The sequence below is a fragment of the Lolium perenne genome, chromosome 4 (assembly GCF_019359855.2).
Source record: "Lolium perenne isolate Kyuss_39 chromosome 4, Kyuss_2.0, whole genome shotgun sequence".
In the NCBI taxonomy this organism is placed as follows: Eukaryota; Viridiplantae; Streptophyta; class Magnoliopsida; order Poales; family Poaceae; genus Lolium; species Lolium perenne.
Genome location: NC_067247.2, coordinates 110,765,323 through 110,909,501, shown reverse-complemented (window position 1 = coordinate 110,909,501; position 144,179 = coordinate 110,765,323). Strand labels below are relative to the sequence as shown.

At 45.3% G+C, this 144,179-nt stretch overlaps 1 pseudogene; it reads left to right on the top strand.

Moving 5' to 3' along the window:
* Window positions 1–28,207: 28,207 nt before the first annotated feature.
* LOC139839075 (uncharacterized) lies at window positions 28,208–134,146 on the top strand (annotated as a pseudogene).
* The last annotated feature ends 10,033 nt before the right edge of the window (window positions 134,147–144,179 follow it).

The window sequence follows — 144,179 nt, the reverse complement described above, 5'->3', positions numbered from 1 at the left end:
CGCCAGTCTTTTCTTTTACTGAGACTTCGATATCTCCATCTTCAGGCTGGGGGCAGTCGGTTCTTGCCGGCTGCCGCCAGTCTTTTCTTTTACTGAGACTTCGATATCTCCATCTTCAGGCTGGGGGCAGTCGGTTCTTGCCAGCTGCCGCCAGTCTTTTCTTTTACTGAGACTTCGATATCTCCATCTTCAGGCTGGGGGTAGTTGGTTCTTGCCGGCTGCCGCCTGTCTTTTCTTTTACTGAGACTTCGATATCTCCATCTTCAGGCTGGTGGCAGGCGGCTTTCTCTTAGCCGGCTGCCGCCAGTCTTTTGCTTTACTTTGAAATTTTGCATTTTTCTGTCCTTTCCCCGGCTTGCGGCTGACTCGGTTGGCAGGCGTCTGCCGGCTGCTGTCAGCCGGACTTTCGGATTTTTAACATGCTTTTTAATTTCTTGCAGCCGCTTTCCCGGAGGCGCAGGCGGCGGCACTAGCGGCGGCCGGCAGGGCGCGGGATGAGCGCCGACAGGCTACTGGGGAGCAGAGCTCAGACTGCTTCTCCATGGACGACTACCTGGCGTCCATAGCCGCCCGCGTGGAGCCAATCACCATGTTGGGCTGGGAGCTGCGGAAGGCGGCCGAGGAGCTGTACCGGCTCGATCCCAAGTGGTTGGAGACGGCGCCTGACCGCTTCCTCGACTGGAAGGAATCGGCCGCGCGCGCTGGAGCCGACATGGCGCTATCGTTTGTGCTCTCCTGGTACAACGAGGTCAGCCTCGACCAGCTGGAATACCGGCGAGCCGACGTGGAGGGCAAGCTTCCTGCTGAGAACAAAACTGCCCGGCTTGCTCGCGCCTGCGCCATCGCTAACTTCGTCGATAAGGGCATCTTCATCTGTGACCCTCGTCCGCCTCCGGAGGACTCGGATGAGGAAACCGAAGAAGAGGAGATAGAGATGGAAGCCGCGCCTGATGCTCCTCCGGCTGGTCCTCCTCCAGCCGGCGCTTAGCTTTATCTGTTCATGCATTTTACTTTTGCAAGACAATTTGTTAAATCCCCGGGATGTCGAGTGTACGTGTAAGACAATATTATCGTCCTTTTATTAGGTCGCACTTTAATGTGGTTGTTAATCATTTGTGTGCCGACTTGCTTTCTTCCGGCTTGCTCGCTTTTTCCCATCCGCCCCACTCTTTGGCTTTGCCCTTGCCGATCGTACGTCCGACTTGCGGTCCGTCGCCGGATCAAGAGCATGCCGCTGGGTGGGGCCGATAGTATTTCAGTCGAATGAGCCGAGTTCGGCAATCCGACACTTTTATGAAGAGTTTAAACAAGAGTCAATTCGCCTTCACTCTTTCCCTTAGTCGTTTTTCGCGTGCCGGCTCCTTAAGCATCTACCCCCGCCAGCCGGACAGCCGGGTTGCGGTCTGTAGCTGGATCGGGAGTCGGCTGTCGGGAATCCGGTTCACGGTACTAAGCCGGCCGCGTGAGAGGGTGCAAGCAAATCGGCGAAAGCAGTAGAGCATGCGAAAAAACTTGTTGAAGCCGGCGCTCTTGGCGCACATTTTTCATTGGCACGGGTTACAAAAGGAGTACAAGGGATACATACATTCCTTCTCTCAAGTGTAAAATGGTCGAAGCAACCTGACATTCCAGGGACGTTTTGTCTCCTCGTCTGTTTTGTTCGCCTTGTTCTTCTTAGCCTCTTGGGCATCTATGAGATAGTAGGAATCATTGCCTACCGCCTTGCTCACGATGAAGGGACCCTCCCATGGGGAGGCTAGTTTATGCTGTCCGGCTGTCCGTTGGATCAGCCGGAGCACTAGGTCTCCTCCGGCTGTGATAGCGTCGAAGGCTTTGCTGGTATATGGCTGATCAGGACAGAGCCAGTAGCCGGGCTTCTTCGACCAAGTCGACTCCATCTTCGCGAGCCTCTTTAGCTTCAGCTTCTGTGTATAGCATGATCCTTGGCGCGTCGTGCTCGATGTCAGTCGGCAGGACGGCTTCGGCCCCATATACGAGAAAAAATGGTGTGAAGCCGATAGAGCGGTTTGGCGTGGTGCACAGGCTCCAGAGTACGGAGGGCAGTTCTTCTATCCAGCAGCCGGCTGCTCGCTCGAGCGGCTCCACCAACCGGGGCCGGATGCCGGCTAGGATTAAGCCGTTTGCCTTCTCCACTTGGCCGTTGGTCTCCGGATGCGCCACGGATGATAGGTCCATTCGGATCCCCATCTCCCCGCAGTAGCGTTTGAAGATGCCTTCGGCGAAGTTGCTGCCGTTGTCGGTGATGATGCTATGGGGTTAGCTGTATCTCACAATGATCTCCTTGAGGAATGTGACGGCTGTGGAGCCGTCCAGCTTCTTGATTGGCTTGGCTTCAATCCACTTAGTGAATTTGTCAATCATCACCAAGAGGTGAGTCATGCCGCCTCAGGCTGTTTTGAATGGGCCCATGATGCGTGCAATTAACACACGTCCGTTGGGAACCCCAAGAGGAAGGTGTGATGCAGACAGTAGCAAGTTTTCCCTCAGAAAGAAACCAAGGTTTATCGAACCAGGAGGAGCCAAGAAGCACGTTGAAGGTTGATGGCGGCGGGATGTAGTGCGGCGCAACACCAGGGATTCCGGCGCCAACGTGGAACCTGCACAACACAACCAAAGTACTTTGCCCCAACGAAACAGTGAGGTTGTCAATCTCACCGGCTTGCTGTAACAAAGGATTAACCGTATTGTGTGGAAGATGATTGTTTGCAGAAAACAGTAAAGAACAAGTATTGCAGTAGATTGTATGCGATGTAAAGAATAGGACCGGGGTCCACAGTTCACTAGAGGTGTCTCTCCCATAAGATAAATAGCATGTTGGGTGAACAAATTACAGTCGGGCAATTGACAAATAGAGAGGGCATGACAATGCACATACATGATATGATAAGTATTGTGAGATTTAATTGGGCATTACGACAAAGTACATAGACCGCTATCCAGCATGCATCTATGCCTAAAAAGTCCACCTTCAGGTTATCATCCGAACCCCTTCCAGTATTAAGTTGCAAAACAACAGACAATTGCATTACGTATGGTGCGTAATGTAATCAACAACTACATCCTCGGACATAGCATCAATGTTTTATCCCTAGTGGCAACAGCACATCCACAACCTTAGAACTTTCTGTCACTGTCCCAGATTTAATGGAGGCATGAACCCACTATCGAGCATAAATACTCCCTCTTGGAGTTAAGAGCAAAAACTTGGCCAGAGCCTCTACTAATAACGGAGAGCATGCAAGATCATAAACAACACATAGGTAATAGATTGATAATTAACATAACATAGTATTCTCTATCCATCAGATCCCGACAAACACAACATATAGCATTACAGATAGATGATCTTGATCATGTTAGGCAGCTCACAAGATCCAACAATGAAGCACATAAGGAGAAGACAACCATCTAGCTACTGCTATGGACCCATAGTCCAGGGGTGAACTACTCACTCATCACTCCGGAGGCGACCATGGCGGTGAAGAGTCCTCCGGGAGATGATTCCCCTCTCCGGCAGGGTGCCGGAGGTGATCTCCAGAATCCCCCGAGATGGGATTGGCGGCGGCGGCGTCTCAGTAAGGTTTTCCGTATCGTGGCTCTCGGTACTGGGGGTTTCGCGACGGAGGCCTTAAGTAGGCGGAAGGGCAACGCGGGAGGCCACACGAGGGCCCCACACACCAGGGCCGCGCGGCCTAGGGCTGGGCCGCGCCGCCCTGTTGTGGCGGCGCCTCGTGGCCCCACTTCCTTTCCCCCTCGGTCTTCTGGAAGCTTCGTGGCAAAATAGGACCCTGGGCGTTGATTTCATCCAATTCCGAGAATATTTCCTTTGTAGGATTTCTAAAACCAAAAACAGCAGAAAACAGCAACTGGCTCTTCGGCATCTTGTTAATAGGTTAGTGCCGGAAAATGCATAAATACGACATATAATGTGTATAAAACATGTAGATATCATCAATAATGTGGCATGGAACATAAGAAATTATCGATACATCGGAGACGTATCAGCATCCCCAAGCTTAGTTCCTGCTCGTCCCGAGCAGGTAAACGATAACAAAGATAATTTCTGGAGTGACATGCCATCATAACCTTGATCATACTATTGTAAGCATATGTAATGAATGCAGCGACAAAACAATGGTAATGACATGAGTAAACAAATGAATCATAAAGCAAAGACTTTTCATGAATAGTACTTCAAGACAAGCATCAATAAGTCTTGCATAAGAGTTAACTCATAAAGCAATAAATCAAAGTAAAGGTATTGAAGCAACACAAAGGAAGATTAAGTTTCAGCGGTTGCTTTCAACTTATAACATGTATATCTCATGGATAGTGTCAATGTAAAGTAATATAACAAGTGCAATATGCAAGTATGTAGGAATCAATGCACAGTTCACACAAGTGTTTGCTTCTTGAAGTGGAGAGAAATAGGTGAACTGACTCAACATAAAAGTAAAAGAAATGTCCCTCAAAGAGAAAAGTATCGATTGCTATATTTGTGCTAGAGCTTTTATTTTGAAAACATGAAACAATTTTGTCAACGGTAGTAATAAAGCATATGTATCATGTAAATTATATCTTACAAGTTGCAAGCCTCATGCATAGTGTACTAATAGTGCCCGCACCTTCTCCTAATTAGCTTGGGTTAACACTGATCATCATTGCATAACATATGTTTCAACCAAGTGTCACAAAGGGGTACCTCTATGCCGCCTGTACAAGGGTCTAAGGAGAAAGTTCGCATTGGATTTCTCGCTTTTGATCATTCTTCAACTTAGACACCCATACCGGGACAACATAGACAACAGATAATGGACTCCTCTTTTAATGCTTAAGCATTCAACAACAGTTAATATTCTCATAAGAGATTGAGGTTTTATGTCCAAACTGAAACTTCCACCATGATTCATGGCTTTAGTTAGCGGCCCAATGTTCTTCTCTAACAGTATGCATACTCAAACCATTTGATTGTGAAAACCGCCCTTACTTCAGACAAGACGAACATGCATAGCAACTCACATGATATTCAACAAAGAGTAGTTGATGGCGTCCCCAGGAACATGGTTATCGCACAACAAGCAACTTAATAAGAGATAAAGTGCATAAGTACATATTCAATACCACAATAGTTTTTAAGGCTATTTTGTCCCATGAGCTATATATTGCAAAGGCGAATGATGGAATTTTAAAGGTAGCACTCAAGCAATTTACTTTGGAATGGCGGAGAAATACCATGTAGTAGGTAGGTATGGTGGACACAAATGGCATAGTGGTTGGCTCAAGGATTTGGATGCATGAGAAGTATTCCCTCTCGATACAAGGTTTAGGCTAGCAAGGTTATTTGAAACAAACACAAGGATGAACCGGTGCAGCAAAACTTACATAAAAGACATATTGTAAACATTATAAGACTCTACACCGTCTTCCTTGTTGTTCAAAACTCAATACTAGAAATTATCTAGACTTTAGAGAGACCAAATATGCAAACCAAATTTAGCAAGCTCTAGGTGTTTCTTCATTAATGGGTGCAAAGTATATGATGCAAGAGCTTAAACATGAGCACAACAATTGCCAAGTATCAAATTATTCAAGACATTTTAGAATTACTACATGTAGCATTTCCCGATTCCAACCATATAACAATTTAACGAAGAAGATTCAACCTTCGCCATGAATACTATGAGTAAAGCCTAAGAACATATTTGTCCATATGCAACAGCGGAGCGTGTCTCTCTCCCACACAATGAATATTAGGATCCATTTTATTCAAACAAAACAAAAAAAACAAACCGACGCTCCAAGCAAAGTACATAAGATGTGACTGAATAAAAATATAGTTTCAGGGGAGGAATCTGATGATGTTGTCGATGAAGAAGGGGATGCCTTGGGCATCCCCAAGCTTAGACGCTTGAGTATTCTTAAAATATGCAGGGTTGAACCACCGGGGCATCCCCAAGCTTAGAGCTTTCACTCCTCTTGATCTTATTGCATCATTTCCCTCTCTTGATCCTTGAAAACTTCCTCCACACCAAACTCGAAACAACTCATTAGAGGGTTAGTGCACAATAAAAATTAACATGTTCAGAGGTGACATAATCATTCTTAACACTTCTGGACATGTCATAAAGCTACTGGACATTAATGGATCAAAGAAATTCATCCAACATAGCAAAAGAGGCAATGCGAAATAAAAGGCAGAATCTGTCAAAACAGAACAGTTCGTATTGACGAATTTTATCGAGGCACCAGACTTGCTCAAATGAAAATGCCCAAATTTAATGAAAGTTGCGCACATATCGGAGGATCACGCACGTAAATTGGCATATTTTTCTGAGCTACCTACAGAGAGGCAGGTCGGAATTCGTGACAGCAAAGAAATCTGAAACTGCGCAGTAATCCAAATCTAGTATGAACTTTTCTATCAACGACTTTACTTGGCACAACAAAACACAAAACTAAGATAAGGAGAGGTTGCTACAGTAGTAAACAACTTCCAAGACACAAATATAAAACAAAAATACTGTAGTAAAAACATGGGTTGTCTCCCATAAGCGCTTTTCTTTAACGCCTTTCAGCTAGGCGCAGAAAGTGTATATCAAGTATTATCGAAAGATGATGCATCTTCAGTGGGGTTTGGAGTTTTCTCAACCATGCATAATATATTGGATACATAAGTTTCAGCGGCTCCCTTTTCATTAGTCTTGGGCTTGCTACTCTCATCAAACAAATTCTCAGGAACAAGCCAAGCATAGTTATTTTCTAGCGCTTCATTCATCGCTAGGAGCTTACATGGTATTGGTGCTTTGATCTCCCCACCATCATTAATATTATTAGTGTACCTTACTCTCTCGATGTCCATCTTTTCAAGGATACTAACAAAATTGGTGCAAGAACCAAGCATCTTATATTTAATAAAGACCTTTCTAGCCTCTCTTGCTATACTACCAAATTCTCTAAGAAGGGTTTCTAAAACAAAATCTTTCTTTTCCCCTTCTTCCATATCACCGAGCGTAAGAAACATGTGTTGGATTATAGGATTGAGATTAACAAATTTAGTTTCCAACATGCGAACTAAAGCAGCAGCAGCAATTTCATAAGTAGGAGCAAGTTCTACCAAGTGTCTATCTTCAAAATTTTCAACGGTACTAACATGATTGAAAAATTCTTCTATATTATTTCTCCCAACTATAGACCCACATCCTACCAGTATGTCTTTTACGGTAAAATTAAAAGGAAACATGTTGAAATAAGTAAGCAAATATAAGTAACTAATTTTTTTGTGTTTTTGATATAGAGAACAAGGCAGTAAATAAAGTAAAGCTAGCAACTAATTTTTTTGTGTTTTGATATAATGCAGCAAACAAAGTAGTAAATAAAATAAAGCAAGACAAAAACAAAGTAAAGAGATTGGATTGTGGAGACTCCCCTTGCAGCGTGTCTTGATCTCCCCGGCAACGGCGCCAGAAAAAGAGCTTGATGCGTGCAATTAACACACGTCCGTTGGGAACCCCAAGAGGAAGGTGTGATGCAGACAGTAGCAAGTTTTCCCTCAGAAAGAAACCAAGGTTTATCGAACCAGGAGGAGCCAAGAAGCACGTTGAAGGTTGATGGCGGCGGGATGTAGTGCGGCGCAACACCAGGGATTCCGGCGCCAACGTGGAACCTGCACAACACAACCAAAGTACTTTGCCCCAACGAAACAGTGAGGTTGTCAATCTCACCGGCTTGCTGTAACAAAGGATTAACCGTATTGTGTGGAAGATGATTGTTTGTAGAAAACAGTAAAGAACAAGTATTGCAGTAGATTGTATGCGATGTAAAGAATAGGACCGGGGTCCACAGTTCACTAGAGGTGTCTCTCCCATAAGATAAATAGCATGTTGGGTGAACAAATTACAGTCGGGCAATTGACAAATAGAGAGGGCATGACAATGCACATACATGATATGATAAGTATTGTGAGATTTAATTGGGCATTACGACAAAGTACATAGACCGCTATCCAGCATGCATCTATGCCTAAAAAGTCCACCTTCAGGTTATCATCCGAACCCCTTCCAGTATTAAGTTGCAAAACAACAAACAATTGCATTAAGTATGGTGCGTAATGTAATCAACAACTACATCCTCGGACATAGCATCAATGTTTTATCCCTAGTGGCAACAGCACATCCACAACCTTAGAACTTTCTGTCACTGTCCCAGATTTAATGGAGGCATGAACCCACTATCGAGCATAAATACTCCCTCTTGGAGTTAAGAGCAAAAACTTGGCCAGAGCCTCTACTAATAACGGAGAGCATGCAAGATCATAAACAACACATAGGTAATAGATTGATAATTAACATAACATAGTATTCTCTATCCATCGGATCCCGACAAACACAACATATAGCATTACAGATAGATGATCTTGATCATGTTAGGCAGCTCACAAGATCCAACAATGAAGCACATAAGGAGAAGACGACCATCTAGCTACTGCTATGGACCCATAGTCCAGGGGTGAACTACTCACTCATCACTCCGGAGGCGACCATGGCGGTGAAGAGTCCTCCGGGAGATGATTCCCCTCTCCGGCAGGGTGCCGGAGGTGATCTCCAGAATCCCCCGAGATGGGATTGGCGGCGGCGGCGTCTCAGTAAGGTTTTCCGTATCGTGGCTCTCGGTACTGGGGGTTTCGCGACGGAGGCTTTAAGTAGGCGGAAGGGCAACGCGGGGGGCCACACGAGGGCCCCACACACCAGGGCTGCGCGGCCTAGGGCTGGGCCGCGCCGCCCTGTTGTGGCGGCGCCTCGTGGCCCCACTTCCTTTCCCCCTCGGTCTTCTGGAAGCTTCGTGGCAAAATAGGACCCTGGGTGTTGATTTCGTACAATTCCGAGAATATTTCCTTTGTAGGATTTCTGAAACGAAAAACAGCAGAAAACAGCAACTGGCTCTTCGGCATCTTGTTAATAGGTTAGAGCCAGAAAATGCATAAATACGACATATAATGTGTATAAAACATGTAGATATCATCAATAATGTGGCATGGAACATAAGAAATTATCGATACGTCGGAGACGTATCAGCCCACCATATCCAAGCCCCAGACGGCAAAAGGCCAAGTGATGGGGATGGTCTTCAAGGCGGAAGCCGGCGTATGCCTTTGCTTGGTGAAGCGTTGGCAGCCATTGCACTTTTTCACCAGTTCTTCTGCGTCCCTTAGCGCAGTCGGCCAATAGAAGCCATGCCGGAAGGCTTTGCCTACTATGGCTCTAGAGGAGGCGTGGTGGCCGCACTCTCCCTGATGGATTTCCCGTAGGAGTTCAATCCCTTCAGTCGGCTCGACGCACCGCTGGAACACCCCACTTACGCTGCGTTTGTACAGCTGGTGGTTGATGATAGTGTAGGCCTTGGCCCTTCTCTCAATCTGCCTGGCTTGAACCCTATCATTGGGCAGCACACCATCGGTGAGGTAGGAGAGGAATTCTTATGCCCATGATGGCACGCATTTTATTTCAAACACGCTAACCATCAGGGCCTCCATCGTAGGAGCTTCCGGGATCGACTGCATGGTCGCCGGGTTCGGCTGTGGAGCCGGTGGGTTTAGCTGAGAAGCCCCCGACTTGGGTTGAGAAGCCCCCGGGTTCGGCTGAGAAGCCCCCCGGGTTCGGCTGTGGAGCCAGCGGGTTCGGCTGAGAAGCCCCCGACTTTGATTGCGAAGCCCCTGGGTTTGACTGAGAAGCCCCTGGGTCAGCCGACACGAATATTGAATCCAAGTTGGGTGACGGCGTGATGGACGGCTTGCGCAGGTGTTGTAAAGCCACACCCGGCGGAATTGCCTGCCGGGTTGAGCCTATCTTGGACAAGGCGTCAGCCGCCTCGTTGTTGGCTCTTGGCACGTGGTGGAACTCGCACCCTTCGAAGAAGCCGGCTAGCTGCTGGACATGGAAGCGGTACGATGCCATGTTGGCATCCTTCGCATCCCAGTCGCCAGACGCCTGTTGCACGACCAAGTCGGAATCGCCGAAGCAGAGGATGCAACGGACGCCAATCTCTTTGGCCAGCTTGAGCCCGTGGATGAGCGCTTCATACTCCGCCACATTGTTGGATGCGGCGAAGTGAATCTGTAGGACATAGTCCAGCCTATCCCCCTTAGGAGAGGTGATGACGACTCCGGCTCCCAAGCCGGTGCGCATCTTCGAGCCGTCGAAGTGCAGCTTCCAATGTGTGGAGTCCGTCACAGGCGGCAGGTACTGCATTTCTGCCCAGTCGACGAAGAAGTCAGCTAGGATCTGTGATTTGATGGCTGTTCTTGGCTCGTAGCGGATGGAGTGGGCCGCCAGCTCCAGGGCCCACTTAGCAACCCGACCATTGGCGTCCTTGCTGCCAATGATTTCTGCCAAGGGCGCTGTGGCCACCACCTTGATGGGGTGCTCCTGGAAGTAGTGCTTGAGCTTCTTGGCCGCCATGTACACGCCATAGGTGACCTTCTGATAGTGGGGGTAGTTTTGCTTCGACTAGGAAAGCACCTCACTGAGGTAGTAGACTGGGCGCTGAACCGGCTGCTCCTTGTCGGCTTCCTTGCGCTCCACCACTAGGACAACGCTAACCACTCGGTTGGTGGCTGCGATGTACAAGAGCATCGGTTCTACCGAAGCCGGCGATGCTAGGACGGGCGCAGTCGACAGCATGCGCTTTAAGTCGCGGAAGGCTTCATCCGCCTGCGGCCTCCAGCTGAAGGAGTTTGTCTTCTTGAGCAACTGGTACAGGGGTAGTGCCTTCTCTCCCAGCCGGCTGACGAAGCGGCTCAAGGAGGCCAGGCATCCGGTGAACTTCTGGACGTCCTTGAGGCACTGCGGCAGTTCCATCTTTTCTATGGCACTGATGTTCTCCGGGTTGGCTTCGATTCCTCGCTGAGAGACGAGGTAGCCCAGGAGTTGGCCGGCTGGCACGTCGAACGTGCACTTGGCCGAGTTGAGCTTCATCCGGAATCTTCGCAGATTGGTGAAGGTTTCTCTCAGGTCATCAAGGAGGGTAGGCATCTCCTTGGTTTTTACAACGACATCATCCACATATGCGTGAACATTTCTGCCGATTTGATCCTGCAAACACTTTTGCATGCACCTTTGGTAGGTGGCGCCTGCGTTTTTCAAGCCGAATGGCATAGTCGTGTAGAAGTAAGCCCCATACGGGGTAATAAATGAAGTCTTTATTTGATCATCCGGATTCAAAGGAATCTAGTGGTAGCCTGAGTAGGCGTCTAAAAAAGACAACAGTTCACAGCCGCCAGTCGAATCTATGACTTGATCTATGCGCGGCAGGGGGAAGGGGTCCTTCGGGCACGCCTTGTTGAGGCTGGTGTAGTCGATACACATGCGCCAGGAGCCGTTCTTCTTCAAAACCAGGACCGGGTTTGCCAACCAGTCCGGGTGCAACACTTCCCTGATGAAGCCGGCTGCTAGGAGCCGGGCGATTTCTTCACCGATGGCCTTCCTTCTTTCTTCGGCGAAGCGGCGAAGGGGTTGCTTCACCGGCTTGGCCTCTGGCCTGACGTGGAGGTGGTGCTCAGCCAACTCCCTCGGCACACCCGGCATGTCCCTTGGAGACCATGCAAAGATGTCCCGATTCTCACGGAGGAAGCTGGTGAGCTCGCCTTCCTATTTACTGCTCAAGCCGGCACCGATGGTGACGAACTTGTCCGGCTGCCGGGTCGAGCTGGATCTTCTTGGTGTCGTTGGCCGGCTGGAAGTGAGTCGTTCCAGCCGGGTTGCCCACAGCCGGCATGTCCGACTGCGCGGCCTTGGCCATGGCGACGGTGTCGTGGATGAGCTGCTTCTCGGCAGCTATGACCAGCGTCTGGGCCATCTTGGAGCTCTGGGTGGCGCACTCCATGGAGCGGCGATAGTCGCCGGCTATGGTGATGACCCCTGTTGGGCCCGGCAGCTTCATCTTCAGGTACCCATAATGAGGCACCGCCATGAACTTGGTCAGGGCTGGCCGGCCCAGGAGCGCGTGGTAGGGACTGACCAAGTCCACCACCTCGAACTCGATGTTCTCCGTGCGGAAGTGGTCCGGCTTGCCGAACATGACCTCCAGGGTGATCCGGCCGATCGGCTGGCACGAGTGGCCTGGCACGATGCCGTGGAAGACAGTGGGGGTGGGGCGCAACTCGGCCTCCTGGATGCCCAGCTTGCGGGCTGTGTCGCGGTAGAGGATGTTGATGCTCCTACCGCCATCGATGAGGACGCACGAGAAACGCATGCTACACCGGCTTGTGCCGATGGTGGGGTCGAGGACCATGGCGTAGCTGCCCGGCTTCGGCAGGACAACCGGTGTGTCGCGGCGATCAAAGGTGATGGCCTGCTCTGACCAGTTTAGGTACTGGGGGACCGGTGGCATGACCGCGTTGACTTCGAGGGAACGGCGCTGCTGGCTCGTTTTGTCCTCAGGCTCGGTGGTGAAGATGATGTAGGTGGCATCCTCAGGCAGATACCTGCCATGGTGCACTTGGATAGCCTCGTGGTGCTCGAGGTTGGCGTTTTCTGCGCCGGCTTGGCCACCCGGCCCGCCGGCTGGTGGAGGCGGAAGCGGTTCGCCGCTTGTCAGCCGCTTCATGAAGTGGCAGTCGCGGGTGGTGTGGTTGGAGGGGTTCTTACCGCTGTGGTACTTGCATGGCGAATCGAGCATTTGCTCAAAGGTGTACTTCGGCTTCCAGGGCCGGTCCTGTTTCTGGCGCCGGCTGCCGCCAGCCGCCGCATGATCCGACACGGCTACCACATGGGCGGAACCGTACCGGCGGTCCGGCTGGTCGCTGTGCCGCTTGCCGCGGTAGTTGTCCCGCCGGCTGCCGTGCGAGCCGCCCTCGGCCGGCTTGTGCTCGGCCGGCTTGTTGTTGTCCCTTCTGGACGGAGCCGGCGATGCCTCAGCTGGAGCTTTGCCGGCTTCCTCAGCCAGCGCGTACTTGTCGGCGATAGCCATCAATGCGGCCATCGTCTTGGGCTCGCTGCGGCGCAGCTTGTGCCACAGCATGGTGTTCGGCCGGCAGCCGCCCATGAAGAAGCTGATGGCCTGGATCTCGTGCACGCCCTCGCAGGAGTTGCGCATCTCGCACCAGCGCGTCAGGTACGCGCGATCCGTCTCGTCCGAGCCCTGCTTGCACATCTCAAGCTGTTGAGGGCGACCCGGCCGGCGATAGGTGCCGGTGAAGTTGCTGATGAAGGCCTCTTCGAAGTCGAGCCAACCTTTGATGCTGCCGGCTGGCAGGTTGTTGAGCCATGTGCGGGCGGAGCCGAGCAGCATGAGGGGGAGTAACGCACAGCCCAGCGCTTGTTGCCTTTGGCGATGCCGACTGCGGTGGAGTAGTCCAGCAGCCAGTCCTCCGGCTTAGCAGTGCCGTCGTACTTGGGGGTGTCGCGCGGGAGCTGGTAGCCGTCCACCATGGGCTCATTCAGGATCCACGGCCCGAAGCACTTTGGGCCGGCTGGCCCTTCTTCTTCCGCAATGCGGGATTCAACCAGCCGGTCCAGGCGGTCCCTGGCGTCTGCCGGCTCGATGCGCGGGCCCAGCCGGGACTGGGCCGGCTGGCGAGGGCCACTGGCCTCTGGGGCAGGCCGGTGCTGGCGTCTGTGCGCCGGCTGCTCGGAATCTTGCTCCTGGTTCCGGCTTGGTGGAGGCCGGCTACGGCCGCCGTTGCCGCTCGGCTGGCGGCTTGTCCGGCTCGAGCTTGCATGTGTAGCCCGGGAGTCATGGTGCCGGCTTGGTGCTGGGGAGGCGGACTCGGCCGTGTCCCTGGCGCCGTCTCTGGCGTTGCCTGCGGCACCACGAGCGTGAGAAGCTCTAGGATCATGGGCGTACCTGGGGTCTTTTGACTGCCGATTGGCAGCTTTCAGCAGCTCAGTCACCCGCTCAATCTGGCGGCGTAACTCTTCGCCTTCAAGGCGGTGCAGTTCTTCTGCGGCGGCTTCGGCCGCGAGCATGTTCTTGTCGGGGGTGTTATAGAGGGGCAGCTCCGCTGACGGAGTCGGCGCGTCCGCGCCGTCGCGCTCGATCTCGGCGCCTAGGTCGCGCCCCCTGCGGCGGATCAGGCCGGCTCGACTGGGGTTGTCACCGCCTGGAGTGAGGCCATGGGCGCGGTTGTACTCGCGCTGGGTGATTTCCCACTGGCGCTTGGCAGCGGCCAGTTCTTCAGTTTGCTTGAGGAGGAGCTGGCGGTGTGCCTCCAAGTCTGCCTCGACGGTGGAGGGGTCACCGCCAGTCGTGAGCGGGGTGCTCAGCTTCACCCGGACTTCTACCAGCCGGGATGGTGGTGGTGGCACTTTTGCGCCCGAGGCGGACGCGCCGGCCGCGGCGGGACGCTCCAGGTCCGGGCCACGGACGCGTGTGGACTTGGCCCCGGTGTCATCGCCTGCTGCCATGACCTCATGCATGACGCAGGAGCTGGCGGTGGTGAGGCTGGCACCGGCTCCAGGAGGAGGGCTTGCGCGGCGCAGGATCTGGCGCGGGTAGCGCGGTGGTGCGACGGTGGCGACGTAGACGTCGAAGCCGCCAAAGCTGATGACGTTGCCGCCGGCAGGGAACGGCCGGTCGGTGAAGCAGCCAGCGTTGTCGCTAACGCAGTTGAGGGAGCCGAATCTCCAGACCAAGCCTGAAGCGACTCACTCGCCGGTGGTGATGGTGAGGCCCGTCCGGATGAAGACACCGGCCGCAGACGCTGAAGGCCCCACGGTGGGCGCCAAATGTCGTGGTATCGTCACGGCATATGCCATAGGATGGCTAAAGAGAGTGGTTCCTGCCGGGTCTACGGTGGTATCCGGATGCGGGTATGGGCACGAGCGACACGGCGACGTACCCAGGTTCGAGGCCCTCCGGTGGAGGTAACACCTCTACTCCTGTTGTGAGTGTATATGATGATATCACAATACAATGGTGCTCCTAGAGCTGTATCCGGCTGCTCCCTGGGAGGCTAAGGAAGACGATGGTCTCTCTCACAGGGCAGCGCTAAGACTAGAATGAGTGTGGAATGATCGATCGTCCCCCGCACGAGGGGGGTAGTGCAGCTTATATAGGCGCTGATACTTTACATAGAAGTCCCTATAGTCTAGTGGCCGGCTTGGCCGGCTCCGGCTTCCGCTCCTTCCCGAGGCGTTGACGTCATGGAGCCGTTGAGGCATAGTGGCCTGTCCCATCCGCCTGCTAGAGTCAGCGGTATGGAGAGGTCGTGTCCCTGTCGCCATCCTCCCCTGTAGCCGTACGGAGCGGCGTCAGCCATGATGGCCTGTCGAGCGGGGGGCACTGTTGCTCCACAGTGCCCCTTACTTTACGGAAGATGAGGTCAGCATGGACCTTTGAACCCGGATCACCTACCCAGCTCCATCTCCTGCAAGGCTCGCCAGCCTCGAGTCGGCCAGGGTGTAAGATCCCAGTCGGATATGGCTTGTAGAAGCCGACCCAGCCTCAGCGTAGATGGCCGTAGCCAGGCCGACTAAGACTTAGAGCCAGCCGGCTCCCAAGGCAGCCGGCCACGGCTCCAGCCGGCTGCTCCTCAGCCGGCTTTGCCACGGGCTAGCCGGCCTTGAGCCAGCTGCTCCTCGTCTATTGCCCTACCCGGGGTCTTCCCCCGACATCCGGGAGGGTTTCTAACCTGTCCCGTAAATTTACAAGTCTCTGTCTTTCCTAATATAATTCTAACTTTCCTTAATACTAACTGGGCTTCCGAACTTCATATTCTTCGACTTGTGGGCCTTCATTAAACCCCGAGTACCATCTTCGGCAGGCCCATTGGGGATGCCTATGTCATCGAGGGCCCCGAACCTGGGTAAATCGCTCTCCCCGCTTGTCTATTAACCGGTGTCTCGTGTCAGCCTACAGGATTCCATCAACCCTAAGCCCCAATCGGAGGGCATTGCCGAGGAGTACCCTCGACAATTGGCGCCGTCTGTGGGAACCCTGTCGGCACAAGATCCGTCATCGGCAGATCCAGTCATGTCGTCGACAGCTTCATCGACGCCATCATCATCATCATCGCCAATCTTAGGAAGTCCGATTCAGTTCGGCTCCTATGAATTCACCCCGCACAGCGACTCTTCTCGCTCGACTTTCTCAGATCTACAAGGGAACATGGAGATGACGTTCGGCAGCGTCCACTACAACGTCAACGCAGAAGGAGTCCTCCGACTGCTAGAATCATGCACCCCCAGATCAGCAAGGAAATCACCACCGTTTGCCGCGGAGCCAAGCATGTCGTCATCTGTCAATCTTTCGGCTGGCCTGACGGACTCGACAAACTCATCCCCGCCATCGACCCCTCGGTCGACGTCTTCAATGTCAGTTGGATCTGATAATCCCACACCCTTAGAGATGACCTCGTACTACTGCTTGAACTGCGACACCAGGCATGGGCTGGGATCGAGTGACACGCCGTTCATCTGCAGCGCCCAGTATTCATCGGGAGAGGACAGTGTCGACAGCGTTGCCAAGGAAGTCACCTAGAGAGCAGCGCGTCACCAAGTTTATGTTGCCAACAATACAGGGAACGCAAGGAACAGGGGAAGCGGAGATCACACCCCTAGCTCTAGCAGGCGACGTAACTTTGAAAACAGTGCCAGCAACGCCAGTAGCGATTACACCATCGCGCAGGAAGAATGGGCATCCGCCTGGGCAGCCGTACTTAACAACACACCGCTCCCCGCCGGGACCTCGGTTGGAACCCTCAATGCCTACCGCTCAATATTGGAGAAGAATCGGGAGCGCCTATCGAATGAGCAAGCCACCCTCGAGAGACGTCTACTCGCGGCAGAACAATCTAGCGAGCGTCAAAGGGGCTCGCGCGGGAGCACTTCCTGAAGTAGCCAAGGCGCGGGAAAGCACCGATCGAGGCTATCAAGACTTTAGGAAGATGACGCCAGGGAAATAACGTCAAACCTATCCAAGTCCTTCATGACCATGGACACTGCAGGGATGCTAAGGCCGAAAACCGTCAAGGAAGCAACCGCCAACCTCGTGGCGTACCTCATCAATCAGAGACCCGAAGGTTCTATGGCTCAAGCTCATCGGGGCGCCCTGGAAAGCCACGCAATCCTGGGAGACAACCTGGTTCCACGAAAAGAGAAGACCACGCTCCAAGCTAGCGGCTCAAAACATCGCTCAAGGGACGCCCGCGACGAGATTACCCAGAGCAGGATCGACAAAGCCAGGCGACGGCGAGCCGCGAGGGGAGAAGACGATAGCGACGCCTCGGAAGAAAGCGAGGAGTACGACGGTGAATTGAGGGGGGCTGATTGCTTGAGCTACAAGATCCGCGAAACAATGCCACCCAAGAAGTTCAAACCTACCCCTACTGACGCCGCGAAGTATGACGGGCAGCAGGAGCCAAGGTCATGGATAGACGATTACCTGCAGACTGTGATCCTACACAAAGGAAACCAGATAGCAGCAATGCAATGCTTGCAGCTTTACCTGAAAGATTCGGCACGGGCCTCGCTGAGAGGCCTGCCGAAGGGATCCATCAAATCATGGGACGACCTGGTGGACGCTTTCGTCGCTAACTTCCAAGCGACGTACAAAAGGCCTGCAGGGATCGAGGAGCTACGGCATTGCCAGCAGAAGCAGAAGGAGCCGATGCGCGCATACATCGGCAGGTTCACCAAACTCCTGAATGCTACCAAAGACGTTTCTGTTGACAGAGCAATTTATGCTTTCAGCGACGGCATCCGACGTGAAACGTACATAGAGGAACTTGGGCGCAAGAAGCCGAAAACCATAACCAAGTTAATGGAAATCGCCAACAGCTGGGCTGATGGCGAAGATAACGTACGGAAACCTCGACAACGTAGCGACGACGGCCAAAGAACGATTCGGGTGGACGCAGGGATCATCGCAAGAAAAGGAAAGACCGCAGTTACGATGACAGCAACCTGGTAGCCCCTGGATATTCCGATCGACAAGATGATCGGTATGATGACAGGAGAGATGATCGGCAGGATGGCAATCAGAGCAACTCTGGGAACCGTGGCAACTACAAACCGCGACCTCAGAGGACCCCCGAGTTACCCTTCGCTGAGTAGATAAATGCTCCTTGCTACTTGCATGCGTACATCGACTCTAAAGACAATAAGAAGAAGTGAAGTCACCTGCTCAGAGACTGTCGACAGTTCATCGAGATGCAAAAGCTCATTCAGCAGCAGCAGCTACCGCCACCACCACCGCCTCCACCTCAGCACCAGGTTCAGCAAGTTCAGCCTCACAACAACAACGAGTCCTTTCTGCCACCGCGAGGGCAGATGAGCATGATCTACAGAACTGGTGTTTCAAGAAGGGAGATGAAGAAGCTCACCCAAGAAATCAACCTGGCGGAAAGCATCATGGCCAATATCCCTGAGTACATCGACTGGTCATCTTAGAGCATTACGTTCAGCAGAGCCAGGACATGTTGCGTTAGTGGTTGAGGCGCAAATTGGAGGATTCAAGATGAGCAAAGTTTTCATGGATGGTGGAAGTGGACTAAACCTAATATTCCTCGACATGATCAAAAGTATGGGAATCACGATGAGGATGCTAGAAGAGACAGATACCTGTTTCCACGGGATCCTTCCCACCTCGCCGGCGTACTCTATTGGCAAAGTGTACCTGAACGTCGTCTTTGGTAAACCCGACAATTTTAGAAAAGAAAAGATCGAGTTCGAGGTGGTTAATTGGGAATCACAGTACCATGCTATACTTGGAAGATCAGCTTATGCCAAGTTCATGGTTGTGCCGCACTATGCATACCTCAAGCTGAAAATGCCTGGGAACAACAGGACAAACATCACAGTCTATGAAAGTTTTTCGCGCTTGGATAATTGTGATCGCGATTTCCAGAGGATCGCTGCAAAGTTTGGGCTCATGCAGGATGTTGTCGACCTCCCTTCAAAATCGTCGGCACACGATAGCAAGGAGGATGAACGCGTAAAGAAGACGAACAAGATGCCAGCCGATCTTACTTTAGAAGCTTTGGCAGTAAAAACTTCGGCAGCCGATGGTACAACGGCCTTAGGAGAAAGCAAAATGCTGGCAATCACTGCCGGGACCCTTGGTGAAACCACTGACGCTTCCAAAACCGCTGACGCGGTGGTCAATCCAGAAGATAAGAAGAACCCTCCTCTTGCTTAAGCGGATGGATAGCATTTAGTTTTTCCTTTCTTTTCAGCGGGGCCCTTTTTCGCCCCTTATCCCCTTGCTTATTTTATTAATGAGAACTTAAGTTTTGTTTCCCTGAAAATCATTGCAGTAGTTCGGAACACCCGAACCACATCATCATGAGCCTTGTTTGCATATTTCGGCGAACGCTGGGGCAATGAAGAACACGTCCAAAGATTTCACTCCAAAAAAGCCTCTGAAATTACGAGTGCTAAAGGATGCGAAAGCAGCGAGGACCCTGCTCTTTTCCTCTCGCTATAAGATGCCTCAATGAGTGCCGTAAATAGCAGGGGACATAAAACACATATACTAACGACCCACGTTCGGCACTTTACTTATGGAAGTACCAAAGAGCGACGGAGTCATCGGCAGAGCTAGTGTTTCCGATATATTCGGGAGCTGCTGTCAAGACATGCATCGGTTGAAAGCAAAGTTGCACATACAACGGGTTTAGCAAGACCCGCAACACGAGCTGATCACTCAAACAATTTGCTGACCAACGAATACACATACGCTTAAACGAGTAATTAAGATTTGCTCCTTCAAAATTTGCCAACGGCATTAACATGGTAACAATGCATGTACATGCACGTACCGATAAAAGTAGTTTAAACTTAACAACCCACATACTTGGATGTAGTAAGTAACCAAAGTCTTCTATTTACAGTAGGAGCATGACCCTGAATTACTCTTGCGGAGTTTCTTTTTCTTCAGGTGTCTTCGAGTCCTTTTCAAGCTTGTCGACAATTATATTGGCAGGCAGTATCACCTTCGGGTACAGTGGCTCCAAATCACCCACCGCATTGGCGATTGCCAGCAGGTTTGCCGAAGGATAACGCGCAAGGACGAGGGCAAGCGTAAATCTAGCTTCCGCAAAAACTTGAGCTCGAACCAAGTTTCGGATCTTCTTGGCGTTGCTAAATTCTGACATTAAAGTCAACAGCGTGGGAGGGACCGCGTTCAAAGGAAACATCGTCTTCCATATTACTCTCAGCCCCTTGTAGCACTTGTCGAAGAAGCGATGGACCTGCTGGACCCGATCTTGGAACTTTGCGACAGCCGAAGCTTTCGAGTGCTCCTTCCAGAAAACCTCACCCGGTGATGATAGCTGAGTCAACGCGTTCACACGCTCATGAATGCGCTTGTTCTCCTCGGCAGGGTTTAGAGCTATGACTAGCAAAGGAAACAAGGGAAGTTCAGACGATGTATTTCTTAGAAAAACAAGGAGCAAGAGGACAAGAAGGCTTACAGTTCAAGCTTTCTGTGGCCCTATGCAATTCAGTAAGTGCATAACGCTCTACGTCAGCCGCAAGCTCGCTCTTCTTTCTGATAATAGCAGCCAAAGCATATGTACTGCGCAAATCCTTTTCCATCTGCGCAATCCGATCCTTCATACGCTGGAGTCGATCACTTTCAGAGACAGCGCCTGAAGAATCATCGACAAATATAGGCACGGGGAAAACCTGCAGAACACCGTTAAAGAGTATGATGGATCGTATCGCTTCAGCATTGGAAGTTACTCCCATCGGGAGAACACAAGTAAAAATGTCACGATAAGAGTATACTGGCAACATTGCCAGCATGGAATTTATTACAACCACAAGTTTTACGGCAGGACAGTGTTTTAAATCAAGCTAAAAAGAAGTCTGTTACAAGAATCAAGGGGCTTGGGTCTGGTTTGATAAACTTGGACCAACTGATGATTTCTTTGCTTCGACCAGTTCAAGGAGCTGGCGAGCACATGTAAGAGCCGAGGCTTTAAAGGCACCCAGATCGACAAATTTTCCATCATGCCCCTTCGGCAGCTCTTTGGACATCTCCTCAATGTCAGCTTTGAAGCCGTGACCCATCATAAGTTGGAAGGCTAGGACGGGGCGCCATAGGTACGCGAAGTACGTTTGAACACCTCGATAACCTCCCTTGTGTTGACGGCAAAAGCATCGATCAGCTGTCCCAAAGTCTTATCTTGACTGATCTTGGGGAAAATCATCGAGTGGATCTGCGCCATGGCTCCCTTGCCCTTTTGAAGAAGATCCTAAGCAAGTTGGTGAGATGCAAGCGTCATCGACAGAGCATTTGATGGAGAATTGCTCGGGACCTTGTCCAGAGCCTCAACAGGGATATCAGCAGCCTCTGAGAAGAATGAAAGGAAGACATTAACAAAAGAATCGATGTTTGCAAAAGCAATAATCAACGAGGAAACAAAAAGAGGATTACTGAGCAAAGCCAAGGAGGACTAGCAGAGAAGATCATCCTTCTCCATCGATCGGGCTTCAGCAGTAAGCCTGGCTGCCTCCTCGTCCCTCAGCCTCCTCTTCAGCCCCTCGAGTTCCTCCTTTAAAGAGTCAATTTCTTGACGAGCTTCGGCGGCAATCTTTATTGCACCATCCAATTTTGAGGAGGAGGACACGACCTCCTTTTGTAGTTGGGCCTTGTCAACCTCCAAAGAAGTGTATTGGGAGGCGAAAGATTCTAGAGAAGATATAACAGCTCGCAAGTCCTTAAAAACAAGAAAAAAAAGTTATCGGATAGAGCCTACTCAAGATCCATTCAAGAGATGTTGCATTCAAACAAGAAAAGACTTACAGGTTTCCCTGAAGGAGGAGTTGCAGCGGTGGTAGTCGAATGAATATTCTTCCCCTTGGAAAGGGAAGAAGCGGTCGATATTTGGGCTGTGGGGACTGTGGCAGGGGCCGAAGCCTCGAAAGCTGCAGGAACCGGCAGAGTTGCGCTAGTTTTAGATTTCTTGGGCGCAGGCTCGATGAAATCCTCGTCACTACAAAAGTAAACGATTGGCAGAGTCAAACAGAGGATTCAAATAGCAAAAGCAGAATGCAAGTTATGAAGAAAAGATGAGGACTTACAGATCGTAAAGATCATCTTCGTCGGCAAAGCCGCCGGATGATCTCTTCAAAGGCAATGCTTTAGCTTCCTCCGCAGCTGCATCAACAAAGGCAGCATGATCAGCGTCATCATCATGCATTGACCCCGTTGTGTCGATAATATCATTGGCTGCAGATTGGGGATTGATAAGAATGTCCTCAGGGTTTATTGGGTCAGCATATTCAACTTCCGGACTTGCATTTTCCTCAGTGTGAGACCCTACGGGGACTGAGGAATCTCCTCTCTCGAAAATGTCATTTAGGAGATCTTGCAAATAGTCAGGATCTGTGGGATTCTGTCGAAAGTAAAACAAGTAAGGACAATGGTGCTCGCATTAATCAAGAGAAACAACACGATGAGAATATGAAAGAAGGAAATTACCTCGATTGGCGGTTGATCGGCATCAAATGGTAGATGGGACAATGTAAGAGGGATTGAATCTTCCTGGCTGAAGTGAGTAAGACGCCGGACTTCGTCAAGCAGTTCCTTTTCAGATAGTTCGGCAGCGTTTATCCTAGTCTCATCCTTGGGACCGGAATATAACCATATCGGATGAGCTCTAACCATGATTGGCTGAACTCAACGCTTCAAGAACACAGCGGCTACCTCTGTGCCTATCATAGTCTGACCATCGGCTTCCTTGATCCGAAGGAATCTGTCAAATAACCTATCGACCGCTGGCTTTTCATCGGGAGAAAGGGTATTTTTCCAAGATTGCTTAGGCTTGGCTTCAAGAACATCGGAAAAGGGAGGAAGTTGGAATTCGGCTGTTGAAGAGTCTCTAATATAGAACCAATTTAGCCTCCATCCTTGCACAGACTCCCTCATCGGGAAGTTGAAGTAATTAACTTCTTTACGGGCAACGAAACCAACTCCACCGATAACAAAGGACCCGCCACTGCTGTTGTACCTTTTTACGAAGAAGATTTTCTTCCATAAACCAAAGTGTGGCTCAATTCCCAGGAACGCTTTGCAGAGAGTAATAAAGATAGCAAGATGAAGCATTGAATTGGGAGTTAACTGCCACAGTTAGATCTCATAAACTCGAAGGAGATGGCGAAGGAATTTGTGAGCAGGAAGTGAAAGACCTCGATACAAAAAAGATAAGAACATCACGGTAAAACCAGCGGGGGGATTGGGCCGTGAAATCACACCTGGGAGAATGACATTCCCCTCATCAGAAGAGATATATCCGAGGCTCCTAGCCTTCTTCTCATCACGCTTCGTGGTGGTAGACGCCGGCCAATCACCAGGGATGGACCCAACCGCGGAACTTGATGGCGCTGGCGGCGCCGGAGCTGGAGGAGGAGCGTGGGGGCGCCCCTTTTTGGTGGATTTGGAGAAGATTTGGTGGCGGTGCCGCCGCTCGCAGCATTAGTAGCGAGGGTGGAGTTCTTCTTATTCACCATCTTGAGATTCGTGGGAGATCTGGAAGCGGCGTTGGTGGCGCACCGGTCATGAGCGAAGGAGATGGATGGAAGAGAAGAGGATGCAGAGATGGAGTATGGAAAGGGGAAAGTTTGCTCCAAGGGATTATAATTGCTAGAATAACTGAGGACCAAACGGACACGTGACTCCAATTTACTGAGAGAGTCTCTTTTCATCGATGATCGCGAAAATCGAGGAGACACCTTGGTAACTGTGCGTGAATAGGGGTCATTTCTTAAAATAGAACCGCGCAAAAGTAGGATGGGCCCAACAGGTCGTGTCCTGTCAGTCAGAATTGCAGTAGTGATTGCGTCATCAGCAACGTCGTGAAGCCCTTCGGAAGCATCCGACGAAAAACAAAAAAACATCGAGTGGACAACTTGAGTCTACGCACGGATCGCAAGCATCCGCACCTAGACTCGGGGGCTACTCCCATCGGGAGCGCTGGACGCGCACCCGATAAATATGAATTCGAAGATATTCCCGTGAAGAAACATTTGAAGAAAAGCTCAGCTCGAGTCTGCACCCGATCACAAGTGCCCGTGCCCAGACTCGGGGGCTACTCCCATCGGGAGCGCTGGACACGCACCCGATAAAACTTTGTGGCACTCCAGGATCATGCCCGGGGACTTGATTCTGTGTAGGGTAACGGTGTTTTTCCATCGGCAGTTAACCAGCAAAGCTGGGCACGTTACTCAATATCCGTTACGCGTTCAAACTTGTTGAAAAGTGCAAGCCCTGATTAAAATGTATCGGGTGACCTATCAAGACCTGCAGAAAAACTTCGGCAGAAGAAGACGTTCGAGTAGTACAACTTGAGTCTACGCACGGATCGCAAGCATCCGCACCTAGACTCGGGGGATACTCCCATCGGGAGCGCTGGACGCGCACCCGATAGAAGAAGATGATGCTGTTACAAGATGGACAAGAACAATCAAGAGAGAAGAATGCTCGGTGGAGGCATGCTTTAGTCTCTACCCGAAAAATCTTCGGCTAGACACTCGGGGACTACTGACGTGGGCATTACCCTTCGGGTAACCGATATTGCCCTATCCTGTGCGGCCCAACTGGAGGCCAATGAAGATACCCGATGGCAAGGTGGGCCACTAGGATGGTGCTGGAGAAGATTCCTTGAAGAACAAGATGAAGAGGAGCCGAACAAGGAAAGTTTAGTGCTAGGTCTCTTGTAAACCTAGTCGTACCCGGACAGATCTCTTGAGACCTGGCCTCCTATATAAAGGCGAGGAGAGGGGCTGCCGAGGGGCACACAATCAATCTTAGCAACTTTAGCCACCAGAAGTCTAGAGCTAAGTCACCGTAGCTCTTATCCTCTCAACGAGATCACAGCCGAAACCTTCGGCACCCCATTGTAACCCGACATTTTCATAATCAAGATCAGACAGGCAGGACATAAGGGTTTTACCTCATCGAGGGCCCCGAACCTGGGTAAATCGTTCTCCCCGCTTGTCAGTTAACCGATGTCTCGTGTCAGCCTACAGGATTCCATCAACCCTAAGCCCCAATCGGAGGGCATTGCCGAGGAGTACCCTCGACATCCTCCATCAGCGAAAACGCAAGTTAATAAAGATGAGGCGAGATCTCGTTGCCCGCAAGAAAAGATCCGATGCGTCAAGCCTCCGGTGGATGCAGCTGAGTTCCACGGGAGCCACGAGCGCTGAAGCGGGAAATCGACAGAGAAGATCAACATCTCGGTTAAGTTTTGTTCTCGAGAATTAGCGACATAACTTGATCAAGGACCTATACCTGTCTTTCATGCCGGTAGACTCGAGAGGAAACATACAACTGAAAATGCCACAAGCATGTAGCTTGTCAAACCTATCTGATGCCTACTCAACCATTACCTGATGAGCCGTGGGCGGCTATGCACCATTCCACCCCTCGCAGATTTGGGCATGGTAGGAGCAAGGCTGGAAAAAAGAAAATGCTCCATGACCCGACAAATCTCCATATCGGCATAGCAGTCCTCGGCATCAGATAGGAACCCGACGATCCAAGTCAGTCAGGCGGGCGCGAGTGAGTCATCATGATCACGATGCCAGAAACGACATCACTCAGCAGAGAGTTGACAGAGCCCGCGCCAAGTGCGACACTCGAAGAGAATTCGAGGCTGAAGACTACGACTACGATGACGATCACAAACTCAGTGGGGCGAGTTGCTTTACCCATAGGATTCATAAAACGCCCGTGCCCCAAGGATCCAAACTCCCTACCGATCGACAGAAATATGACGGTCTTCAGGAACCCGAAGCATGGCTAGACGATTATCTGCAAACCATAAAAGTACAAGCACTACAAAAAAAAAGTTGATATCTACCACGACATTTTTTGTTGCATAAGGGGTGGTTTTCATTGCTAAAGAGTCTAAGGGGACGAAACGGGTTATGTGCTGCATATCACGTCACCTAAGATCCACCACGGATTTCCAAATCGATGGGTCTTTGTTGACAAAAAATCGAACCCTGGAAAAAGAGTTCAGGGGAGCCTGTTGACAGCTGACATCATGGTAACTTCCATGTGGTAGACGCTGCTAAATGGGCAAAAATCTGTGGTAGATGATAGACCCACGCAAGGCGTTCTACACCTTAAGCGGGCCATCCCAATGACCCCAGGTGCAGGGGATCACCGTAGTACAATTCGATAAGTATTTGAGTGTCGAACCTACGAGCAGCTGGAGGTAAACTATCTATTCTCTAAATCCCTATAACCCACTTATATGGCCTTCTATGCAAAGTTAGGATCTATAGTGTTTGTGTGTGTGAAGATATTTCTACTATAAAACTATATGTGCTGAAATTAAAATGCAAGAAGTGAAATTAATGCAAGAAAAGTAAGTGATATGAAGTGGAGCGATAGCTCGAAATTTAGCACTAATTTATTGAGGTTTTAAATATAATATTAGTCATATTGTCACTAATTTCATGCTGCAGCTAGATACCTAAGCCTATTTTGCATACTTACGAGTTCTTGTTCATTTTCATATATTTAGTAGTTTTAGTAGTATTTTATTATGTTTCCTTTGTCATTTACATGTTTGTAGGTGTTATGGACAACTATGCATAAAAGCAAGGCAAAAGGGGTCAAGAGAGGGAAATATGGAAGAGCCGTAGGCACTAGACTTAGTCATTTGAGGAGTAGAAAAAGTTACATTTATCCATCATCTCAAAGTAAATATCTAAGACCATGGTGTTGTAGCCCTCGTCCATAAGAGTTCAACGAGCCGAAGAACACCCAAATCGGAGTTCATATAAGGAAATGGCGGCCAAAATATGAAAAGCATATGCAAGTTTAATGATCATCAGTACGGGCATATCCGACCATACCATCCGCCCGTACCACGGGCCTAGACGCGCGAAAAAGGCCTTTCTAGACGCATTTCTTCACAGAATCCGTCCCCGTTTGTTCCTAGACCTTCCTTAGGTCAAAGGCAACGTGGGACGGGCTATTGGAGACCCCCCTAGGCCTATAGAAAGAGGAGAGGAGCCAAGGGAGAGTCATCCCATCACCACATACCTCCACAGCAGAGACTCCTTAGCCCCCGCCTCCACAAGATCTCATCCATAACCACCACTCAAGAGGAGAAGGGACTTGGATCTTGAAGGCTTCAACACCGATATACATCATCATCATCATCAACAACACCGTCTCCAACACCAATCCCCTTTGTTTACTCGGTTGTAATCCAATCCCTAGTGTGGATCTCATCTTGTATTCAATTGTACTATCATACTCCATTCATATGTTTGAGGTCATATTAATTGCCTTCATGTGTGAGTAGTTCCTTTGTTCTTGGGGAGAGATGGACAAACCCTAGCTATATTATGATATGAACAAAGATGATTTATGGCTTTGTACTATGATTGTGTGGTAGTGTTCTCTTGTGATATAATATGATGTTCACCATATAATATTTGCCTTTGGTCATGAGAGGAAACTACCTTTCGAAGTATGGTAGTGCATACGGCGAGGAGTGACATCCCGTGTGCGGTGCACTATTGTATGGAAGAAGATGATAAGAAGGGACTCGCAACGCTCAACAAATAACCACAGGGCAATCCCTTAATTGGGACGGACCAATAGGTGGCTTGCTGAAGGTCATTGCGGTGGTTATTCAGGGATGTGTTATGAGATACATGTTCCAACTTTCGAGCCTTTCCCACATACAACGAGTGCAATATATGAATTATCTAGTTTGTGCTATTAGTTAATGCTAGTGGTGGAACCAACAATACCCGAGAACACCTTAGCCATATTTTCAATCCCACAGCCATACTCGATGCTCTCGGTTACATTAGTTTACTTATTTGTTCTTGTTTACTTTTGCTATCAACAGAAAACAACCTTTATATATTTTATCTTGGAATTAGAGTAACTTAGAAGTACTCTCTAGATAATAGTAGCGAGGGGCATTAAGACCTTTACCAACAGCTCTCCGTGGTTCGATACTCTTACTTCAAAACTAGCTACATTTGATATGTGTTCTTGCAGATATCAAGCTATTTTTTGGCGCCGTTTCTGCGGAGCTAAGCGCTTTAGGTCCTTGTCTTTAGTTATTAACTTATCATTGTTGTACTAAATTGTTTACTAGCTTCAAGTAATTACTGTTTATTTATTTTTATGTTACTGCTTTTACTTATTTGAAAAGAACAAAAAATTACAAAAAAAATTATATAACGTTTGCTATTAATCATGTTCCGAGATGACTACCTTTGAACAGATGAAACTTGTAATGGAGGAGTCAAAGGATGCTCAAAAGGAGACTGCGGAGGAAGCCCCACTTGAAGAACTTCCACCTAAACCACCAGAATATATTGCTAATGAAAAGGTGGCACTCGACGCTGCACTCCCTCTACTAGTGGAAGGTAAGACTATCGCTGAGCTAAATGGCTGATTACCTTAGTAATAATGGAAAGGAACAATTTGATCAACTGCTTGAATGTCCCACTTCTGAAAATTAACTTCCACACACAAATAGTACCCAATTTCATTATGTTCCGTTCTCTAGTAACGATTCCTATAAGATTCAAACCTATAAATATTGTTCTGAGGAGGCTTCGTGCCTAGATAATGATTTTGGTTATTTGGTGAGGAACTAGAGATGGAATATTTCTATGAATATTGCGATGCTGTTAATGAGATACAGGAATCCTCAATGGAGGAGGATGAGGAATGGTACGGAGAACAAATGAGCAATAATGCAATGACGGTAAGAAAAATGTATTGTGATGTAGTTGAATATGCTCAAAGGTTAAGTTCTTCGAATATACACTACAAGAAAAGTTCTGATAGACAACGTCTCAAAATCGTCCGCTAAGGGGTATTTTTCGTCGCCTATGGGCCTAACCCGACGATATGGGTTCTGTTGTCGAAACTGCGTCAGGCTAAGTCCTACGACGATTTTTTCGGTCCGTCGCGCTTGGGCGCCCTTCCGCCACGGAAAATCGGACCGTTGCCCAAGTGTTTCCGGGAGCCCGTTGACTGCTGACATCATGCAAACTGACACGTGCGTACGCCGTTATCGCGATTAACGGCGTTAACCTACGAAACCCCGTGGTAGATGGTAGGCCCACACGAGGCCTGCCACGTCTTAAGCGGGCCGGCCCATTAAGTTTGCGGGCCGGGCCAGCTGACTTAGTTTGATCGGTCAACTATATAGCTGGGCTGGTCCATTAGTTACGTGGGCCGGGCCTAACCTCTAAGGTTGACTGGTCAAAACATTAATGGGCCGGCCCACTAAGCATGTGGGCCGGGCCGAATGCACTCGTTTGACCGGTCAACAGGCAGAAGGGCCGGCCCACAAGACATGTGGGACCCACTTTCCTGTTATCGGGCCGGCCCATTTACCAAGTGGGGTCCACCTTAAAGCAAGTGGGCCGGCCCAAAAAGTTATTGGGCCGGCCCAATTAGCATGTGGGTCCCACTTTCCTGCTATCGGGCCGGCCCATTTAGTACGTGGGGTCCACATTAGATCAAATGGGCTGGCCCAACAAGAAAGTGGGCCGGGCCAAAAACACATGTGGGTCCCACTTTCCTATTAACGGGCCGGCCCATTTAGTATGTGGGGTCCACCATATAGCAAGTGGGCCGGCCCAACAAGATAGTGGGCCGGGCCAAAAACACAGGTGGGTCCCACTTCCAGTTAAAGGGCCCGCCCATTTAGTATGTGGGGTCCACCATATAGCAAGTGGGCCGGCCCAACAAGATAGTGGGCCGGGCCAAAAACACAGGTGGGTCCCACTTTCCTGTTAAAGGGCCGGCCCATTTAGTATGTGGGGTCCACCATATAGCAAGTGGGCCGGCCCAACAATATAGTGGGCCGGGCCAGAAACACAGGTGGGTCCCACTTTCCTGTTAAAGGGCCGGCCCATTTGGTATGTGGGGTCCACCATATAGCAAGTGGGCCGGCCCAACAAGATAGTGGGCCGGGCCAAAAACACAGGTGGGTCCCACTTTCCTGTTAAAGGGCCGGCCCATTTAGTATGTGGGGTCCACAATATAGAAAGTGGGCCGGCCCAACAAGATAGTGGGCCGGGCCAGAAACACGGGTGGGTCCCACTTTCCTCTTAAAGGGCCGGCCCATTTAGTATGTGGGGTCCACCACAAAAGCAATTGGGCTGGCCCAACTAGTTAGTGGGCCGGCCCAGTAGTGGGTGGGGTCCACCTTAAAGCAGGTGGGCCGGCCCAATTAGAGTGTGGGGTCCACCGTAAATCAAGTGTGCTGGCCCAATAAGTAAGTGGGCCAGCCCGTTTAGTTGCTGTTTATATGCCGGCATAATAGGCGCTTTAGGATTTTGCGGGCCAGCACATATGAGATTTCGCTTAATTGGGCCGTTTAAGGGATGGGAATTCGTGATTTAGATACTGAGAATATTTACGCAGCATTGATTTCTGTCGGATAGCCTCACTTACCACAAGCACCAAAGAAAAAATGCGCGAAAGAACTATAAAAACTAACTAAATATTACATCAGCTGCAAGGCTTTGAAAAAATATTACAGAACCCAGAGAAATTGAATGGTAATTAAACCTAGCAATACAATGAAGCGATCCGGCAATCTTTTAAGTTGTCCATGCAGCACCTATATCTGAAACAAAGACATTACATGTTAAGACAGCAACAATGGAAAGGCAAAGACACTACAATATTGTTTGCCAAAGAATTTGGAACTCATCATTTCGTCGTTATAACAAGATCATTGTAATGCGCACAATAAGCAAACAAGGAGTGCATGCCGCATACCAACAACCAATATAACAGAGCATGTTAGAATGAAACAGCAGGCTTACTACTGTCGAGTCCCATGCAAACCAACATGTTCAGGGAGTACAAAATTGGCATGAACAACATAGTAGCAGGCTATAAATTTTGTAACTGTTATCACCAGAATTTGACCGGATCAGATGTGGGCCGCGATTGGAGATGGGCTTGAAGAATATACATGGAAGGAATATGTGAATCGGCCTTATATGCAAAGTTTGGGCTAGTTTGCCCGTGTATCTGTAATATAGTAGGATACGTGTCGGTTAGATAGAGTTTGGCTCGTGCCCGGTTGGGATTGTTCCCACGATTAGAAAGTCTACGGACTATAAATATGTATCTAGGGTTTATGGAATAAACAACAATCACGTTCATCACAAACCAATCTAGGCGCATCGCCAACTCCCTTGTCTCGAGGGTTTCTTCCGGGTAAGCATCATGCTGCCTAGATCGCATCTTGCGATCTAGGCAGTACACGTTTATTCGCTATCCATGCGTTGCTCGTACTGAAGCCTTTTTGATGGCGAGCAGCGTAGTTATCTTAGATGTGTTAGGGTTAGCATTGTTCATCGTATCATATGCTATCGTCGTGCAACCCTTAGACATCTAGCCGCCCTTACGCCTATCTTAGGTGTAAGGGCGGCACCCCGCTTGATCATTATTTAGTAGATCCGATCCGTTATGGTTGCTCCTTGTTCTTCAAGGATTAGTTTAATATCTGCATAGTTAGGCCTTACAAACGGGTTGAAGGATCCAGTGGCGCGTAGGGTGTAGTTTGCTAGCCCTAGACAGGATGTTCCGGGGATCAACCTCGTGTTGGTTTTTAGGCCTTGTCTAGGGTCGGCTTACGATCACCGTGCGTGGCCGCCAGGCTCAATCACGAGTAGGATGTTCCGATTATGTGGTGAAAACCCTAAACCGTAGTAGGTCGTTTTAGCTTTATTTTGATCAAGCAGGACCAACATATATTCGTACACCCCGTACGGATCATGGGTGGATCGGCTCTTTGAGCCGATCTACAGGACAACCTGAGAGCCGATCGAGGCTCGTATTTAATGTTTACGTGTATGCCATGCAGGAAACTAAGCGAGGCACATCCATCACCTTCCTGACCAGGTATAGGTCAGGTGGCACGCCCTTGCACCAGCATCGAACGTGCGTGCCGAGTCTTTGCGGGCCGTCCCTCGGAGGGACCAGGGCCAGCCGCAGTCCTGGGAGCCTCCCGGCTCTACTGTGTTGCCCGTCGCTGCTCGCCGGTGGGTTTCTGACCGCAACACATTCTGGCACGCCCGGTGGGACAATCTTCGACATCAACCGCATCGCCATCTACATTTGAGATGGCGGAAGGCACCCCAGTCACGTACGAGGATCTGACCGAGGGGCTCAAGAAGAAGTATGACGAGGTCAAAGCGATCCTCGAAGCCGACCTCATCGGCTCTTTTCACAGAACCCGCTCACATGGCATCAGGTGGAAAGGGTTCTCACCTGAAGGCGCGCTCGATGGAGTGGACCTGTCCGCCCCGTCAGAAGAACGCACCAGGTCTCTGCGTCAGGAGATTAACTTCATGGTAGCTCATTCGCTACACCGCCATTCTGAGAGCCTGGTGAACACTTTGGAGCGTGTCGCTCTTCGGGTGATCCAGGAGATCACGAGGCATCAGTACTCTCCGTCAGGACCAGCTCTAGGGACTTACCAGGGAGAGATGCCACTCCAGTCCCGACCGCCGCTGCCATTCGCGTTGGCAGCACCAGAAGTGCCGAATTCACCGGCATACGTCGTCTACAAGATCGGTGGTGACTCTAGCGACTACCAGTTCTTGCATGAGGCGCCTAAGGAGATCCCTCACGGATACACGTGCACATACGTGCTAGACTGATAGAATCGGGCACTCACAAACCGGATCGCAACAGCGGGGACTTCGGAACGACAGGAGGAACTTCGGGAACAGATCTTGAGAAGCGTACGTGGCTAGCTAAGTATGCCACTCGACAAACCTCCGCAGCTCAGCTCCTGCAGCTTGGCTCGTAGCTGGAAAAGCAAGCATGGCTGGCTAAGTATGCCACTCCGGCGAATCTTCAGAGTTCGACTCCTGCAGCCAGCACCGCGGATCAGATCAGTACAATCCTGAGAGACCAGTTCGGCATGGTGCCGAAAAGGAGGACAATCGGCTATTCCAAGCCATACCCCAACGGGTACGAGTTGATCCCGCTACCACCCAAATATCGGCTCCCTGATTTCTCCAAGTTTAATGGATCAGATGGTTCCAGCTCCATCGAGCATGTGAGCCGATATTTGGCACAGCTGGGCACGATCTCAGCATCAGATGAGCTGCGTGTAAGGTTCTTCGCACAGTCCCTCACAGGATCGGCTTTCGGATGGTACACATCGCTGCCACCAGACTCAATCCGGACTTGGAAGCAGTTGGAAGAGCAGTTCCACATGCAGTATCACTCAGAGGCTTCCGAGGCTGGCATTGCCGATTTAGCACAAGTACGTCAGAAGCGCGGAGAAACAGTGTCAGAGTACATCCAGCGCTTCAGGACCGTGAGTGTCGGGGGGAAGACCCCGGATAGGGCAATGGACGCGGTGCAGCCGGCTGGCCACTGGCCGGCTCGCGGCAAAGGCCGGCTGAGGAGCAGCCGGCTGGCGCCGTGGCCGGCTGGTCTGGAAGCCGGCTGGCTCTAGGTCCTAGTCGGCCTGGCTACGGCCGCCAATGCTGTGGCTGGGCCGGCTTCTACAAGCCATATCCGACTGGGGTTTGTACCTCAGACCGACTCGAGGCTGGCGAGTCTTGCACTGGAAGGAACCGGGTAGGTGATCCGGGTTCCCAAAGTCCACGCTGACTCCATCTTCCGTAAAGCGCGGGGCACTGTGGAGCAATAGTGCCACGCGCCGGACAGGCCGTCAGGGCTTACGACGATCCGTACTGGCTACAGTGGCTGACGGCGACAGGGACACCTCCTCCATACCGCTGACCGTGGCAGCCGGATGGGACAGGCCACGATGCCTCAACCACTCCTGACGTCACCGCCTCGGGAAGGAGCGGAAGCCGGAGCCGGCCGAGCCGGCCAGTAAACTATAGGGTCTTATATGTAAAGTGCCGGTGCCTATATAAGCCGCACTACCCCCTCTCGTGCAGGGGATCGATCATTTATTGCTTTCACCTACCTACAGAGCTGCCCTGTGAGAGAGACCATAGTCTTCCTTAGCCTCTCAGGAGCAGCCGGACACAGCTCTAGGAGCACCATTGTACTGTGTGATCATCATATACACTCATAGCAGGAGTAGAGGTTTTACCTCCATCGGAGGGCCTCGAACCTGGGTACGTCGCCGTGTCGCTCGTGCCCATACCCGCATCCGGATACCGCCGTGAGATCCCTCAGGAACCACTTCGATTAGCCACCCTATGGCATATGCCGTGACGATACCACGACATTTGGCGCCCACCGTGGGGCCTTCAGCATCCTCGGCCGGTGTCTTCATCCGGACGGGCCTCACCACCACCACCGGCGAGCGAGTCGCTTCAGGCTTGATCTGGAGATTCGGCTCCCTCGACTGCGTCAGCGACAACGCTGGCTGCTTCGCTGACCGGCCCTTCCCGGCCGGCGGCAGCGTCATCTCCTTCGGCGGCTTCGACGTCTACGTCGCCACCGTCGCACCGCCGCGCTACCCGCGGCAGGTGCTGCGCTGCGCTAGCCCTCCTCCGCGAGCCGGCAGCAGCGCTCTCGCCAGCCCCGCCGTCGTGCAAGTCATGATGGCTGGCGACGAGCTCCCCACCAAGAACCCGCGCATGCGCGGCCCCGACCTGGAGCGCAACATCGACCCCAACGCCTCCGGCTCGGGCCCAAAAGCGCCACCACCGCCGTCCCGGCTGGATGCAGTCCGGGCAAAGCTGAGCACCCCGCTCACGCCTGGTGCCGACCCCACCGCCATCGAGGCGGACTTGGAGGCGCACCGCCAGCTCCTCCTCAAGCAAACCGAAGAACTGGCTGCTGCTAAGCGCCAGATGGAGATCACCCAGCGCGAGTACAACCGCGCCCACGGCCTCACTCCAGGCGGCGACGAGCCAAGCCGAGCCGGCCACATCCGCCGCAGGGGCCGCGACCTCGGCGCTGAGACCCCCCGCGACGGCGCTCCTTCGCCGGCTCCGTCCGCGGAGCTCCCCGTCTACAACACCCCCGACAAGAACATGCGCGCGGCAGAAGCCGCCGCAGAAGAGCTGAACCGCCTTCGTGGCGAAGAGTTACGCCGCCGGACCAGGCGGGTGACCGAGCTGCTCAACGCAGCCAACAGGCAGATCGCCGACCCCGTGTATGTCAATGCCCCCAGAGCTTCTCACGCTCGTGGAGCTGCAGCAACGACAGGGAAGGCGCCAGGGACACGGCCGAGTCCTCCTCCCCAGCACCAAGCCGGCGCCATGATTCCCGGGCCACGCACAGCTCGGGCCGGCCAAGCCACCAGCCGAGCGGCAGCAGCCGCAGCCGGCCCCCTCGAAGCCGGAACCAGGAGCAAGACTCCGGGCCCCGCCGTCATCACCGGCCGGCTCCAGAGGCAAGCGGCGCACGCCAGCCGGCACACTCCCGGCTGGGCCCGCGCATCGAGCCCGCCGACGCCCGAGACCGCCTCGATCGGCTGGTTCAATCCCGCATCGCGGAAGAAGAGGGGCCAGCCGGCCCAAAGTGCTTCGGGCCGTGGATCCTCAACGAGCCCATGGTCGATGGCTTCCAGCTCCCGCGCGACACCCCCAAGTACGACGGCACCGCCAAGCCGGAAGACTGGCTGCTGGACTACTCCACGGCAGTCGGCATCGCCAAGGGCAACAAGCGCCGGGCTGTGCGCTACTCCCCCCTCATGCTACTCGGCTCCGCCCACACGTGGCTCAACAACCTGCCAGCCGGCAGCATAAACGGCTGGCTGGACTTCGAAGCCGCCTTCATCAGCAACTTCACCGGCACTTATCGCCGGCCGGGTCGCCCTCAACAGCTTGAGATGTGCAAGCAGGGCCCAGACGAGACGGATCGCGCGTACCTGACGCGCTGGTGCGAGATGCGCAACTCTTGCGAGGGCGTGCACGAGATGCAAGCCATCAGCTTCTTCATGGGCGGCTGCCGACCCAACACCATGCTGTGGCACAAGCTACGCCGCAGCGAGCCCAAGACGATGGCCGCCTTGATGGTCATCGCAGACAAGTACGCGCTGGCAGAGGAAGCCGGCAAGGCGCCGGCTGATGTTTCACCGGCCCCAGCAAGACGGGACAACAACAAGCCGGCCGAGGGCGCCTCGCACGGCAGCCGGCGGGACAACTACCGCGGCAAGCGTCACAACGACCAGCCGGACCGCCGGTACGGCTCCGCCCACGTGGCCGCCGTGACAGACAACGCGGCAGGCGGCAGCCGCCGCCAGAAGCAAGACCGGCAGTGGAAGCCGAAGTACACCTTCGAGCAGATGCTCGACTCGCCGTGCAAGTACCACAGCGGCAAGAACCCCTCCAACCACACCACCCGCGACTGCCACTTCATGAAGCGGCTGACAAGCGGTGAACCCCTCCCGCCTCCCCCCCCGCCTCCACCAGCCGGCGGGCCGGGTGGCCAAGCCGGCGCAGAGAACGCCAACCTCGAGCACCACGAGGCTAACCAAGTGCACCATGCCGGCCGATATCTGGCCGAAGACGCCACCTACATCATCTTCACCTCCGAGCCCGAGGACAGGACGAGCCAAGAGCGCCGTTCCCTCGAGGTCAACGCGGTCATACCGCCGGTCCCCCAGTACCTAAACTGGTCAGAGCAGGCCATCACTTTTGATCGCCGCGACACACCGGCTGTCCTGCCGAAGCCGGGCAGCTACGCCATGGTCCTCGACCCCACCATCGGCACAACCCGGCGCAGCGTGCGTTTCTCGCGCGTCCTCATCGACGGCGGCAGCAGCATCAACATCCTCTACCGCGACACCGCCCGCAAGCTGGGCATCCAGGAGGCTGAGTTGCGCCCCACCCCCACCGTCTTCCATGGCATCGTGCCAGGCCATTGCTGCCAGCCGATCGGCCGGATCACGCTGGAGGTGATGTTCGGGAAGCCGGACCACTTCCGCACCGAGAGAATCGAGTTCGAGGTGGTGGACCTCGTGAGTCCCTACCACGCGCTCCCTGGGCAGGCCGGCCGTGACCAAGTTCATGGCGGTGCCCCACTATGGGTACCTGAAGATGAAGCTGCCTGGCCCCAAGGGGGTCATTACCGTAGCCGGCGATTATCGCCGCTCCATGGACTGCGCCACGCAGAGCTCCAAGATGGCCCAGACGCTGGTCATCGCCACCGAGAAGCAGCTCATCCACGACGCCGTCGCCCTCGCCAAGGCCGCGCAGACAGACATGCCGGCTGCGGGCAACCCGGCTGGGACGACTCACTTCCAGCCGGCCGACAACACCAAGAAGATCTGCTGGACCCGGCGCAGCCGACAAGTTCGTCACCATCGGTGCCGGCTTGAACAAGAAATAGGAAAGCGAGCTCACCAGCTTCCTCCGTGAGAATCGGGACATCTTCGCGTGGACTCCAAGAGACATGCCGGGTGTGCCGAGGGAGTTGGCTGAGCACCACCTCCACGTCCGGCCTGAAGCCAAGCCGGTGAAGCAGCCTCTCAGGCGCTTCGCCGAAGAACGAAGGAAGGCCATCGGTGAAGAAATCGCCCGGCTCCTAGCTGCCGGCTTCATCATGGAAGTGCTGCACCCGGACTGGTTGGCGAACCCGGTCCTGGTTTTGAAGAAGAACGGCTCCTGGCGCATGTGTATCGACTACACCAGCCTGAACAAGGCGTGCCCGAAGGATCCCTTCCCCCTGCCGCGCATAGATCAAGTCATAGACTCGACTGCCGGCTGTGAACTGTTGTCTTTCCTAGATGCCTATTCAGGCTACCACCAGATTCCTTTGAATCCGGCTGATCAAATAAAGACTTCGTTCATTACCCCGTACGGGGCTTATTGCTACACGACTATGCCGTTCGGCTTGAAAATGCAGCGCCACCTACCAAAGGTGCATGCAAAAATGCTTGCAGGATCAAATCGGCAGAAACGTTCACGCATATGTGGATGATGTCGTTGTAAAGACCAAGGAGACGACTACCCTCCTTGATGACCTGAGAGAAACCTTCACCAATCTGAGAAGATTCCGGATGAAGCTCAACCCGGCCAAGTGCACATTCGGCGTGCCGTCTGGCCAGCTCCTTGGCTACCTCGTCTCTCAGCGGGGGATCGAAGCCAACCCGGACAAGATCAGTGCCCTAGAGAAGATGGAACTGCCGCAGTTGCCTCAAGGACGTCCGTAAGTTTGCTGGCTGCCTGGCCTCCTTGAGCCGCTTCGTCACCGGCTGGGGAGAAGGCACTGCCCCTGTATCAACTAATGAAGAAGGCGGACAAATTCGTCTGGTCACCGCAGGCGGACGAGGCCTTCCGTGACTTGAAGCGCGTGCTCTCAACCGCGCCAATCCTTGCAACGCCGGGTTCAATGGAGCCGATGTTGTTGTACATCGCAGCCACCAACCGCGTGGTTAGCGTTGTCCTGGTGGTGGAGCGCAGAGAAGCCGGCAACAGGGAGCAGCTGGTTCAGCGCCCAGTTTATTACCTTAGCGAAGTGCTCTCCCGCCGAAGCAAAATTACCCCCACTACTGACGGTCACCTACGGCGTCTACATGGCGGCCAAGAAGCTCAAGCACTACTTCCAAGAGCACCCCATCAGGGTGGTTGCCACAGCACCCTTGGCGGAAATCATAGGCAGCAAGGATGCCAACGGCCGGGTTGCCAAGTGGGCCCTGGAGCTAGCCGCCCACACCATCCTCTACGAGCCACGCACAGCCATCAAGTCGCAGATCCTCGCGGACTTCTTCGTCGACTGGGCTGAGATGCAGTACCTGCCGCCTGTGCCAGATTCCACACACTGGAAGATGCACTTCGACGGCTCGAAGATGCGCAACGGCTAGGGAGCCGGCATCGTCATCACTTCTCCCAAGGGGGACCGGCTGGACTACGTCCTGCAGATCCACTTCGCCGCCTCCAACAATGTGGCGGAGTACGAAGCGCTCATTCATGGGCTGAAGCTGGCCAAGGAGATTGGCGTGCGTCGCATACTCTGCTTCGGCGACTCCGACTTGGTCATACAGCAAGCATCTGGCGACTGGGACGCGAAGGACGCCAACATGGCCTCGTACCGCTTCCATGTCCAGCAGCTATCCGGCTTCTTCGATGGCTGCGAATTCCACCATGTGCCAAGAGCAAATAACGAAGCGGCTGATGCCTTATCCAAAATTGGCTCAACCCGGCAAGCCATTCCGCCGGGTGTCGCCTTGGCGGTTCTCAAGAAGCCGTCCATCATACCGTCACCGGACTCGGATTCAATATTCGTGCCGGCTGACCCGGGGGCTGCTCAGCCGAACCCGGGGGCTTCATCGCCCAAGTCGGGGGCTAACAAGCCAAACCCGCCGGCTAGCATGCCGAACCCGGGGACTTCTCAGTCCAACCCGGGGGCTTCATCGCCAAACTCGGGGGCTAGCAAGCCGAACCCGCCGGCTAGCAAGCCGAACCCGGCGACCATGCAGTCGAATCCGGAAGCTCCCACGCAGGAGGCCCTGTTGGTCAGCGTATTCGAGATAAGATGCGTACCTTCATGGGCACAAGAATTCCTCTCCTACCTCACCGACGGTGTGCTGCCTGATGATAGAGTCCAGGCCAGGCAGATTGAGAGAAGGGCCAAGGCCTATACCATCATCAACCACCAGCTGTACAAACGCAGCGTAAGTGGGGTGTTCCAGCGGTGCGTCGAGCCGGCTGAAGGGATTGAACTCCTACGGGAAATCCATCAAGGAGAGTGCGGACATCACGCCTCATCCCAGCCATAGTGGCCAAAGCCTTCCGGCACGGTTTTTATCGGCCGATCGCGCTCAGAGACGCAGAAGATTTGGTGAAGAAGTGCAACGGCTGTCAGCGCTTCGCAAAGCAAAGACACCAGCCGGCTTCCGCCTTGAAAACCATCCCCATCACATGGCCATTTGCCGTATGGGGCTTGGATATGGTAGGCCCATTCAGAACAGCGCGAGGCGGCATGACACACCTCTTGGTGATGATTGACAAATTCACCAAGTGGATCGAAGCCAAGCCAATCAAGAAACTGGACGGGTCCACAGCCGTCACATTCCTCAAGGAAATCATTGTGAGATTCGGCTACCCCCACACCATCATCACCGACAACGGCACCAACTTCTCCCAAGGCATCTTCTCTCGCTATTGCGGGGAAATGGGGATCCGGATGGACCTATCTTCTGTGGCACACCCAGAGTCCAATGGACAAGTGGAAAAGGCTAACGGCTTAGTCCTAGCCGGCATCCGGCCCCGGCTGGTGGAGCCGCTCGAGCGAGCAGCCGGCTGCTGGATTGAAGAACTGCCCAATGTGCTGTGGAGCCTGCGCACAACGACGAACCGCTCAGTCGGCTTCACACCATTTTTCCTCGTATACGGGGCCGAAGCCGTCTTGCCGACTGATATCGAGCATGACGCGCCAAGGATCAAACTCTACACAGAAGCCGAAGCCAAAGAAGCTCGCGAAGATGGAGTTGACCTGGTCGAAGAGGCCCGACTGCTGGCTGAGTCTAGATCTACTATCTACCAGCAAAGCCTCCGACGCTATCACAGCCGGAAGGTCCAGCCCTTAGCATTCCGAGAAGGAGACCTAGTGCTCCGGCTGATCCAGAGGACAGCCGGACAACATAAACTATCATCCCCATGGGAGGGTCCCTTCATCGTGAGCAAGGCAGTAGGCAATGATTCCTACTATCTCATAGATGCCCAAGAGGCTAAGAAAAACAAGCCGGACAAGGCTGACGAGGAGACTAAACGTCCCTGGAATGTCAGGTTACTCCGCCCATTTTACACATGAGAGCAGGAATGTATGTATCCCTTGTATCCCTTTTGTGAGTTATGAAAAAGCTTGCGCCAAGAGCGCTGTTTCCGACAAGTTTTTCGCGTACTTTACCTTGTTTCGCCAATTGGCTTGAACCCTCTCACGCGGCCGGCTCAGTAACGTGATCCGGTTTCCGACAGCCGGCTTCCGATCCAGCTACAGACCGCAACCCGGCTGTCCGGCTGGCGGGAGTAAGGCCTAGGGAGCCGGCACGCGAAAAACGACTAAGGGAAAGAGTAAAAGCGAGTTGACTTGCAACTTTTCATAAAAGTGCCGGATTGCCGAATTCAGCTCGTTCGACTGAAATACTGTCGGCCTCACCCAGCGGCCCGCTCTTGATCCGGCGACGGATCGCAAGTCGGACGTACGACCGGCAAGGGCACAGCCAAAGAGTGGGGCGGAGGGGAAAAAGCGAACGAGTCGAAAGAAAGCAACTCGGCACACAGATGATTAACAAACACATTAAAGCGTGCCTTAATAAGAGGACAATAACATTGTCTTACATATGCACCCGGCATCCCGGGGATTTAACGAATTGTCTTGGCAAAAGAACAACTGGAAAGCAGGAAATCTAAGCCGGAGGGGCATCAGTGGAGCCGGCTGCCGGGTCGTCCTCAGGCACGTCCTCCGCCTCCTCATCGTCCATATACTCCCCATCGGATGGAGGAGGGTTCGGGTCCGCGACGAAGAGGGCCTTGTCGACGAACTCGGCGATGGTGCTGGCTCGAGCAAGGCGGGCGGCCTTGAGATCGGCTGGGAGCTTGTCCTCCACGCCGGCTCGCCGGAACTCAAGCTGCCCCAGGTCCACCTCGTTGTACCAGGAGAGGACGAAGGACAGCGCCATGTCGGCACCGGCGCGCGTGGCCGACTCCTTCCAGTCGAGGAAGCGTTCCGGCGCCCGCTCCATCGCGGAGATGAGGCCGGAGATATCCTGCGGCGCCGCCTCTTCAGGCCACAGCATGGGCACCAGCTCTTCAGCCGCCTTCCGAAGCTCCCAGCCGAGCTTGGTGATAGGCTCGACGCGGGCAGCCATGGACGCCATGTGATCCTCCATGGAGAAATACTCCGAGCTGCCCTCGCCGGTCTCCTGCCTCCTGGACTCGCGCGCAACGCCAACGGCTGCCAGAGCCGCGTCCTGCGTCTCCGGGAAGGCCGCTGCAAGACAAAGCAAGTCAGAAATCATCGAAGCCGAAATAAGCTGAAAAATGCAAATTTTCGAAGTCCTAAGCCAAAAGGAAAAGCCTGGCGGCAGCCGGCAAGAACCGACTGCCACCAGCCCCAAGTTAAAGATAACGAAGAAGTTTCTGCTGCCGGCTGCCAGCGAAAGCCGGCAGCCAGCAGCCGAAAGCCGGCAAAGGGAAAGGAACTTAGAGATGCACTCACCCGCCAAGCCGCGATCTAGCGCGCCAATCTCATCCGTCCAGCGCTTGGCGGTAGCCGTCAGCTCTGTGGACTTGACAGTGACCTCCTCCTGCAGCACAAGCCGCTGCTTCTCCACCTCCGTCAGCCGCCGGCTCAGATCCTCCACCTTCTCCTTCTCCGCCGTCCGGAGGGAGTTGAGCTCAGCAAGGTGGTTCTGTTCCAGCAGGCGCAGCCGCGTCAGCTCCTGCTCAGCCAGCTTGAGCTTGCCGGCGGCGGATCGGCCCGCCTCCTCGCTCTCGGCGCACTGGGCGCGAGCGGCTCGGAGATCCGACTCCAGCTGCGGGACCTTGGCGGCTTCAACTGCGAGGCGGCCAGAAAGAAATGTCAGCCAACCAAGACTGAAAGAAAACAAGACATTAAGTCGAAAGAAGCATAGAGCTTACCCTTGACAGCCTCCAGCTCGCGAGCCAAGCCGGCTCGCTCGATCTTGGCCTTGTGGTAGCTAGTGACCACCTTGTTGTACAAGACGGTGCGTCGCTCCGTAACCGCCTGAAAGAAACAATCAGATATCCAGACGAAACCCGGACCGGCTCCAAGCAGCCGGACCATGCCTCGGAGGGCTACCAGGATAATAACAAAATTACAAAAACAAGAAGACACCTACCTTGTCAGCATCCTCCAGCGTTGCTAGCTGGGCAAGGGCCTCGGCGGCCTTGTTCTTAAGGGCGGCCCGGTAGCCGGAGAAGACCATCTTCATGGGCGCCGTACCAGGCTGCCCCTCCCGGTTGAACACCTCGCAAGAATCCGCCGAATGCCACGCAGCCTCCATGGTGCCAGCCGAGCCAAGGCTGGAGTCAGAGGCAGACGGCACATGCAGCAGCCGGGCCCCCTTGGCCACGTGAAGGCCCTCAGTTGGGCCCGGCGGGCTCCTCGTCCTCGCCAGAGCCCGGGAGTCGGCGTCCTTTGAGCGCGCTGGCTCCCCCCTCGCCGGCTCCTTCCCGGTCGGCTCCCTCCTCGTCGGCTCCGAAGCTGGAGGCGGCGCGGTCGAAGCAGTCGGCCCGGTGGGAGCCGTCGCATCCGGCGCTTGAGGCGCTCCCTTCGGAGAACTCTCCAGCACCACAACGTTGGGCGCGGACCCGCCGACTCCGGTCGAAGGCGGCGCAGCCCCACCAGCTCCAGCTCCAGCTCCTGCCACAGATGGCATGCCCCTGCCAGCTCCGGCTGCCCGCTCCACAAACGGGGCGCGGCGCGGGAACATATCGTCCAGCGTCGGCTGCCGCGGCGGCTCGACCCGCGTGCCGCGATCAGGCGCTGAAGCCAGCGGCACGGCGAAGGAAGGTGCCCCTGCGGAAGGCGCAGTACCCGCAGGCGGCGGTGGCGTAGGAGCGCGCGATGAAGGCTGCGGTGTCGGCTCCCTCCTTTGGCGCAGCGGCGGCGACGCGACGCGCGGAGCTTGCCGGGAGCCGCCGCCCTGGGCGAACTTGATAGGGACCCTAGCCGGATAAACAGAAAGACAATAAGCATGGAAGCAAGGAAAGAAAAGGAATCAAACAAGAAAAAGAAAGAGAACTCACCCGGCCTGCTCCGGGACCTTCTTCGGCTGCTGCCGGCGCTGTTTCTTCGCCTTCGCCTCCAAGGCGGCGGTGGAGCCGGCTCGCTTCGTGCCCTTGGGCGCCGAAGTCGCCGTGGTGCTTGGCGGCCTCGTGCGCAGAGGCACGGCGGGGATTGGCCCCGTGCCGGACGTCGCCGCCTCCTCCTCCTCCTCCTCCTGCTGCTCTGGTGAGGGGGGCGGATTGTGCTCCCCCTGGCCGCCTAGATCAGGCGCCTGCGGCAGGTCGTCGTCGCCGGCATGGTCGCCGGCTTGGTCAGCCGGATCGACGTGATCCGGCGTCCACCTCTTCGTCGCCAGGTCGCCGTCCTCGGCGTTCTGGCGCTCAAAAAGCTAGAAAGACAGAGAAAACATAAGCATATGACGAGCCGGAAGTCGGCAGAAGAAAAAGGAAGTCGGCCCCGCAGCCGCAAGCCGGAAAATGGCAAAGACATGAGGCTTACCCGCGCCGGTGGATGGTTCCTGTCGCAGGACACCAGCCCGTAACTCCAGTCCTCCGGCAGGTTCGCCTTGGTGATGTGGTTCACCCGGCTGGCCACCTGGGCTTTGGTGAGCCGCGCAATGGACGTCCGGTTCGGATCGAACCGGCCGGACATGTGCCCGATCTTGTGGGTGCGCATCTGGAGCGGCAGCACCCGGCGCTCGGCGATGGTGCAGAGGAGATCTTCAGCAGTCAGCCCGCCATCGGTGGCTGTCGCCAGGAAGTCCCAAAGCAGATTCACCTCAGCGTTCTGATCCGTCGAGCGGGCGTTGTGGCTCCAGTTGATCCGGCCGACTGGAGGAGCCGGGTTGAACTCCGGCAAGTTGATCCGGTCGACGAGCTCCCCCTCGTTGCGCACGTAGAAGAATGACATCTGCCAGTTCTTCACCGAGTCGACGGTGGGGATTTTGGGGAAAGGCGTACCAGGCCGGGTGTAGATCGAGGCGGCGCCGCAGGCTCGCAGGCGGCCGTCGTTGGTCTGCACCTTCAAGAAGAAAAGCCGGCTCCAGAAGTCGATGTCGGGCCACAAGCCGGCGTAAGCCTCCATGAACGCCACGAAGCAGCTCAGGAGGACGCACGCGTTGGCCGGCAGGTGGTGCGGCTGAAGGCCGAAGTGGTCGAGGAACTGCCGGAAGAACGTCGAAGCCGGCAGGCCCAGCCCGCGATCGAGGTGCGCGCCGAAGACGACGCGCTCGCCGGGCCGCGGCTCGGGCTCCACCTCCTCGCCGGGCACCCGCGTGATCACCGACTGCGGGATCCGCCGGAGGCGCACCAGGCGTTCGATGTCGTCCTCCTGCATGTAGGAGCCCCTCCACGATCCGCTGGGGGACGCCATTGGCGAGGTCGAGGAAGAAGATGACCAGGAGAGACTAAACGGCGAGGAGGAACCTTGCGACCGCGGCGGCGACAACGGCGGCTGAGGACGCTCCGTCGAGACGCGCGGCCCCGTGGCGCCGGATTGACGGAGTGACGGCGGCGGATCGGTGGAGATTCGCCTGCCGGAGTTCGCCAGCGGGAGGCGTTCGCCGGAGCAACAGCGAGCTCGAGCGCGCCGGGAGTGATGGAAGCAGGAGCGCGAGGAGGAAGAGAATGGCAAGTGGCCGCCTCGATGCCTCCCCCGCGGCATTTATAGCCGACCGCGGCGGGCGGTTGGCCTCCAAGTGGCTGACGTGGGCCACGTCTCCGGATTTACTGCGCCATAACTCCTCCCACGACCGCTACCGTTACCAGAAACGGCCACACCACGTCGCCCACTACCGCACCGGATCCGGAGGGACATTGATGTGACCAGACGAACCGGCGGCAGAGCCCTGGCGTCAGGCCGGTCAAGTCGGGCGCAGGACCCGAGGCGGCGGAGACTCCGGCGCACAGCGAGCCGGAGCCGGACAAGAAGTTTCACTCGAGCCAAAATTCATCAGCAAGGCGGAGGCGCCATCAGATCTTGCGAGAAAGCAAAAACTGCACAAGTATAAAAAGCGGCCGGCTAGAAGCAGCCGGCAGGAACGAGCCGGATGAGGGCGCAGCCGGCTGAATGGAAATTCTCAGTCGGCCCCTCCAAGTGCCGTCCAATATATTCGAGAAGCCAGGAAAACCTGCCTAGGTCCTTCTAAAACGCAGGACCTTGCCAGCTTCGGGGGCTAATGTCGGGGGGAAGACCCCGGATAGGGCAATGGACGCGGTGCAGCCGGCTGGCCACTGGCCGGCTCGCGGCAAAGGCCGGCTGAGGAACAGCCGGCTGGCGCCGTGGCCGGCTGGTCTGGAAGCCGGCTGGCTCTAGGTCCTAGTCGGCCTGGCTACGGCCGCCAATGCTGTGGCTGGGCCGGCTTCTACAAGCCATATCCGACTGGGGTTTGTACCTCAGACCGACTCGAGGCTGGCGAGTCTTGCACTGGAAGGAACCGGGTAGGTGATCCGGGTTCCCAAAGTCCACGCTGACTCCATCTTCCGTAAAGCGCGGGGCACTGTGGAGCAATAGTGCCACGCGCCGGACAGGCCGTCAGGGCTTACGACGATCCGTACTGGCTACAGTGGCTGACGGCGACAGGGACACCTCCTCCATACCGCTGACCGTGGCAGCCGGATGGGACAGGCCACGATGCCTCAACCACTCCTGACGTCACCGCCTCGGGAAGGAGCGGAAGCCGGAGCCGGCCGAGCCGGCCAGTAAACTATAGGGTCTTATATGTAAAGTGCCGGTGCCTATATAAGCCGCACTACCCCCTCTCGTGCAGGGGATCGATCATTTATTGCTTTCACCTACCTACAGAGCTGCCCTGTGAGAGAGACCATAGTCTTCCTTAGCCTCTCAGGAGCAGCCGGACACAGCTCTAGGAGCACCATTGTACTGTGTGATCATCATATACACTCATAGCAGGAGTAGAGGTTTTACCTCCATCGGAGGGCCTCGAACCTGGGTACGTCGCCGTGTCGCTCGTGCCCATACCCGCATCCGGATACCGCCGTGAGATCCCTCAGGAACCACTTCGATTAGCCACCCTATGGCATATGCCGTGACGATACCACGACAGTGAGGAACCGAGGTTATTCGGCTCGTTTGACCGAAAAGGAAGCAATCGAGTTGGCAGTGGTGGGTCTCGCATCACCGATCAAGGATATGGCTTCCCAAGAAGACTACCCTTCACTGGCGCACATGGTTCAGAAACTGTCATTATATGAGCAGCGCCACCCAGAGCTGTACCAGGACAAATTCAAGCGTGCAGTAGTCCTGGTTGAGACAGAAGAAGATGAAGGGTCTGCGGGAGATCAAGAGGTAGCAGTGGCTGAATGGACTCGGGGGGCAACCCCCATATCCTGCAAATGGGTTAAGCCACCAGGTCCGCCCAGAGGGTTTGATTTTGACGTAACTAAAACTGAGCAAATTTTTGACCTCTTACTCAAGGAAAAGCAGCTGAAGTTACCCGAAGGCCTCAAAATCCCCACGGTACAGGAGCTGAACGGAAAGCCATACTGCAAATGGCATAACTCGTTCTCCCATACCACCAACGACTGCAGGGTGTGGCGTCAGCAGATCCAAATGGCGATAGAACAAGGACGTCTAATTTTCAACCAGTACGCCATGAAAGTCGACACTCACCCCTTCCCCGCCGTTAACATGGTGGAGTGCACTTACCCTGGAGGGTGCCAGCCAGGATTCTCGTTCAACATCAACATGGTAGGACCTGGACACCACTCTGGTAAGGACGGAGACGAGGGCAGCTGCTCTCGTAGCAAGGACACAGAGGAAGCCGTTCCATGCGATCGGCTCCGTCACGATGGCAAGCGCTACATCACAGAGGGAGAAGTAAGGAATGTGAGATATCAGCGACCTCTCTCTGATCACCTCCTCAACAAGTACGTGAGTCAATATGACCAACGCCGACGACCCGACGACGATGGTGAAAGAGATCGTCTGGCTAGGAACGCCAGGAGACATCGTCGGCATGATCGCGATGAGGAGAAGTACGAGCGCCGTGCCAAGGAAAAGTCAAGGGAGCAAGACGACGAGGATAGGCACTGGGACTGTCCCTTCTTCAGACACTGCTGGGATTCAGGAATGAGCCGATTGCCTACAATCGGCAACTGCCCAGAATGTAGACAGAAGAGGAAGGATGCAGCTAACGTGTCCGTGTTCAAACGTCTAGGGCCTCTCCCGCCTCGGAACAAGCACGCTGAGTCCCCTCGGGTGGAAGATCTCGAGGATTTGGAAGACGATGATGAAGAAGAAGAAGATAAGTACCACCGACCAAGGTGGTGCCCTGATGGACTCAGCCGTTCCCAAAAGCGTAGGGTTCAGCGACTACGTGGTTTGGAGGAAGCCGAAAGGTTATACCTGCACACGTTGAGGAAGGCGCGGCCTGATCTGGCCGCTAAAATTCAGCGAACCCTGGACGAAGAAGGTCGGCCACAAAGGAAAGAGTGGCGCCCCAGACAAAAGAAAGCCGATGATGAAACATCGGCTGGCACAAACATGGTGTTCATCCTTCCGACGGAGTTTAGTGCTCCAGGATTAGACGAAGCACCTGTGGCACAACTTGACTGCGGCCCACGGCCAGTTATCTTTGAGAAGCCACGAGAAAGAAGCTACAGGCATCTGAAGGCCCTGTACTTGCGAGGTTATATCGATGGGCAGCCTGTCGACAAGATGCTTGTGGACACCGGAGCGGCAGTCAACATTATGCCATACTCCATGCTATGTCGGTTGGGACGCTCTAGCTCGGATCTGATCAAGACCAACGTGACGCTGAGCGATTTCAACGGCCAAGCGTCTGACGCACAAGGTGTTCTGAACATGGATCTGACCGTAGGAAGGAAAACCATCCCTACGACGTTCTTTATTGTCGATAGCAAGAGCACCTATGCTGTCCTGCTAGGAAGAGATTGGATCCACGCCAACTGTTGCATTCCATCCACGATGCACCAATGCGTAATACAGTGGGATGGAGATGAGGTAGAGGTCGTCCATGCAGATGACTCAGCCGAGATTTCAACGGCTGGCATGAACGCTTGGGAAACAGTAGGCCAAGAGCCACTCTCTGGCATCAATTTGGATGACTGCAAGCGCATCGACGTGACAAAGGATGGGGTTAGGCTGGTCTTATCCACCGGCCTGACCGTATAGCAAGAACAAACCTATGGACAAACATGGCGAGGCCGATCCTTGGGATCGGCCCCAAAGATCTATGGAGGAACATTGCAAAACCTTCATTGAGCGACTCAATCAACATGGAAGCCGATTCCAGCAATCGGCCAAAATTATCCTCACCATGCGTTCTGCCTGTGTTCAATATCGATCTAATGGGCAGCGGTTTTACGTCGGCTGATGAGAGTCAACATTAGTCCTAACGGAGCCGACGTTCAAATACAGTGCCTCGGCTAACTACAGAGCCGATATCCGCAGTTACCTGGCAGATTCGGCTCGGGGGGCACCTAATCAGATGAACATGTGCGATACATGTGCAGTGAAATATTGGGGGCCGATAGAAAATCGGCCAGTAAAAAAAAATTCTCATGGTATACAGCCGATGCACGGACATCGACTTTAGAGCTAAGAAACAAAGCCGATGCACAACCATCGACTCTAGTACAATTACACAGGAGCTACCCGCTGTGTGTTCAAGACCCGGATTTTCACCAAGTCGGTCTTCAGTTCAGCTGTGAGGTCTTCTGCTTCCTCGAGGGAGTGAACAATGAGAGCTTCCTCAGCTGCAATGAGCCGATTTTGGTGCCCGAACCTTCTCTTCGAGGACTTCCAACCCTTTGCGCCAGTTCAGCAGTACTGTCAGAAGTCAGTTTTGGCATGCAAGGCAACCTTTTGCTCATTAAGCCGTTAGTGTTTCGTCTACAATATCGGTTTGCAGCGGAAGAAAAGGTGATCCAAGTTTGGCTGACTCTGCATGGTGGCTGTCTCAGAATACCTGAGTTCAAAGCCCTTTGTCTGATCTGTGCATCCTCACCGCTATTCTCGCCTTGACTGAGGCTCGGGGGGCAGCTGGCCTGGTAGATGCTCTGTTTTTAGAAGCCGATTGGGGTGTCATCGGCTGACCCTGCATCATAACCTTCTTCGAAGGCGGTGAGTTGTTGCGGAAGAAGACTACTAAGAGCGGCGGAAAGGAGCCTGAAAGGGAAGCCGTCATCATCGTCTACAGGGTCAGGGCCGTTTCTGTTGCTGCGAAAAGATAGAGCAATGCGCTATGTTCGGACAGCAAGGGGCAGTTAAGGATCGCCTTCAGGCTGGAAACTATAGCGTGGGCATTGGATGGTGTTAAGGATCCATTGCAGTTGCGAACCTGCGCGGTTGACATCTGAGGTTCATATGACCGTGGGTTGGATCTGTTCAAGCGGCGTTTTGGGGATTTGGGTTTTGCTCTTGCAGACAAGTCACAGATTACCACTTGGATGGACAATAGAGTCGGCTTTGTTCGCGTTTCATGGCAAGGATCGATGCGCTGCCATCGGCTCTTGGTTTGTTGACTTATTTTAGTAATCGGCAAATTTGGTAAAAGGACAGAATCAGCTGAGGAATTTCTTGTCCATTAATAAGAGGGGTTTTTACAATGAAGAGCCGATTGCTCAAGAAACGAAGAACAAAAGAAGAGCCGATTGCTCAGGGACTACTAGTCCTACATTACTAATCCTCGCTGGCCTCGTCGTCGGCATCGTGGCTGCCGTCGGCGCTGCTTCCAGAGAGTTCCTCGTCGCTGCTGCCCCAGCCCTCGGCCGGAGCCTCTTCTTCCTCATCATCATCATCATCCTCGCTGTCCGCCCAAGCGCGGAAGCGCTTCGCTGGCGGATACCCAGCGGAGGAGGAGGAATCATTCTCCTCTTCTTCCTCTACTTCTTCTTCTTCCTCCTCCTCGTCGGAGGAGGTGGAGTTCGCCCAGGGGTGGAGGTCGTCTTCGCTCTCGCTCTTCAGTTCCCCTTCGAGGAGGAACCCGAGGTCGTCCTCCCCATCGGTCAGAGGTAAGTCACCATCTGACCCGACGAGTGCTTCGGGTGGGCCATCTGGCACGTGATCAAAGTTCCACTCCTGCTCGCTCGAGGAGGAGGATTGGAGGGAGAGGCCTGAGGAGATGGAGGAAGAGGAAGACATTGCTACAGGGAAAGAGGGTTTTTTAGATGCCGATGGCTGGAACAGAGCGAGGGGATGAAGTGGCGAACCGTTCGGCACAGTTAAATAAAGGGGGAACCTAGTGGAGATTTAATGCCATCACAGTTTCCGAGGAAGTGATGCTAAAGCTATCAAATCTTGCAGAGAAGTTGAGAAGGCAAGGCATCATGATGAAGAATACTGCGACGGTTTTGCTCTGCCACGACATGACCCGACGAAGAAAAAGCAGAGTGATTTTGGAATTATCAATTCCAAAACCAGGGGGCATGTGTTATCACCAGAATTTGACCGGATCAGAGGTGGGCCGCGATTGGAGATGGGCTTGAAGAATATACATGGAAGGAATATGTGAATCGGCCTTATATGCAAAGTTTGGGCTAGTTTGCCCGTGTATCTGTAATATAGTAGGATACGTGTCGGTTAGATAGAGTTTGGCTCGTGCCCGGTTGGGATTGTTCCCACGATTAGAAAGTCTACAGACTATAAATATGTATCTAGGGTTTATGGAATAAACAACAATCACGTTCATCACAAACCAATCTAGGCGCATCGCCAACTCCCTTGTCTCGAGGGTTTCTTCCGGGTAAGCATCATGCTGCCTAGATCGCATCTTGCGATCTAGGCAGTACACGTTTATTCGCTATCCATGCGTTGCTCGTACTGAAGCCTTTTTGATGGCGAGCAGCGTAGTTATCTTAGATGTGTTAGGGTTAGCATTATTCATCGTATCATATGCTATCATCGTGCAACCCTTAGACATCTAGCCGCCCTTACGCCTATCTTAGGTGTAAGGGCGGCACCCCGCTTGATCATTATTTAGTAGATCCGATCCGTTATGGTTGCTCCTTGTTCTTCAAGGATTAGTTTAATATCTGCATAGTTAGGCCTTACAAACGGGTTGAAGGATCCAGTGGCGCGTAGGGTGTAGTTTGCTAGCCCTAGACAGGATGTTCCGGGGATCAACCTCGTGTTGGTTTTTAGGCCTTGTCTAGGGTCGGCTTACGATCACCGTGCGTGGCCGCCAGGCTCAATCACGAGTAGGATGTTCCGATTATGTGGTGAAAACCCTAAATCGTAGTAGGTCGTTTTAGCTTTATTTTGATCAAGCAGGACCACCATATATTCGTACACCCCGTACGGATCATGGGTGGATCGGCTCTTTGAGCCGATCTACAGGACAACCTGAGAGCCGATCGAGGCTCGTATTTAATGTTTACGTGTATGCCATGCAGGAAACTAAGCGAGGCACATCCATCACCTTCCTGACCAGGTATAGGTCAGGTGGCACGCCCTTGCACCAGCATCGGACGTGCGTGCCAAGTCTTTGCGGGCCGTCGCTCGGAGGGACCAGGGCCAGCCGCAGTCCTGGGAGCCTTCCGGCTCTACTATGTTGCCCGTCGCTGCTCGCCGGTGGGTTTCTGACCGCAACAGTAACAACGACTGAGCAAGATGAAGTTATGATGGCTACATCTACAGAGCAGGGAATGTAAACCAAAAATAGAAGTTACGATGGCAAAAGCTAAAGAGGAGGGAATGTGAACCAACATGTGCCAAGTGCAATTACTTCATTTTGGCCGTGAACTAAATAATACTCCTGAACTTATAGTGAAGGGGATGCAAATCAAGATGTTTCGGGATATAAACTTGTAATGAGCAACACATAGAGGATAGTTAATGCTGGAGCTTAGGATGGACCAGATACAGAATATAGTGGGATCACCTGTGAACTTGTATAAGAGGGAATGCAAACCAATATGTTCAGCATTCCATATGTGAGCGTCATGCCAAGTCAGAGAAACAAGTCAATAATGCAGCTTTTGAAGAACAAGATGGCACGCAAAATTATTATCTAGTAGTATGACAAGTTTATTTGTACTACAGGCTAGATAGCAGAGTGATAGCATGCCAAAATTATTATCTAGTAGTATGACAAGTTTACTTTGTTAGCTTACAATGAACTAGATACAAAACAATGGCATCACCTGTAGTACAGGGAATGCAAGCCAACATGTTCATGGAGTAAAAAATTGGCACAAACAACATAGTAGCAGGCCATAATTTTTGTAACAATGACTGAGCAAGATAAAGTTATGATGGCTAGATCTACAGAGCAGGGAATGTAAACCAAATATAGAAGTTACGATGCCAAAAGCTATAGAGCAGGGAATGCGAACCAACATGTGCAATTACTTAAAATTGGCCATGAACTAAATAATAGCAGGATGTTACTATAATAGCTAGGAATAAAACAGATAGGAGTTATAATGGCATCACTCATAAACTTGTAGATAAGGGAAACAAATCAATTTGTTTCGGGATATAAAGTTGTAATGAGCAACACATATAGGCAGTTACTTTGTTAGCTTACGACGAAGTAGATAGAAATAACAATGGCATCACCTGTAGTACAGGGAATACAAACCAACATGTTCAGGGAGAACAAGATTGGCATGAACAAAATAGTAGCATCCTATAATTTTTGTAACAACGACTGAGCAAGATAGAAGTTATGATGGCTACATCTACAGAGCAGGGAATGCAAACCAAAATGTTCAGTCGCTTAAAGTTAGCAATGAAGTAGAAAATTGCAAGGTATTACGGTCATAGCTAGGAATGAACTAAAAGAGCTTCAGACAAACAAGCATCTGAACCCAGAACATGGCGCTAAAACAAGGGACTTACATTAGGAGAAACACTCTGTGGGAGTCACAGCAGATCTTCCTGGGGTTGATAGATCCGGTGATGAAGTATGCTACATGTGCTACTTGGGGTTGGAGAGACGACCATTACACTTCATGGTTACTCATCTCATCTGCAAAAATGTAACGGCGCATCGTTAGCACAAATAGGTTCCCCCAAGATTAAACAAGAACTTGCATGCAAGCAATAGAAAAGCGACAGTAGAAGAGTTTAGATCATGCACGGCACCGGTGAAGCAGATCCGGTTCATGCACAGCAGTGTCGGTGAGCAAGATCCGATGCGGTGGAAGACGGATCCGGCGAAGCGGCTCCGGTGGGGTGGACGATACCGCAGCTGAAGCGACTGCAGTAGACTGCTGGATGAGTATATGGCTTCGATGTTCGGCGGGGATGATCCGGTCCGGTTGATGAAGGCGTCGATGAAGCGGCTCCGGCAGGCAGCCGGATGACGAGGATCGCGAGGGCTCGGGTAGGCCAGGGAAGTCCGGCGGGGATGTTCCGGTGCGGTGGTCGTGGAGGTGGGAGAGAGGGACTTGGGAAGTTCCGGTGGGTGGTCTGAGGGAAATGAATTTTTTTGGGGAGGGTTTCCGGGCTAGGGAGGTGGTGATCCAAAAAATGACGGGCATACCCCCACCAACCGACTTTGCTGTCATCTCCACAGGGGTAGAATGGGAATTTGGAAGCGTGTGAAATTTTTGTATTTTGTGGGCGGGAAGTTTTGCCGCTATGAGATTTTGAATTTGGCTACCGTCCAAGTATAATGATAAAAAATTGTGACACCGTACTAGTACCTCTGTTCAAGGCCGAGTGCATAATCAAATCATCATCACATTAAATACCGGTCTCTACCATGATCATGATCTATCTCTGAAATTAGCGTATCCGCTACATCTTGCAAAGTATAATGATAAAAAGAATTGTGAGACCGTACTAGTACTTCTCTTCTAGGCCGAGTGCAACAGCAAATCATCATCACGTTGAAAATTTGTTACCATGATCATGATCTATCTCTGAAATTGGCGCATCCGCTATATCTTGCAAAGTATAATGATAAAGAATTTGTGAGACGGTACTTCTGTTCAAGCCCGAGTGCAACATCAAATCATCATCACGTTGAAAGTTTGTTACCATGATCATGATCTATCTCTAAATTTGGCGCATCCGCTAAATCTTGCAAAGTATAATGATAAAGAAATTGTGAGACAGTAGTAGTACTTCTGTTCAAGGTCGAGTGCAGGATCAAATCATCATCACGTTGAAAATTGTTACAACGATCATGACATATCTCTGAAATTGGCGCATCCGCTATATCTCGCAAAGTATAATGATAAAAAAATTGTGAGACCGTACTAGTACTTATGTTCAAGGCCGAGTGCAGGATCAAATCATCATCACGTTGAAAATTGTTACAACGATCATGACATATCTCTGAAATTGGCGCATCCGCTAAATCTTGCATGTGGCGCATCTCAATGCGGAGCAACAGGCCGGTGCTATCAAGGTTGAGGCGTCAGTAGCGTCATCGGGCTCTCCTCTTTTGAAAGATCTTCTACATGGCGTGGATCACCGCCCGTCGAGAAGCAGTCACATGTGATACCGAGGTGGAGACATCGCATGCATCCTCGAGGCGCGGCCGCCCTTCTACAAGCCAACGTCGACTCAAGGTATGAATCCATGCGTTGTCGCGCCCCTTCTTCCGATGAAGTGGGGTGCCTTAGATTTATTGTTCTTCTCTTACGATTATTCCGAGCCGAACATGTGTGCTCTTTCTCTGAATATATTGCTTGAAAAGCTAACCAAGTTACTTAAATTCACTTCATTCTTAATCTTGCGTGTTAATTTTGTTATTTTTGCTGACAGTGGTGCGCGCAAGGAGATTTATTTGTGGGTATGCTGAGCTGTTAGGCCTAAGTCGAAATCCTCAGCTAAACGAGGCCTCAGCTTAACACAAAAAAAAGGTGTTCAATCTCGCCCACAATGTCCTCTTCTTTCCTCTTCCTTTATTGGAACTTGTTTTGCAGACAAGGAAAGTGGCACATGTAATGTGAGTAAAACCCTCTTAGCCAAAATCAGCTACGAGCAAGATTTTCTGTATTGTAGATGCCCCAATTGACTCTCATCCCCAATGTAGTCTTTTTTTTATGTCGGTATAGACTTTTTTACATGGCATGCATTTGCCTAATGAGCAGCATTGTATTGCCATTCTAGCCAACCTGATCGATATGTCAAGCTTCATGCACGAGATGCCATGTTTAATTTACTCCCTCACTCCGATCCATATTTCTTGGTGTAAAATGAATGTGAATCGAAGGGAGTACTTTTCTTAGATAGTACTATACCAGTTCAAAAAAAAGTACTACTCCTACTACATCACAAATGCATCAAAAGAGTACTACGGAGTACATCACAAGACCACCACGGTTGTACTAGTAGAGTTTAATGCTGAACTTCCAAAGGGAATAAGATTACACATATGAACTTTAAACAGGACCAGGAGCATGAGGGCCAGCAGCAGGGGCGTTGACCGGGAACAAGCCAGGCAAGACGTAATTCTGGAGGAAGAGGCCATATGCTGTGTGCTTGGCCTTGGTTGCAGGGTGGTGCTTCCCCGATGTACTTAGGCCTACACCCGTCGCATGCTGGATCAGGCTGCGGATGTCCTTCTGCAGGATTTTGCCACAGAATGGGCAAAATAGCTCCCCGCGCATGCGGATATGAATTTCACCACCCTTCAGCCGCTTCAGAACGTAGCGGCTCTTCTAGTCCCTGCGCTCCTTGTTGTCGTCCATGTCATCAGAATATTCCTGTGAATTATAAAGTACATAATAATCAGGTGTTTAATGACAGATCGAATAAATACTGCACTATCATAAGCAAACCTTAGAAACCCTAAAATTAAATGTGTAGAACAAGTAAATTGCAGAAGAAATCATACTAAATCACGAGAAAACCCTATGAACAGCAATGGACATAAGCCACAACAATTGCAAGTCCACTAAGTATGAACACATAAATTAATTATATGACTAATCAAGCCAACTACATGTCAGATTAGTCGAAATTAAACTAGAATCTGACCGTACGAACCGTAGAATCAAGTACGTCTACAAGAACAAGGTAGGAGATCAAAACAATCAAGAACCAGGTTCGTGCAAACCACGTGAACAGTAATATGACACAAAGAGGATCGGGACAGTTTCGGTAAAAGAGCAGTACCTCCTCGTCGTCACCCTCGACATCTTCCTGGAACTGAACGTTTGGGCCGAAATCGTCGAAGGGGTCGAGGTCCGCGTCCAGCACCGGGTCTAGGAAGACCTCGCCGTGGTGGCCTGCAACGCCTTGCAGATCTTCGGTGGGAGCAACGGCGTTGCTATCCACCTTCTCCTCGACGGCCAGGACGCCCGTTTCGAACGAGGTCGAAGAATCAGACAAGCAGAGGAGACGAGCGGCCTGGGTGCCTGGTGAAGCCTCACCCGCCGCGACGGCCACTACCGCAGAGGAATCCTCTGCGCGAGCGGCCGCCGATTGCTCCGCCTCGTACGCAAGACCTGTCTTCATGCTACTGCAGTTGGAAACGAGGAAGTCGATGCCTCGGAGGTGCGGTGAGTTGATGGGGTTTTTTCACAGTGTGGGGGAGGGGAGAGGACGAACTCGCGAGAGACGATGAGGCCGATTATTTTATAGCCTCTGACTCTCTGTATCGAGTTGTGGACGCGTGAAGTCTTGCATGTACTCGATTTTCCACTTTCTGAGAAACGGTATGAAACCTTTTTTTCTTGGACCATTTAACTTCATGTGGGGCTCATGTATACCAATACTTCCAAACGTCATAAGTAATTCACAATCATTCAGAAAAATATGAAACCTTAACATTTTATTGTTTGTGTCAGATATTGTCCATGAAAAATAACATCCTTCAAAAAATAAATACCCTATGCCAATCCGGCCATGCCCGTCTAGTCCAACTAGCTTCCTCGAGTAATTTGTCACCTTACATTCTTAAAATGAACCAAAATTTGGCACAGGGGCAACACATGGAAACTGATGTTACCATTCTCTCTTCCCATTTTTGTTTGAATTTTTCAAAATTGTCATGCCCTAACGGAAAAAATGTATGTTCCTTCTATGAAGCATGTATCAAAATGGCATTACCAAAACCTGGGGGTGGCGGGGCACATGGTGGTGTGATGATACATCACATTTGGACCACACAACACAATTTGGACCAACCAAAAAAATTCAACCACCCTACACAAACCCTGGTCAAAACTAGTTTGACCAATATTACAAAAGTTGTACATAATTCAGAAACCGTCAGAAATATACGAAGCATTCCGGAGTCAATACTGAAGACAAAGCAATTATGCCAAAAGACAAAGGCAGAGGAGGAACAGGTCTTGCTATATTGCACAACAAAGCCAAATTCAACTTTTCATCGATTGCAAAATTCTGGCTGCAATTAGCACACCCTGGTCTCCTGATGTCGCAATAGTTGGCTGCTGGGAGCGGAGACACTCGACTTCCTTCTTCAACTTATCGCACTCTTTGCGAACTTTCAAGTACTTCGTCTCGAAATATTGCGCATGTTCAGCATGCAACTCCACTTCCTGTCGAAAACTTTCACAGTCACAGTTGCAATCACACTGACCAGCCTTGTCAGTGACCACACTCATCGGTGGCTGGGCGCGTAGTTCCTTGACTTCCTTCTTCAACTTCTTACACTCAGCGACAACGTCTGAGTACCGTTTATCAAAAGAAGATTGCACGGAACGGGCATTCTCCTCCGTTATGGCACGATTTAAAATGCACCTGCCCACGAGGTGGCAGATTTTCTTATGAAGGATGGTGTTGTGGCCCTTGATCTGGTCCAGTTTCACGGAGAATCGTGTTATCACATCCTGCATTGCAAATTCAACAGCAATGAAGTATGCAGAGTGCAGATGAGGGGGGAGAAATAAAGAAATGGAGTGCCAACATCTTCAATATGCCTGAGAGCTGCAAAGTCCTTGTCCATAGGAACCTCTTCAACGATGGAACTGCCATCCCTGGAAGAAAGACAGTTAAGTAGTTGGATCTGGCATCCAGCAAGGAGGCGATGAAACTGCGGCACAGCAATGGAAACATACACGGCCGAAGATGCACACACGCGCACTGGCTGCTCCTCTCCCGGAGACTGAGCATTCGTCTCTGATTCTGCATTCAGGATACCAAACCTATGCATGTTCTGGCCCTTGATCTCGGCGGCTGTCGCCGATAATCTCATAATCCCTTCCTGCATTGAAAAATTCACCAGTAACGAATCAGGGATCCTTTTTCATTCACAGGATAGGAAAATCATAAGATTAGGAAAAGCATAGGATTTTGTATACATTAGAGTGGGTGTATGCGCTATTTTATGGGCTATTTGGAATGTACAAAATGAATTCGTGTTTAATAAACCCAAATCTCATCCCTTCTTGCAGGTTATCCATATGATTATTCACTAGATCCGTATGTTTCTTATCTCCCGCCCGAGGATCAGCAGGATATCATGGAGTCTGGGTGCAACTGACTAGAGACAGCCGCACGGGATTTTTACAGCCAGGGTGGCTGGCAGTTTCCTCATAGAATTACTTACTGATGTGTTTTTGCCTTTTTGGCACCCGCTGTTTTCTATGTTTCGTTGGTGGATCTTTGTGTCGACTCTAGCTGATCCGTGAGAAGTTGTCATAATTTGTGTATGAACTGAAGAAAGCAATAAAGCAGCCATATACATCATTTTGATGCAGAGGCTGTGGTATGTCCCCCATTTCGAAAAAAGGAACAAACATAGGATTGAGATGTCATGGCTAGTTGAATTAATGTTTTATTCCTATATTATTCGCACTACTAGATTCCTATAGGATTAGTTCCTATAGGATATGTTCCTATAAATCACACAACTAATGTAGGAAAAAATCCCATAGGATCTAAATGCTACACAATTCTTATAGGAGTCCTACGAATTAAAGAAGCCCTCATGCAGTACGGAGATGAAGAGGAAGAAAAAAAAGCAATGGATATATATTATATAGTGCATACATCATTAATTCTCTTGAGAGCTAACAAGTGCTCATCAAACAACGGGTCCTCGATAGCTAAGTACGAAGTGGATCCTGCGGTAGAAAGCACGAGCCTGGAACCGTCGGCCCTGGAAGATGATAGCCGGTTTAGTTGGCACCGCCTGCCAGCAAGGACTCAACGAAAATCCGGCATGGCGATGGAAACATACCCAGGAGCTTCGTACCCACCAGGTTGGCGAGAAACGAGTGATTTCTCAACTTGGGTAGGAATGGCGCTGAAACCAGCCGCCATGGAAGAAAGACGGTTAAATTCTTTGATCCGCTAGCCAGCCAGAAGGCAGAGAAACTTCGGCATGGCGATGGAAACATACCGGGGAGCTTCGTACCCACCATCTTGGTGAAACACGGGCGATTTCTCGGCATTGGTAGGAAGGGTGACACTTGAACGGGGGGCCCTGGAAGAAAGACGGTCAAATAGCTGGTTCTCCCGGCTAAAAAAATAGTTGGATCTGTTTGCATTGCTGTAATCTGCGTTCATGGGGGCAAAGAAAGCACACGGCGATAAAAACCAACCAGGACTCTTGCTGGATTACTCTGCCCTGACCCAACAAGCCCGAAGCAGACTGAGCTTGCGATGGAAGCGCAGACATTCCTGTCCGCCGGCGCCGCTGGTACACTTTCAAAGTCGGAGTTTGCAGGACTTTCAGCGGGATGGATTTCACCACGGATTTAGTCTCAGACACCAACGCCTCCTTCCTCTTCTTACTCTTCTTCATGTTCTTCTTAGAGAACTTGTTGAACAAGGGATGAATCGCTGGAGGAAGAAGGAAGGGACAAGCAGGTGGGGATAGAAGGGTCGGTGTAGAGCTCTCCGGGGAGGGTTCCCCGGGGAGGAGGATGAAAACTGGAACGAACAGGACAGGGATGGGACTGGGCAATCTTGTCCGTCCATCCAAAATTGAAGGGCGGGAGCACATAAGACTTTGGGCCATTGACAGGCTGGTCCTGCCACAGGCGGACCCCAAGTTTCAGCGATTCAATGTCAGTGAAAAGATATATCGGCAATGTAAAAGAATCTTGTTCGGGGTCGGCCGCGGAAGCCAAATCTCTGTGTCCCAAAGTCTACTAGTAGTCTACTTCTATATAGGTATAGCTGCATAGCCATCATACCATTGCATTGATCGAGCTGTATAGGGGGGAAATCATATCCTTTGATTCGTACAATTTGTATAGGAGTTATGTAGGATTTGACTATAGGATTTGAATATTTGTACGGTTGTGTAATATTTTTACCCAGATCAATTCACATACCACCGGTTATGTATTTTTTCTTGGGCTATAAAAATAGGAGGTGTGGTATATTTGATGTGTGTAGAGATAATCTCACCATCTTATAGCCACCCCTAACATTTCGAGCAAACAAAAAAAATCTATACTACCACTAACCACCTCTCGTCCTACACTCAATTCCTACACAACCAAACAACAAAAATTGGCTATCCCTAGCCAGGTGGTTGGGGATACTCTCATCCCATAAACCTATCCCCTAAACCAAACAACCCCTAATAGGGAGGGAAGGAAAACCTAGTATCTGATACTGTACAAAAACACATCAAGCAATCTGGAACCGTCCACATAGAATCAACGGGCCAGAGCAGATGCCTTCTTTAGGAAGGGTCTTGCGCGGAAGCCAAGGAATCCTCTGCATCGACAATCTGCTGTAGCAGTAAAATTGACCATTGATACGCGTACAGCACGCGTCCGTTGGGAACCCCAAGAGGAAGGTGTGATGCGTACAGCGGCAAGTTTTCCCTCAGTATGAAACCAAGGTTTATCAAACCAGTAGGAGCCAAGAAGCACGTTGAAGGTTGATGGCGGCGGGATGTAGTGCGGCGCAACACCAGAGATTCCGGCGCCAACGTGGAACCTGCACAACACAACCAAAGTACTTTGCCCCAACGAAACAGCGAGGTTGTCAATCTCACCGGCTTGCTGTAACAAAGGATTAGATGTATAGTGTGGATGATGATTGTTTGCAGAAAACAGTAGAACAGTATTGCAGTAGATTGTATTTCAGTATAGAGAATTGGACCGGGGTCCACAGTTCACTAGAGGTGTCTCTCCCATAAGATAAACAGCATGTTGGGTGACCAAATTACAGTTGGGCAATTGAAAAATAAAGAGGGCATGACCATGCACATACATATTATGATGAGTATTGTGAGATTTAATTGGGCATTACGACAAAGTACATAGACCGCTATCCAGCATGCATCTATGCCTAAAAAGTCCACCTTCAGGTTATCATCCGAACCCCCTCTAGTATTAAGTTGCTAACAACAGACAATTGCATTAAGTATTGCGCGTAATGTAATCAGTAACTACATCCTTGAACATAGCACCAATGTTTTATCCCTAGTGGCAACAGCACATCCATAATCTTGATTTCTGTCACTTCCCCAGATTCACGGAGACATGAACCCACTATCGAGCATAAATACTCCCTCTTGGAGTTACAAGCATCTACTTGGCCAGAGCATCTACTAGTAACAGAGAGCATGCAAGATCATAAACAACACATAGACATAACTTTGATAATCAACATAACAAGTATTCTCTATTCATCGGATCCCAACAAACGCAACATATAGAATTACAGATAGATGATCTTGATCATGTTAGGCAGCTCACAAGATCCGACAATGAAGCACATGAGGAGAAGACAACCATCTAGCTACTGCTATGGACCCATAGTCCAGGGGTAGACTACTCACTCATCACTCCGGAGGCGACCATGGCGGTGTAGAGTCCTCCGGGAGATGATTCCCCTCTCCGGCAGGGTGCCGGAGGCGATCTCCTGAATCCCCCGAGATGGGATTGGCGGCGGCGGCGTCTCAGTAAGGTTTTCCGTATCGTGGCTCTCGGTACTGGGGGTTTCGCGACGGAGGCTTTAAGTAGGCGGAAGGGCAGGTCAGGGGCCACACGAGGGCCCCACACCACAGGTCGGCGCGGCCAAGGGCCAGGCCGCGCCGCCCTAGGGTTTGGCTGCCTCGTGGCCCCACTTCGTCTCCTCTTCGGTCTTCTGGAAGCTTCGTGGCAAAATAGGACCCTGGGCGTTGATTTCGTCCAATTCCGAGAATATTTCGTTACTAGGATTTCTGAAACCAAAAACAGAAAACAAGAATCGGCACTTCGGCATCTTGTTAATAGATTAGTTCCAGAAAATGCACGAATATGACATAAAGTGTGCATAAAACATGTAGATATCATCAATAATGTGGCATGAAACACAAGAAGTTATCGATACGTCGGAGACGTATCAGCATCCCCAAGCTTAGTTCTGCTCGTCCCGAGCAGGTAAAACGATAACAAAGATAATTTCTGGAGTGACATGCCATCATAACCTTGATCATACTATTTGTAAAGCATATGTAGTGAATGCAGCGATCAAAACAATGTATATGACATGAGTAAACAAGTGAATCATATAGCAAAGACTTTTCATGAATAGTACTTCAAGACAAGCATCAATAAGTCTTGCATAAGAGTTAACTCATAAAGCAATAATTCAAAGTAAAAGCATTGAAGCAACACAAAGGAAGACTAAGTTTCAGCGGTTGCTTTTAACTTATAACATGTATATCTCATGGATATTGTCAACATAGAGTAATATAATAAGTGCGATATGCAAGTATGTAGGAATCAATGCACAGTTCACACAAGTGTTTGCTTCTTGAGGTGGAGAGAAATAGGTGAACTGACTCAACATAAAAGTAAAAAGAATGGTCCTCCATAGAGGAAAAGCATCGATTGCTATATTTGTGCTAGAGCTTTGATTTTGAAAACATGAAACAATTTTGTCAACGGTAGTAATAAAGCATATGTATCATGTAAATTATATCTTACAAGTTGCAAGCCTCATGCATAGTATACTAATAGTGCCCGCACCTTGTCCTAATTAGCTTGGACTACCGGATCATCGCAATGCACATGTTTTAACCAAGTGTCACAAAGGGGTACCTCTATGCCGCCTGTACAAAGGTCTAAGGAGAAAGCTCGCATCGGATTTCTCGCTATTGATTATTCTCAACTTAGACATCCATACCGGGACAACATAGACAACAGATAATGGACTCCTCTTTTATGCATAAGCATGTAACAACAATTAATAATTTTCTCATTTGAGATTTGAGGATATATGTCCAAAACTGAAACTTCCACCATGGATCATGGCTTTAGTTAGCGGCCCAATGTTCTTCTCTAACAATATGCATGCTTAACCATAAGGTGGTAGATCGCTCTTACTTCAGACAAGACGAACATGCATAGCAACTCACATGAAATTCAACAAAGAATAGTTGATGGCGTCCCCAGTGAACATGGTTATCGCACAACAAGCAACTTAATAAGAGATAAAGTGCATAAGTACATATTCAATACCACAATAGTTTTTAAGCTATTTGTCCCATGAGCTATATATTGCAAAGGTGAATGATGGAATTTTAAAGGTAGCACTCAAGCAATTTACTTTGGAATGGTGGAGAAATACCATGTAGTAGGTAGGTATGGTGGACACAAATGGCATAGTGGTTGGCTCAAGTATTTTGGATGCATGAGAAGTAATCCCTCTCGATACAAGGTTTAGGCTAGCAAGGTTATTTGAAACAAACACAAGGATGAACCGGTGCAGCAAGACTCACATAAAAGACATATTGAAAACATTATAAGACTCTACACCGTCTTCCTTGTTGTTCAAACTCAATACTAGAAATTATCTAGACCTTAGAGAGACCAAATATGCAAACCAAATTTTAGCATGCTCTATGTATTTCTTCATTAATGGGTGCAAAGCATATGATGCAAGAGCTTAAACATGAGCACAACAATTGCCAAGTATCACATTATCCAAGACATTTTAGCAATTACTACATGTATCATTTTCCAATTCCAACCATATAACAATTTAACGAAGAAGAAACTTCGCCATGAATACTATGAGTAAAAACTAAGGACATACTTGTCCATATGCTACAGCGGAGCGTGTCTCTCTCCCACAAAGTGAATGCTAGGATCCATTTTATTCAAACAAAACAAAAACAAAAACAAACCGACGCTCCAAGAAAAGCACATAAGATGTGATGGAATAAAAATATAGTTTCAGGGGAGGAACCTGATAATGTTGTCGATGAAGAAGGGGATGCCTTAGGCATCCCCAAGCTTAGATGCTTGAGTCTTCTTGATATATGCAGGGGTGAACCACCGGGGCATCCCCAAGCTTAGAGCTTTCACTCTCCTTGATCATATTGTATCATCTCCCTCTCTTGATCCTTGAAAACTTCCTCCACACCAAACTTAGAACAACTCATTAGAGGGTTAGTGGACAATAAAAATTAACATGTTCAGAGGTGACACAATCATTCTTAACACTTCTGGACATTGCATAAAGCTACTGGACATTAATGGATCAAAGAAATTCATCCAACATAGCAAAAGAGGCAATGCGAAATAAAAGGCAGAATCTGTCAAAACAGAACAGTTCGTATTGACGAATTTTATCGAGGCACCAGACTTCCTCAAATGAAAATGCTCAAATTGAATGAACGTTGCGTACATATCTGAGGATAACTCACGTAAATTGGCATAATTTTCTGAGTTACCTACAGAGAAAACAGCCCAGATTCGTGACAGCAAAGAAATCTGTTTCTGCGCAGTAATCCAAATCTAGTATGAACTTTACTATCAACGACTTTACTTGGCACAACAAAACACTAAACTAAGATAAGTAGAGGTTGCTACAGTAGTAAACAACTTCCAAGACACAAAATAAAAACAAAGTACTGTAGTAAAAACATGGGTTGTCTCCCATAAGCGCTTTTCTTTAACGCCTTTCAGCTAGGCGCAGAAGGTGTGTATCAAGTATTATCAAGAGATGGTGCATCTACAGCGGGATGCGGAGTTTTCTCAACCAGGCATAGTATATTAGATACATAAGTTTTAGCGTCCCCCTTTTCATTAGTCTTGGGCTTGCTACTCTCATCAAACAAATTTTCAGGAACAAGCCAAGCATAATTATTTTCTAGTGCATCATTCATCGCTAGGAGCTTACATGGTATTGGTGCTTTGATCTCCCCACCATCATTAATATTATTAGTGTACTTTATTCTATCCATATCCATCTTTTCAAGGAGACTAACAAAATTGGTATAAGAACCAAGCATATTATATTTAGCAAAGACCTTCCTAGCCTCTCTTGCTATACCACCAAATTCTCTAAGAAGGGTTTCTAAAACAAAGTCTTTCTTTTCCCCTTCTTCCATATCACCGAGTGTAAGAAACATGTGTTGGATTATAGGATTGAGGTTAACAAATTTAGTTTCCATCATACGAACTAAAGCAGTAGCGGCAATTTCATAGGTAGGAGCAAGTTCTACCAAGTGTCTATCTTCAAAATCTTCAACGGTACTGACATGATTGAAAAATTCTTCTATATTATTTCTCCCAATTATAGACCCACGTCCTACCGGTATGTCTTTCGTGGTAAAATTAAAAGGAAACATGATGAATCAAGTAAATTAAATGCAAGTAACTAATTTTTTTGTATTTTTGATATAGAGTGCAAACAAGATAGCAAATAAAGTAAAACTAGCAACTATTTTTTTTTGTATTTTGATTTAGTGCAGCAAACAAAGTAGTAAATAAAACTAAGCAAGACAAAAACAAAGTAAAGAGATTGGGAAGTGGAGACTCCCCTTGCAGCGTGTCTTGATCTCCCCGGCAACGGCGCCAGAAAAAGAGCTTGATACGCGTACAACACGCGTCCGTTGGGAACCCCAAGAGGAAGGTGTGATGCGTACAGCGGCAAGTTTTCCCTCAGTATGAAACCAAGGTTTATCGAACCAGTAGGAGCCAAGAAGAACGTTGAAGGTTGATGGCGGCGGGATGTAGTGCGGCGCAACACCAGAGATTCCGGCGTCAACATGGAACCTGCACAACACAACCAAAGTACTTTGCCCCAACGAAACAGCGAGGTTGTCAATCTCACCGGCTTGCTGTAACAAAGGATTAGATGTATAGTGTGGATGATTGTTGTTTGCAAAAACAGTAGAACAATATTGCAGTAGATTGTATTTCAGTATAGAGAATTGGACCGGGGTCCACAGTTCACTAGAGGTGTCTCTCCCAAAAGATAAACAGCATGTTGGGTGAACAAATTACAGTTGGGCAATTGACAAATAAAGAGGGCATGACCATGCACATACATATTATGATGAGTATTGTGAGATTTAATTGGGCATTACGACAAAGTACATAGACCGCTATCCAGCATGCATCTATGCCTAAAAAGTCCACCTTCAGGTTATCATCCGAACCCCCTCCAGTATTAAGTTGCTAACAACAGACAATTGCATTAAGTATTGCGCATAATGTAATCAGTAACTACATCCTTGAACATAGCACCAATGTTTTATCCCTAGTGGCAACAGCACATCCATAATCTTAGAGATTTCTGTCACTTCCCCAGATTCACGGAGACATGAATCCACTATCGAGCATAAATACTCCCTCTTGGAGTTACAAGCATCTACTTGGCCAGAGCATCTACTAGTAACGGAGAGCATGCAAGATCATAAACAACACATAGACATAACTTTGATAATCAACATAACAAGTATTCTCTATTCACCGACAATGAAGCACATGAGGAGAAGACAACCATCTAGCTACTGCTATGGACCCATAGTCCAGGGGTAGACTACTCACTCATCACTCCGGAGGTGACCATGGCGGTGTAGAGTCCTCCGGGAGATGATTCCCCTCTCCGGCAGGGTGCCGGAGGCGATCTCCTGAATCCCCCGAGATGGGATTGGCGGCGGCGGCGTCTCAGTAAGGTTTTCCGTATCGTGGCTCTCGGTACTGGGGGTTTCGCGACGGAGGCTTTAAGTAGGCGGAAGGGCCGGTCAGGGGGCCACACGAGGGCCCCACACCACAGGTCGGCGCGGCCAAGGGCCAGGCCGCGCCGCCCTAGGGTTTGGCTGCCTCGTGGCCCCACTTCGTCTCCTCTTCGGTCTTCTGGAAGCTTCGTGGCAAAATAGGACCCTGGGCGTTGATTTCGTCCAATTCCGAGAATATTTCGTTACTAGGATTTCTGAAACCAAAAACAGCAGAAAACAGCAACTGGCACTTCGGCATCTTGTTAATAGGTTAGTTCCAGAAAATGCACGAATATGACATAAAGTGTGCATAAAACATGTAGATATCATCAATAATGTGGCATGAAACACAAGAAATTATCGATACGTCGGAGACGTATCAACCATCATAGCGGAACATTGATGGAGCCACTGCAATGCGTCCAAATCCGGGTATAGTCTTGTCATATCAATGGCTATGTCAGTTTCTCCAGATATAATCTATCCGTTAGCTAGTACTACTACTCTAGAGGCTTCTACAACCATCTTGTACACCACATGCAGAAGTTGTACAGTACTACGACCACTATCAGGTATCGACTAGTCCGATCACGTCCAGGTCGCAACTACTAAAATATGTCCGTAAAGAAAATGCAGAAGTAGGATGGGGCCACGACAAAAGACATATCATATCAGCATGCATAGCATCTCATTTGCAACTAGTTGCACCCGCATCCTATTATCGGATATCACACTTCTGCACTTTTAAAAAATATGAAGAAAATCAAAACTGGGACACATATTATGTTGTGTATTGCTCCACGCCTCCACAGGTCACAGATGAGTATGCATCTGTGAAGTTTCATCAAAAAAAATGAAATTTTCTAGCTTGCACAAAAAAGACAAATGATATGTGAATAGTTAAGGAATATTATTAACTTTGGTCTTTTCTTTTTTCCACAGCTCACATATGGTCACTTTTTGAAAGTGTTCGACGATTACCAAGGCATCTAGGATACCTTAAAAGCACTTTTTTGTGATGTTGATCAAATTGTACTCTAAAATCATCACTGGACAACAGGCCGGCCTATTGCAAACTTGTTTGAATGAGCTAAAATAGTTAGAAATCTAGAAAATTTGTCACTTCAATGATATTTCATCCTATAACGTTTACTTAATTTGAAAAACGAATGGGGACATTTGCCATAATGGGACAATCATTTCTACAAAAAAGAATAAGATGGAAAGTCTCGCAATATTATTTATCATGACAACATTGACAATGTCACAACCGTGGGGTGATTAGGGAATCCACTCCGCTAGAAAAAACAAACTTATATAAGGCATGTGTGGCAATGCAGTTTGTCTACCTTATACAAATATCTCGATGTGGAGCTATATATGGATTTTATTTTCCAACTTTAGATGATCAGTTTTTAGTTCACCATTTAATTAGAATTCATAATTTTGGGGAATAAAATACTTGGAGGTACGTACCCTGCAAGTGTGGTACCACAAACAACAAAGCCCAAACATGGGTCCCAATAGTACAACATATATAGCGCGCATAGGAAGTTTGAGAAAATTTGAAACCAACCAAATGAGGTAGAAACAAATCAAAAAAAAAAGTTGTGAAACATGTGCATGGAGCCATCACATGACATGTACTTACTACTAACAAGTAAAAAAAATAAAACCCTATCATACATAGAGGTTTGGGGTGAAGAGTCATTATTCACACACATATACAATAAATATGGACTGCTTTTGGCTTTCTACCCATTAATTTGAGCAAGCTTCATGCATTGTCCACTTCAAACTTGACAACATTGGAACCATAGCTGCTTGAGTTTGCCTCGCTAGCCTCTTCCCATATGTAAGCTTAATTAATTAGTTACATTACGAAAACCATAGTCAACTTCTGAATAATGCATGCATTGCCCCCCTTTTGCACATATGCAACTTTGCAAATTAGGGATTTTTGGTTTACCACACATTAATGTGTTGTTTTATTTTTATTAGGACCCCTGTTTGGTAGCCAAAAATTTTCCAAAGCCAAAGTGTGGTTAGCCAAAAAAAAAAGCTTGTGTGGCTAGCCACCAAATTGTGGCTTAAAATATTAAAGCCAAACTTTGGCAAAACTTTGTAAAAAAAAGTTGAGTCTATGACAAATGGACCATACATGCAGTAAAGCGTGATAAGCCAAATTGTGGCAAAAACCAAACACATGCCTAATAAACTATATGGCTGCCAAATTTTGGCTTCTTGGCAAATTGTGGCTAGGAACCAAACATGCCCTTGCTGGCCAAAGGGGTCCAAATAGGTGTTTTTTTATTCGCTATCATGTGCAGTGTGTGCACAATACCACAAATCAAAATTTCCCAGGTAGGCCAAACATGCATGCATGGTAGGCGAATCGCCATTTCGAAGGTTAATTTGTCAAACTAGCTTACCATGAAACCATAAACTAAATCATTTGTACTCCCATTAATTAAGTTCGGATATGAATGGTGGTCATCAACCAAACTAATAAGAATTCAAAATTTGGGATGATATAGGGATGTGCCCTATTGTTGTGGAATCAGAAAACAATAGCCAACGAAAATGTGGGTTGCATCCAAGTATAGTAGCTCACAAGTCGATTGCCAAGAAGTTTTTGCCTAAATTTGAAATAAAGCCAAAATGAGGTTCAAACTTATTAAAAACAGCAAGCAAGGCAATCAAGAAGTCGCCAATTACAACTTTTATCTAGTAAAAATAACAAACATCATGGCATGCAAATATTCTTGAGAAGCAGAATCATTCTGTAAGGTATATATTTTTGGAACCATGCATGTTGGACATTGATTCGCTTCTTGCCACATGGGTGAGCTAGCTTGGTTACTGCAAGAACCATGCATGGCGAACTTTTGAATCATGACCCCTTTTTTAAGAGATCAATGAAAAACTTCTTATTTTCAACTATACTTTGCCAAATACAGTTTTTTTGGTTTTCCATGTAAAGTCTTTTCATTTTTATTGGCCTAATTAAGGGGGGCAAAATTAAAAGGACGTATTTGTGAAGTGGCTACCGTGTGTATTGCGCACACTACCACTTATACAATTTTCACAAGCGGGTGACATGGTTGGATGGCCATCCATTTCCATGGTTTGTTGGATTGTCTCATCATGTAGTATATAATAAATTAATTTTGTAAATATTTTTCAATTCAAGTATTAACGATGGTTATATTACAACTCAAATAAATTGGGAAAATACTGGGATTCACCTCCCTAGAATCAATCTTGCCCGTCCATTTCCTATCAACTGACTATAGGGAGTACTAGATTTAAATGGCGGTTGGAGTTAATTCCTCAACCTCATCGCACTATTATTCCCATCTGTCCCCACTAAACAACCCCTGGCGGTTCGTTCTCCCCTGCATTTCGGCAAGTTCCAAAAAACCCCATTGTTTGCAGTTGCTCTCCCTCCCTCCCCCTCAATCCCTCCGATCAGTTCGACGTGCTTCAGCGCTGCCATGGCCGATGGCGGCCTGTTTACTCTAAAGAGGAGTGTCCCCAAGCTTAGAGCTTTCACTCTCCTTGATCATGTTGCATCATACTCCTCTCTTGATCCTTGAAAACTTCCTCCACACCAAACTCGAAACAACTCATTAGAGGGTTAGTGCACAATATAAATTAACATATTAAGAGGTGACACAATCATTCTTAACACTTCTGGACATTGCATAATGCTACTGGACATTAGTGGATCAAAGAAATTCATCCAACATAGCAAAAGAGGCAATGCGAAATAAAAGGCAGAATCTGTCAAAACAGAACAGTTCGTATTGACAAATTTTAAAATGGCACCAGACTTGCTCAAATGAAAATGCTCAAATTGAATGAAAGTTGCGTACATATCTGAGGATAATGTACGTAAATTGGCTTAATTTTCTGAGCTACCTACAGGGAGGTGGACCCAGATTCGTGACAGCAAAGAAATCAGGAACTGCGCAGTAATCCAAATCTAGTACTTACTTTTCTATCAACGGCTTAACTTGGCACAACAAAACACAAAACTAAGATAAGGAGAGGTTGCTACAGTAGTGAACAACTTCCAAGACACAAAATAAAAACAAAGTACTGTAGGTAAAAACATGGGTTGTCTCCCATAAGCGCTTTTCTTTAACGCCTTTCAGCTAGGCGCAGAAAGTGTGTATCAAGTATTATCAAAGGGTGGTACTTCTACAGCGGGGTGCGGAGTTTTCTCAACCAGGCATAATATATTAGATACATAAGTTTTAGCATCTCTCTTTTCATTAGTCTTAGGCGTGCTACTCTCATCAAACAAATTTTCAGGAACAAGCCAAGCATAGTTATTTTCTAGTGCATCATTCATAGCTAGGAGTTTACATGGTATTGGTGCTTTGATCTCCCCACCATCATCAATATTATTAGTGTATCTTATTCTATCCATGTCCATCTTTTCAAGGAGACTAATAAAATTAGTATGAGAACCAAGCATATTAAATTTAGCAAAGACCTTTCTAGCTTCTCTTGCTAGACCACCAAATTCTCTAAGAAGGGTTTCTAAAACAAAATCTTTCTTTTCCCCTTCTTCCATATCGCCAAGTGTGAAAAACATGTGTTGGATTATAGGATTAAGATTAACAAATTTAGTTTCCAACAGGCGAACTAAATGCGCAGCAGCAATTTCATAAGTAGGCGCAAGGTCTACCAAGTGTCTATCTTCAAAATTTTCAATGGTACTAACATGATTGAAAAATTCTTCTATATTATTTCTCCCAACTATAGACCCACGTCCTACCGGTATGTCTTTTGTGGTGAAATTAAAAGGAAACATGATGAATCAAGTAAGGTAAATGCAAGTAACTAATTTTTTTGTGTTTTTGATATAGCAAACAAGATAGCAAATAAAGTAAAACTAGCAACTAATTTTTTTTATTTTGATCTAGTGCAGCAAACAAAGTAGTAAATAAAACTAAGCAAGACAAAAACAAAGTAAAGAGATTGAGAAGTGGAGACTCCCCTTGCAGCGTGTCTTGATCTCCCCGGCAACGGCGCCAGAAATTTAGCTTGATGACGCGTAAAGCACACGCTCGTTGGGAACCCCAAGTGGAAGGTGTGATGCGTACAGCAGCAAGTTTCCCTCAGTAAGAAACCAAGGTTTATCGAACCAGTAGGAGTCAAGAAGCACGTTGAAGGTTGATGGCGGCGGGATGTAGTGCGGCGCAACACCAGGGATTCCGGCGCCAACGTGGAACCTGCACAACACAACCAAAGTACTTTTCCCCAACGAAACAGTGAGGTTGTCAATCTCACCGGCTTGCTGTAACAAAGGATTAACCGTATTGTGTGGAAGATGATTGTTTGCAGAAAACAGTAGAACAAATATTGCAGTAGATTGTATTTCAGTAAAGAGAATTGGACCGGGGTCCACAGTTCACTAGAGGTGTCTCTCCCATAAGACAAACATCATGTTGGGTGAACAAATTACAGTTGGGCAATTGACAAATAAAGAGAGCATGACCATGCACATACATATCATGATGAGTATAGTGAGATTTAATTGGGCATTACGACAAAGTACATAGACCGCCATCCAACTGCATCTATGCCTAAAAAGTCCACCTTCAGGTTATCATCCGAACCCCCTCCAATATTAAGTTGCTAACAACAGACAATTGCATTAAGTATTGCGCGTAATGTAACTAGTGACTACATCCTTGAACATAGCACCAATGTTTTATCCCTAGTGGCAACAGCACATCCATAACCTTAGAGGTTCTTGTCACCCCTCTAGATTCACGGAGACATGAACCCACTATCGAGCATAAATACTCCCTCTTGGAGTTACTAGCATCAACTTGGCCAGAGCATTGATACGTCTCCGACGTATCGATAATTTCTTATGTTCCATGCCACATTATTGATGTTATCTACATGTTTTATGCACACTTTATGTCATATTCGTGCATTTTCTGGAACTAACCTATTAACAAGATGCCGAAGTGCCAGTTGCTGTTTTCTGCTGTTTTTGGTTTCAGAAATCCTAGTAACGAAATATTCTCGGAATCGGACGAAATCAACGCCCAAGTTCCTATTTTCACCGGAAGCATCCAGAACACCCGGGAAGGACCAGAGGGGGGGCACTGGGCCCCCAGACCATAGGCCGGCGCGGCCCAGGCCCTGGCTGCGCCGCCCTATGGTGTCGTCGCCCCTTCGACCCTCCTGCGCCGCCACTTCGCCTATATAAAGCCCCTGGATCGAAAATCCTGATACGATCGATGAAAACCACAGAAACCTTCCAGAGCCGCCGCCATCGCGAGGCCAAGATCTGGGGGACAGGAGTCTCTGTTCCGGCACGCTGCCGGAGCGGGGAAGTGCCCCCGGAAGGCTTCTCCATCGACACCGCTGCCATCTCCACTGCCATCTTCATCACCGCTGCTGCTCCCATGAGGAGGGAGTAGTTCTCCATCGAGGCTCGGGGCTGTACCGGTAGCTATGTTGTTCATCTCTCCCATGTACCTCAATACAATAATCTCATGAGCTGCTTTACATGATTGAGATTCATATGAGTTTGTATCACAATTCATCTATGTGCTACTCTAGTGATGTTATTAAAGTATTCTATTCCTCCTGCATGGTGTAAAGTGGACAGGGTGTGCATCATGTAGTTCTTGGCTTAGTTTATGATCGTGATCTCTTATGGATTGTGAAGTTAACTATTACTATGATGGTATTGATGTGATCTATTTGGTTATGTTGATCTATCTTACACTATAAGGTTACTAAAATATGAACATTAATTGTGGAGCTTGTTAACTCCGGCATTGAGGGTTCGTGTAATCCTACGCAATGTGTTCATCATCCAACAAAAGTGTAGAGTATGCATTTATCTATTCTGTTATGTGATCAATGTTGAGAGTGTCCACTAGTGAAAGTCTGATCCCTAGGCCTTGTTCCTAAATACTGCTATCGCTGCTTGTTTACTGTTTTACTGCGTTACTACTGCTGCAATACTACCACCATCAACTACACGCCAGCAAGCTATTTTCTGGCACCGTTGCTACTGCTCATATATATTCATACCACCTGTATTTCACTATCTCTTCGCCGAACTAGTGCACCTATTAGGTGTGTTGGGGACACAAGAGACTTCTTGCTTTGTGGTTGCAGGGTTGCATGAGAGGGATATCTTTGACCTCTTCCTCCCTGAGTTCGATAAACCTTGGGTGATCCACTTAAGGGAAAACTTGCTGCTGTTCTACAAACCTCTGCTCTTGGAGGCCCAACACTGTCTACGGGAAAAGGAGGGGGGCGTAGACATCAAGCTATTTTCTGGCGCCGTTGCCGGGGAGGAAAGGTAAAAGGTACTCACACTCCGGACCTCGGCTACCAAGCTATTTCCTGTCGTTGTAAGTACTCGAAGCTATTTCCTTTAGATCCTGCAATTGCAACTTTTTGTTTCTTGTTTACACTAGTTTGGCATAATGGACAAGAATGATCTTCTTATTCTATTTCCTGATTTAAAACATGGATTGTTTGATGCGAAAATTAAAAAACCTATGGAATCTTATTTGCATGCTGGTAGTAATATTAGTATGAACGCTTTGAACACCATTGTTGCTAATGATATGGAAAATTCTAAGCTTGGGGAAGCTGGCTTTGATGAGCATGATATTTTTAGTCCCCCAAGAATTGAGGAGGAAATTTACTTTGATGATTCTTTACCTCCTATTTATGATGATTATAATGATAGTAGTCTTTTGTTACCACCTGTTATGGAGGAGAAATTTGATTATGATTACAATATGCCTCCTATATATGATAGCTACTTTGTTGAATTTGCTCCCACTACAACTAATAAAATTGATTATGCTTATGTGGAGAGTAATGATAATTTTATGCATGAGACTCATGATAAGAATGCTTTATGTGATAGTTATATTGTTGAGTTTGCTCATGATGCTACTGGATATTATTATGAGAGAGGAAAATATGGTTGTAGAAATTTTCATGTTACTAAAACACCTCTCTATGTGCTGAAATTTTTGAAGCTATACTTATTTTATCTTCTTATGCTTGTTACTTTGCTCTTCATGAACTTGTTTATTTACAAGATTCCTTTGCATAGGAAGCATGTTAGACTTAAATGTGTTTTGAATTCGCCTCTTGATGCTCTCTTTTGCTTCAAATATTATTTCTTGCGAGTGCATCATTAAAACTGCTGAGCCCATCTTAATGGCTATAAAGAAAGAACTTCTTGGGAGATAACCCATGTGTTATTTTGCTACAGTACTTTGTTTTTATTTTGTGTCTTGGAAGTAGTTTACTACTGTAGCAACCTCTCCTTATTTTAGTTTTGTGTTTTGTTGTACCAAGTGAAGCCTCTAATCGAAGGTTGATACTAGATTTGGATTTCTGCGCAGAAACAGATTTCTATCTGTCACGAATCTGGGCTGTTTTCTCTGTAGAAAAATCAAAAAAAATTTCCAATTTACGTGCGTGTTCCCCAGATATGTACGCAACTTTCATTAGTTTTGAGTTTTCTGATCTGAGCAACGGAAGTATTTATTAAAAATTCGTCTTTACGGACTGTTCTGTTTTGACAGATTCTGCCTTTTATTTCGCATTGCTTCTTTCGCTGTGTTGGGTGGATTTCTTTGTTTCATTACCTTCCAGTAGCTTTGAGCAATGTCCAGAAGTGTTAAGAATGATTGTGTCACCTCTGAACATGTGAGTTTTTGATTATGTACTAACCCCTCTAATGAAGTTTATGAGAAGTTTGATGTGAAGGAAGTTTTCAAGGGTCAAGAGAGGAGGATGATATACTACGATCAAGAAGAGTGAAAAGTCTAAGCTTGGGGATGCCCCGGTGGTTCACCCCTGCATATTTCAAGAAGACTCAAGCGTCTAAGCTTGGGGATGCCCAAGGCATCCCCTTCTTCATCGACAAATTATCAGGTTCCTTCTCTTGAAACTATATTTTTATTCGGTCACATCTTATGTGCTTTACTTGGAGCGTCTGTATGCTTTTATTTTTGTTTGTGTTTGAATAAATTGGATTACATCATGCTTGTGTGGGAGAGAGACACGCTCTGCTGTAGCATATGGACAAATATGTCCTTAGTTTCTACTCATAGTATTCATGGCGAAGTTTCTTCTTCGTTAAATTGTTATATGGTTGGAATTGGAAAATGATACATGTAGTAATTTGCTAAAATGTCTTGGGTAATGTGATACTTGGCAATTGTTGTGCTCATGTCTAAGCTCTTGCATCATATACTTTGCACCCATTAATGAAGAAATACATAGAGCATGCTAAAATTTGGTTTGCATATTTGGTTTCTCTAAGGTCTAGGTAATTTCTAGTATTGAGATTGAACAACAAGGAAGACGGTGTAGAGTCTTATAATGTTTTCAATATGTCTTTTATGTGAGTTTTGCTGCACCGGTTCATCCTTGTGTTTGTTTCAAATAAACCTTGCTAGCCTAAACCTTGTATCGAGAGGGAATACTTCTCATGCATCCAAAATACTTGAGCCAACCACTATGCCATTTGTGTCCACCATACCTACCTACTACATGGTATTTTCCGCCATTCCAAAGTAAATTGCTTGAGTGCTACCTTTAAAATTCCATCATTCACCTTTGCAATATATAGCTCATGGGACAAATAGCTTAAAAACTATTGTGGTATTGAATATGTAATTATGCACTTTATCTCTTATTAAGTTGCTTGTTGTGCGATAACCATGTTCACTGGGGACGCCATCAACTATTCATTGTTGAATTTCATGTGAGTTGCTATGCATGTTCGTCTTGTCTGAAGTAAGAGCGATCTACCACCCTATGGTTAAGCATGCATATTGTTAGAGAAGAACATTGGTCCGCTAACTAAAGCCATGATCCATGGTGGAAGTTTCAGTTTTGGACATATATCCTCAATCTCAAATGAGAAAATTATTAATTGTTGTTACATGCTTATGCATAAAAGAGGAGTCCATTATCTGTTGTCTATGTTGTCCCGGTATGGATGTCTAAGTTGAGAATAATCAATAGCGAGAAATCCAATGCGAGCTTTCTCCTTAGACCTTTGTACAGGCGGCATAGAGGTACCCCTTTGTGACACTTGGTCAAAACATGTGCATTGTGATGATCCGGTAGTCCAAGCTAATTAGGACAAGATGCGGGCACTATTAGTACACTATGCATGAGGCTTGCAACTTATAAGATATAATTTACATGATACATATGCTTTATTACTACCGTTGACAAAATTGTTTCATGCTTTCAAAATCAAAGCTCTATCACAAATATAGCAATCGATGCTTTTCCTCTATGAGGACAATTCTTTTACTTTCAATGTTGAGTCAGTTCACCTATTTCTCTCCACCTCAAGAAGCAAACACTTGTGTGAACTGTGCATTGATTCCTACATACTTGCTTATTGCACTTATTATATTACTCTATGTTGACAATATCCATGAGATATACATGTTATGAGTTGAAAGCAACCGCTGAAACTTAATCTTCCTTTGTGTTGCTTCAATGCCTTTACTATGAATTATTGCTTTATGAGTTAACTCTTATGCAAGACTTAATTGATGCTTGTCTTGAAGTGCTATTCATGAAAAGTCTTTGCTTTATGATTCACTTGTTTACTCATGTCATATACATTGTTTTGATCGCTGCATTCACTACATATGCTTTACAAATAGTATGATCAAAGTTATGATGGCATGTCACTCCAGAAATTATCTGTGTTATCGTTTTACCTGCTCGGGACGAGCAGAACTAAGCTTGGGGATGCTGATACGTTTCCGACGTATCGATAATTTCTTATGTTCCATGCCACATTATTGATGTTATCTACATGTTTTATGCACACTTTATGTCATATTCGTGCATTTTCTGGAACTAACCTATTAACAAGATGCCGAAGTGCCGATTCTTTGTTTCTGCTGTTTTTGGTTTCAGAAATCCTAGTAACGAAATATTCTCGGAATCGGACGAAATCAACGCCCAAGTTCCTATTTTCACCGGAAGCATCCAGAACACCCGGGAAGGACCAGAGGGGGGGCACTGGGCCCCCAGACCATAGGCCGGCGCGGCCCAGGCCCTGGCTGCGCCGCCCTATGGTGTCATCGCCCCTTCGACCCTCCTGCGCCGCCACTTCGCCTATATAAAGCCCCTGGATCGAAAACCCTGATACGATCGACGAAAACCACAGAAACCTTCCAGAGCCGCCGCCATCGCGAGGCCAAGATCTGGGGGACAGGAGTCTCTGTTCCGGCACGCTGCCGGAGCGGGGAAGTGCCCCCGGAAGGCTTCTCCATCGACACCGCTGCCATCTCCACCGCCATCTTCATCACCGCTGCTGCTCCCATGAGGAGGGAGTAGTTCTCCATCGAGGCTCGGGGCTGTACCGGTAGCTATGTGGTTCATCTCTCCCATGTACCTCAATACAATAATCTCATGAGCTTCTTTACATGATTGAGATTCATATGAGTTTGTATCACAATTCATCTATGTGCTACTCTAGTGATGTTATTAAAGTATTCTATTCCTCCTGCATGGTGTAAAGTGGACAGGGTGTGCATCATGTAGTTCTTGGCTTAGTTTATGATCGTGATCTCTTATGGATTGTGAAGTTAACTATTACTATGATGGTATTGATGTGATCTATTTGGTTATGTTGATCTATCTTACACTATAAGGTTACTAAAATATGAACATTAATTGTGGAGCTTGTTAACTCCGGCATTGAGGGTTCGTGTAATCCTACGCAATGTGTTCATCATCCAACAAAAGTGTAGAGTATGCATTTATCTATTCTGTTATGTGATCAATGTTGAGAGTGTCCACTAGTGAAAGTCTGATCCCTAGGCCTTGTTCCTAAATACTGCTATCGCTGCTTGTTTACTGTTTTACTGCGTTACTACTGCTGCAATACTACCACCATCAACTACACGCCAGCAAGCTATTTTCTGGCACCGTTGCTACTGCTCATATATATTCATACCACCTGTATTTCACTATCTCTTCGCCGAACTAGTGCACCTATTAGGTGTGTTGGGGACACAAGAGACTTCTTGCTTTGTGGTTGCAGGTTGCATGAGAGGGATATCTTTGACCTCTTCCTCCCTGAGTTCGATAAACCTTGGGTGATCCACTTAAGGGAAAACTTGCTGCTGTTCTACAAACCTCTGCTCTTGGAGGCCCAACACTGTCTACGGGAAAAGGAGGGGGGCGTAGACATCAAGCATCTACTAATAACGGAGAGCATGCAAGATCATAAACAACACGTAGATATAACTTTGATAATCAACATAACAAGTATTCTCTATTCATCGGATCCCAACAAATGCAACATATAGAATTACAGATAGATGATCTTGATCATGTTAGGCAGCTCACAAGATCCGACAATGATATCACAATGGGGAGAAGACAACCATCTAGCTACTGCTATGGACCCATAGTCCAGGGGTAGACTACTCACACATCTCACCGGAGGCGACCATGGCGGCGTAGAGTCCTCCGGGAGATGATTCCCCTCTCCGGCAGGGTGCCGGAGGCGATCTCCTGGATCCCCCGAGATGGGATCGGCGTTGGCGGCGTCTCTGGAAGGTTTTCCGTATCGTGGCTCTCGGTACTGGGGGTTTCGTCACGGAGGCTTTAAGTAGGCGGAAGGGCAAGTCAAGAGGCGGCACGGGGGGCCCAAACCACAGGCCGGCGCGGCCAGGGGTGGGGCCGCGCCGCCCTAGGGTTTGGCCACCCCGTGGCCCCTCTTCGTTTCGTCTTCGGACTTCTGGAAGCTTCGTGGAAAAATAGGCCCCTGGGCTTTGATTTCGTCCAATTCCGAGAATATTTCCTTACTAGGATTTCTGAAACCAAAAACAGCAGAAAATAGCAACTGGCACTTCGGCATCTTGTTAATAGGTTAGTTCCAGAAAATGCACGAATATGACATAAAGTGTGCATAAAACATGTAGATAACATCAATAATGTGGCATGGAACATAAAAAATTATCGATACGTTGGAGACGTATCAATCATATAGTCGCAACAATAATTCATGTTATTTTGATGTGTATCACTGATGCAAAATCATTGTTTCACTGCAACAAGTATATAGTTTACTGGAAGAAAAATATGTGTACTATTTCAGCATATACGATCTTACAAGATTGATTTGTGTTAACATGCAGGAGTCCTGACAATCTGGCACTGCGAGAATTCCTTCAACATAAAGGAATTTGTTTCACAACTGTTGACATCAGGAGTGACTCTAGAAGGTTTGCTAGAGATGGCATTAAAATTCCTAAACATAATTGGATTGACATTCAGGATATGATCAATTTCAATGGTCCTGGCAATAGGACTGGCATGGGTGATTTGGCAGCCGCCATCATTGACCCATCTTACAAAGACATGAAGACCAAGTTCCCTACTAGCAGCCACGATCAATGGGAGTGCATGCCATTGCCTCAAGTAAACTTGAGGTATGCTGCGATTGATGGGTATGTCAGTTTTGAGTTGTACAGGCGACTCAAAAAAATCAATGATGGGCAGTGTCAAGCACAACCAATTCCAAGGGAAGTGGTTTGCCCGGATTGCAAGGAAGCGGCTAGGTTGGCCGCTCTTCCCCCTGCCTGGCGCGACGAGAAGAAGAAGTTTGTCGGGACAACCTACTGGGAATTTGTATCATATTGCTTTAGGTACAACATACCATTTGATCCGAAGAATATGCCACCATGGATAAAGGACCCGTGCGAGCCTACTTCAGGGTCTCCGTGGGATGGCGGTTCACATGGTGAGCAAGCTAGGGCAACGGCTGGATGTGGTGAGCTAGCAAGGGCAGGGTCTGTATCTGGTTGGGAAGCTCCAACAAGGATTCCCGACACACGAAGTGCGAACAAGTGAAGAACTTGGACTGCCAACCCATGGGAGGCAGGTACAAGCGGCACCGGCAAGCGCGTCAAGAGGGATGACGATAATTGGTGAACTAGGCTGGCGTTATATGTTTCCAAGATTGTACATAAGTTTAGAATTATGAACTAGTAGTATTGTTTAGGTGATGTAATTACTTTTGCAACAATGTGTATGAAGTTTCAGAACCACGCTTCCTTATTTAAACATGTTTAAACCATGAAAATGAAAAGGTAAGCCTGCATCCTTCTTAGTCACTCCAAAATGAAGCTTTTGGGAAGGTATTTGAAATTTCCATGTTTGAAACCCAAAACGACTTCTCTTCGTGATTGACTTCATAAGACAAAGTTCCGGCTTAGGGGTAGATACATGATTTTTCTGGTTTGAATATGTCTAGACCTTGTTTATCAACTTGAGTTCTTACTATATGACATAAGAAGGCTATGTGCTTTGGTTTTTCATTTTTTTCATTTTTTTCGAAATTTTATGCCCATTTGAATCTTCATCAAATCCTAGGTACGTTGACCAAGATTTGAACAAGTTTAAAATATGAAAATAAAATGTAAGCCCGGTCTGGATCCTTCTTAGTCACTCTGAAATGAAGCTTTTGGGAGGTTTTTGAAATTTCCATGTTTGAAACCCAAAACCACTTCGCTTCATGCTTGACTTCGTAAGATAGAGTTTAGGGTTTGGGGTAGATACATGATTTTTCTGGTTTGAATATGTCTAGACCTTGTTTATCAACTTGAGTGCTTATTATATGGGGATTTCTATTTTCGTGCCCTCAGGTCCTTAGTTGTGCTCAGTTTTCCCCAGCTCGTTAGTTTTTCCTCAGTTTTCCCCTCCCTCTAGTTTGAAACCCCTCGCAGACGCTCGGACAGGAGGGTTGCCGTCAGGTCAGAGGCCTTACCGTTACCGTTAATCTGACGGGTGGGGCTGCACAGAGGGCAGTTCCTCTCTGACCCGTCTCGTGCTGACAAATGGGGCCGCTCTATTGGGCTGCTGCAGCCAATGACCAGTGGGGTCATCTATTTTTCAGGAAAAGTCATATATTGCCGCTCTGAGGGGCTGCCGCAGCCAATGACCAGTGGGGTCATCTATTTTTCAGGAAAAGACATATATTTGCCGCTCTGTGGGGCTGCCGCGGCCAATGACCAGTGGGGTCATCTATTTATTTATAGAAAATCATATATTGCCGCTCTGTGGGGCCTCCGCAGCCAATGACCGCTGGGGTTGTCTATTTATTTAGAGAATATAATATAGAGCCGCTCTGTGGGGCCGCCTCAGCCCATGGCAGGTGACTATTTTCGTAGCTTAATTTAAAGTGACTCTTATGCTAAACATTGTGCATAATATATAGAAAATAGCTAGATCTCTAAATATATAGAAAATAGCTAGATCTCTAAGGGGGATGGATGCATGGCTTCACATCGTCGTTACTTTCATCGTCAGTATCTTCGTCGTCTGAGTAGTAGTACTTCCTGCACATTGTTCCGTCGAACACCTTCACTGTGAGCACATCATCGCCTTCATATTTGAAGTGTACGTAGCAGCCGAAATCCACACCGTGCGCGATGGCGAAATTCTCCCAGCCCTTGTCGAGATACATCCGGCCTTGTCCGTCAAATAGGACCTCCACGGTCCAGAGACGAGGACCGCAGTCAGCTGCTCGCAGATACACCTTAGCTGGCTCCTGGCCATCAAGATAGTCCGCAAACTTTTTTGGGAGTGCCTGCAAAGAGATCGAGCGCCGATCGTTTGAAATTAAAGGTTTTTTAGAACATGCCCATAATTAATCACATGCATCATATATGTGGGAACGCATACGTACCTTCTTGACCAAAGGGTCTTCATAGATGACGATGAAGAACTCCTCTATGATCAATGGCAGTGTTGACGACGATGGTGGTGGCAATGATGATGATCCACCACCCCGGCTGCCCCTTCCCCTTCCCCTTCCCCTTCACCTTCCCCTTCCGTTCCGCATCCGAGACGTGGAAGCCATGGCAATGGATGATCAAGTGTATGTGAACGAAGAAGAGAGAGGCAGAACCTATTGACACAAGGGATGGCCGTTGTGGGTGTTTATAAGGGAGAGATGACCGTTGTAGGGGTTTACACAATAAATTTAGGAGGATGTGACCGTTGTGGGGGTTTACACAATAATTTAAGGAGGAGATGACCGTTGTGGGGGTATATATCTCAACAAAAAAGTAATGCGGACTATCTTGACGGAAATGGAACTTCGTGATATAGTTTATCATTTTACCGTGAAAAGTAATGCCTAAAAGAAATGGTAATTCGTGATAGTTTATCATTTACCGTAATGGCTACAACAAATCGTTGATGGTTTATCATTTTTTGCGTGAAAAGTAATGGCTACAAGAAATGGGTGATGGTGTATCATTTTTTGCGTGAAAAGTAATGGCTACAACAAAATCGGTGATGGTTTATCGTTTTTTGCGTGAAAAGTAATGGCTACAAGAAATGGGTGATGGTGTATCATTTTTTGCGTGAAAAGTAATGGCTAAAAGAAATGGTAATTCGTAATAGTTTATCATTTACCGTAATGGCTAAAAGAAATGGTAATTCGTGATAGTTTATCATTTTACCGTGAAAAGTAATGCCTAAAAGAAATGGTAATTCGTGATAGTTTATCATTTACCGTAATGGCTACAACAAATCGTTGATGGTTTATCATTTTTTGCGTGAAAAGTAATGGCTACAAGAAATGGGTGATGGTGTATCATTTTTTGCGTGAAAAGTAATGGCTACAACAAAATCGGTAATGGTTTATCGTTTTTTGCGTGAAAAGTAATGGCTACAAGAAATGGGTGATGGTGTATCATTTTTTGCGTGAAAAGTAATGGCTACAACAAAATCGGTGATGGTTTATCGTTTTTTGCTTGAAAAGTAATGGGTACACGAAATGGGTGATGGTGTATCATTTTTTTTGTGTGAAAAGTAATGGCTACAACAAAATCGGTGATGGTTTATCGTTTTTTGCGTGAAAAGTAATGGCTACAAGAAATGGGTGATGGTGTATCATTTTTTGCGTGAAAAGTAATGGCTACAACAAAATCGGTGATGGTTTATCGTTTTTTGCGTGAAAAGTAATGGCTACAAGAAATGGGTGATGGTGTATCATTTTTTGCGGGAAAAGTAATGGCTACAACAAAATCGGTGATGGTTTATCATTTTTTGCGTGAAAAGTAATGGGTACACGAAATGGGTGATGGTGTATCATTTTTTTGCGTGAAAAGTAATGGCTACAACAAATCGGTGATGGTTTATCATTTTTGCGTGAAAAGTAATGCCTAAAAAGAGTTTATAATTTAGCTCGTGAAAAATAATGCAGAAAACCAAACTTTGCGTGAAGCTAACCGACGACAGAGAGAGAGAGAGGGTGGTGGCCCCGACCAGAGAGAGATAGGGGTTATCCTGCCCGTTAGATCATACGATCAACGATCGGCGGGCACGATCCGCGTGACATGGGCTAGACCAATCAGGGCAATGTTGGGCGTACGTGAGAGTTTGTGAAGGGAGAGGGCAAAAACCGAGGTAGTATCAAGAAACCAAGGGCAAGTGAGTAGTAAACAGACTAAGGGATTCAAATATGAGATTTAAAAAATGGAAAATGCGTGTTTTGTACAATGAAACCCATCTTGGCCTACCTCAAACTATTTGCAATACAAATCTACATGAGTGTGAAAATTATGGCCTCATTCAGACAAAGTATGTTTTGGGGAAAGCTGTTTTGGGTAGGGCTTATTATGGAAAACCATGCACCTTCATAGCTACTAGGTGATTTGAGAAGTGGCAATTTGTGGTGAAACTTGATTTATCTATGATTTATCTATGATTTGAGAAGTGGCAATTTGTGGTAAAGACTCCATGAGTAAGTGCCACTCTTTTTCGGAATTTTTTGCACATTAAATAACTCATTTAACTAGTTAATCCCATTTGTTGACTCTCTGTTGACCAGCCACTTGAGGGTAAAACTGAGTATATTACACTAGCCAGTATTAGCACTCAAGGAGAAAACTGAGCACACAAAAAATGCTAGTATATGACTCGGGGGTATACCTGAGTATATCTAAATTTCCAGGGTTAGACCCGAGGACGCGTGTTGCGGTGCAGAAGTGCAAGACGTGCCATTGTTGACGCGTGTCGCGGTGCAGACGTGCAAATAGTGGACGCGTAGGACGCGGGTCGCATTTAGGACGCGTAAGCCCCTGCCTCCCTCCCTCTGCACACAGTCGTCTCATTCTCGCTCACGCACGAAACCACCCCTCTCACGTCCCATCAACTTCTCCAAATCGAAAAAACCCCAACCGCCGTACGCACGCTACCCTGCCGGCGATGGAGAAGAAGAATGCGCCGGCGGCCGTCGCCTCCGAGCCCGTCGCCTCCGAGCCCGTCGCCTCCGCGCCCGTCGCCTCCGAGCCCGTTGCCGCCGAGCCCGTCGCCGCCGAGCCCGTCGCCGCCGAGCGCGCCGCCGCCGAGCGCGTCGCCTCCGAGGGCGGCGCATCCAAGCGCGGCGCCTCCGTGAACTGGGCCTCTCTCTCGGCTGATGGACCACTTCACAAGATCGGCCAATGCTTACTGGCGAACGAGGAGTACGCCGACACCTACTCTGCTATGAGGCAAGTCTGTAGAAATTGGCGCTCAGGTTTGCCTGAGCCCGACGTGCACCTGGACGAATGGATCATGCTACACCACGCCCTTCCACGCGTCGCTGAGTTCACCTTCCTCCAACTCGGCACATCACGCTACGTCACCATAGATCTATCGGAAGTTCATACAAGGTTCAAATTCCTCCATATCTACCTTTTTATTTTCAATCTTAAACACATCTTAGTGCTGAATGTTATCTTCATCAATATATTTTAGATACTACTTCGTCGGCTTTTGCCGTGGTGTCATCGTGCTTGCCCAGAAGAACCCGCCGCACAAGATACGGCTGCTGAACCCACTCACAAAGAAATCGAACACTATGTTTGAGGCGCAGATGCCATCTGTTTTTCTGAAATCAGTCGCTGTTATCAAATCCCCGACTATGATCTTCGTTGCCGCCAATTACCCGTCGGAAATTGGTTGGGTCGATGAGAGCACTCCAACTAAGGATATAAATGAAGATTGGGGAGAAGGAAGATTTTCGATCAAGAACCATTGTCTGCGTTGCATTACCCCGTTCAATGGTGAACTGTATGCAGTAGCTGCGGACAATTTTGAGATCGGAAGAATAGTGTGCACCAATGTACAGTTGCGATAGCGCACGAGCACTGTCAAGATGGAGACACTAATTTCATTTCCAGAACTTGGACGTCAGAAGTTCTACCTTGTGAAGTCGGATGGTGATCTGCTGCTTGTGTTGTTGGTCAGCGAGGCTTTGGCGGGCAAACCTTTGGTGTACCGTGTGGACACTCAGAGCCGCTCTCTCCATCCGGTCAGTAACATTGGCAGTAATGCCTTCTTCGTGAATTATATCCGGTGTATCTCCGTCGACACCAGAGTGTACCCGACACTTCGACCTGGCAGCATCTACTACGCGGATTTGGGTTATATCAGAGAGTACTCTCATGATACAAAGGCCTGGGATGAGTGGCCAGTACGTGTGGATAGAATAGGAAGCTACGGTATGAGAAATGAACACAAGCCATACCGTTTGGAGGATGTATTGGCCGCACACTGCAGACGGAAGGAGTTCAATGAATATTTCCTTGGGGAAATGCACGAATGGAGCGACAAAGAAATATATGAGGAGGAATGAAGAACAAATTCATTCATCCTAATCTTCTTGTTGTCCATACATTGCGTGCGTCTTGTATATTTTTCAGCTTAGTTTGTCGTGAACATTAACAACGTTATTGCCTGCTTTTGGCTGCTGTATGCAGTTTATGTATTATACTTAGTTTTGTGATTATGCTGTTGTGAATTTATCATATACTAGCTTCTAGATTTGCTACTAGATTTGCTGCCATATTGGGCAAAAAACGAGGGCCAAAAGGCATAAATAACCCCAGAGATTTGCTACTAGATTTGCTGCCATATTGAAGAAAGACAGAAATAGAAGCTTCTCTAGATTTGATACTAATTTGGTGAAAAAGACAGAGAGAGAAAGAGGGGAAAAGGTGCTCTTAAAAATGCCAATTTGGGCCGAGAGAGACAAAACCCAGCTCCTGCTCACGTGCAACCAAACGCTTCTCGTCCTGTCCCACGCGGTCCCTTTCTACCAGCCCCACGCAACGCGGCCCCACACGACGTGGCCCCACACGATGCGGCCCCACAGACGACGCGGTGCAACACGTCAGCATAGAATGTCCAAAAAATGGATTCCTTAAGACCACGGTGCGGCCCCACCCGGTCAGACTAACAGTCAAGGCCTCTGACCTGACGGCTACCGGCCGTTCCAGCACTTGTGCGTGTTTCAAACTAGAGGAGGGGAAAACTGAGGAAAAACTAAGGGGCTGGGGAAAACTGAGTACAACTAACGACCCGAGGGCACGAAAATAGAAATCCCTATTATATGACATAAGAAGGCTATGTGCTTTGGTTTTTCATTTTTTTATGCCCATTTGAATCTTGGTCAAATCCTAGGTTTGACCAAGATTTGAACAAGTTTAAAACATTAAAATAAAAGGTAAGCTCGACCTGGATCCTTCTTAGTCACTCTAAAATGAAGCTTTTGGGGGGTTCTTGAAATTTCCATGTTTGAAATCCAAAACCACGTCTCTTCATTCCTGACTTCATAAGACAGAGTTTAGGGTTAGGGTAGATACATGATTTTTCTGGTTTGAATATGTCTAGACCTTGTTTATCAACTTGAATGCTTAATATATGACATAAGAATACTATGTGCTTTGGTTTTCATTTTTTGATTTTTTCTGAATTTTTATGCCCATTTGCTCTTGGTCAAATCATAGGTTTAACCAAGATTTAAACAAGTTTAAAACATGAAAATGAAAAGGTAAGCCTGCATCCTTCTTAGTCACTCCAAAATGAGGCTTTTGGGAAGGTTTTGAAATTTCCATGTTTGAAACCCAAAACGACTTCTCTTCGTGCTTGACTTCATAAGACAAAGTTTAGGGTTAGGGGTAGATACAAAATTTTTCTGGTTTGAATATGTCTAGACCTTGTTTACCAACTTGAGTGGTTACTATATGACATAAGAAGGCTATGTGCTTTGGTTTTTCAATTTTTTTGAATTTTTATGCCCATTTGAATCTTGGTCAAATCCTAGGTACGGTTTGACCTAGATTTGAACATGTTTAAAACATGAAAATAAAAGGTAACCATGGATCCTTCTTAGTCACTCTAAAATGAAGCTTTTAGGAGGTTATTGAAATTTCCATGTTTGAAACCCAAAACCACTTCTCTTCATGCTCGACTTCGTAAAATATATAGAGTTTATTAGGGTTAGGGGTAGATACATGATTTGTCTGGTTTGAATATGTTTAGACCTTTTTATCAACTTGAATGCTTACTATATGACATAAGAATACTATATGCTTTGGTTTTCATGTTTTGTTTTTTTCTTAATTTTTATGCCCATTTGATCTTGGTCAAATCCTAGGTTTAACCAAGATTTAAACAAGTCTAAAACGTGAAAATGAAAAGGTAAGCCTGCATCCTTCTTAGTCACTCCAAAATGAAGCTTTTGGGAAGGTTTTTGATATTTCCATGTTTGAAACCCCAAACCACTTCTCTTCATGCTTTACTTCATATAAGATAGAGTTTAGGGTTAGGGGTAGATATACGTGATTTGTCTAGTTTGAATATGTCTAGACCTTGTTTTATCAACTTGAATTCTTACTATATGACATAAAAAATGTGGTTTGGTTTGATAGTTCATAGTTCATAATTCATAGTTGATCATACATACGGATCATACATACAGAATTGCGCGATCCTTATCGCGACTTCTAACCTATCTAGCCATCGAGGAAGATGATGGTCGAGTTCTCCTCCGCCTCCCGCGCCTCCTTCTCCTTCACGGCGACGATGGCCGCCGCCTTGTCTTCTTCCTCCGCCTTCTTCTTGTCGGCATCGTCCTTGAGGGACGCGGCCAGCGCCTTCAAGAAGAGGGGGTCTTCCCCTTCCTCCGCCTCCTCCGCCCTCTTCTTGTCGGCATCGTCCTTGAGGGACACGACCAGCGCCTTCAAGAAGAGGGGGTCTTCCCCTTCCTCCGCCTCCTCCGCCCTCTTCTTGTCGGCATCGTCCTTGAGGGACGCGGCCAGCGCCTTCAAGAAGAGGGGGTCTTCCCCTTCCTCCGCCTCCTCCGCCCTCTTCTTGTCGGCATCGTCCTTGAGGGACACGGCCAGCGCCTTCAAGAAGAGGGGGTCTTCCCCTTCCTCCGCCTCCTCCGCCCTCTTCTTGTCGGCATCGTCCTTGAGGGACGCGGCCAGCGCCTTCAAGATGAGGGGGTCTTCCCCTTCCTCCGCCTCCTCCGCCTCCTCGCCGGCTGGCGGGGCGAATCCGCCGCTGGTGCTCGCCTCCCACGCCACCTTTGACCGGCGGTTCCTCTCCCAGTCGGCGCGCCATTTGTTGAAGACGGGGCCGCTCATCGGTTTGAGCGGCGGATCTGCCTTGTACCAGAGCCCGCCCGGGGCGAACTCGCGGAGCGACGACGGCATGTACAGGGAGCCGCCGTACCTGCACGCCGCACGCCGACTCCCGGCGGCGGACTGCTTGCACTGGAGCCGCCACGCCTCCTCGAGCGTGTCCGTCTCGCGGGATCGCTTCGATCCGCTCGCGGGCGACGCGGAACTGGTACGGCGTGAATACATGGCGACCGGTGTTAGTACATCGAAGAATCACCACCCTGCAATCAAGGCCAAGCACGCAGCATATGGCCTCTTCCTTACGTCTTGCCTGGTTTGTTGACGGTTAACGCCCCTGCTGCTGGCCCTGATGCTCCTGGTCCTGTTTAAAGTTCATATGTGTAATCTTATTCCCCTTTGGAAGTTTAGCATTAAAATCTACTAGTAGTACAACTGTCGTGGTCTTGTGATGTACAGTGGTAGTACTCTTTTGATGCATTTGTGATGTAGTAGTACTGTACTTTTTTTTGAACTTACTCCCTCCGATTCACATTCTTTTTAGCACCAAGAAATATGGATCGGAGCGAGGGAGTAATTAAAACATGGCATCTCCTGCATGAAGCTTGACAGATTGATCGGGTTGGCTAGAACGGCTATACAATGCTCCTCATTAGGCAAATGCATGCCATGTACAATAGTATACATCCAGTAAATAAGTCTATACTGACATAAAAAAAGACTACATTGGGGATGAGAGTCAATTGGGGCATCTACAATACAGAAAATCTTGCTCGTAGTTGATTTTGGCTAAGAGGGTTTTATTACTCACATTACACGTGCCACTTTCCTTGTCTGCAAAACAACTTCCAATAAAGGAAGAGGAAAGAAGAGGACATTGTGGGCGAGATTGAACACTTTTTTTATGTGTTAAGCTGAGAACACATTTAGCTGAGGATTTCGGCTTAGGCCTAACAGCTCAGCACACACAGAAATAAATCTCCTCGCGCGCACCAGTGTCAGCAATTTTCTTATTATTATACTTTGCGAGATTTAGCGGATGAGCCAAACTCAGAGATAGAATGAAGCTTTTGGGATGTTCTTGAAATTTCCATGTTTGAAACCCAAAACGACTTCTCTTCATGCTAGACTTCATAAGATCAACATGGGGTAGATACATGATTTGTCTGGTTTAGATATATCTCGACCTTGTTTATCAACTTGAAAGCTTACGATATGACATAAGAAGACTATATATGTGCTTTTGTTTTTCATTTTTCTGATTTTTTTTTATTTTGTGCCCATATTTGTATCTTGGTCAAATCCTAGGTTTGACAATGATTTAAAAAAGTTTAAAATATGAAAATGAAAAGGTAAGCATGGATCCTTCTTAGTCACTCTAAAATGAAGCTTTTGGGAGGTTTTTGATATTTCCATGTTTGAAACCCATAACCACTTCTCTTCATGCTTGACTTCATAAGATAGAGTTTAGGGGTTAGGGGGTAGATACATGATTTGTTTGGTTTGAATATGTCTAGACCTTGTTTATCAGCTTGAATGCTTACTATATGACATAAGAAGACTATGTACTTTGGTTTTCATTTTTTTCATTTTTTTAATTTTATGCCCATTTGAATCTTGGTCAAATACTAGCTATGACCAAGATGTAAACAAGTTTAACACATGAAAATGAAAAGGTAAGCATGGATCCTTCTTAGACACTCTAAAATGAATATTTTGGGAGGTTCTTTAAATTTCCAAGTTTGAAACCCAAAACCACTTCTCTTCATGCTTGACTACATAAGACAGAGTTTAGGGTTAGGGGTAGATACATGATTTTTCTTGTTTGAATATATCTAGACCTTGTTTATCAACTTGAATGCTTACTATATGACATAAGAAAACTATGTGCTTTCGTTTTTGATTTTTTTGATTTTTTTTAATTTTGATGCACATTTGAATCTTTGTCAAATCCTAGGTTTGGCCAATATTTAAACAAGTATAAAACATGAAAATGAAAAGGGGAAGCATGTATCCTTCTTACAGTCACTCTAAAATGAAGTTTTTGGGATGTTCTTGAAATTTTCATGTTTGAAACCCAAAACCACTTCTCTTCATGCTTGACTTCATAAGATAGAGTTTAGGGGCTAGGGGTAGATACATGATTTGCCTAGGTTTGAATATGTCCAAACCTTGTTTATCAACTTGAATGCTTACTATATGACATAAGAAGACTATATGCTTTTGTTTTTCATTTTTCTGATTTTTTTGAATTTTATGCCCATTTGAATCTTTTGGCCAAATCATAGGTGTAATTTGACACAGATTTAAACAAGTTTAAAATATGAAAATGAAAAGGTGGTAACCATGGATCCTTCTTATATTAGTCACTCTAAAATGAAGCTTTTGGGAGGTTTTTGAAATTTCCATGTTTGAAACCCAAAACCACTTCTCTTCATGCTGTTGACTTCATAATATAGAGTTTAGGGGTTAGGGGTGTAGATACATGATTTTTCTTGTTTGAATATGTGTCTAGACCTTGTTTATCAACTTTAATGCTTACTATATGACATCAGAAAACTTTGTACTTTAATTTTTCTAAAAAAATTGAATTTTGATGCACATTTTGAATCTTGGTCAAATCCTAGGATTGACCAAGATTTAAACAAGTATAAAACATGAAAATGAAAAGGGAAGCATGTATCCTTGTTTAGACCTTGTTTATCAACTTGAATGCTTACAATATGACATAAGAATACTATGTGCTTTGGTTTTCATTTTTTTGACCAAGATTTGAACATGTTTCAAACATGAAAATAAAAGGTAAGCATGGATCCTTCTTAGTCACTCTAAAATGAAGCTTTTGGGAGGTTTTTGAAATTTCCATGTTTGAAACCCAAAACGACTTCTTTTCGTGCCTGACTTCATAATTAAGACAAAGTTTAGGGTTAGGGGTAGATACATGATTTTTCTGGTTTGAATATGTCTAGACTTTGTTTATCAACTTGAGTTCTTACTATATGACATATATAAGAAGGCTATGTGCTTTGGTTTTTCATTTTTTTTTGAATTTTTATGCCCATTTGAATCTTGGTCAAATCCTAGGTACGAACGGTTTGACCAAGATTTGAACATGTTTAAAACATGAAAATAAAAGGTAAGCATGGATCCTTCTTAGTCACTCTAAAATGAAGCTTTTGGGAGGTTTTTGAAATTTCCATGTTTGAAACCCAAAACCACTTCTCTTCATGCTTGGCTTCGTAAGATCGAGTTTAGGGTTAGGCCGGGTGACGAGGGATCACCTCGGCAATGCCTACGTATTGTAGACTTGGGTTTCGGGAGAGCAACGATGGAGATTCTAGGAGCGAGATTAGGCACACGACGTACCCAGCTTCGGGTCCCCTCGTTGGAGGATCCCTACGTGCTGCTAGCAATCTACTATATGATCATATGTATGTTTACAGGGTGCCGCCATAGGCGGAGTTATGCTGTGTATCTATTGTCCCTCTATTTCGGGTGCCCTGGCTAGCTTTATATATGCAACCAGCCTAGGGTTTTACAAGAGTCCTAGTCGACTACTTCTTCGGGTTGCCTTGTTGGGCCTTCTCCATATTGGGCCGAGCCGATCCAGGTATACCAATAATGGGTACCCAAAGGGTATACCCATGTCAGTAGCCCCCGAGTGTCTAGGGAAGTCGAAGACTTGCGTAGAGACTCCAAGCATAATCATCTCCAAAGGCGAGGTCCATGTCGTAGATCATGTGTAGCATAAATGATGTCGACGATTCTCGAAATTATTTTTCTATCGGGTGCGCGGTAGCGCTCCCGATGGAAGTAACCCCCGAGTCTATGGGCAAGTGCTTGCATTTGGGCATAGACTCAAGTTGTACTACTCGATGAAGAACTTAACTATATTTCCAGAGAACTTGATGAAATCCATGTGCTCCCGATGGGAGTAGGCTCCACTCCAGTCGTAGAATCGAGTTGAGTCTACAAACCTTGATTGTCGTAGATGCTGTCGAAGTTATCTTTCTATCGGGTGCGCGACCAGCGCTCCCCATGGGAGTAGCCCCCGAGGCTACAGCCAAGTGTTTTCACTTGGGTGTAGGCTCAACTTGCTTTTAATCGACACCACAATTTTTCCTCTTTCTTGTATCTTATCGGGAGGGTGAACAATACTCTCGATAAGAGTAGCCCCCGAGCCTATGCGCAGGTGCTTGCACCTGGGCATAGACTCAAGTTGTACTACTCGATAAAGAACTTGGCGCAGCCCCTCTTTTTATCGACTCCAGGCCGTTGCTATTTTTATTTGACATCCATATCTATATTGTACAGGGATAATGGTAATTGGGGCTAGTTCATCTGACGGATCAGGTACTAGTTAACTGCTATAGTGGCAATCCGCAAAAACCTACTTCAAGATCACGTCCCTGGACATGATCTCGGGATACTGGTGCTAACTCGACAGGTGCCGCTTAAGGTCTTACCATCTATCGAGCCCCAGTCACGTTTTATCGGGTCCACAGCGCGTCCGCTGGGATATTTCTTCACATCTGTTGATGTGGAAAAAAGTAGCAGAGCGCAGTCTTTGGCGATGCCACGCCACACAGGACGGACCCGGGGTCTTACCTTCGCAGAGTTTTGCGGCATTCAGAGATTATTCGCGACTTTGGCGCTCTGAGAATATTTTGTCAAGTGCCTTGTTCGGCTGATACAATGACCCATTTTGCGGGTTCTTCTATTTTTCTCTCGGGCTTGATAAGATAGCCGAATATATTGGTTCTTCTATATTGTCGGGTACATCACCGATGCTCTTGCTTGGAACAATATGACGAGTCAATCAAACCGAAGATTTGTCCACCTTTTCCTCCTTGATGAAAATTTCGTCGAGTTCCTCCTTCAGGAAAATTTCTTCGGGTCCTCTTTGAGGACAATTCTTCGGGTCCTCTTTGAAGATAATTCTTCGAGACCTCCTTGAAGATAATTTTTCGGGACCTCCTTGAAGATAATTTTTTGGGACCTCCTTGAAGATAATTCTTCGGGACCTCCTTGAAGATAATTTTTCGGGACCTCCTTGAATAAGATTTCATCGGGTTCTCTTTTGAAGATAATTCTTCGGGACCTCCTTGAAGATAAATTTTCGGGACCTTCTTGAAGATAATTCTTCGGGTCCTCCTTAAGGATAATTCTTCGGGTCCTTCTTTAAGGATAATTCTTCGGGTCCTTCTTAAGGATAATTCTTCGGGTCCTCCTTGAATAAAATTTCGTCGGGTTCTCTTTTGAAGAAAATTTCGTCGGGTTCTCTCACGATTTTATCGGGTTCCTCCCTGAATAAGATTTCGTCGGGTGCTATTTTGATTTCGTCGGGTTCCTCCCTGAAGAAGATTTCATCGGGTTCTCTTTTGATTTCGTCGGGTTCCTCCCTGAAGAAGATTTCGTCGGGTGCTATTTTGATTTCGTCGGGTTCCTCCCTGAAGAAGATTTCATCGGGTTCTCTTTTGATTTCGTCGGGTTCCTCCCTGTACATACATACATGATTTTTCGAAGTATTTTACGCCCATTTGAATCTTGGTCAAATCCTAATATAAGTTTGACCAAGATTTGAACAAGTTTAATACATGAAAATGAAAAGGGTAAGCCTGGATCCTTCTTAGGGGGTAGATACATGATTTGTCTGGTTTAAATATGTCTAGACCTTGTTTATCAACTTGAATGCCTTACTATATATATGACATAAGAAGACCATGCGCTTTGGTTTTTCATTTTTTTTTTAAATTTTTATGCCCATTTGAATCTCTTAGTCAAATCCTAGCTAGGTTTGACCAAGATTTAAACAAGTTTAACACATGAAAATGAAAAGGTAAGCTTGTATCCTTCTTAGTCACTCCAAAATGAAGCTTTTGGGAGGGTTTTTGAAATGTCCATGTTTGAAACCCAAAACAACTTCTCATCGTGCTTGACTTCTAAGACAGAGTTTAGGGTTAGGGGGTAGATACATGATTTTTGTGGTTTGAATATGTCAGACCTTGTTTATCACCTTGAATGCTTACTATATGACATAAGAAGACGACGTGCTTTTGTTTTTCATTTTTTTTTTTGATTTTTTTGAATTTTTATGCCCATTTGAATCTTGGTCAAATCATAGTTTTGACCATGATTTAAACATGTTTAAAACATGAAAATGAAAGAGTAAGTTTGGATCCTTCTTAGTCACTCCAAAATGTACCAATTGATAGATGAGTTAACTTGGCTTCATGGAAAAAATAATGTCATGTAAATGAGTTAACTTGGCTTTCCTACCCTTGAATCCATAGGAGTAGTATAATAATCAACCGAGTTTTTAAACCAACAGGTCTGTCACTTACGTGTGGTGCCCATGCGTGAGGTCCCACACTTCAGTGAGCACAAGCCAAGTGCGGTAGGTACGCAAACTCATCAGGATGCGTACTGGAAGTCTCTGGGTCCTTCAGGATTCGGTTGTCCCTCTCACAATTTTTTTTATCTCATTCTCGGCCTCGCTCGACTCGCTCGCTCGCACCTCCTGCTCACTGACAAAACCTGCAGAACAGTCAACATCATCACCCAAAAAAGGGCAGACACCATAATTCTCTCCCTTCTTCTCTCCTTCCGAGTGATCCCTCTTCCTCCGAGTTTCACTCGACGGGCAAACACACGTGTGCTGCATAGTAATAATAAAAAAGTAGAAAAATCGACCTTCGAATCTATGATTAAATAGGTTAATCTAGGGTTTTGCCCACTACTACAGATCAAGTTCAAAAATATCCAACTACTGGTTCGATTTCGGGCTACTAATATGTTTTGCCATTGTTTTGGGCTTCCACACATCTTTGGGGCATCCAAGTATTTAAGTTACCCTGTGTTTTCTTGAATTGTAATTCATGTACCATTCCTCCCAATTTTTATGCCCATTTGAATTTGGTCAAATCATAAGTTTGACCAAGATTTGAACAATTTTAAAACATGAAAATGAAAAGGTAAGCCTGGATCCTTCTTAGTCACTCTAAAATGAAGCTTTTGGGAGGTTTTTGAAATTTCCATGTTTGAAACACAAAACCACTTCTCTTCATGCTTGACTTCATAAGACAGAGTTTAGGGTTAGGGGGTAGATACATGATTTGTCTTCTTTGAATATGTTTAGACCTTGTTTATCAACTTGAATGCTTACTATATGTGACATGAGAATACTATGTGCTTTGGTTTTCATTTTTTGATTTTTTCTGAATTTTTATGTCCATTTGATCTTGGTCAAATCCTAGGTTTAACCAAGATTTAAACAAGTTTATAACATAAAAATAAAAAGGTAAGCCTGCATCCTTCTTAGTCACTCAAAAATGAATCTTTTGGGAAGGTTTTTGAAAATTCCATGTTTGAAATCCAAAATGACTTCTCTTCGTGCTTGACTTCATAAGACAAAGTTTAGGGTTAGGGGTAGATACATGATTTTTTTCTGGTTTGAATATGTCTAGACCTTGTTTATCAACACTTGCGTGCTTACTATATGACGTAAGAAGGCTCTATGTTCTTTGGTTTTTCATTTTTTTGAATTTTTATGCCCATTTGAATCTTGGTCAAATCCTAGGTACAGTTTGACCAAGATTTGAACAAGTTTAAAACATGCAAATAAAAGGTAATCCCGACCTGGATCCTTTAGTCAATCTAAAATGAAGCTTTTGGGGGGTTCTTCAAATTTCCATGTTTGAAACCCAAATAAACCACTTCTCTTCATGCTTAACTTCGTTAGATAGAGTTTAGGGTTAGGGGTACATACGTACATGATTTTTCTAAGTATTTTTATGCCCATTTGAATCTTGGTCAAATCCTAAGTTTGACCAAGATTTGAACAAGTTTAAAACATGAAAATGAAAAGGTATGCATGGATCCTTCTTAGTCACTCTAAAATGAAGCTTTTGGGAGGTTTTTGAAATTTCCATGTTTGAAACCCAAAACCACTTCTCTTCATCCTTGATCGACTTCATAAGACAGAGTTTAGGTTTAGGGGTAGATACATGATTTGTCTAGTTTGAAAATGTTTAGACCTTGTTTATCAACTTGAATGCTTACTATATGATATAAGAATACTATGTGCTTTGGTTTTCATTTTTTCTATTTTGACTGAATTTTTATACCCATTTGATCTTGGTCAAATCCTAGGTTTAACCAAGATTTAATTAAACAAGTTTAAAACATGAAAATGAAAAGGTAAGCATGCATCGATCCTTCTTAGTCACTCCAAAGTGAAGCTTTTGGGAAGTTTTTGAAATTGCCATGTTTGAAACCCAAAACGACTTCTCTTCGTGCTTGATCGACACTTCAGAAGACAAAGTTTAGGGTTAGGGGTAGATATATGATCGATTTCTCTGGTTTGAATATGTCTATACCATGTTTATCAACTTGAGTGCTTACTATATGACATAAGAAGGCTATATATGTGCTTTGGTTTTTCATTTTTTTTTGAATTTTTATGCCCATCTGAATCTTGGTCAAATCCTAAGTTTGACCAAGATTTGAACAAGTTTAAAACATGAAAATGAAAAGGGTAAGCCTGGATCCTTCTTAGTCACTCTAAAATGAAGCTTTTGGGAGGTTTTTGAAATTTCCATGTTTGAAACCCAAAACTACTTCTCTTCATGCTTGACTTTACAAGACAGAGTTTATGGTTAGGGGGTAGATACATGATTCGTCTGTTTTAAATATTTCTAGACCTTGTTTATCAACTCGAATGTCTTACTATATGACATAAGAAGACCATGCGCTTTGGTTTTTTTTTTGAATTCTTATGCCCATTTGAATCTCTTGGTCAAATCCTAGCTAGGTTTGACCAAGATTTAAACAAGTTTAACACATGAAAATGAAAAGTCAGCTTGTATCCTTCTTAGTCACTCTAAAATGAAGGTTTTGGGAGGTTTTTGAAATTTCCATGTTTGAAACACAAAACCACTTCTGTTCATGCTTGACTTCATCAGACAGAGTTTAGGGTTAGGCGTTAGATACATGATTTGTCTTGTTTGAATATGTTTAGACCTTGTTTATCAACTTGAATGCTTACTATATGTGACATGAGAATACTATGTGCTTTGGTTTTAATTTTTTTGATTTTTTTAATTTTGATGCACCTTTGAATCTTTGTCATATCCTAGGTTTGACCAAGATTTAAACAAGTATAAAACATGAAAATGAAAAGGGGAAGCATGTATCCTTCTTATAGTCACTCTAAAATGAAGTTTTTGGGATGTTCTTGAAATTTTCATGTTTGAAACCCAAAACCACTTCTCTTCATGCTTGACTTCATAAGATAGAGTTTAGGGGCTAGGGGGTAGATACATGATTTGCCTAGGTTTGAATATGTCCAAACCTTGTTTATCAACTTGAATGCTTACTATATGACATAAGAAGACTATATGCTTTTGTTTTTCATTTTTCTAATTTTTTTGAATTTTATGCCCATTTGAATCCTTTGGTCAAATCATAGGTGTGTAATTTGACACAGATTTAAACAAGTTTAAAATATGAAAATGAAAAGGTGGTAAGCATGGATCCTTCTTATATTAGTCACTACAAAATGAAGCTTTTGGGAGGTTTTTGAAATTTCCATGTTTGAAACCCAAAACCACTTCTCTTCATGCTATTGACTTCATTCATAAGATAGAGTTTAGGGGTTAGGGGTGTAGATACATGATTTGTCTTGTTTGAATATGTGTCCAGACCTTGTTTATCAACTTTAATGCTTACTATATGACATAAGAAAACTTTGTGCTTTAATTTGGTTTTTAATTTTTCTATTTTTTTTTTGAATTTTGATGCACATTTTGAATCTTGGTCAAATCCTAGGTTTGACCAAGATTTAAACAAGTATAAAACATGAAAATGTAAAGGGAAGCATGTATCCTTGTTTAGACCATGTTTATCAACTTGAATGCTTACTATATGACATAAGAAGACTATATGCTTTTGTTTTTTATTTTTCTGATTTTTCTTGAATTTTATGCCCATTTGAATCTTTTGGTCAAATCATTGGTGTGTAATTTGACACAGATTTAAACAAGTTTAAAATATGAAAATGAAAAGGTGGTAAGCATGGATCCTTCTTATATTAGTCACTCTAAAATGAAGCTTTTGGGAGGTTTTTGAAATTTCCATGTTTGAAACCCAAAACCACTTCTCTTCATGCTGTTGACTTCATAAGATAGAGTTTAGGGGTTAGGGGTGTAGATACATTATTTGTCTTGTTTGAATATGTGTCTAGACCTTTTTTATCAACTTTAATGCTTACTATATGACATAAGAAAACTTTGTGCTTTAATTTGGTTTTTAATTTTTCTATTTTTTTTTTGGAATTTTGATGCACATTTTGAATCTTGGTCAAATCCTAGGTTTGACCAAGATTTAAACAAGTATAAAACATGAAAATGAAAAGGTAAGCATGTATCCTTGTTTAGACCTTGTTTATCAACTTGAATGCTTACTATATGACATAAGAATACTATGTGCTTTGGTTTTCATTTTTTTGACCAAGATTTGAACATGTTTCAAACATGAAAATAAAAGGTAAGCATGGATCCTTCTTAGTCACTCTAAAATGAAGATTTTGGGAGGTTTTTGAAATTTCCATGTTTGAAACCCAAAACGACTTCTCTTCGTGCTTGACTTCATAATTAAGACAAAGTTTAGGGTTAGGGGTAGATACATGATTTTTCTGGTTAAAATATGTCTAGACTTTGTTTATCAACTTGAGTTCTTACTATATGACATATATAAGAAGGCTATGTGCTTTGGTTTTTCGTTTTTTTTGAATTTTTATGCCCATTTGAATCTTGGTCAAATCCTAGGTACGAACGGTTTGACCAAGATTTGAACATGTTTAAAACATGAAAATAAAAGGTAAGCATGGATCCTTCTTAGTCACTCTAAAATGAAGCTTTTGGGAGGTTTTTGAAATTTCCATGTTTGAAACCCAAAACCACTTCTCTTCATGCTTGGCTTCGTAAGATAGAGTTTAGGGTTTCAAAAATAACCAACAGGTCTGTCACTTACGTGTGGTGCCCATGCGTGAGGTCCCACACTTCAGTGAGCACAAGCCAAGTGTGGTAGGTACGCAAACTCATCAGGATGCGTACTGGAAGTCTCTGGGTCCTTCAGGATTCGGTTGTCCCTCTCACAAAAAAAATCTCTCATTCTCGGCCTCGCTCAACTCGCTCGCTCGCACCTCCACCCGCTCCTTGACAAAACCTGCAGACAGTCAACATCATCACACCGAAAAAAGGGCGGACACCATAATTCTCTCCCTTCTTCTCTTCTTAAAGTGATCCCTCTTCCTCCGAGTTTCACTCGACGGGCAAACACACGTGTGTTGCATAGTAATAATAAAAAAGTAGAAAAATCGACCTACGAATCTATGATTAAATAGGTTAATCTAGGGTTTTGCCCACTACTACAGATCAAGTTCAAAAATATCCAACAACTGGTTCGATTTCGGGCTACTAATATAAAATTAAATAAGTTGAACTAGCATTCCTCTAAAAAAATCATTTTGGTATGCATGTTTTATACTTTTCATAGCTATAGTGCATCACAAATTCATGATTTCATGCTTTGCTTTGCCAATTTCGATTTTTTCTAACAACCTTCTCTTTGATTTCAAATTTAGGTCAAACTATTGGTGCACAGTATGTGTTCTACTTGAATTGGATGCTGCGTGTGCACATGTTTTGCCATTGTTTTGGGCTTCCACACATCTTTGGGGCATCCAAGTATTTAAGTTACCCTGTGTTTTCTTGAATTGTAATTCATGTACCATTCCTCCCAATTTTTATGCCCATTTGAATTTGGTCAAATCATAAGTTTGACCAAGATTTGAACAAATTTAAAACATGAAAATGAAAAGGTAAGCCTGGATCCTTCTTAGTCACTCTAAAATGAAGCTTTTGGGAGGTTTTTGAAATTTCCATGTTTGAAACACAAAACCACTTCTCTTCATGCTTGACTTCATAAGACAGAGTTTAGGGTTAGGGGGTAGATACATGATTTGTCTTGTTTGAATATGTTTAGACCTTGTTTATCAACTTGAATGCTTACTATATGTGACATGAGAATACTATGTGCTTTGGTTTTCATTTTTTGATTTTTTCTGAATTTTTATGTCCATTTGATCTTGGTCAAATCCTAGGTTTAACCAAGATTTAAACAAGTTTATAACATGAAAATAAAAAGGTAAGCCTGCATCCTTCTTAGTCACTCAAAAATGAATCTTTTGGGAAGGTTTTTGAAAATTCCATGTTTGAAATCCAAAAGCGACTTCTCTTAGGTGCTTGACTTCATAAGACAAAGTTTAAGGTTAGGGGTAGATACATGATTTTTTTCTGGTTTGAATATGTCTAGACCTTGTTTATCAACACTTGCGTGCTTACTATATGACGTAAGAAGGCTATATGTTCATTGGTATTTCATTTTTTTTGAATTTTTATGCCCATTTGAATCTTGGTCAAATCCTAGGTACAGTTTGACCAAGATTTGAACAAGTTTAAAACATGCAAATAAAAGATAATCCCGACCTGGATCCTTTAGTCAATCTAAAATGAAGCTTTTGGGGGGTTCTTCAAATTTCCATGTTTGAAACCCAAATAAACCACTTCTCTTCATGCTTGACTTCGTAAGATAGAGTTTAGGGTTAGGGGTACATACGTACATGATTTTTCTAAGTATTTTTATGCCCATTTGAATCTTGGTCAAATCCTAAGTTTGACCAAGAGTTGAACAAGTTTAAAACATGAAAATGAAAAGGTATGCATGGATCCTTCTTAGTCACTCTAAAATGAAGCTTTTGGGAGGTTTTTGAAATTTCCATGTTTGAAACCCAAATTAAACCACTTCTCTTCATCCTTGATGGACTTCATAAGACAGAGTTTAGGTTTAGGGGTAGATACATGATTTGTCTGGTTTGAAAATGTTTAGACCTTGTTTATCAACTTGAATGCTTACTATATGACATAAGAATACTATGTGCTTTGGTTTTCATTTTTTCTATTTTTACTAAATTTTTATGCCCATTTGATCTTGGTCAAATCCTATGTTTAACCAAGATTTAATTAAACAAGTTTAAAACGTGAAAATGAAAAGGTAAGCATGCATCGATCCTTCTTAGTCACTCCAAAGTGAAGCTTTTGGGAAGTTTTTGAAATTTCCATGTTTGAAACCCAAAACGACTTCTCTTCGTGTGCTTGATCGACACTTCAGAAGACAAAGTTTAGGGTTAGGGGTAGATATATGATCGATTTCTCTGGTTTGAATATGTCTAGACCATGTTTATCAACTTGAGTGCTTACTATATGACATAACAAGGCTATATATGTGCTTTGGTTTTTCATTTTTTTTTTGAATTTTTATGCCCATTTGAATGTTGGTCAAATCCTAAGTTTGACCAAGATTTGAACAAGTTTAAAACATGAAAATGAAAAGGGTAAGCCTGGATCCTTCTTAGTCACTCTAAAATGAAGCTTTTGGGAGGTTTTTGAAATTTCCATGTTTGAAACCCAAAACCACTTCTCTTCATGCTGTTGACTTCATAAGATAGAGTTTAGGGGTTAGGGGTGTAGATACATGATTTGTCTTGTTTGAATATGTGTCTAGACCTTGTTTATCAACTTTTAATGCTTACTATATGAAATAAGAAAACTTTGTGCTTTAATTTGGTTTTTAATTTTTCTAATTTTTTTTTGAATTTTGATGCACATTTTGAATCTTGGTCAAATCCTAGGTTTGACCAAGATTTAAACAAGTATAAAACATGAAAATGGAAAGGGAAGCATGTATCCTTGTTTAGACCTTGTTTATCAACTTGAATGCTTACTATATGACATAAGAATACTATGTGCTTTGGTTTTCATTTTTTTGACCAACATTTGAACATGTTTCAAACATGAAAATAAAAGGTAAGCATGGATCCTTCTTAGTCACTATAAAATGAAGCTTTTGCGAGGTTTTTGAAATTTCCATGTTTGAAACCCAAAACGACTTCTCTTCGTGCTTGACTTCATAATTAAGACAAAGTTTAGGGTTAGGGGTAGATACATGATTTTTCTGGTTTGAATATGTCTAGACTTTGTTTATCAACTTGAGTTCTTACTATATGACATATATAAGAAGGCTATGTGCTTTGGTTTTTCATTTTTTTGAATTTTTATGCAAATTTGACTCTTGGTCAAATCCTAGGTACGAACGGTTTGACCAAGATTTGAACATGTTTAAAACATGAAAATAAAAGGTAAGCATGGATCCTTCTTAGTCACTCTAAAATGAAGCTTTTGGGAGGTTTTTGAAATTTCCATGTTTGAAACCCAAAACCACTTCTCTTCATGCTTGGCTTCGTAAGATAGAGTTTAGGGTTTCAAAAATAACCAACAGGTCTGTCACTTACGTGTGGTGCCCATGCGTGAGGTCCCACACTTCAGTGAGCACAAGCCAAGTGTGGTAGGTACGCAAACTCATCAGGATGCGTACTGGAAGTCTCTGGGTCCTTCAGGATTCGGTTGTCCCTCTCACAAAAAAAAATTCTCTCATTCTCGGCCTCGCTCGACTCGCTCGCTCGCACCTCCTGCTCACTGACAAAACCTGCACAACAGTCAACATCATCACCCGAAAAAGGGCAGATACCATAATTCTCTCCCTTCTTCTCTCCTTCCGAGTGATCCCTCTTCCTCCGAGTTTCACTCGACGGGCAAACACATGTGTGCTGCATAGTAATAATAAAAAAGTAGAAAAATCGACCTACGAATCTATGATTAAATAGGTTAACATAGGGTTTTGCCCACTACTACAGATCAAGTTCAAAAATATCCAACTACTGGTTCGATTTCGGGCTACTAATATAAAATTAAATAAGTTGAACTAGCATTCCTCTAAAAAAATCATTTTGGTATGCATTGTTTTATACTTTTCATAGCTATAGTGCATCACAAATTCATGATTTCATGCTTTGCTGTGCCAATTTCGATTTTTTCTAACAACCTTCTCTTTGATTTCAAATTTAGGTCAAACTATTGGTGCCTGGTATGTGTTCTACTTGAATTGGATGCTGCGTGTGCACATGTTTTGCCATTGTTTTGGGCTTTGATACGTCCCCGACGTATCCATAATTTCTATCGTTCCATGCTTGTTTTATGACAATACTTACATGTTTTGCTTGCACTTTATGATGATTTCATGCATTTTCCGGAACTAACCTATTAACAAGATGCCAATTTTTGGTTCCAGAAAGGCTGTTCGGGCAATATTCTCGGAATTGGACGAAATCAACGCCAAACCTCCTATTTTTCCCGGAAGGCTCCAGAACACCGAAGAAGAGTCGGAGGAGAGCCAGGGGGGCCCCACACCATAGGGCCGCGCGGGCCAGACCCTGGCCGTGCCGGCCTAGGGTGAGGCCACCCTGTCGACCCTCCTGCGCCGCCTCTTCGCCTATAAAATCCCTTTCGACCTAAAAACACCGTACCAATTGACAAAACTCCAGAAAGACTCCAGGGGCGCCGCCGCCATCGCGAAACTCCAATTCGGGGGACATAAGTCTCTGTCCCGGCACCCTGCCGGGACGGGGAAGTGCCCCCGGAAGCCATCTCCATCAACGCCACTGCCTCCGCCATGCTCCGTGAGTAGTTCCCCCATGGACTACGGGTTCTAGCAGTAGCTATGTCGGTATACTCTCCTCCACATACTTCAATACAATGGTCTCATGAGATGCCTTACATGATTGAGATTCATCTGATGTAATCGGTGTTGTGTTTGTTGGGATCCGATGGATGATACATTATGATTAGTCTATCTATAAAGTTTGTGAAGTTATTGTTGCTGCAATCTTGTTATGCTTAATGCTTGTCACTAGGGCCCGAGTGGCATGATCTTAGATTTGAGCTCTATACTTGTTGCTTAGATTGTATCTACAAGTTGTATGCACATGTCACTGTCCGGAACCAATGGCCCCGAAGTGACAGAAATCGGGACAACCGGAGGGGATGGTAGTGATGTGAGGATCACATGTTTTCACGGAGTGTTAATGCTTTGCTCCGGTACTCTATTAAAAGGAGTACCTTAATATCCAGTAGTTTCCCTTGAGGCCCGGCTGCCACCGGCTGGTAGGACAAAAGATGTTGTGCAAGTTTCTCATTGCGAGCACGTACGACTATATACGGAAAACATGCCTACATAATTAATAATCTTGATGTTCTTTCTTAATGCTTTGAATCCTATCAATTTCCCAACTGTAATTTGTTCACCCAACACTTGTCACTTATTGGAGAGTTACCACTAGTGTAGATCGCTGGGAACCCCGGTCCATCTCTCATCATAATATACTTGTTCTCTATGTCATTGGAAGTAGTATCAACTATTTTCCGGTGCCATTGCTCCCATATTGCTATTACTGCTGCTATGTTACTGTTACTATTGCTCTCATATTACTGCTACTTTCACATCACCCCTGTTGCTAGTGCTTTTCCAGGTGCAGCTGAATTGACAACTCAGTTGTTAAGGCTTATAAGTATTCTTTACCTCCCCTTGTGTCGAATCAATAAATTTGGGTTATACTACCCTCGAAGACTATCGCGATCCCCTATACTTGTGGGTCATCAAGACTGTTTTCTGGCGCCGTTGCCGGGGAGGCATAGCTCTACTCATAAGTTCACCTGGGGAGTACACTCTACCTCTCTCTCTGTTTTATTTTATTTTGTTTTGCTTAGTTTACTTTCGCCTAGTTTATTTGTGCTTAGTTTATTTCTGTCTAGTATTAGTTTGCGTAGTTTACTTTTGCTTAGTTTATTTTTGTCTTGTTTTATTTGTCTCATATACCCAAAAATCCATAAAAATTTGAAAAACCGAAAAATTAAAAACTGCTATTATGGGAGAACCAACAACCTACTTGGAGCTTATGGAATGTTATAATTGTTATAGAGAATCAAGAACTGGTAAAATAATGAGTGCTATGATAGAAAAATTGAATACAATGGCTAGAATCTTGCTTAGACGCCATGACATAAATTGTTGCTCTCAACAGGATACTAAACATCTTAAATTTCAATGTGGCTTTAGTGAGGAATATTTTATTAAGAGCTATAATCGGAATTGCTATATTCATTATGGGTTCGAAGAGGTAGAACAATTTGTCTTATTTATGGGAGCCTCTGAGATAGAATCCTTCATGGTTGAGAATTATGAAACTTGTGCTATTTGTAAGGACCTTAAAGATTATGTCTCTACTATCCTTAATTCTTGCATAGAATGCTACAGTAGGAATCCTTATATCCTTGATTATAAAGAGAGACACATTAATGCACAAGAATGCACTCACAATTTGCAGGAACCGGTGGAAGAAGAAACTGATGAACCTGAAAGCTCATTGGATGAAAAAGAGGAGGAAATTGATGAACCTGAAAGCTCATTGGATGAAAAAGAAGAGGAGAGTGATGAACAAAAGGAGGAAGAATGGATTAGCTACCCATGCCAACCTTCTAATGAGAGTAACTCTTTATCTCTTACACTATTTGATTGTCCTCCATGCTTACCGGAAGAGGTTGAATGTTATGTTCCTGTGGATTCTCTTGAAATATTCCCTATGAGTAAAACTTGTGAGAATAATTTTCTACTGTTATTTATGATAATCCATGCTACTTTGATATATCTTATGATAATGCTTTGTTTGTGCCTGATGTCGAAATGCATGGTACTAAAGAATTTTGCGTGGCAAATGTCTATGATAAAGCTCTAGATGATGGTCCTATGTTACTTGATAATATTAATTGTACTACTAATGAAAATGGGATTGAAGAGTTCTTGACTTATTCTATGAGTCCCATATCTCTTGAGATTGATCAACTACCTTGTTATATTATTAATAAAAGTAAGTTTGAAAGTTTTAATTCCACTATTCTTGAATTGATAAAAATTATGTGTTTGGAAATCATGAAAAGTATGCTGCATGTGATAGCTATATTGTTGAGTTTGTTCATGAAGCTACTGAAAATTATTATGAGAGAGGAAAATATGTTAGTAGAAATTTTCATGGAACTAATACACCTCTCTATATGCTAAAATTGTTGAAGTTACACTTGTTATATCTTCTTATGCTTGTCATTTTGTTCTTCATAAATTTATTTGTGTACAAGATTCCTTTACATAGGAAGCATGTTAGACTTAAATGTGTTTTGGATTTGCCTCTTGATGCTCTCTTTTGCTTCAAATACTATTTCTTGCGAGTGCATCATTAAAACTGCTGAGCCCATCTTAATGGCTATAAAGAAAGCAACTTCTTGGGAGATAACCCATGTGCTATTTTGCTACAGTACTTTATTTTATATTTGTGTCTTGGAAGTTGTTTACTACTGTAGCAACCTCTCCTTATCTTAGTTTTGTGTTTTGTTGTGCCAAGTGAAGCCTCTAATCGAAGGTTGATACTAGATTTGGATTTCTGCGCAGAAACAGATTTCTATCTGTCACGAATCTGGGCTGTTTTCTCTGTAAGAAAATCAGAAAAATATGCCAATTTACGTGCGTGTTCCTCAGATATGTACGCAACTTTCATTAGTTTTGAGTTTTCTGATTTGAGCAACGGAAGTATTTTATTAAAATTCGTCTTTACTGGCTGTTCTATTTTGGCAGATTCTGTCTCTGTTTTTTGCATTGTCTCTTGTGGAATTTAAGCGAGCTTTTCTAGACATAGAGAGCTGTAGCTAATGTTTTATTGAGTTCTTGCAATGTGCCACTACAGGACCAAGGTGGATTCAAATTTTTTGAGTACTAACCCCTCTAATGAAGTTTATGAGAAGTTTGTTGTGAAGGAAGTTTTCAAGGGTCAAGAGAGGAGGATGATATATGATCAAGAAGAGTGAAAAGTCTAAGCTTGGGGATGCCCCCATGGTTCATCCCTGCATATTTCAAGAAGACTCAAGCATCTAAGCTTGGGGATGCCCAAGGCATCCCCTTCTTCATCAACTTATCAGGTTTCTTCTATTGAAACTATATTTTTATTCGGTCACATCATATGTGCTTTACTTGGAGCGTCTGTGTGTTTATTTTCGTTTTGTTTGTTTGAATAAGATCGGATCCTAGCAATCCTTGATTGGGAGAGAGACACGCTCCGCTTTTTCATATGAACACTTGTTCTTCGTTTTACTTTTAATGTTCAATGATAAAAGTTGGAAGCTACAATACTTATTGTTTGGTTGGAAACAGAAAATGCCTCATATGTTGTGGATAATTTGACACTTGGCAATTGTTTTGAGCTCTCAAGTAGATTAAGTTTTTTCATGTAGTTTAAACCTATTAGTGGAGAACTACCGTAGAGCTTGTTAAAATTGGTTTGCATAATTGATCTCTCTTAAGGTCTAGATATTTTCTGGTAAAAGTGTTTGAGCAACAAGGAAGACAGTGTAGAGTATTATAATGCTTGCGATATGTTCTTATGTAAGTTTTGCTGTACCGGTTCATACTTGTGTTTGCTTCAAACAACCTTGCTAGCCTAAGCCTTGTACTGAGAGGGAATACTTCTCATGCATCCAAAATCCTTGAGCCAACCACTATGCCATTTGTGTCCACCATACCTACCTACTATGTGGTATTTCCTGCCATTCCAAAGTAAATTGCTTGAGTGCTACCTTTAAACAATTCAAAATGCTTCTCAATTTGTGTTAATGTTTTATAGCTCATGAGGAAGTATGTGGTGTTTATCTTTCAATCTTGTTGGGCAACTTTCACCAATGGACTAGTGGCTTCATCCGCCTATCCAATAATTTTGCAAAAAGAGCTGGCAATGGGATTCTCAGTCCCAAATTAATTAACCTAAATAGACACTCCTCCATGGTATGTGATTGTTGGACGGCACCCGAAGGATTTGGTTAGCCATGGCTTGTGTAAGCAAAGGTTGGGAGGAGTGTCATCATAATAAAACTAAAATAAAAAGGCACTCCTTCATGGTATGAGATTGTTGGCAGGCACCCGAGGATTCAGTTAGCCATGGTTTGTGAAAGAAAGGTTGGAAGGAGTGCCACCCAAAAATAAAAATAAAATGGGAGCCGCTCTTTGAAGGTTTGTCTGGCAAGGGGGTTAGAGTGCCCACTACCATTCGTTGACAACAACAAACACCTCTCAAAACTTTACTTTTGTGCTCTCTTTATGTTTTCAAAACCAAAGCTCTAGCACAAATATAGCAATCAATGCTTCTCTCTGCGAAGGGCCATTCTTTTACTTTATGTTGAGTCAGTATACCTACTTCCTTCCATCCTAGAAGCAAACACTTGTGTTAACTGTGCATTGATTCTTACATACTTGCATATTTGCATTCATCATATTACTTTGTGTTGACAATTATCCATGAGATATGCATGTTGAAAGTTGAAAGCAACCGCTGAAACTTATATCTTCCTTTGTGTTGCTTCGATGCCTTTACTTTGAATCTATTGCTTTATGAGTTAACTCTTGTGCAATCTTTTGATGCTTGTCTTGAAAGTACTATTCATGAAAAGTTTTGCTATATGTTATCTATTTGTTAGCAACTATAGATCATTGCCTTGAGTCACTTCATTCATTTCATATGCTTTGTAATAGTATGATCGAGGTTATGTAAGTAGCATGTCACCACAGAAGTTATTCTTTTTATCGTTTACCTGCTCGGGACGAGCAGGAACTAAGCTTGGGGATGCTGATACGTCCCCGACGTATCCATAATTTCTGTCGTTCCATGCTTGTTTTATGACAATACTTACATGTTTTGCTTGCACTTTATGATGATTTCATGCATTTTCCGGAACTAACCTATTAACAAGATGCCACAGTGCCAGTTCCTGTTTTCTGCTGTTTTTGGTTCCAGAAAGGCTGTTCGGGCAATATTCTCGGAATTGGACGAAATCAACGCCAAACCTCCTATTTTTCCCGGAAGGCTCCAGAACACCGAAGAAGAGTCGGAGGAGAGCCAGGGGGCCCCACACCATAGGGCCGCGCGGGCCAGACCCTGGCCGCGCCGGCCTAGGGTGAGGCCACCCTGTCGACCCTCCTGCGCCGCCTCTTCGCCTATAAAATCCCTTTCGACCTAAAAACACCGTACCAATTGACGAAACTCCAGAAAGACTCCAGGGGCGCCGCTGCCATCGCGAAACTCCAATTCGGGGGACATAAGTCTCTGTCCCGGCACCCTGCCGGGACGGGGAAGTGCCCCCGGAAGCCATCTCCATCAACGCCACCGCCTCCGCCATGCTCCGTGAGTAGTTCCCCCATGGACTACGGGTTCTAGCAGTAGCTATGTCGGTATACTCTCCTCCACATACTTCAATACAATGGTCTCATGAGCTGCCTTACATGATTGAGATTCATCTGATGTAATCGGTGTTGTGTTTGTTGGGATCCGATGGATGATACATTATGATTAGTCTATCTATAAAGTTTGTGAAGTTATTGTTGCTGCAATCTTGTTATGCTTAATGCTTGTCACTAGGGCCCGAGTGGCATGATCTTAGATTTGAGCTCTATACTTGTTGCTTAGATTGTATCTACAAGTTGTATGCACATGTCACTGTCCGGAACCAATGGCCCCGAAGTGACAGAAATCGGGACAACCGGAGGGGATGGTAGTGATGTGAGGATCACATGTTTTCACGGAGTGTTAATGCTTTGCTCCGGTACTCTATTAAAAGGAGTACCTTAATATCCAGTAGTTTCCCTTGAGGCCCGGCTGCCACCGGCTGGTAGGACAAAAGATGTTGTGCAAGTTTCTCATTGTGAGCACGTACGACTATATACGGAAAACATGCCTACATAATTAATAATCTTGATGTTCTTTCTTAATGCTTTGAATCCTATCAATTGCCCAACTGTAATTTGTTCACCCAACACTTGTCACTTATTGGAGAGTTACCACTAGTGTAGATCGCTGGGAACCCCGGTCCATCTCTCATCATAATATACTTGTTCTCTATGTCATTGGAAGTAGTATCAACTATTTTCCGGTGCCATTGCTCCCATATTGCTATTACTGCTGCTGTGTTACTGTTACTATTGCTCTCATATTACTGCTACTTTCACATCACCCCTGTTGCTAGTGCTTTTCCAGGTGCAGCTGAATTGACAACTCAGTTGTTAAGGCTTATAAGTATTCTTTACCTCCCCTTGTGTCGAATCAATAAATTTGGGTTATACTACCCTCGAAGACTATCGCGATCCCCTATACTTGTGGGTCATCAGGCTTCCACACATCTTTGGGGCATCCAAGTATTTAAGTTACCCTGTGTTTTCTTGAATTGTAATTCATGTACCATTCCTCCCAATTTTTATGCCCATTTGAATTTGGTCAAATCATAAGTTTGACCAAGATTTGAACAAGTTTAAAACATGAAAATGAAAAGGTAAGCTTGGATCCTTCTTAGGCACTCTAAAATGAAGCTTTTGGGAGGTTTTTGAACTTTCCATGTTTGAAACACAAAACCACTTCTCTTCATGCTTGACTTCATAAGATAGAGTTTAGGGTTAGGGGGTAGATACATGATTTGTCTTGTTTGAATATGTTTAGACCTTGTTTATCAACTTGAATGCTTACTATCTGTGACATGAGAATACTATGTGCTTTGGTTTTCATTTTTTGATTTTTTCTGAATTTTTATGTCCATTTGATCTTGGTCAAATCCTAGGTTTAACCAAGATTTAAACAAGTTTATAACATGAAAATAAAAAGGTAAGTCTGCATCCTTCTTAGTCACTCAAAAATGAATCTTTTGGGAAGGTTTTTGAAAATTCCATGTTTGAAATCCAAAACGACTTCTCTTCGTGCTTGACTTCATAAGACAAAGTTTAGGGTTAGGGGTAGATACATGATTTTTTCTGGTTTGAATATGTCTAGACCTTGTTTATCAACACTTGCGTGCTTACTATATGACGTAAGAAGGCTCTATGTTCTTTGGTTTTTCATTTTTTTGAATTTTTATGCCCATTTGAATCTTGGTCAAATCCTAGGTACGGTTTGACCAAGATTTGAACAAGTTTAAAACATGCAAATAAAAGGTAATCCCGACCTGGATCCTTTAGTCAATCTAAAATGAAGCTTTTGGGGGGTTCTTCAAATTTCCATGTTTGAAACCCAAATAAACCATTTCTCTTCATGCTTGACTTCGTAAGATAGAGTTTAGGGTTAGGGGTACATACGTACATGATTTTTCTAAGTATTTTTATGCCCATTTGAATCTTGGTCAAATTCTAAGTTTGACCAAGATTTGAACAAGTTTAAAACATGAAAATGAAAAGGTATGCATGGATCCTTCTTAGTCACTCTAAAATGAAGCTTTTGGGAGGTTTTTGAAATTTCCATGTTTGAAACCCAAAACCACTTCTCTTCATCCTTGATCGACTTCATTAGACAGAGTTTAGGTTTAGGGGTAGATACATGATTTGTCTGGTTTGAAAATGTTTAGACCTTGTTTATCAACTTGAATGATTACTATATATATGACATAAGAATACTATATGCTTTGGTTTTCATGTTTTGATTTTTTCTGAATTTTTATGCCCATTTGATCTTGGTCAAATCCGAGGTTTAACCAATATTTAAACAAGTTTAAAACATGAAAATAAAAGGTAAGCCCGGCCCGGATCCTTCTTAGTCACTCTAAAATGAAGCTTTTGGGAGGTTTTTGAAATTTCCATGTTTGAAACCCAAAAACCACTTCTCTTCATGCTTGACTTCGTAAGATAGAGTTTAATTAGGGTTAGGGGTAGATACGTACATGATTTTTCTAAGTATTTTTATGCCCATTTGAATCTTGGTCAAACTCCTTCTTAGTCACTCTAAAATGAAGCTTTTGGGAGGTTTTTGAAATTTCCATGTTTGAAACCCAAAAACCACTTCTCTTCATGCTTGACTTCGTAAGATAGAGTTTAATTAGGGTTAGGGGTAGATACGTACATGATTTTTCTAAGTATTTTTATGCCCATTTGAATCTTGGTCAAATCCTAAGTTTGACCAAGATTTGAACAAGTTTAAAACATGAAAATGAAATGTAAGCCTAGATCCTTCTTAGTCGCTCTAAAATGAAGCTTTTGGGAGGTTTTTGAAATTTCCATGTTTGAAACCCAAAACCACTTCTCTTCATGCTTGACTTCGTAAGATAGAGTTTAGGGTTAATTAGGGGTAGATACGTACATGATTTTTCTAAGTATTTTTACGCCTATTTGAATCTTGGTCAAATCCTAAGTTTGACAAAGATTTGAACAAGTTTAAAACATGAAAATGAAAAGGGTAAGCCTGGATCCTTTTTAGTCACTCCAAAATGAAGCTTTTGGGAGGTTTTTGAAATTTCCATGTTTGAAACCCAAAAACACTTATCTTCATGCTTGACTTCGTAAGATAGAGTTTAGGGTTAATTAGGGGTAGATACGTACATGCTTTTTCTAAGTATTTTTACGCCCATTTGAATCTTGGTCAAATCCTAAGTTTGACCAAGATTTGAACAAGTTTAAAACATGAAAATGAAAAGGGTAAGCCTGGATCCTTCTTAATTAGTCACTCTAAAATGAAGCTTTTGGGAGGTTTTTGAAATTTCCATGTTTGAAACCCAAAACCACTTCTCTTCATGCTTGACTTCACAAGACAGAGTTTATGGTTAGGGGGTAGATACATGATTCGTCTGTTTTAAATATTTCTAGACCTTGTTTATCAACTTGAATGCCTTACTATATGACATAAAAAAGACCATGCATGCTTTGTTTTTTTTTGAATTCTTATGCCCATTTGAATCTCTTGGTCAAATCCTAGCTAGGTTTGACCAAGATTTAAACAAGTTTAACACATGAAAATGAAAAAGGTAAGCTTGTATCCTTCTTAGTCACTCCAAAATGAAGCTTTTGGGATGGTTTTTGAAATGTCCATGTTTGAAACCCAAAACAACTTCTCATCGTGCTTGACTTCATAAGACAGAGTTCAGGGTTAGGGGGTAGATTCATGATTTTTGTGGTTTGAATATGTCAAACCTTGTTTATCACCTTGAATGCTTACTATATGACATAAGAAGACGACGTGCTTTTGTTTTTCATTTTTTCGATTTTTTTGAATTTTTATGCCCATTTGAATCTTGGTCAAATCATAGGTTTGACCACGATTTAAACATGTTTAAAACATGAAAATGAAAAAGTAAGCCTGGATCCTTCTTAGTCACTCCAAAATGTACCAATTGATAGATGAGTTAACTTGGCTTCTTCATGCGAAAAATAATGTCATGTAAATGAGTTAACTTGGCTTTCGTACCCTTGAATCCATAGGAAACTTTGTACAGTACAAATGTAGTAGTATAATAATCAATCGAGTTTTTACACCAACAGGTCTGTCACTTACGTGTGGTGCCCATGCGTGAGGTCCCACACTTCAGTGAGCACAAGTCAAGTGCGGTATGTACGCAAACTCCAAGCCATCTTCTTTGTCAAGAGAAGACGCATCAGGATGCGTACTGGAAGTCTCTGGGTCCTTCAGGATCTTTCGGTTGTCCCTCTCACACAAAAAAAACAAATCTCTCTCATTCTCGGCCTTGCTCGACTCGCTCGCTCGCTCGCTCGCACCTCCTGCTCACTGACAAAACCTGCACAACAGTCAACATCATCACCCGAAAAAGGGGAGACACCATAATGCTCTCCCTCCTTCTTCTCTCCTTCCGAGTGATCCCTCTTCCTCCGAGTTTCACTCGACGGACAAACACATATGTGCTGCATAGTAGAGTAATAATAAAAAGGTACGTAGAAAAATCGACCTACGAATCTATAATTAAATAGGTTAAACTAGGGTTTTGCCCAGTACTACAGATCAAGGTTCAAAAAATGTAAAATTGTGAAACAAGCTCTTGGAGCCATCACATGCCATCTTGCTAGTATATTGTAAAAACACCAAAGCTTACATATACTCATGGAATACTGTTTTGGGTGATTTGTCATTCAAAAATTTGGTACTGTATCAATCGGATCGGAGGAAGTATAGTTGGAGATGAATGGCCCACCAAGTCTCTGCCTTGAAGTTTGCTCTTTGACCAGATAAGTATTACTCCTACTACTCGCGAGGAGCCGAGGAGACGAGGAGGCCAAATTTAAGGACTAACCTTTGCTCTAGCCGTCTTCCTCAGTTCACCACTTCGTTTACCTCTTGGAATACTACTTCGCCACCATGACCGGGAGCAAGTCTCGCCACAGAAGGGCTCGTGCGGCTGCGGCGAAGCTGAGGGAATCCCAGCAATGGCGTCCCTGTGCTGCTGTCGAGGTGCCTTCTGCGCAAGAGTCTTCAAGGGCGTCACAGCCCGCGACTGCTACCTTAAGGTGATCCTCCGTTCTTGCGCATCTTTCTATGTCTTTCAGAACTTATCATCCCCTCCTTTTCGAACCTTCTCTCAATCGTATTTTCAGGTCGGGCGGCCTTAGTTTTCCCGCAGCCCTCCTGCCTGCGGAAACATCTTCCACGGAGCCAACTTCTCAAAGCAGCGAGGTATAGACATTCGTGCAAATTGGGATTCCCATTCTCTCTTTCTTGGTAGTTCTCTGGGTACACTTCTGATTTTGTGCTCCATCCCCATCTGATAGAAGCCCCGCTACGAGATCGGGACCATTTTAGAAATGGTTATGGGCGATTTCTGCGTCGAGACGGTGGACAGAAGCGCCCTCGCCGATGAGTGCATGAGACTTTATTCTGAGCTCGCCACTGAGAAGTTCCGAATTCACATTCTCAACGATATCGCCATGAAATCTTTCACTGAGAGTAACGAGATCCAGCGGCGGAGCCTCGGCCAGGCGGAGACCATGGACAAACTCGCCGGACTGATCCTGAACCTCACGGTTAGGACGGACAAACTAGAGGCCGAGCTGTCACAGGAGAAGGCTCTCAACTCCGAGCTGAAGCGTCAAGCAGGCTCAAGGTAGATCTTGACCAGGTCACTGTGTACCGCTAGCTGCAATCCTTGATGACTGCTGTGTCACCTGGCTTCCGAATTTCTGAAGGTTAATTTTCGAATTTTTGTTCGTAAAAGTGGCCTGTGGAAATGTAAACAAACTAGTACTCTTACTTTATTATATTAGTACTTGTGTCCATGTAGTATTATTATTATGGTGATGTACTTGTGTTCATGTACTTGTTTCAGACAGGTATTGCTGTTTTGGTGAAGGAGACATGCGTCACCCTTTTTTGGTGGGGTTAATTGGTTCTATGCGACTCCCCAATTCACAAGTTGTGTTTATGCCATTAAAAAACTGAAGTTGTGTCTATGCCACTCTCAGTTCTCAATACCCCTTTCTATGCCATTTTCAGCAATACAACATCATATACTGCCTATGTATCCAGTATTTGTACCCTATACTACAGTTTGTACATACTCTCAGATAATCTGGACCGTACTTTGCACATATGTTTAATGGATCATATGTGCCCAGAAATGGCTCATATTAGAATAGTAGACTCATATTAGTGTTCTTGACATTCTGTAAATTTTTCAGATTTTTCGAAAGAGTTTGTTTTTTTGGACAAAATTTTACCAATTTCTAGATAGAACATAAAATGTCAGTTTTTTATGCAAATCCGCACATAAATGGATCAAATTAAAACAATATACTCGTTTCAGTGTTTTTGATTTCCTGTAATTTTTTTTTTGATTTTTCTGAGAAGTTGTAATATTTTTCCAGAATTTGAAAATTTTGGATTTTTTGTGCGCCCCAAACACCCAAAAGTCGCTCCAAATCTGAACACAGGATTATTTTGGTCAATACGAAAGTATAAACTGAAAATGGCATAGAAGGGGTTATTGAGAATTGAGAGTGGCATAAACACAACTTCAGTTTTTGTAATGGCATAAACACAACTTGTGAATTGAGGAGTTGCATAGAACCAATTAACCCTTTTTGGTGATGTCGTCCTGTAGCCCTTGTCAAATTAAATTCCCCTGATACTAATGGGAGGGCTTGCTCACCCCACATGCCAGGAAGAAGTGGAGAGAAACTACTCGTCCCTTGTTGCACACGGGACCATTGGAAACTTATTTTTATGCCCTTTTGAATCTTGGTCAAATCCTTGGTTTGACCAAGAGTTGAACAAGTTTAAAACATGAAAATGAAAAGGTAAGCCTGCGTCCTTCTTAGTCACTCTAAAATGAAGCATTTGGGAGGTTTTTGAAATTTCCATGTTTGAAACCCAAAACCACTTCTCTTCATGCTTGATCGACTTCATAAGACAGAGTTTAGGTTTAGTGGGTAGATACATGATTTGTCTGGTTTGAATATGTTTAGACCTTGTTTATCAACTTGAATGCTTACTATATGACATAAGAATACTATGTGCTTTGGTTTTCATTTTTTATTTGTTCTGAATTTTTATGCCCATTTGATCTTGGTCAAATCCTAGGTTTAACCAAGATTTAAACAAGTTTAAAACATGAAAATGAAAAGGTAAGCCTGTATCCTTCAAAGTCACTCCAAAATGAGGCTTTTGGGAAGGTTTTTGAAATTTCCATGTTTGAAACCCAAAATGACTTCTCGTCGTGCTTGACTTCATAAGACAAAGTTTAGGGCTAGGGGTAGATACATGATTTTTCTAGTTTGAATATGTCTAGACCTTGTTTATCAACTTGAGTGCTTACTATATGACATAAGAAGGCTATGTGCTATGGTTTTTCATTTTTTTTGAATTTTCATACCCATTTGATTCTTGGTCAAATCCTAGGTACGGTTTGACCAAGATTTGAACATGTTTAAAACATCAAAATAAAATATAAGCATGGATCCTTCTTAGTCGCTCTAAAATGAAGCTTTTGGGAGGTTTTTGAAATTTCCATGTTTGAAACCCAAAACCACTTCTCTTCATGCTTGACTTCGTAAGATAGAGTTTAGGGTTAGGGGTAGATACGTACATGATTTTTCTAAGTATTTTTATGCCCATTTGAATCTTGGTAAAATCCAAGGTTTGACCAAGATTTAAACAAGTTTAAAATATGAAAATGAAAAGGTAAGCCTGCATCCTTCTTAGTCACTCTAAAATGAAGCATTTGGGAGGTTTTTGAAATTTCCATGTTTGAAACCCAAAACCACTTCTCTTCATGCTTGATCGACTTCATAAGACAGAGTTTAGGTTTAGTGGGTAGATACATGATTTGTCTGGTTTGAATATGTTTAGACCTTGTTTATCAACTTGAATGCTTACTATATGACATAAGAATACTATGTGCTTTGGTTTTCATTTTTTATTTGTTCTGAATTTTTATGCCCATTTGATCTTGGTCAAATCCTAGGTTTAACCAAGATTTAAACAAGTTTAAAACATGAAAATGAAAAGGTAAGCCTATATCCTTCTTAGTCACTCCAAAATGAGGCTTTTGGGAAGGTTTTTGAAATTTCCATGTTTGAAACCCAAAATGACTTCTCGTCGTGCTTGACTTCATAAGACAAAGTTTAGGGTTAGGGGTAGATACATGATTTTTCTGGTTTGAATATGTCTAGACCTTGTTTATCAACTTGAGTGCTTACTATATGACATAAGAAGGCAGTGTGCTATGTTTTTTTTTGAATTTTTATGCCCATTTGATTCTTGGTCAAATCCTAGGTACGGTTTGACCAAGATTTGAACATGTTTAAAACATCAAAATAAAATGTAAGCATGGATCCTTCTTAGTCGCTCTAAAATGAAGCTTTTGGGAGGTTTTTGAAATTTCCATGTTTGAAACCCAAAACCACTTCTCTTCATGCTTGCTGACTTCGTAAGATAGAGTTTAGGGTTAGGGGTAGATACGTACATGATTTTTCTAAGTATTTTTATGCCCATTTGAATCTTGGTAAAATCCAAGGTTTGACCAAGATTTGAACAAGTTTAAAACATGAAAATTGAAAAGGTAAGCCTATATCCTTCTTAGTCACTCCAAAATGAGGCTTTTGGGAAGGTTTTTGAAATTTCCATGTTTGAAACCCAAAACGACTTCTCGTCGTGCTTGACTTCATAAGACAAAGTTTAGGGTTAGGGGTGGATACATTATATTTTTGGTTTGAATATGTCTAGACCTTGTTTATCAACTTGAGTGCTTACTATATGACATAAGAAGGCTATGTGCTTTGGTTTTTCATTTTTTTGAATTTTTATGCCCATTTGATTCTTGGTCAAATCCTATGTACGGTTTGACCAAGATTTGAACATGCTTAAAACATTAAAATAAAATGTAAGCATGGATCCTTCTTAGTCACTCTAAAATGAAGCTTTTGGGAGGTTTTTGAAATTTCCATGTTTGAAACCCAAAACCACTTCTCTTCATGCTTGACTTCGTAAGATAGAGTTTAGGGTTAGGGGTAGATACGTACATGATTTTTCTAAGTATTTTTTTGCCCATTTGAATCTTGGTAAAATCCAAGGTTTGACCAAGATTTGAACAAGTTTAAAACATGAAAATAAAAGGTAAGCCTGGATCCTGCTTAGTCACTCTAAAATGAAGCTTCAGGAGTTGAGGTTTTTGAAATTTCCATGTTCGAAACACAAAACCACTTCTCTTCGTGCTTGACTTCATATGACAGAGTTTAGGGTTAGGGGTAGATACGTACATGATTTTTCTAAGTAATTTTATGCCCATTTGAATCTTGGTCAAATCCTAAGTTTGAGCAAGATTTGAACAAGTTTAAAACATGAAAATGAAAAGGTAAGCCTGGATCCTTCTTTGTCACTCTAAAATGAAGGTTTTGGGAGGTTCTTGAAATTTCCATGTTTGAAACCCAAAACCACTTCTCTTCATGCTTGATCGACTTCATAAAACAGTGTTTAGGGTTAGGAGGTAGATACATGATTTGTCTGGTTTGAATATGTTTAGACCTTGTTTATCAACTAGAATGCTTACTATATGACATAAGAATACTATGTGCAAAGAAGTGAGCCTAGCTCATTCGGTTAGGGAAGTGGATGTACAACCCAGCCACCCAGGTTCAAGTCCCCACGGGCGCAGAATTGGGTTCTTATTATAAAAAAAACACTGTAGGGGCTTCCCTTACCGTATTCCTTTCAAAAAAAATACTATGTGGTTTGGTTTTCTGATACGCGTTCAGCACGCGTCCGTTGGGAACCCCAAGAGGAAGGTGTGATGCGTACAGCGGCAAGTTTTCCCTCAGTATGAAACCAAGGTTTATCGAACCAGTAGGAGCCAAGAAGCACGTTGAAGGTTGATGGCGGCGGGATGTAGTGCGGCGCAACACCAGGGATTCCGGCGCCAACGTGGAACCTGCACAGCACAACCAAAGTACTTTGCCCCAATGAAACAGTGAGGTTGTCAATCTCACCGGCTTGCTGTAACAAAGGATTAGATGTATAGTGTGGATGATGATTGTTTGCAGAAAACAGTAGAACAGTATTGCAGTAGATTGTATTTCAGTATAGAGAATTGGACCGGGGTCCACAGTTCACTAGAGGTGTCTCTCCCATAAGATAAACAGCATGTTGGGTGAACAAATTACAGTTGGGCAATTGACAAATAAAGAGGGCATGACCATGCACATACATATTATGATGAGTATTGTGAGATTTAATTGGGCATTACGACAAAGTACATAGACCGCTATCCAGCATGCATCTATGCCTAAAAAGTCCACCTTCAGGTTATCATCTGAACCCCCTCCAGTATTAAGTTGCTAACAACAGACAATTGCATTAAGTATTGCGCGTAATGTAATCAGTGACTATATCCTCGAACATAGCACTAATGTTTTATCCCTAGTGGCAACAGCACATCCATAATCTTAGAGATTTCATCACTTCCCGCATTCACGGAGACATGAACCCACTATCGAGCATAAATACTCCCTCTTAGAGTTACAAGCATCTACTTGGCCAGAGCATCTACGAGTAACGGAGAGCATGCAAGATCATAAACAACACATAGACATAACTTTGATAATCAACATAACAAGTATTCTTTATTCATCGGATCCCAACAAACGCAACATATAGAATTACAGATAGATGATCTTGATCATGTAGGGCAGCTCACAAGATCCGACAATGAAGCACAATGAGGAGAAGACAACCATCTAGCTACTGCTATGGACCCATAGTCCAGGGGTAGACTACTCACACATCACTCCGGAGGCGACCATGGCGGCGTAGAGTCCTCCGGGAGATGATTCCCCTCTCCGGCAGGGTGCAGGAGGCGATCTCCTGAATCCCCCGAGATGGGATTGGTGGCGGCGGCGTCTCAGTAAGGTTTTCCGTATCGTGGCTCTCGGTACTGGGGGTTTCGCGATGGAGGCTTTAAGTAGGCGGAAGGGCAGGTCAGGAGGCGGCACGAGGGGCCCACACCATAGGGCCGCGTGGCCAGGGCAGGGGCCGCGCCGCCCTATGGTGTCGCCACCTCGTGGCCCCACTTCGTCTCCTCTTCGGTCTTCTGGAAGCTTCGTGGCGAAATAGGACCCTGGGCGTTGATTTCGTCCAATTCCGAGAATATTTCTTTACTAGGATTTCTGAAACCAAAAACAGCAGAAACAAAGAATCGGCACTTCGGCATCTTGTTAATAGGTTAGTTCCAGAAAATGCACGAATATGACATAAAGTGTGCATAAAACATGTAGATATCATCAATAATGTGGCATGGAACATAAGAAATTATCGATACGTCGGAGACGTATCAGCATCCCCAAGCTTAGTTCTGCTCGTCCCGAGCAGGTAAAATGATAACAAAGATAATTTCTGGAGTGACATGCCATCATAACCTTGATCATACTATTTGTAAAGCATATGTAGTGAATGCAGCGATCAAAACAATGTATATGACATGAGTAAACATGTGAATCATATAGCAAAGACTTTTCATGAATAGTACTTCAAGACAAGCATCAATAAGTCTTGCATAAGAGTTAACTCATAAAGCAATAATTCAAAGTAAAGGCATTGAAGCAACACAAAGGAAGATTAAGTTTCAGCGGTTGCTTTCAACTTATAACATGTATATCTCATGGATATTGTCAACATAGAGTAATATAATAAGTGCAATATGCAAGTATGTAGGAATCAATGCACAGTTCACACAAGTGTTTGCTTCTTGAGGTGGAGAGAAATAGGTGAACTGACTCAACAATGAAAGTAAAAGAATGGTCCTCCATAGAGGAAAAGCATCGATTGCTATATTTGTGCTAGAGCTTTGATTTTGAAAACATGAAACAATTTTGTCAACGGTAGTAATAAAGCATATGTATCATGTAAATTATATCTTACAAGTTGCAAGCCTCATGCATAGTATACTAATAGTGCCCGCACCTTGTCCTAATTAGCTTGGACTACCGGATCATCACAATGTACATGTTTTAACCAAGTGTCACAAAGGGGTACCTCTATGCCGCCTGTACAAAGGTCTAAGGAGAAAGCTCGCATTGGATTTCTCGCTATTGATTATTCTCAACTTACACATCCATACCAGGACAACATAGACAATAGATAATAGACTCCTCTTTTATGCATAAGCATGTAACAACAATTAATAATTTTCTCATATGAGATTGAGGATATATGTCCAAAACTGAAACTTCCACCATGGATCATGACTTTAGTTAGCGGCCCAATGTTCTTCTCTAACAATATGCATGCTTAACCATAAGGTGGTAGATCTCTCTTACTTCAGACAAGACGAACATGCATAGCAACTCACATGAAATTCAACAAAGAGTAGTTGATGGCGTCCCCAGTGAACATGGTTATCGCACAACAAGCAACTTAATAAGAGATAAAGTGCATAAGTACATATTCAATACCACAATAGTTTTTAAGCTATTTGTCCCATGAGCTATATATTGCAAAGGTGAATGATGGAATTTTAAAGGTAGCACTCAAGCAATTTACTTTGGAATGGCGGAAAATACCATGTAGTAGGTAGGTATGGTGGACACAAATGGCATAGTGGTTGGCTCAAGGATTTTGGATGCATGAGAAGTATTCCCTCTCGATACAAGGTTTAGGCTAGCAAGGTTATTTGAAACAAACACAAGGATGAACGGCGCAGCAAAACTCACATAAAAGACATATTGTAAACATTATAAGACTCTACACCGTCTTCCTTGTTGTTCAAACTCAATACTAGAAATTATCTAGACTTTAGAGAGACCAAATATGCAAACCAAATTATAGCATGCTCTATGTATTTCTTCATTAATGGGTGCAAAGCATATGATGCAAGAGCTTAATCATGAGCACAACAATTGCCAAGTATCACATTACCCAAGACATTACAGCAATTTACTACATGTATCATTTTCCAATTCCAACCATATAACAATTTAACGAAGAAGAAACTTCGCCATGAATACTATGAGTAGAAACTAAGGACATACTTGTCCATATGCTACAGCGGAGCGTGTCTCTCTCCCATAAAGTGAATGCTAGGATCCATTTTATTCAAACAAAACAAAAACAAAAACAAACCGACGCTCCAAGCAAAGCACATAAGATGTGATGGAATAAAAATATAGTTTCAGGGGAGGAACCTGATAATGTTGTCGATGAAGAAGGGGATGCCTTGGGCATCCCCAAGATTAGACGCTTGAGTCTTCTTAATATATGCAGGGGTGAACCACCGGGGCATCCCCAAGCTTAGAGCTTTCACTCTCCTTGATCATGTTGCATCATACTCCTCTCTTGATCCTTGAAAACTTCCTCCACACCAAACTTAGAACAACTCATTAGAGGGTTAGCGACAATAAAAGTTAACATGTTCAGAGGTGACACAATCATTCTTAACACTTCTGGACATTATACAAAGCTACTGGACATTAATGGATCAAAAAATTCATCCAAAATAGCAAAAGAGGCAATGCGAAATAAAAGGCAGAATCTGTCAAAACAGAACAGTTCGTATTGACAAATTTTATCGAGGCACCAAACTTGCTCAAATGAAAATGCTCAAATTTAATGAAAGTTGCGTACATATCTGAGGATCTCTCACGTAAATTGGCATAATTTTCTGAGTTACCTACAGAGAAAACAGCCCAGATTCGTGACAGCAAAGAAATCTGTTTCTGCGCAGTAATCCAAATCTAGTATGAACTTTTCTATCAACGACTTTACTTGGCACAAAAAAACACTAAACTAAGATAAGGAGAGGTTGCTACAGTAGTAAACAACTTCCAAGACACAAAATAAAAAACAAAGTACTGTAGTAAAAACCATGAGTTGTCTCCCATAAGCGCTTTTCTTTAACGCCTTTCAGCTAGGCGCAGAAAGTGTGTATCAAGTATTATCAAGAGACGAAGTGTCAACATCATAATTTGTTCTAATAATAGAATCAAAAGGTAACTTCATTCTCTTTCTAGGGAAGTGTTCCATTCTTGAGAGGAAATTGATATTTAATATTACCTTCCTTCATATCAATGATAGCACCAACAGTTCGAAGAAAAGGTCTTCCCAATATGATGGGACAAGATGCATTGCATTCAATATCCAAGACAACAAAATCAACGGGGACAAGGTTATTGTTAACGGTAATGCGAACATTATCAACTTCCCCAAAGGTTTCTTTGTAGAATGATCAGCAAGATTAACATCCAAATAACAATTTTTCAGCGGTGGCAAGTCAAGCATATTATAAATTTTCTTAGGCATAACAGAAATACTTGCACCAAGATCACATAAGGCATTACAATCAAAATCTTTAACCTTCATCTTAATGATGGGCTCCCAACCATCCTCTAGCTTTTTAGGAATAGAGGCTTCGCGCTCTAGTTTCTCTTCTCTAGCTTTTATGAGAGCATTTGTAATATGTTTTGTGAAAGCCAAATTTATAGCACTAGCATTAGGACTTTTAGCAAGTTTTTGCAAGAACTTTATAACTTCAGAGATGTGGCAATCATCAAAATTCAAACCATTATAATCTAAAGCAATGGGATCATCATCCCCAATGTTGGAAAAAATTTCAGCAGCTTTATCACAGGCAGTTTCAGCAGTTTTAGCAATTTCGGGCAGTTTCTCGCGCTTTGCATTTGAAGTGGAAACATTGCTAACACCAATTCTTTTATTATTAATAGTAGGAGGTGCAGCAAAATGTGTAGCATTAGCATTACTAGTCGTGGTAATAGTCCAAACTTTAGCTACATTCTTCTCTTTAGCTAGTTTTTCATTTTCTTCTCTATCCCACCTAGCACGTAGTTCAGCCATTAATCTTATATTCTCATTAATTCTAACTTGGATGGCATTTGCTGTAGTAACAATTTTATTTTCAATATCCCTATTAGGCATAACTTTCGATTTCAAAAGATCTACATCAGCAGCAAGACTATCGACTTTAGAAGCAAGTATATCAATTTTCCCAAGCTTTTCTTCAACAGATTTGTTAAAGGCAGTTTGTGTACTAATAAATTCTTTAAGCATGGCTTCAAGTCCAGGGGGTGTGTTCCTATTATTGTTGTAAGAATTCCCATAAGAATTACCATAGCCATTGCCATTATTATAAGGATATGGCCTATAGTTGTTACTAGAATTGTTCCGGTAAGCATTGTTGTTGAAATTACTATTTTTAATGAAGTTTACATCAACATGTTCTTCTTGGGCAACCAATGAAGCTAACAGAACATTATTAGGATCAATATTAGTCCTATCATTCACAAGCATAGACATAATAGCATCAATCTTATCACTCAAGGAAGAGGTTTCTTCGACAGAATTTACCTTCTTACCTTGTGGAGCTCTTTCCGTGTGCCATTCAGAGTAGTTGATCATCATATTATCAAGAAGCTTTGTTGATTCACCAAGAGTGATGGACATAAAGGTACCTCCAGCAGCTGAATCCAATAAATTCCGCGAAGAAAAATTTAGTCCTGCATAGAAGGTTTGGAGGATCATCCAAGTAGTCAGTCCATGGGTTGGGCAATTTTTAACCAGAGATTTCATTCTTTCCCATGCTTGTGCAACATGTTCAATATCTAATTGTTTAAAATTCATTATGCTACTTCTCAAAGATATAATTTTAGCAGGGGGATAATATCTACCAATAAAAGCGTCCTTGCATTTAGTCCATGAATCAATACTATTCGTAGGCAGAGATAGCAACCAATCTTTAGCTCTTCCTCTTAATGAGAAAGGGAACAATTTTAATTTTATAATGTCACCATCTACATCTTTATACTTTTGCATCTCACACAATTCAACAAAATTATTAAGATGGGCAGCAGCATCATCAGAACTAACACCAGAAAATTGCTCTCGCATAACAAGATTCAGTAAAGCAGGTTTAATTTCAAAGAATTCTGCTGTAGTAGCAGGTGGAGCAATAGGTGTGCATAAGAAATCATTATTATTTGTGGTTGTGAAGTCACACAACTTAGTATTTTCAGGGGTGGCCATTTTAGCAGTAGTAAATAAAGCAAACTAGATAAAGTAAATGCAAGTAACTAATTTTTTGTGTTTTTGATATAGCAAACAAGATAGCAAATAAAGTAAAACTAGTAACTAATTTTTTTTGTATTTTGATTTAGTGCAGCAAACAAAGTAGTAAATAAAACTAAGCAAGACAAAAACAAAGTAAAGAGATTGGGATGTGGAGACTCCCCTTGCAGCGTGTCTTGATCTCCCCGGCAACGGCGCCAGAAAAAGAGCTTGATACGCGTTCAGCACGCGTCCGTTTGGAACCCCAAGAGGAAGGTGTGATGCGTACAGCGGCAAGTTTTCCCTCAGTATGAAACCAAGGTTTATCGAACCAGTAGGAGCCAAGAAGCACGTTGAAGGTTGATGGCGGCGGGATGTAGTGCGGCGCAACACCAGGGATTCTGGCGCCAACGTGGAACCTGCACAGCACAACCAAAGTACTTTGCCCCAACGAAACAGTGAGGTTGTCAATCTCACCGGCTTGCTGTAACAAAGGATTAGATGTATAGTGTGGATGATGATTGTTTGCAGAAAACAGTAGAACAGTATTGCAGTAGATTGTATTTCAGTATAGAGAATTGGAGCGGGGTCCACAGTTCACTAGAGGTGTCTCTCCCATAAGATAAACAACATGTTGGGTGAACAAATTACAGTTGGGAAATTGACAAATAAAGAGGGCATGACCATGCACATACATATTATGATGAGTATTGTGAGATTTGATTGGGCATTACGACAAAGTACATAGACCGCTATCTAGCATGCATCTATGCCTAAAAAGTCCACCTTCAGGTTATCATCCGAACCCCCTCCAGTATTAAGTTGCTAACAACAGACAATTGCATTAAGTATTGCGCGTAATGTAATCAGTGACTATATCCTCGAACATAGCACTAATGTTTTATCCCTAGTGGCAACAACACATCCATAGTCTTAGAGATTTCTGTCACTTCCCCAGATTCACGGAGACATGAACCCACTATCGAGCATAAATACTCCCTCTTAGAGTTACAAGCATCTACTTGGCCAGAGCATCTACGAGTAACGGAGAGTATGCAAGATCATAAACAACACATAGACATAACTTTGATAATCAACATAACAAGTATTCTCTATTCATCGGATCCCAACAAACGCAACATATAGAATTACAGATAGATGATCTTGATCATGTAGGGCAGCTCACAAGATCCGACAATGAAGCACAATGAGGAGAAGACAACCATCTAGCTACTGCTATGGACCCATAGTCCAGGGGTAGACTACTCACACATCACTCCGGAGGCGACCATGGCGGCGTAGAGTCCTCCGGGAGACGATTCCCCTCTCCGGCAGGGTGCCGGAGGCGATCTCCTGAATCCCCCGAGATGGGATTGGCGGCGGCGGCGTCTCAGTAAGGTTTTCCGTATCGTGGCTCTCGGTACTGGGGGTTTCGCGACGGAGGCTTTAAGTAGGCGGAAGGGCAGGTCAGGAGGCGGCACGAGGGGCCCACACCATAGGGCCGCGCGGCCAGGGCAGGGGCCGCGCCGCCCTATGGTGTCGCCACCTCGTGGCCCCACTTCGTCTCCTCTTCGGTCTTCTGGAAGCTTCGTGGCGAAATAGGACCCTGGGCGTTGATTTCGTCCAATTCCGAGAATATTTCTTTACTAGGATTTCTGAAACCAAAAACAGCAGAAACAAAGAATCGGCACTTCGGCATCTTGTTAATAGGTTAGTTCCAGAAAATGCACGAATATGACATAAAGTGTGCATAAAACATGTAGATATCATCAATAATGTGGCATGGAACATAAGAAATTATCGATACGTCGGAGACGTATCATTTTCCTTTTCTGATTTTCTCAGAATTTTCATGCTTTGATCTTGGTCAAATCCTAGGTTTAACCAAGATTTAAACAAGTTTAAAACATGAAAATGAAAAGGTAAGCCTGCATCCTTCTTAGTCACTCCAAAACAAAGCTCATGGGAAGGCTTTTAAAATTTCCTTGTTTGAAACCCAAAACGACTTCTCTTCGTGCTTGACTTCATATGACAAAGTTTAGGGTTAGGGGTAGATACATGATTTTTTCTGGTTTGACATGTCTAGATCTTGTTTATCAACTTGAGTGCTTACTATATGACATAAGAAGGCTATGTGCTTTGGTTTTTCATTTTTTTTTTAATTTTATGCCCATTTTAATCTTATTCAAATCCTAGGTTTGACCAAGATTTGAACAAGTTTAAAACGTGAAATAAAAGGTAAGCCCCAGCGTGGATCCTTCTTAGTCACTCTAAAATGAAGCTTTTGGGGGGTTCTTGAAATTTCCATGTTTGAAACCCAAATTAAACCACTTCTCTTCATGCTTGACTTTACAAGACAGAGTTTAGGGTTGGGGGGTAGATACATGATTTTTCTGGTTTAAATATGCTAGACCTTGTTTATCAACTTCAATAACTACTATATTAAAGTGTAACCAACATCTTTTTTCTCAAAATCTTGTATTAATTTTTAAACTACGGATGGGTGGACGCGTATGTGGCTGATTACCATGATGTATTTTTGGTGCAGTCTTTGCAATTTTCTAAGGGTTTTTTCCTTTGTTTCAGTGTGTTTTCTTGTTGTCTGGGTGGCTCTAGCTTCTTTTCAAACCTCTTTCACTACTTTTGTCTCACCGGATGGCCTCTGACTGGAGAAATCACGTGCCATACCGTTCTTGGTTTCCTCCCGTCTCTCTCTCTTCCTCATTATCTTCCCCACTATCGCGACTCTCGCGAGCTCCTCCCTAACAATCCCCTACGCTCCCTGCAAGAGCTCCTCTCCTTTCCTAATTCTCTTCCAATGGAGGATAGAGGGACTGGCATTGACAATCGCTTCAGGCGGTACAGCACAGGGCGGTGGTGCCAGGCCCTGAGGCAGCAGCAGGTGCCGCTGCTTGGACGACGAGGTAGAGGCGGCGGGGACCGGCGGCCGGCAGTGAGTTCGGCCGGAGCCTGACCGTGACAAGCTGCTGGTGAGGTGCAGCCGTCGCGGACGTTCGCGTCGACCTGCGCCAGTGGCGGGAGCGGAGGGGAGGACCGGTGCCGGCGAGGAGGCGGCGACGGCGCAAAGAGCGATGTGCCCAGCGTCCGGACAAGCTCCACATCCTCCACCCGCCAATCCCCTACACATTCACCGGCTTCTGCCGCCGGAGCTTCTCGCCTCGCCTGATCCCTTCAAGCGGAGATAGAGGGACGGGCGCTACGGCCTGGCGTCGAGTGGCGCTTCAGGTAGTTGGCAATCTACGACTCGGGGCGATGGAGCCAAGCACTGAGCCAAGCACTGAGGCACCGAGCATTCGATCCCCGTTTTCCAATGTATCGTCCAGTTTCTTTTCTGAATTTTTTGTGTATGTTGGCTGAGTTGCAGATCTAGGAGACCAAGAGCCGTCGCCGCATCGCGGCAGCAACAAGAATTTCTCCCCCGCTACCAGACTACCCTGCCGCAGCGCCTGCTCCACGTACGTAAAATTCAATCAGCCAAACCAAACCAACTCTCTACCTTTTCTCTTGCAAGTTAAACACAAATGGTTTCGTGATGCCATAAGTAGTCTTTTGCTTACCGTAGCCAAGTGATGAGTCTTTTTTGCAATCAGATCTGGGCTATTTTTTTAGCTAGGAATAAGATCATCTTTTACGTGCTTAGTTATAGAAATCCTCTTTCATATCTCTTTCAGATCAGGTATAATTGTTTTTTTACTTGGCTATAACTTTCATGTATATGCGGAGAACAACTAGATTAACAGTGGAAGCTCAACTTGGGAGATCAAGATCAGCTTCGTCGAGCCTTATACTTTGTGCTCTCAAATTCTGTAGGTTCCCTTTTATATGCACTATAAATGGCAGCGAAGTTTCCATGTGTTGAAATCATAAGAATAATCAGTAAGGAAGATTGTATCAAACTGAAAAAGCATGCATGTATGTTCGTTTTGTCATCTCTAGCAGACCTTTTCTATTTAGTGAAGTTACACCGGTGTATTCCACGCCAATCATAGTTGTTCAAATGAAATTGCTTTTGCTTTAGAAAATCAAATCTCATGTCGGGATATGTCATGCCTGCAGGTCCAAGCACTAAAACTGATTTTTTTAAGGATATATCTTATTTGCAGTAGAGATCATAATTTAATCATTCTTATGAAGGAACTTTTTATTTAGAGATTAGATCACAAAAATTGCTATGCAATATCTTTTTTATACCCAAATTCCTGAATTTGCAGCAAGTTTTAACAATTATGTATGTAAGTATTTTAGCTTTACAACTGGGTTTTCCTCGACGTGCCCATGCGGTGCTGACCATGGATGTATAAATGAATCTAAAATACTTTTTTTCCTTATATGATACGATTCACCTTTTTTATGCTGAAACTATGCTTACATGTCACTGCAATATTTTAAGGTCATGTGGTCTTCTTCCTGATTGATGCGCTGCTAGGTATTTTGGAAGACTGGAGGTAACATGAACTAGGTCATATGTATGATTAGTGTAACTTCAGCCACTTTACAACAACTGAATTGGCCTCTGGTCTCGACAGCTCCAAGATAAGGGTAAATTTTTCAGTGGTGCGTTGTACATCTTCTCCTTCTTTTCTTTCACTTGCTCTTCCATTTTGATTCCTCTTCCCACATTTTTCCATGAGAAATTGGATCTCTATGTAAGTTTCATAGACTGTTCTTAATTCTTTGGTACGATATCTAGGATCAGATGCTGAATATTCACTTACATGCAGGTCAAAGAAAGTGGGACATACAACTCTCTCTACTCAATTATGTATCACCTTGACAATTCCAATAAAGGTCTTTGTGTGTGTTGCTCGAATCTAGGAATGCATGGGTAAGCAAACAAGACACAATGTATATGAACTGACTTTATTTCTGCAGACCATGAGATATTAATTCTGCCATGTTATTTTGGAACTGCTTTCTTGGCCCGAAGTAGTTGCTTGCTTGGTATATATTAGGATGAAGTGGTGGAGGCAGGTTTTATTATTATGATATTTAGATAGGATTCTTTCTTGATATACATTTTTCTGCATAACGGAACATATGCAGAGCTAGCTTCATGTTGCAGATACATGAGGAGCACATTTAGTTTCATGCTGTAAAAATAGAAGCAGGTTACCTCTTTATTTCCATGTCCTGGCAGGTTTTCAGTTCGAATCATGGGTATTTCACTCCAGTAGGACACAAAATGCTTACATGCAGGAAACAAAATGAAGCATTCTTATAGAGGTGTGTCCTACTGGAGTGAAAGAAAATTCTTCTGCCTTATAACTCACGCCTTGGTTTATTATTCACAAGTAACTTGAAGTTCAGTATATCATCATCTTTAGGCTCCTGCAACTTTAAATTTTCTACAACTCTTGCTATTTTACATAAACCTAACATTTTATCATGATATTTCTCTCGGTTCTTACAAAGTATACCACATAAATTTTGTCGTATTTTAAATTTTTCACTAAAGAAATTCGAATGTTTGCATACATTGTTTCAGTAAAAATAGATTCCTCCTCTGTGGGTATATTTTACTATACCAATCATTAACTATATTTGAATTTATGAATTAAAGCGAATTGGATTTGCGGTGAGATTAAAACATCTGTTTGGCCCTATCGTCTAGGGTTGTATTCCTTCCCCAGGTTTAGATACTTGCAAATACGAGAAAATTAGGTTATTTATATCTATTGTTGTTTTATACTGTTTGATGAAATAAGGGTAGGCACCAAAATATTAGTCATGGACTGAACATAAGTCTTGAATTATTGGTCATATGAAGAAACAGAGTTAGCATGTAGGCCCTTAATTTACTTTTCAAGGTGTACCATTTTTTATATCACCATTGTGTCTGAGCCAATATAATCAAAATTTCATGTTCTGTATCTTCTTTCGAGGTTCCCGTCCTATTTCATACCCCAGTTGATGCTATTTATTATTCTGTGAAAGTATAGGATAAACTAAAGTTTACTTAATTACTACTTGCCTATTTCTCTTACAGTTTTCTTGTGAATAGCTGCATACGAGAGTTGCCCTCGAGCCTTTCATGCTGACAAACATGACAGGTTTGTACGTCTAATTGATGTTTAATTACTAAATTTCTTGCGCTAATGCCATCTTGGATTTAACAAACTAGGTAATGTTTTGTCATAAGTACCACGGATTTCTATTTTCTAGCATTATTGCATTGTAGTACTTTGTTCTGTAAATTACATGAAGGCATGGAGTTGAATGAGAAAATTGGCAGAAGTCTTTTTTTTGCATTGGTAGTACATAATCATAGGTCTGAGCCATTAATGCTTGAAACAGAACACATCGGGAAGCATTTGTATATTTTTATTAGGATTCTTTTTTGTGTGTCTTCCTCTGTCCTACAAAGGAGATCTGCTCAAAATAGTTATACTTTTGTCGGTGATTGTAGTTTTGTTACATTTAATTGCGAGGAAGATTTATAAATTTACTAAAATGGTAACAATGCTACAATTATTTGCTTGACAAGAAAATTCGTTAGTTAATACACAAATATGAATTAGAGCTCTCTTTTTACTGTTTTTATATCGCCTCATCTAAGCTGGTCCAGTGTACTACTACACTTAGGGGGACACTACAGTTATTTTTGTCTCTACTAAACTCCAGGGCAAGATGACCCGAGGTTGGCGGACAATCTTTGATCATCATACAGCAACATGAAGCAATACTATTGAGCCTGAATCTAGCAATGTCAGCCACGGACGGTTGAGGTAACGTTGGCATGATTTAATATGTTCTGTATTGTCAATTGTTGTTCATATCTGAATTGTTTGGGTGTAGACACTGCTTCAGGCTCTGGTCTTCACACTGTTTCTTGTGATGGGTGCAGGGATGTACAACGTGCCAGTCTAATGACCCAACTGGACACGTTTTAGATTCTACATAGCCTAGCTTAGAAGTTTTTTGCTTCATTTTTCTTCTTTTCTTTTTGATATTGCTTTGAGAGTTGTATTTGCACTACTTTAGTGCTTTCTTCTAATACAGATGACACAGTTTGGTGTGTATTCGAGAAAAAGAAGGTATATCCATCATTTGCAGAGAAAAAAAAGGTCGGTCCAATTTCCATTCACTACACTATTAGCTACGCATCAATAATAACCTATATGACACAAATGCTAAAACTGCAAGAATGCTCGATGTCAGTCACAGAAACATGATTGCAGTACCACTTTAGTATGTAAACATCAGTCAAAGTAACAAGAGGACTCAAATAGAGTTAGCTACTGAATTCATTCTTATCCTGATGTAGAGTTAGTTTCTATATATTATTGAGACGTTTCTGATGCTTAGTTTCCTGTTGGGCTTTTCATCTCGACAAATCATTAGCTGAAATGGGCAGCTACTATTTTTAGATTATATCAACTAAGGCAGCTGTTACTTTTCTCTGTTCTTACTAATTACTGTTCATGAAACTATAGTTCATATTACATGTGTCAAGGTGAGACGATTGCTAAAGTAGAATTATCTGCATTTACTTTGCCGTGCTTTTCCAGAAAATAGTCTGTTGTTTTTGGCTACTAATTCATACGCTCACATCTTCACATGTTAAACATGGATGTACACTACACCAGCTTAGATGAGGCAATTGTCCAATTTTGCTGGTGTAGCAATTTTAGTATTTCATCTTACACTCAATTACTTCAGGGTAGCCGTCTTTTGTTTTCAGCTGTCTTTTAATAGATCAAATTCTGAGAAGGATGCAATTACCTTCCCACGGTCAGTTTCCTACATGGGGTAGCTAGCTGAGCATTTGGCTAAGTATATGAACTCTTACTTTCACAACTGGAGACATGAACCATCAGTATTAGTAGATGGCCTAGCAATTTAACCGATACTGCACAAGATACACACCAAGGAGTGATAACAAATGGCATCACAAAATTGTGTTCTGTAAAAAATAATCCTGAAGTTGTGTTGTGATCTATTTATGAGTTCCAGCAATATGTGCAACGGATTCGTTCTCTACACATCAGGATTAGACAGTTTTGTTAAATTAAATGTTGATCTCTTCACAGTTGAGATTGTTCCGCATCTCCGGATAGCATGATGTTTGATTGCGTTGTCTCGTGGCTTAGGGAAAGTGGGTATGTGCCTAATATCAGCTCCCTTAACGTTGTAAGGGCAGTTTGAGAATCGGTGAGTTTGAGCATCATTTATTCAAAAAAAAATCATGCTACAACTGCTAAACTTCACTTCATGTTGTGCCATCATCATTGCTGATGAAAAGCCCATAAATATTTACAACAGCTAAACATTTACTCCCATCTCACAGCTTAAGGTGTAAATAAATTGGCGCTAGGATTAAGGAGGGTTGGCGTGCAAATTAGCTTCCATACTTGCCCCTCGTAAATCTCTAATAACTCACTCCTTTTACTCCGTATTTCTCTCTCTTCCCTAAAGTAGCCGCATCAGACTCCTCGTTAACTACCATCTCATGCATGCACCGTATACAACCAATGAGGCACCGGTTTTAGAGGAGATTGACTGGAGGAGCAGTTAATTCAGCGTGAATACCGTGTGCATGCCATAGCTGGGTCAATCGTCTCCTTGTTTTTAGCAAACGAGAAACGGCTGAGAGGGGCATCTTCGGTAGAAATAGGATAGAGTTCACCCTACGCCTTATGCTTTGATCAAAAATCGAATTTATTTTTACGCCTTAAGCTCTGAGATAGAGGGAGTATATTAGTTAGACACACCGCGCCGATCATTGCTAGTGCCTTACTATATGACATAAGAAGACCATGTGAAGGAGACATGCATCACCTTTTTTGGTGATGTAACTAGTCGTCCTGTAGCCCTTGTCAAATTCCTCTGATACTGATGGGAGGGCCTGATCACCCTATACGATAGTACAGTAGTAGTAGTTGCATTTTTTGGGCTCACACCTGCGAAGGGCGCGAATCGGGCTCGTCGGCGCCTCGCGGCACGACGGTTTTCGCGTGTGGGGCCGCCTTGTCAGCGGGAGGACGCGACTGTTCGCATCAAAGGCTACGCGGGAAGGTTGGTAGTCCCCGGTGTTTAATGGTCTCCCGCGCCTAAACCTAGGCGGCCATGAGGGCAGCGGCCGGACACGCGGCGTCCAGTCGCCTACGCCGCCGTAAATGAGGCTAGTTGCCTACCACCAGCATAAAGTACCTACTACGCCGTCCACCCCCGCGGTGCTATCCTCTCATTTCCACCACCGCTTACGCTCCATTCTCTCCTCTCCACCTCAAAAATGCCGCGCCATCGGAAGACGAGGTTCTGTAGGCTTGGCCTCAAAGTCCGCGCGCAGCCTCCACCACCATCGCAGCCGGAGTCGGAGCTGGAGCCGGAGCCGGAGCCGCAGTCCGACGCGGAGTACAGCTCCGATAATGACGAGGACCCACGGTTGAAGGAGGAGTACAGCGAGCACGACCTCCGGATCTTGGAGGCTTCCCAACGGAAGTTCTGCAAGGACAGGGCTCATCGCCATTATGAGGCGTTCGCCCGCAAGCAAGCGATACTCTTCTTCCAGAAGGAGATTTCTCGGCTAAGGACTGAACCGCTGGGACAGCACCGCCGGCAAGGTCTTTTGACGGCGTCCGCCATGCTCGACCGCCTGAAGCGCGAACAGTAGCTGCGCCAGTGATGAAGTGTTGGGTATTCATTTTCAACCTGTGTATTCATTTTGCCAAAATCCTCATGTATTTGCCAAATTTTTCCCTGATTTATGAGGAAATTCTAAGGTTTTGTCAAAATCTTGGGTATTCAGCTGCATACACAAGAATACCCCTGGCGCCGCCCCTATCGCAAAGCATGGGACGAGAAGCGGGCACGGACGTAGGCGGCATAGGCGAAGAACGAGGATGAGGCAGACCCGTCGCGCGCCCCAACCGACGTCCATTAGATTAGGATTAAGTTTAAGTTTTATTTAGGCCTCCCCAACCGACGGCATCACTTGTGTTCATGTAGTATTATTATGGTGGTGTACTTGTGTTCATGTACTTGCTTCAGACATGTACTGTTGTGTTTGTTGAAGGAGACATGCATCACCCTTTCTTGGTGATGTCTTCCTATAGCCCTTGTCAAATTAAATTCCTCTGATACTGATGGGAGGGCTTGCTCACCACACACGTCAGGATGAAGTGGAGAGAAACTACTCGTCCCTTGTTGGACACGGACCATTGGAAACTTATTTTCATTATCAATCCTACGTATTATTTTTGTGGCATATATCTTATATTACACCTTGTCAGTGCCCATGATGATGGACTTGGGTGTCTAGGAAGGAGGACACTAGCGAATAAACAAACTGGTCAGCCAAACTGGGCAGCCGATGAAAAGTATGATCAAGTGCAAATCGTCGAAATTGCAATACTCCCTCCGGTTCATATTAATGGACTCTAATTTGTCTAGATTCGTATGAATCTAGTTAAGTTTTTGGACTAGATGCATGTGTATCTAGACAAAGTTGAGTCATTTAATATGAACCAGAGGGAGTACAATAATTTCCGGGGAAAATAATTGTTGATATGAACTTGCAAGTGTGGGCTACCCACAAACTATTTGCAAACACGGGCTATGCATCCACCATGCCATGCTATCTATAGTTCTATTCCTGTTGCTTAGTTTTTTCTCAGTTTTATGAGTTGAAGCTGATATACCGTTCCTACGAATTAGCCAAACTAGATCCAGAGGCATAATGTTCAGATTGTGGGCTTCATAAGTATACCATTTGGGTCCATTTTTGTTGTTGCATTGTTCAGGCAACAAGATCAAGCTTGTAGAGAGCTCATCTTCGAAAAAAAGGGAGCTTCCCTGATGATCAGGCCACCAAACGCCAGTGAGCAGACCCGCCCTGGCAGCTTCTGCAAGTTACTGGATGGGCTCATCCCCAGTGCTTTTAAGCCCTGGTTTGAAGGTTTGTGGCCAGAGACCATCAAGCTGAAGATCTCCACCGATTGCATCTGGGAGGTCGGCCTGAAGGAGGAAGATGGCAAGATTGTTATGGACGCACGCTGGTCAGCGTTTGTCAAAGCACATGACTTGAAGATAGGATACTTCACGGTATTCAAGAGGATTGACACCAAATCCTTGAAGGTGCTCGTATTTGATCACGACAACTGCGAGAAGGTCATCAAGTGTAAAGGCAATCATGCACCACTGGGGGAACAATATGGATCACAGCTCAAATAAGGTGGTGCATGTTCGGTTCTAATTATCCACTTTTTTGTAGAGAGGTGGTCAATAAGTATATTTACCACTCTCTTCGATGATGCATTTGTGGTCAACATGATGGTACTCTTATATATGTGCGTGGCTCCTCCACACACAATGTTATGTTTAACATGAAGGCTCAATCTGTACTCAATGTCTCTAGTTACATTAGTTAATGCTTGTGTTGGCTGTATTGTGAAGAACACATGCTGTTCAGTTGTCTGGTGAAGTCAAAATGCTGCATTTGGTTCCTCGCCAACGTATGCATGCACCAACAAACTCCCCTTCCATAGTTTTCCAACAAATAGCTAACCTCCTGCTGACAAGCATATTAGGCGCAAATGTGCAACCTTCAGTAACGATCAGGCTTCCAGCACTGCCCCATGTAACCATACATTTTTTGTGTGTGAGGCTAACCTTACCAATAGAAAAAAAAAGTACAACTTCCCCCGCTTGGGCCAAAATTTCCCCTTTTGGGTTGCCGTCTACATGGTAATTGATGTGGGCCTACTTACTCGGACTATAATGCCCAATAACTACAAACGGGCAACTCAAACACTTTCGGCCCCTTTTCTAATGCAACACGGATCCTATGATTCACCAGAAAAAAACAGGGACATTCTACGTACAAGTTGTTTTTAAAGTATTTCTTTTGTATTATTGGGGGTTGCAATTTTTGAAACCATACCCTGTGTGAAAAATCTTGATCACTCCATACCCTGCATGGATCACTGTATTTTGGAAAAAAAATATCAAAAAGTAGATTTTGAAATTTTAAAATTCTGAAAAGTTTTATGATTTATTCTATCAACTTGAAGATCTTAGAGCGATAGAGATTGTATTGAAGTCTGCAAAATAAAGATAAACCTGTTGTGAACCATGTAGGATAACGTTGCATAGAAAACAAAAATTTTCCTACCGCGAACACGCAATCCAAGCCAAGATGCAATCTAGAAGACGGTAGCAACGAGGGGGTATCGAGTCTCACCCTTGAAGAGATTCCAAAGCCTACAAGATGAGGCTCTTGTTGCTGCGGTAGACGATCACTTGCCGCTTGCAAAAGCGCGTAGAAGATCTTGATCACGATCGGTTCCGGCGCCACGAACGGGCAGCACCTCCGTACTCGGTCACACGTTCGGTTGTTGATGAAGACGACGTCCACCTCCCCGTTCCAGCGGGCAGCGGAAGTAGTAGCTCCTCTTGAATCCGACAGCACGACGGCGTGGTGTCGATGGCGGTGTAGAAGTCCGGCGGAGCTTCGCTAAGCTACGCGGGAAATATGAAGTGGAGGAGCAAAGCTAGGGTTTGGGAGGGGGTGGCCGGCCACTCAAGGGGGGCGGCCAAGCTATGGTCTTGGGGTGGTCGGCCCCCTCCCTTGGCCCCTCATTATATAGGTGGATCCCAAGTGTTGGTGTCCAAGTCTTCGAATAAGACCCGAAACCAAAACCTTCCATAGGAGGGGGCAAACCTAGCCCAACTAGGACTCCCACCCAAAGGTGGGATTCCCACCTCCCATGTGGGGGGTGGCCGGCCCCCTATGGTGGAGTCCACTTGGGACTCCACCCCCACTAGGGCTGGCCGGCCATGGAGGTGGAGTCCCTTGTGGACTCCACCTTCCTTGGTGGTTTCTTCCGGACTTTTCTAGAACCTTCTAGAACCTTCCATAGAACCTTCCGCGACATTTTATTCACATAAAATGACATCCTATATATGAATCTTATTCTCCGGACCATTCCGAACTCCTCGTGATGTCCGGGATCTCATCCGGACTCCGAACAAATATTCCAACTCCATTCCATATTCAAGAACTACCATTTCAACATCCAACTTTAAGTGTGTCACCCTACGGTTCGAGAACTATGCGGACATGGTTGAGTACTTACTCCGACCAATAACCAATAGCGGGATCTGGAGATCCATAATGGCTCCCACATATTCAACGATGACTTTAGTGATCGAATGAACCATTCACATATATTACCAATTCCCTTTGTCTCACGATATTTTACTTGTCCGAGGTTTGATCTTCGGTATCACTCTATACCTTGTTCAACCTCGTCTCCTGACAAGTACTCTTTACTCGTACCGTGGTATGTGGTCTCTTATGAACTCTTTCATATGCTTGCAAGACATTAGACGACATTCCACCGAGAGGGCCCAGAGTATATCTATCCGTCATCGGGATGGACAAATCCCACTGTTGATCCATATGCCTCAACTCATACTTTCCGGATACTTAATCCCACCTTTATAGCCACCCATTTACGCAGTGGTGTTTGGTGTAATCAAAGTACCTTTCCGGTATAAGTGATTTACATGATCTCATGGTCATAAGGACTAGGTAACTATGTATCGAAAGCTTATAGCAAATAACTTAATGACGAGATCTTATGCTACGCTTAATTGGGTGTGTCCATTATATCATTCACACAATGACATAACCTTGTTATTAATAACATCCAATGTTCATGATTATGAAACTAATCATCCATTAATCAACAAGCTAGTTTAAGAGGCATACTAGGGACTTCTTGTTTGTCTACATATCACACATGTACTAATGTTTCGGTTAATACAATTCTAGCATGATATATAAACATTTATCATAAACATAAAGATATAAATAATAACCACTTTATTATTGCCTCTAGGGCATATCTCCTTCAGTCTCCCACTTGCACTAGAGTCAATAATCTAGATTACATTGTAATATACCTAACACCCATGGCATTCTGGTGTTGGTCATGCTTTGCCCTAGGGAGAGCTTTAGTCAACGGATCTGCTACATTCGGATCAGTGTGTACTTTGCAAATCTTTACTTCTCCATCTTCGATGTACTCGCGAATCGAGTGGTAACGCAGCTTGATATGCTTCAGCCTCTTGTGTGACCTTGGCTCTTGTGCATTGGCGATGGCACCCATGTTATCACAATAAATGATTAATGGGTCCAATGCACTAGGAACCACACCGAGCTCTACAATGAACCTCTTCATCCATACCGCTTCGATGAAGCCTCACGAAGCCGCTATGTACTCTGATTCGTTGAAGACTTCACCACCGTGCACCGCTTCGAGCTTGCCCAGCTTCGCAGCACCATTCAATATAAACACGTACCCAGATTGTGACTTAGAGTCATCAGGATCAGTGTTCCAACTTGCATCGGTGTAACCGTTTACAACGAGCTCTTGGTCACCTCCATAACAAAGAAACATATCCTTAGTTCTTTTCAAGTACTTCAGGATATTCTTGACCGCTGTCCAATGTTTCATTCCTGGATCACTTTGATATCTGCTAGTCAAACTAACAGCATGTGCTATATCCGGTCTAGTACATAGCATGGCATACATGATAGATCCTACCGCCGAGGCATAGGGGATGTTACTCATCCTTTCTCTTTCTTCTGCTCGTAGCCGGTCCTTGAGTTTTACTCAATACCTTGCACAGTAACATAGGTAAGAACCCTTTCTTACTTTCGTCCATTCTAAACTTCTTTAGAATCTTGTCCAGATATGTACTCTGTGATAGCCCTATTAGGCGTCTTGATCTATCTCTATAAATCTTGATGCCTAATATATACGATGCTTCACCAAGGTCTTTCATTGAAAAACTATTATTCAAATAACCCTTAACACTGCTTAATAGTTCTATATCATTCCCGATCAATAATATGTCATCTACATATAATATCAGGAATGCTACAGAGCTCCCACTCACTTTCTTGTAAATACAGGCCTCTCCATGACATTGTATAGACCCGAAGTCTTTGATCACCTTATCAAAGCGTCGGTTCCAACTTCTTGATGCTTGCTTCAGTCCATAGATTGAACGCTGAAGTTTGCATACTTTGTCGACATTTTTAGGATCGACAAAACCTTTGGGTTGTACCATATACAACTCTTCCTCAATGTCTCCATTAAGGAACGCCGTTTTAACATCCATCTGCCAAATCTCATAATCGAAAAATGCAGCTATTGCTAACAAAATCCTCACAGATTTTAGCTTCGCTACAGGTGAGAAAGTCTCATCGTAGTCAACTCCTTGAATTTGTCGGAAACCCTTTGCGACAAGTCGAGCTTTATAGACAGTAATATTACCATCAGCATCTGTTTTTCTCTTGAAGATCCATTTATTCTCGACAGCCTTTCGGCTATCTGGTAAGTCTACCAAAGTCCATACTTTGTTATCATACATGGATCCCATTTCGGATTTCATGGCTTCTTGCCATTTGTTGGAATCTGGGCTCATCATCGCTTCTTCATACGTCGCAGGGTCCTCATCATTGTTATCTACAATCATGACATTTAGACAAGGATCATACCAATCAGAGTGGCACGTTCCCTTGTCGATCTGCGAGGTTCAGTAGTTTCCTCGTTTGAAGTTTCATGATCATTATCATTAGCTTCCTCTGTTGCCGGTGTAGGCGGTACAGTACAACTTCCGCATCGCGCTACTCTGATCAACGAGTATAGATTCATCAATCTCATCGAGTTCTACTTTTCTTCCAGTCACTTCTTTAGTGAGAAATTCTTTCTCAAGAAAGGTTCCGTTCTTAGCAACAAAGATTTTGCCTTCGGATTTGTGATAGAAAGTGTACCCTATAGTTTCCTTAGGGTATCCTATGAAGACGCATTTCTCCGCTTTGGGTTCTAGCTTGTCCGGTTGTAACTTCTTTACATAGGCTTCGCAACCCCAAACTTTCAGAACGACAGCCTTAGGTTTCTTATTAAACCATAATTCATACGGTGTCGTTTCTACGGATTTTGATGGTGCTCTATTTAAAGTGAATGCGGCTGTCTCTAATGCATAACTCCAAAATGATAACGGCAAATCAAGTAAGAGACATCATACTACGAACCATATCTAAGAGAGTTCGATTACGACGTTCGGACACACCGTTTCGTTGAGGTGTTCCCGGCGGTGTCAATTGTGAAAGTATTCCGCATTTCTTTAAATGCATGCCAAACTCATAACTCAGATATTCACCTCCACGATCAGATCGTAGAAATTTGATCTTCTTGTTACGTTGATTTTCTACTTCACTTTGAAATTCCTTAAACTTCTCGAAAGTTTCGGATTTATGTTTCATGAAATAGATATACCCATATCTACTCAGATCATCCGTGAAGGTTAGAACATAACGATAACCACCGCGCGATGCTACGCTCATTGGTCCACATACATCGGTATGTATGATTTCTAATAAGTCGCAGCTCGCTCCATCATACCAGAAAATGGAGTCTTTGTCATTTTTCCCATTAGACATGCTTCGCATCTATCAAGTGACTCAAAGTCAAGTGATTCAAGTAATCCATCAAGATGAAGTTTCTTCATGCGTTTCACTCCAATATGACCAAGACGACAGTGCCACATATAAGTAGAATTATCATTAAGTTTAATTCGCTTAGCATCAATGTTATGTATGTGCGTATCACTACTATCGAGATCTAACAGAAATAAGCCATTCTTTTGTGGTGCTCGACCATAAAAGATATTATTCATAAAAATAGAACAACCATTATTCTCAGACTTGAATGAATAACCGTCTTGCATTAAACAAGATCCAGATATAATGTTCATGCTCAACGCAGGTACATAATAGCAATTATTTAGGCTTAAAACTAATCCCGAAGGTAGATGTAGAGGAAGTGTGCCACTGCGATCACATTGACCTTGGATCCATTTCCAACGCGCATCGTCACTTCATCTT